Below are 114,815 nucleotides of genomic sequence, written 5' to 3'. Positions count from 1 at the left end.
AAATATCCCAGAATCTTACCACCAGCTGGTTAACTATGTCCCAAGGAATCAAGAATGAGACAGTGATCTAGAACTTCCGGTGGTGCCGCTGGAGAGAGCACTCCATTTCCCCAGGCTGTCCTGGGAGAAATCCAAGTTTGCGTTATTTCTGGGGTACATAGATACCCCAATCCGACCCTTGCAAGTGGGTTGGAAAGCAGGAACTCCCTGCAGCCCGCAAACGCGGTTTGACCTCCTAGGCACTCTGAGGGGGCTTTTTTAAGCCCCTCGGAGTCCTGGACGCCGGTCCTGCGAGGGCACTAGGGAAGGACATCGCCAAAACGCAACTTTGGCCTCAAGCTCTACCCTCCACCACCTTAATACCAACATAAGGACTACATAAAGAAAAGAACCTCACCTCTTGACACCCAAGTGAGTACAAAAGAACTCTGCGTCTACTTACTGGAAATTTGAACAGACGGGGGGCTGATAAGAATATTTCTGGGACCCCCACTCCCCCTTAATTCGAACTGAAAAAGTTTGACTTGAGTTAATCATCGGGATTAGCGACAGGAGCCTTATCAAATCGATCAGCCTAAACCATAACAAAGAGTCGGAAGGATACCTTTTAGATTGACAAGAATTATCACCAATGAGAAGGTCCGAGGAAAGGGGAGGGTGATCTTTCTTCCTGATTTTCCGGCGAAAAGAATTTCCTGCCACGTCTGTAGTAAGGGAGTGCCTGGAACGGAAGACTCTCTATAACACCCTCTCTATCATTGGAACTAAAACAACAGGAAGTAGCCGTGGGACTGAATACGCGTCGCACTCGAGTTACTTTGAAATCATTCCTGAAGGAATAACCATCGAGAAGAGGCGGTAGAAGGTCCGCAACACTAGCAACTTCCGGTATACTTCCTGATTAACCCGATCTAGAGCGACCGAAAAAAACTCACTGGTATTTCAAAACTTTAAAATGCAATTCTAAAGCCAATTTCGACTCTTTTCAACCCGAAAAAATTATAAGGCTGATGTTTGAACTATTATCTTTTAATTAGTACTTTAAAGGCCCTGTCTGTGGACATGTATTTTACCAGCTTCTTTTGAATGTAAATGTCTCGACCCCGCTCTGGCTCATTACACAGCCCTGCCTATACTAAACTAAGGGACTCATTACAAACCTCAACCATGGAAAAAAAATTACAGGACATGCTAACTAAACAAACTGAGGCAACAAATAAACAGTTTGAACAGATGTCTACACAGATGGCACAGTTGACTTCTATGATGACAAATCTTGGTCAAGCATCCCAAGCTATTAATCAGAAGTTGGATGTGGTTACGGGAGACTTGAAAGAAGTAAAAACTCAAATGACTGTTATGAAGACAGATATGCAAGCAATGGATGCATCAATTAAGAAAGTGATGGATGAGCACAAGGATACAAAGAAAAAATTAACAAGCCAAGAAAAACAGATTGAAACAATACAAACTGATCAGATGGCGGCAAAAAATCAAATGGCAATGATGGAGATGAGAGTGAGAGAGACTAATCTTCGTATACGCAACTTTCCAGATATGATGGGAGACAATAAAGAAACTGTATTACCAAATTTGGCCTACTTATTTCAGATAGATGAACAAGAACTAAAACAAGCCATTAACAGAATATATAGGATACCACTACCTGCTAGAATGAGAAGATCTAAGCCAAGAGATTTGATGATAGTGTTTTATGACACTAGAGTTAAAGACAAGATTATGAAGATTCACTATGAAAATCCAGTGTCAGCAGGAGATTCCTCTCTTATATTACTGAAGGATATTCCAAGGCATCTACTCTCACAGAGGAATAATTACAAAGACTTTGTGTCTACATTGAAAGCTAATGGTATCAAATACCGTTGGATCATGCCACAAGGATTGGCTTTCACCTACAAGGAAGTGAAAACGACAATTCTATCTCAAGCAGATGTGGGGAAATTTCTGAGAAAATATAAAATGGACCTTAAAGAATTACCTGGGGAGAAGGAGGAAGAAGAAGAGGAAGAAGAAGAGGTACAGGGTGCAGAAGGAGGTACCAAATTATAGACTTTCTATTTTGCTAAAAAATACTACACCATGGCAAAAGCAATTTCTTGGAATGTAAATGGACTGAATGAGAAAACTAAAAGGGCTAGAATCTTCAAATATTTACAGAAATATAAATACTCCCTAATTTGTCTACAAGAGACTCATATAGCTTTAAAGCATAAAAAATACTTGGAGAAACAGGTGCTTGGACAAGCATTTATCGCCTCAGCCAAAACTAAAACAAAGGGAGTGGTAATTTATGCCCACCCCAGTCTTTGCCCAGAATTAGTATATAAAGATAATGAAGGAAGAATTGTAATTATCAGAACTAAAATATTGGGACAAAGGACAATAGTGGTTGGAATTTATGCACCCAATGAAGGGAAAAAATCCTTCTATGAAAAACTACACGATTTGATAGCCCAACACGCAAAAGATCAAATCTTATTGATGGGCGACTTCAATGGAATTATTCTCCCATCTTTGGACAAAAAATCAAAAGCAAAAGACGTCAATGACGGATGCTTACCTAAAACTTTCTTCACCATGGCTTCAGAATTAGAATTACAAGACATTTGGAGAACAATGAACACAACGGCTAAAGAATACACCTTTTATTCAGCGAGACATGATTCACACTCCAGAATTGATATGATATGGGCCAGTAAATCAATCTTCACTCAGCTACGCAAAATCCATATCTTACCTAGAACTTTTTCTGATCACAATCCTGTTACTTTTGATTGGAACAATAAACAAGCATTTAGATGGCGAATGAATGATAAACTTCTAAAAGACAATAAGATACAAAAGGAATTACAGGCTTTAATGAAAGACTTCTTTGAAATTAATCTTAATGGGGAAACTTCTCTGAATACAGTTTGGGATGCATTTAAAGCTGTTTTGAGAGGTTTTATGATACAGAAACATTCGGCTTGGAAGAAGACTCAATTACAATTTACAAACAATATACTTTGGAATTTACAAAATTTGGAGCAGAAATTGGTAATGGTAACACAGGAAGAGGAGAAAAGAGAAATTCAAATAAAGATTTCTGCATCTAAACACCAATTAAATCTGGTAATAATGGAGGAAATGAATAAAAATTTGAAACTTGCTAAACAAAAATATTTTGAATATGCAAATAAACCAGGAAAATTTTTAGCAACACAGTTGAAGGATTCATTTCAAAAGAAGATTATAACAAAAATCCAAACTGTTAAAGGACCAGTCTATTCAACTTCAGAAATTCAAAAAGAATTTGTTTCATTTTATTCCAAGTTATATCAGAAAGAAAATATTCCAAAGCAGAAAATAGATAAATTCTTAAATTCAATACAGATGAAAGCTTTATCAACGACCCAGAGAGAATGTATTGAAGCTCCAGTTACAAGAGAAGCAATACTGAGACAAAAAACGGATAAAACACCTGGACCAGATGGAATTACTGCACTATTTTATAGAATGTTCAGTGACAATCTAGTTGGCTTTTTTGGTTTACTCTATAATGCAATTTTGGACGAGGGAATATCCCCGGAGACTTGGTCACATGAATTTATATCATTGATACCTAAAGAAGGAAGGGATCCAGAAAAAACATTTAACTATAGACCTATATCGCTGTTAAATGTGGATTACAAAATTTTTGCTTCGGTTTTGGCATGTAGGATAAAATAATTTATTAAGGATCTTATACACGAAGACCAAGCAGGCTTTATACCAGGTAGGCAAATAAAAGACAATGTAAGAATTTTACTAGACTCATTGGAATATTATGATCAGAACATCCAACAAACTGCGGCCTTCGTATTTTTAGATGCAGAAAAAGCCTTTGATATGGTCTCTTGGAATTTTTTAAAACAGATTTTGGATAAATTGAATTTTGGAGATCGTTTTCAGAAAGGTATATCGGCTATCTATACCTCCCAACAGGCGAAAATTTTGGTTAATGAATCAATGTCAGATAATTGCCAAATCACGAAAGGAACTAGACAGGGATTTCCCCTGTCTCCACTTTTATTTTTGTTGGTGTTGGAACCGCTATGTGTGAAACTAAGAAGTATGGAGGACATCCGCGGATTAAGAATTAAAAAACATGAATTCAAGTTGAGAGCATTCGCGGATGACCTCCTGTTAATTTTGGAGAATCCAACACAGTCAATGAACATACTTCGGGAGACTTTGGACGATTTTGGGAAAATATCAGGCTTTAAAGTGAATCAAGAAAAAACAAAGATAATATTTAAAAATTTACCGGAAATACAGCAACAGGAATTTATATCATATACTGGTTGGGAGAAAGCCAACAAAGTTAAATACCTGGGAATCTGGATTACTGCAAAGAATAAAGATCTGATAATTAACAATTACCTCAAGTTATGGGGTAAGATTAAAACTGATATGATTATATGGTCAAATAAAAAATTGTCATTAATGGGACGTATTTCAACGATTCAAATGAATGTTCTACCAAGGATGCTCTTTTTATTCCAAAATTTGCCAATAATATCACATACTAAATACTTTGATACCTGGAGGAAAGACATTTCAAATTTCATCTGGCAAGGGAAAAAACCAAGGACTGCTTATAAATATTTAGTGGATCTAAAAACTAGAGGAGGATTAGCACTACCTAACCTTCAACTTTACGCTGAAGCGGTAGCTTTAGTATGGATAAAAGACTGGATGGACTTGTCAAATACACGTTTGCTAGACTTGGAAGGTTATAATAACTTAAGCGGATGGCATGGCTACTTGTGGTATGATAAAATTAAATTACAAGCAACATTCCGTAATCATATAATCAGGTCCTCTTTATTCCGTATATGGATGAGACATAAACATATTTTGGAACCAGAAACACCAATGTGGATATCACCTCAAGAAATGTTAACATTGCGCCCACTTAGACCAGACAAATTTATCACCTATCAAGATTTAATTAAATGGGATGGAAAGAAATGCTCACTAAAAGACTTTCAACTTCTTAAGGACGATTTACAATGGCTCCAATACTATCAAATTAAATCAGTTTTTGTACAAGATGTCAAAAAAGGATTTTCTAAAGAAAAATCTTCTTTTCAAAGGATTCTATTAGATAATAATACAAAACTGATTTCTAAAATGTATAATCTCCTTTTAACATTATATTGTGAGCAGGACACGATCAAACCAACTATGATCGATTGGGCTCAAAATGTGGGACATGATATTGCCTTAAATAAATGGGAACGACTATGGTCTAAAGACCTAAAAGGAATAAAAGCACAGTCAGTGCGAGAAAACATTTATAAAATGATGTATAGATGGTATTTAACACCTAAGAAGATTGCAAAGATTTACAAAACAATGTCCCCTATCTGTTGGAAATGTAACAAAGAAATCGGTTCCTTTTATCATATGTGGTGGACCTGTGATAAAGCTAAAGACTTTTGGGACATGATCTACAATGAATTGAGACTAATATTACAAAAAAATATACCCAAAACACCAGAAATGATGTTACTGAGTATGATTCCAGACGACTTATTAACACAAAGAACCTTTTTGATTTATGCCACAACAGCTGCGAGACTGCTTTATGCAGCGAAATGGAAAGGGATCGAAACTCCCGAGAAAAAAGACTGGATTGTTAAAATGTTTGAAGTGGCAGAAATGGCAAAACTCACAGCTATTTTAAATGAAGAAAGTGAGGCTCGGTTTTTGGGGGAATGGGAGGCGTGGATGCATTATTGTGAATATGAGTTAAAATTGGGAAAAATGGAAGAATATTTTCTAATCTGATCCAGAGGATTTCTTTGTCTTTTTTATAATGAATAAGTATAATTATATTTACTAACAGATTATGGTTTTCTTTTTGTTAAATGATATTGATAGAGCATCAAGATTAGATTAACTACGACGGGATGAACTTTTTATTAAGAGGCAGATGGAGGTGAGGGGGAAGTCACAGATTTTCCATTTTCTTTTTTTATTACTATATGTTATGGAATTATAACAACTTCAAGTTAGAATTGAAATTTTATATTGTTATAGATGTTGTTTATTGCAATGGAAAATTTATAGTATAAAACCTAATAAAATTTATACAAAAAAAAAAAAAAGAATGAGACAGTGATCTTGATTGGCCTACACTCTGTTAGCTGCACAGTCTATTATCCCCAATGACCCTGCAAAAACATTGTTAATATTTAGACAAAGAATTATACTTATCTACTTTCAGACAATAGATCTTTGCACTTAAGATACAAAAATAATGTAATCAACCATATGCAATCAAAGCAACATTCTAACTATCTGTATTGACTTGAATTTCTATTAATCGATACTGCTTTAGCTGAGTAACCAATCATAGCATATTATTTTGCTCAGTTTAAAATTAACTAGTAGTAAATATTATACTCAGGGTCACCATAAGTCCGCTGTGACTTGACGGTACTTTCCACCACCACTAAACATTACACAGCCTCCTGTTTTATCTTAAAAGTACAAATGACTGAGTGTCTACTTTCCCCTCACTGTGGTTGCAAATACCTTGGTGATACAGAAGAACAAGTCATGAATGAAACTTCATGAAGGATAAGTTAAGCTTATAGACTGTTATTTCATATAGTCTGACTCTACTTGTTAACCAGTAAACATGTATGGTTTCCTCTGACAAGGCTAGTACCTGTGATCTTTGATAATTTTCTCTAGGGAGATTTGCTTGTTTCAGATGCAAATAATTACAGTTAACAGAGGACGAAGTTGTAGCAGAGAGGAACAAGAAACCCACATTTAAATCAGTATCTGGACCCTGAAGCCCACTCTTTCCTTGAAGCACCCCTCAACCTCTTTCCTGAGCATCCTCTCTAGGAAATCGTCCTACCTGCCTTGACTGTATTAAAAAACAAACACCCTTTCATCTGTATTTTAGGTTGCTTTTATTTGTGAAGGAACCCAAAGCAGCTTTTTTTTAAAAAGGGGAGGGAGTCCCAGGTTGAAATCTCCACTCTGCCAATGGAAACTCCCTTGGGTGACTTTGGGCCAATCACATTCTCTCAGCCTAGCCTGCTTACAGGGTTATTGTGAGGACAAAATGGAGGAGAGGAGAGCGACGCTTAAGCTGCTTTGGGTCTGAATAAATCAATATATACATTTAATATATACAATATATAAACAATATATATATATATATATATATATATATATATATATATATATATATATATATACACACACACACACACACACACACACACACACAAGAATACATTTTGGAAGATATGAGGATCCTAATGGATCAGGCTAGCCTGATCCCATTGGATCTCAGAAGCTAAGCAGGGTCAGCCCTGGTTAGTATTTGGATGGGAGACTACCAAGGAATACCAGGGCTACTATGCAGAGGAAGGCACTGGCAAACCACCCCTCTTACCTTGAAACCCCATAAGGCAGGGGTGTCAAACTCATTTGTTACGAGGGCCGGATATGACATAAATGTCATTTGGTCAGGCTGGGCCATATATGCCAGCTCACAGCATGTTCGCGAGCCCAGATCAAGGTGCTGGGGGGGGGGGGGGCTGCCTCGGCTGGTGAGCCTGCAGTGAACTTGCCAGCCCACATCGGGAGCAGGGTGGTGGTTGCTTCCTTGGCTGGTGAGCCCAGCCCGTACATCGCCTTCCCCAGCAGCTCCCGACTTTGGGGGTGGCAAGGAAAGGCGATCTGTGTGCTGGGCTGGAGCCCTCCTCTTCTGATCCCCACTGCCTGCAGGCTCGGACCTTCATGTGGTGGTCCGAGCTGGGAAGTGGCATGGATCAGAAGGCCCCTGAAGGCCAGAATCAGGAGCGGGGGGGGGGTAAGTGGGGGTGGCTGCCACTGCCTGCGGGCTGGATAACAGCACTCAAAGGGTGAGATCTGGCCTGCGGGCCTTATCTTTGACACCCTTGCCATAAGGGGCTGCCATAAGTCAGCTGTGACTTGATTGGCACTTTATACACACACACACACACGATGGCCTCCGCCCAGAATGTGCACTTTAAAAAAAATTACGTCATTTATATTCCGCATTTCTCACTTGGACTCAAAGCAGATTACACAGAGAGAATCAATATAATAAATGGATGAGACATTCAATAAACAGTACAATAGGATCAGAACCAACCAGAAGTCTAAAAACAGAACTAAAGTATTAGCACGACACATTAAATTATGCAAAATTCTGTAGTAGGATCCTAGTTTCAACAAGCTATACACAGCAGTATGGACCACAGTCCCTAATAACTTTTCTAAGTAACTTTCAGCCCATTCCTGACCGAGGCAGCAGGCGGGGATGGTGCTAGCCTTTAAGATGTCACCATGCTTTTTGTTCTTTCTTTCTTACTTTTGCTGCAAGTGAACGAACGCCTCTGAATTTGTTTTCAGGGCGCCGAAATAAAGATGATCAGCTCACCTGCTACTGTCTCTACATCAGAAGCACAGGAGGAGGAAGAAAAGGCTAGTCAGTCACAAGACGTTTGGTGACCCTAGCAAGGAGTCATCTGTTGGGAGAAGGGAGGGGGGGTTCCTTCCTTTCCCGCCTCGCCACATCCTCCTCCCTTTCAACGTCCCTCTCTCCTGCGCGCCCTGCCCTTTGGGTAGACCTCCATCTCCCTCCCTACCTCCCGCCAGCCCTCGTATTCTGGCCCCCAGCCAGGGACCTTCCCCGTCCTTCCCTCCCCAGCTCAGAGCCATCTTCCCCTCCTCATAAGAACATAAGAAAGGCCCTGCTGGATCAGACCGAGGCCCATCAAGTCCAGCAGTCTGTTCACACAGTGGCCAACCAGGGGCCTCTAGGAAGCCCACAAACAAGACAACTGCAGCAGCACCATCCTGCCTGTGTTCCACCGCACCCAAAATAATAGGCATGCTCCTCTGATACTAGAGAGAACAGGTATGCAGCATGACTAGTATCCATTCTAACTAATAGCCATGAATACCCCTCTCCTCCATGAATATGTCCACTCCCCTCTTAAAGCCCTCCAAGCTGGCAGTCATAAGAAGAGTCAGGCTGGATCAGACCGAGGCCCATCACGTCCAGCAGTCTGTTCACACAGTGGCCAACCAGGTGCCTCCAGGAAGCCCACAAACAAGACGAGTGCAGCAGCACCATCCTGCCTGTGTTCCACCGCACCAAATATAATAGGCATGCTCCTCTGTTCCCGGAAAGAATAGGTATGCATCATGACTAGCATCCACTTTTACTAGTAGCCATGGATACCCCTCTCCTCCATGAATATGTCCACTCCCCTCTTAAAGCCCTCCAAGCTGGCAGTCATAAGAAGAGTCAGGCTGGATCAGACCGAGGCCCATCACGTCCAGCAGTCTGTTCACACAGTGGCCAACCAGGTGCCTCCAGGAAGCCCACAAACAAGACGAGTGCAGCAGCACCATCCTGCCTGTGTTCCACCGCACCAAATATAATAGGCATGCTCCTCTGTTCCCGGAAAGAATAGGTATGCATCATGACTAGCATCCACTTTTACTAGTAGCCATGGATACCCCTCTCCTCCATGAATATGTCCATTCCCCTCTTAAAGTCCTCCAAGCTGGCAGCCATAAGAAGAGTCAGGCTGGATCAGACCCAGGCCCATCAGGTCCATCAGTCTGTTCACACACTGGCCAACAGTCTGTTCACACACTGGCTTCTAGGAAGCCCACAAACCAGACGAGTGCAGCCACCCTCCTCCTCCTCCTCTTCTCCCCCCCCCCCAGCGGAAGTGACCTCCGCGCCGCCCGCCCGCCCGCCCCCTTGCCAGCAGCGCCCGGCGGCGGTAGCAACGAGGCCGGCGCTCGTTGGCTGGCTCGTTCGCTGCGCGGCTTCGTCACCAGGCGCCGCTGTGTGACAGACGGCCGAGGGAGCCCGGCCGGCGGGCGGGGAGGCGGCAGGCGAGGCGAGGCGAGGCGAGCGGCGGGGTGGGCCGAGCCGAGCCGGCCCAGGGAAGGGCCAGAGAAGCCGAGCCGGCCAGCTGTCGAGCGGGGCGCGGGGAGAGGCGGCCATGGCCGGGGCCCCGGCCGGCGTCGAGCCGCCGCCGCCGGTGCAGAAGGAGCTGGTGTACAATAAGCTGCTGCCCTACGGCGACCAGCTGGAGGCCGAGGCGGGCCGCCTCCTCGCCCAGATCAAGATCAACCTGAGCCGAGCCGTTCAGCTTCAGGAGCTGTGGCCCGGAGGCCTCTTCTGGACCAGGAAGCTCTCCACGTGAGTGTGGTGGGGGGGGGGGACTGCATAAGGCCCTCGGGGGTATCCTCCTGCCCTCTAACCCCCACTTAGGGCTGGGTGGTTATATAGGAGGGGCTCTTTCTCCGTTAACTGCTGGCTACAGAGAGCAACGTGGTTTTTTTTTTTTGCAGAGTTTATTATCCCTCTGCAGCTAGCGGAAACGGGAGGCCAGTGGCACCTTACAATGCCAACCGTTGATTTCCCTAATAATAAACGACCAGTCATATAACTTAAAGGGCTTGCGCCCTGATCCTTCCCATATTTACTCGGAAGGAAGTGGTATTGATCTCATTGGGAGGTGCCCTTACAGTGAAATATGTTTGGGATTGTACTTCCATCCATAGTGGCAATTCCAGAGGAGTTGCCCTGTGGTTCTGTTGCAGCAAAAATGGGCAGGAGGCCAGTGGCAACATGGTTTTTATTCTGGTGTGCGCTTCTTTTGTTCTAGAATAAAAACTAGCTTAAGGTGCCACAAGGTACCTGCTTAGGCTTGTACTGTGGTGCTTGGGAAACTAGCATTGTACTCTGCCTAGCTTTTCACGTTGGTTTATAAATACCAGGCTCTGTTTTAGTTTGAACAAACCTATTTTATACCTTTTTATTTAGCAATAGGACCTGCTGCTGTTAAGTAGTATGGGTATCACAGAGAAAAGCAATAAGTATTGGAGAGGTATGTATTGTTCTGGTGTGGGCGAAGAGATTCTCTGTGCCTCCATGCTCTGTCAGGTGATAGCATGTCGTCAGTACATGTGTTCGTGTGTTTTGGATTTTAACCTACCCTAGGCCTGAAGGCTCAGGGCAAGTAACAACACTTAAAACATTAAGGAACATTCAAACAACTTTTTTAAAAAATAAAGACGCTACTGCTATTAGCAAAGTTCTTGGGAACCTCCAGGTAAAACATTGTTAACTGAAGAAGGGAGTTGTGTGGCTGGCATAAGTCCATCACTTGCAGAGAGGAAAACTTTCTGAAAGTTCTACTCCTCAGGGTATCCTGTGATTACTCATGTTAACCTATAGCCTGGAGCAAATCTCTGGTGATTTAAGGAAGATAAATAAAAACTGTGCTCCCCTTCCCATAGTTAGGCACGTGAAAAAAGGGGGCTGCTTGCCTCTGTTCCAGGCAGTGTCTGGTGGTACCCAGATTCCAGAACTGCCCTAGACCAGGGGTCGGCAAACTCATTAGTCAAAAGAGCCAAATATCAACAGTACAACGATTGAGATTTCTTTTGAGAGCCAAATTTCTTAAACTATATAGGTAGGTACACTGTTTATTAACTTAACAAACTTTAATTAAAGTTTTAAGTCTTAATTAAACTATAGGTACACTGAATAAAACTTGATATCATACTTAATAGTGATCTTATTGATAAAAATTAAATTGTAAGTCCCTGCCATTTCCCCCTCCCCGTCCGGAGTCCTCGTCTGGAGGCCTGGTCTACTGCCATAAAAGCCTATTGGTAGACCTGGCCTCCGGCTGCGTCCCATTAGGAGGCCAGGTCTACCCATTGGCTTTCTTGGCAGTAGACCTGGCCTCCGAAGGCCCATAGAAGCCAATGGGTAGACCTGGCCTCTGAAGGGGGACTTTTTCCCCTCCTCGGAGTCCAGGTCTACCACCAAGAAAGCCAGTGGGTAGACATGGCCTCCCAATGGGACTCAGCCGGATGCCAGGTCTACCAAAGGAAGCCTGCCCCGCCCAACAGCTGATGGGCGGGTGGGGGGCAGGAACTGTCGAGCCGCCCGCCCAGCAATCGTGCGGCTAGAGGGGAGGGGAGGCTTTAGCCTCCCAACCATTGAGGGCAAGGGAAAGGGGGGCATGGCCATTCTCTACGGCGGGGGGAGGGAGAGACAGCGCGCCTGCTCGCCTTCTCTCTCGCTCTCTCTCTCTCAGGCGCGCCGCTCCACAGCCCGGCTGCTGGCGCGAGTGGGCGCGAGAGCAGGGGCTCCGAACCAAGTGCAGAGAGCCGCACTCAATGGGCCAAAGAGCCGCATGCGGCTCGGGAGTCGCAGTTTGCAGACCCCTGCCCTAGACTAAATTAGACAGATTAGTTTGTTCCACTCCTTTTACATCTGGCATTTGAGGTCCATGCCATGTGTCTGCCATTGTCTGCCCCTGTCTGCATTACTCCAGCTTCTCTAGGCTTTGGCACTATTTATATAAGTGACACCAGCACCAAGGGGGTGGGCTGGGCTTTGAGTAGTTGTAAGGCTCCATGTCTGTTTTTGAAGGTTTTTTTTTTTTTTTGCCTGGACCATGTGCCTCAGGGATTCTTCTCTTAGGAACAAGCTATTGCGTCTGCAGTTTGTGCAATCACCAGTGTGGGCTTGTGTTTGGGAAGTTTCATCTTTCAAGGCTGCCAAGACTTATTTGGACTTTGGGAAGAAGAGAGTTTTTGTTGTTAACTTTAGTGATGATAGTCATTTCCTGAGCTTCCTAGTTATGCAGCTAGTGAATCATGCTCAGCTCATTGCTCCTAAAAATAGTTTAGTATTTGTGTTGCTGAGGTTAGCATACAGGTTTTGTTCAGTGACTTTAGAACTTCTGTGGATCTGCCCAGGACTTTTGAGATCAGATGGTGACATGGCAGTATTTCTAGCCCCAAAGAGACAGACTGCACGTGGCAAACCTGAATGTAGGAAGTTCAGTCTCCTGCTCTCCATCTCCCATACAAGCCTTGTGCTAGCTGCTTTGTTAGCAAAATTTTATACATGTACAAAAGTTACAAGTGTGTGCTGCAAGAGCAAAGGCACATGCTTCTAGTTCAAGGATGTGTTTGTCTTCTGGAACACTGATAAAACATTTTTGAGGCCACTGTGCCTTCTCTCCTGAGAATTCTTTGAGTATTTCTGTATTAGTCTGGAGTAGAAAGAAAACCAGTTGTTATAGAGTGTAGGCCTAATTGGCTGCTTATTATTGTAAGCTTGACTGGGTGCTGTCGTCTTTATTAGAGGCATGAGAGATACTGTTTTCTGCAAGAGGTAATGTCGCCCTGTTAATTTTCAGGGTGATAATATTTATTGATTAACCACCTGAACAACTTCTAAGAACTATACAGTTCTTGGAACAGTGGGCTTTTCCTGTGAACCTACAGTCTTATTTGAGCATTTTTGGATATTTCATTATCTAATCTCTGTAGAGTCTTAAAATAAATTGATCAAGAGGATGAATTTCATTAACATTTCATATAGGTAAAGTCAGAAAACTAAGATAAAAGATTAATGGGGAAGGGAAAATCGATTGCCTGTTTTCAATTTAGTTTCACAGTGTTGTGGTATTTCCAGAAAAAAAGGCAAGTTTACAAAAAGCTGAATTTCTGTGTTGTGCCTCGGTCTTATGAACTTGTGGGGGGGGCATTCAAATACATTTTTCTTGTCATTTATGATATTCTGTTCTTCCTGTTAGACAGTTCAGAGTGGCTTAGCAGGAGCTCTAAGTGGTTTCTCAGCCATACCCACTTACCTATAAAAGAGAGACACAGTATTTGATGCTCCCAGATCATTCCCAGCTTCACAGGCATAGTAATTTTTAATACTCTGAACAGAATAGTGTGAGCGGCATTGAAAAACGAACAGTGATATTCAGCTGCTTACAGATGTGTTGTTCGTAGGGGGAGGATGGAAGCAAAGTTCTCTTGGATAACTGCTAGCATTTTAATCTTTAAGCTTATAATGAAAACCTTAATGCTAGTACAAGTGGCTCTGCTAGAACTAGCTCTATGCTTCAGCAGCCGCACAAATCTGATTCATCACCATTGCTCCATTTTCATTACTAGCATGGATTTATTCTTTGGTTCCTTTATAAAAGTAGAAACATGTGGTTGCTTATCCTTGAATGATGAACTGTTCTTCCCAGCTATTTTTCAGACGACGGTACTAAATGATCTAGTTATTTAATTGGTGTGCCTCATTGCAGGGAAAGTGTCTTTACCAAGCACTCAAGACAAAGGTTCTCTGGGGTAGAAGAAAGGCAGGCCAGGGCCTTGAGATCTCTCCTGTTTTGAATGGGGTTATATTTCCCTTGAAAAGCCAGGCTTGCTGCTTGGCAGTACTGCTTGACACAGCAGTCACCTTAGAAAACCAGGTGGGTGTGGTGGCCCGGAGCACATTCACCCAGCATCTGCTGGGGCATTCGTTCCTGGTTCAGTCAGATCTAGCCACAGTGATCCATGCCTTAGTTGCATCTAGTCTGGACTATTGCAGCAAGCTCTGCTTGAGGCTACCCTTGAAGAGTGTTTGGGAGCTGCAGCTAGTGCAGAATGCTTTGGTTAGACTGTTGGTCAGATCTAACTACCAGGAGCATGTGACCCCAATACTAAAGCAATTACACTGGTTAGGGATCTGGTCCCAAGCCCAACTTGAGGTGTTGGTTTTATCCTGTAAAGCCCTACATCAGGGGTGTTGAACTCATTTGTTACGAGGGCCGGATATGACATAAATGTCAATTGGTGGGGGCCGAGCCATGCCTTGCCAGCCCAGATTGAGAGTGGAGTGGGTGGCTTCCTTGCAGGCCAGATAAGAGCTCTCAAGGGGCCGAATCCAGCCCATGGGCCTTATGTTTGACACCCCTGCCCTACATGGTTTGGGACTGGGGTATCTGAAGGACCGTCTTCATCCATATGTTCCTGTCTGGGAATTAAGATCACAGGGAAAGGGAATCCTGACTGTCCCACCAATCAGACAAGCTTGTCTGGTGGGCACGTGAGAGAAGGCCTTTTCAGTGGCAGCCCCACATTTAAGGAACAGCCTCCTCAGGAAGGTGTGCCTGGCCCCTTCACTTTCAATCCTCAGGAGGCAGCTGGAGGCTGTTTCATTTAGGACTGCATTTGACTAATTTAGGTTTTTCTTCATAGGCAATCCTACTTGAGATTTTAAACTGTCGTCTTTTGTGTGTTTTAGAACCATTATTTTATTTATATTGTAAGCTGTCTTGAGAACTGTAAGGTAGAAAGGTGGCTAATAAATGTTTTAAATAAATAAATTCCACAGGGAAAAAATTCAACATAATGAAGGCTTGCATATACCTTCCAGCTCTTACTTTGATTAATATATGGGTAGCAAAATGACCATCGGTATAGGGTGGGGGCTTGTTGGAATCCATGGTGTTCAGTGCATCTTTGTGTGCTCTGAGCACAGAGGGACATAGGATTCTTGCCAGTGTGTCAGCTGGCACAGTGTGTCAGCCCTCACTACACATGTCTTGAACAGCAGCATTTCATTTTCCTTGTAACAGTGAATAGGAACTATTCACTTTTTTAAAAGGACATCAGGGAAAGAGAAACCAAAAGAGTGGCTTCAAGGACACTGACAGGTTGGGGGATGAAACTTATATTTCCTGGGTGATTCAGGTCACTGGGAATCAAGCCTGATCCTGTAGTACGGCTGTGTCCTTCCTTCTCTTTCTTGGGCCCTAATCTGATGGGATGTTAGAAGCTGGCTTAAATACATATATACAGATTGCACAACTGTTCACCTACGTAATTCAAAATAGGCACAGCATAACCTTGTAATTTAATATTTTTATTTCCTTTTGCAAGTCTGCTGTTGGTAAGTGTCGTCAGGGTGTCATAAGTGACTTTGTTTACCCAGAAAAATTCTTAGGTAGAGTTACAGTGAAAAGATATAAAATGACTTACGTGGTTGCCTTATGAAACATTTTGAACTTGACTAGACATAGAGTGACACTGTTTTTCCTCTAGCCATCTGCTGCTATACTTCACACTGTTTACTGGGAGGCCTGTTTTCATTCTGACGGCAGTTACATGGTGATGCCATCAAACATGCTGAGCCACTGCCCAAGAAAAAGGCCTGGCTTCTGAAAAGTCCTGTGACTTTAGACCAGTGGTTCCCAACCTTTTTTTGACCAGGAACCACTAGGACTTTTTAGTTCGGTGCAGGGACCCCAAGGTTCAAAATAAAAATTCCAAGAATTTGAAAATAAACTTTAATCATAACTGTTAGTTAAACATTAAACTTAGAATAATATTTGAATATATATTTTTATAATAGAGAACTTTTAATTGAAAATATTAATTTATTATGGGTTTATAACTTTGTTTCATGGACCTTAATTTAGTTCTCACGGACCCCTGGGGGTCCACGGACCCCCGGTTGGGAACCAGTGCTTTAGACAGTGGTAGTACCCGCTGGTGTTAATCCTTTCAAGTGTGCATTGTGATGCAATTTACTTCTCATTTTGTTCTTACAAGATTACTATATCTTTGGTTAAGTAATGGGATGATCAGGTGGTGTGGTTTACCATCTGATGTTTGTTGGGTCAGGCTAGTTGTCTGGGACACAGGATACTGGGATATGTGGCTGGATCCAGCTAGTCCATGAGATTCCTGCTTCCATTGTCCAATCTGAGATTCTTGCATCCTGATTCAGAATAGGCAGACCACCTTATCTTGTCTGGATGCAGCTTCAGTTTGTTCACCTTCATCCAGTCTAGTAGCTTCAGACAATGGTTCAGAATTTCTATCCGCATACTTGGTTCTGAAAAAGAGCTGTTAATCATCTGTGTACTGTTATTTCCACCCACCCCATTGGTTTTGTGTAGATGTTAAAGAGTGTGGGGAATGAAATTAAACTTTGTGGAACCCCGCAGGACAACTCCCATGGGATGAATGAGTAGTCCTCTGCCACCAGCTTTTGGAACTTCTCTTAGTATTAACAGTGGAGGACATGTACTTAAACACCAATCCTCAGCTTGCCAGATGAGTACTAGCTAGAAGAGTACCACAGTCTAATATCTAAAGCCACTGAATGGTTCAGAAGAATCAGTAGGACCCCATTCCTTTATTATGTCTCAACCTCTGCAATCAACCAGTAAGTTCAGCAAAGTTTTTGTATGAAAATTGGGTCTGAAATCAGACTAATAAGGATGATCTAGTTTCATTGAGGAGTCCCTGGAGCTCTCCTAACAGCACAAGCTCTATGATGGGCTCAAGGTGGCTTATAGCAATTTAATTTGCCTATCTATGGCTGTCTCTTTAACAGGCTCACAGTTCTAAGCAATGGGTATGGATCCTTGAAGAGGCCAGTGTATATAGTGACTATGAGATCCACATTCAGTTTCCCTTGGTGGTGGAAAGAACTGTCAAGTAACAGCCGACTTATGGCGACCCGGTAGGGTTTTCAAGGCAAGAGACGTTCAGAGGTGGTTTGCCATTGCCTGTCCCTGTGTGCTGACCCTGAACTTTCCTGGTGGCCTCCCATCCAAGTACTGATCGGGGTTGACCCTGCTTAGCTTCCGAGATCAGTCAAGATTGAGCTAGCTTGAGCCATCCAGGTCAGGGCACAGTTTACCTTGCCTTGAGGTAAAAATGTTTTCTGGGGAAAACCATGTATATTGCCTTCAGGTTCTTGAAAGGAGGGTAAGATAAAAATATAATTAATAATAAGTAGGCAGTAAACTGCGAAAGCTTATGCTATATTAAAATTAGCACTACTTAGCTCAGACTATTGCAGCTATCCCAGTATATTTTATATCTGCAGCTGTTGGCATTCCTGTCTTTCATGATTCATCTAGTCTCCTTTTGAACTCATACTATTCACCATTGCTATTCAGTCAGTTAATGGGATGTTTTTTTTAAAAAAGAAACTGCTTGTAACAACTCTACAGTGAGTTGGTTCATTCCTGATCCTCCAAACCATGGCTTCCTGCTTAAGAACATGCTGTGGGTTCACATGCTCTGTTCTCCTTTGTACTTCCCCCCCTCCTGTTTTACATTGTTTGACAAGGAAGGGAGGGAAAGAAATGTATCTAGAAAGCAGAATTGTAAACTGAAGGAGGGAATCTGGGTATGTGATGGGGAGGAGGGAACCCATTAACACACAAGACATGGGCGTTACATTTGAACTGAGTAAAGATTTCCTCTTGTTCTGGTATTCAGTTTAGGCAGAAATCTATGGAGAGGAAGGCAGTTGTAAACCACCTCTGCTCATCTCTTGCCTTGAAACCCCCATGGTCCCGGGGTTGCCATGAGTTGGTTGTGACTTGACAGCACACTATTATTATTATTAATAATAATAATAATAATAGTAGTAGTAGTAGTAGTAGTATGCTCACCTGTGCTGTTTGATGGGTGCCGTGTCAAAATAGAAACAACCAACCAGTGCATCCTGAAGTGGCCACAACCACTCACGTCAGTCTGCTGTCACCCACATGTGGAACACGGGAGAAACAAAGGGAGCATGACCATCTCCACTGCAAGGAGGGTTGTCGTGTGAACTGTAGGAACAAACACACTCCAGGGATCTTTGCAGCTGCGGGTTCAGTTTCCTGCCAGCATATCCACTGCTTTCTGCTTCTTCTAGGAGCTGTTGAGGGAGAGAGGCAGAAGAGAGGCAGGTAGGACTATTGCAGTAATACGCTGATTAGGCATAGGTGCACATAGAGAAACTTTTGTGGTAGTTACGGTTTGAGGTAGGGGTCTTCTTTGCTTATCTGTGTGGGGTGTACTGTCCTCATGTCAACAAGTTGGATGACTAGTGGCTCCCCTTTGGTATTAGTGTCTTTAGATGTAATACCTATAAGGGTTCTGGGCAGAGCAGTGTTAGAAATATGCTGAGTGGGGTGGTATGGCACATGAGGAACAGTACTTGGGAGAGCCCTAAAAAGGTGCTTGGGGGAGGCACTGGCAAACCATCCCGTAAACAAAGTTTGCCTAGGAAACGTCGGGATGTGACGTCACCCCATGGGTCAGGAATGACCCGGTGCTTGCACAGGGGACCTTTACCTTTTTAAGAAAGGTGCTGTTAGTATCCATGAGGACTGTCATGAAAAAAAACTCTTCCTGTAGGGATATGTACAGTTTATTCCACTAGAACACGATTTTTTAGAATGGTGAATCAGTTAAAATATAATTGAAGAAAAGGGCAACAGTTGTCATAATGCACTGGATAGAATGTGGTTTGTGCTGAAGAAGCCGGCGGTGTAGAAGGTAGGGGTTTGTGTTTGGTGCCCACCTTGTGGTGTGCCACAAGAGGATTCCACCACAAACGTGCTGTTTGGAAGGGACATCTCCTGCTCCTATCCCATTGTTTCTTAAGGGTCAATTGCCCTGTTCCAACATGACCTTGTATAACGCAGTCATCTTCAGGAAGACAGCTACCTTGTTATAGCAGAACAAGCTGCATTTAAAAGAGACACTCAGTTTTAATCATCAGAGAGCTTTCCCCACAACTGTACAGGTGGCATCTTGCAAGTTAGGAATAGCTTCTTCAGAAAGGTGTGTTTTATAATTTAATAAAAAGAGAAAGCTCTGGCTATGAATAAGGAACTGAAATGTACCCTGCAGTTAATGAATGTTGAAATAGTATTTGGAAACCACTCAGACCTGCTCCTCCAGTTCAGCCTTTGGTGTGACATGCCGAAGAGAAACAAATAAGGCTGCCTCCAGGGACCGGCAACTGATAGCATATTTGCATGCTGACACTCCTGTTTCATGCCTAGTGCAAGGGTGTATAACTTGTTTTGCATAGAGATCTTCAGGGGAAGCATTAGGTGGAGGGCTGCAGTTAATCTACAACTTGCATGTAATAACATTTTATGAACATGGTGGATACCATGTAACAGTAAGCTGAGCCAAAGTCTTTTTATGCCGGTGTTGCCCTTAATGTACAACGAAATTGATTCTGTGTTTGAAGAATTAGAAATAATGAGGGCTGAAAAAACAGAGAAAAGGTCTTTAAAACAATAACCTACTCCTTTAGTGACTTTGAAAAGCATACTTTTAACCTCTCAGTGTCTTTAGGGGGACGTAGCTGATCACAAAGGCATGTGAAATGTTCTTTCTGAGCTCCAGATTCCATGTGGGGTTTGTTGTGTGGTATTTCAACCCCTTCCCTATTCACAAGCTCTCAAGGTTAGAAGAGACCACAAGGGCCATCTAGTCCAACCCCCTGCCATGCAGGATCCCACAATCAAAGCACTCCCAACAGATGGCCATCCAGCCTCTGCTTAAAGACCTCCAAAGACGGGGACTCCACCACCCTCTGAGGTGGTGTGTGTTTAATTCTTAAGCCTTCTTTCTTGAGATATGGAGAATGTAGATTTTTGGATGCAGAAAGCTCTCTATTCCAGCTGCATCAGTACCATTTGAAAGAGTATTTAGCACTGATGATACTGCAAACAAGCTATATGCATCTCTCTGCTCTCCCTTAACTAGAAAAGCTGATGTGCTTAAAATCATGGCTGAAGAATGCCTGCTGGTTGAAAGAATTGCTGAGTCAGCTTCTGTTGTCTCACAAATCACAGTTGTATCTTGCAGACCTAAGAGGTTCAGAGTATTGGCTGCTTCACAAGTTTTATTTGAAAGGAAAAAAAGAAGGAAGGAAAGAAACTGTGAGTAGAGACTGGAGTGGGAGAATGAGTGTGCCCTGTCATTCCACCATTCCCCTCTCCAGTTGCTGGATCATAGTAAGTTCAAGTGTACCTGGTGTTGGAAGTATGAGACAGATCAGGGATTCTGTTTGTATACTGCCCTCCCTGCTGTCTAATATTCTCCCTACTTAGAGTATTAGATGGTCTCAGCATTGATGTTGAGATCCCCAGGAGTCTTAATTCTGGAGGACTTCAGCATTCATGCCAAATTCCCTTTGAATGGTGTAATTTGAGAATTTGTGACTACCTTGACAAAGTGGAATGTAGTGGTTCCTCAATACCTTGGTTTCCTATACCTAAAGAAGGCCATACTGTGCATTAATATTTCTACGTTGGCCAAGTTTAGATTGGTATGGGAATAGAAAAAGTCTCTACATTTTCTTTGTCATGGCCTGGCCATTTACCTGGAGAAATTCAGACTTCAGACACTTGGCAAAGGTGGGGTAGGCAGCTAAGATGGTCTCTTTCTGGGGGTAAACAGATGGGTTCTTGACAGCTTGCTGAGTTACTGATTGACATGGCGAGTGCTTCTGTCAATACTCTGGTCATTAGGTGGAATCGGGTTGACTGGGGTGGTAGACGTTATTGCTGCCTTGCTCATAAAACCCATATTATTCCTGGGTTTATTAAGCAGTTAGAGTCAATGACATACATAAGTGGATGAATAAACTACAGCACATATGGAGCAAATTCACTTTAAATTATAACCAAACACAATCTAGAAAGTTTTTGTCCTTGTTCTGTGGCAGTGATGCAAACATGTTTCACCACCATCATTGCATTTGTGGAGAGCTGTCCAGTGGAGCTGCTCCAAATGGTGAACGGATTCTTTCTTTTAACCCCAATATTGTTAACCGAGGGCATTCTGCTGTCTACTGTAATCTTTTTGCAAAGCACTTTACAGATAACATCGCGTGTATCTGCAATGACGTAGATTCAAGAATTACAGTACATCTTCGGAGCATAGTCTTATTATGGTTGTTGGGATGAAGTTTAATTGTTGCAGCCTAAGAATGTGACACGATGCTTGGGGAGAGGGAGATGTCTTAGTGTTTCTGTACTCTTGGCTTTTGTGGCTCTTAGTTCCTAGCTGGAAGAGACTGCCTGGCTGGGTACTAGAGGTAGTAAATGCTTCATTGAAGGAGTAGATAGTTCAATCATAAGAGTCTTCCTTGAGAAGCCCTCAAACACTCCCTGGATCCTCAAAGCTTTGAATAATTTTGTCCAGTATTCTTTTCTTTTTTTTGGCAAGTTGTTCTTCAGCTTCAGGCTTTCTGGATGAAAACATGCCTCCAATGTGGGCTGATCTCCTTTTAAATTTGTTTTCTAGTTTCTGTGGGTGACATTGTGTGTGTTGAGTGCTGTCAAGTCGCTTCTGACTCATGGTGACCCTATGAATCAAAGTCCTCCAAAATGTCCTGTCTTTGACAGCCTTGCTCAAATCTTGCAAATTGAGGGCTGTGGCTTCCTTTATTGAGTAAATCCATCTCTTGTAGGGTCTTCCTCTTTTCCTGCTGCTAGGTGACATTGTGTGTGTGTGTGAAGTGCCGTCAAGTCGCAGCCGACTTATGACATTAGACAATGGTTTTCTGTCTTCTCTTCCATAAGTATTGGCTATTCATTAAGCATTCATGAAAATATTCTCATCAAAGGAAAGTGCAGTTCCTCCTCCTTTTCTGCTGCCTTTGTGTTACAACCATCCTTCACTCTTCTTATCTCATGCCATCCTCTTTTATTGAACACTGGTCATGCCATTTCAGCCATCTGTGTAGATTCAGTAGAATACCCACGTGGATCTTGGTTACTGCATTTTATCAATCCAAATATATAGTGTTCAACTTTTTTTTTTACTACAGCATCTCATTAACACATCATAGCAAAATAAACTCTAACCTATCATGAAGCTGTTGCTACTTTGTTAGCCACCTTGGGTCAAAAGGGGTAATGTGGGATGTACATATTTTAAATAAATAAATAGAATAAATATCCCTCTTTGATTGCCATGCAACTGCTACTGCATCGTCTGCATACCTTGTCTTGCTGTGGCTGTCTTACAGCTATTCTGATTTAAATGAGTGCTTGTAGTGAAGGAGAAGAAACAATTTCCTTCCCTGTAAAGTTTAGCCTCTACCCTCCTTTTCCTACTCCCAGCATTAGCTGACTTCTGCCAAGGGTACTTCTCGCTGGCTGTAGAAATTGCTCTGAAGAGTGCCTGTGGAATGTTTCTGATTGTGCCAGTGCCACATACTTTCCATGAAATGTTTGGGGGGGGGGGTGGACTGTGCATGCCTGACAGAGGTGCTTGCAGAGAAGGCCGATAGAATTTAGTAGCCCTTTGTGTGCTATTTTGTTGTTTTTTGGAGAGAGGGGGCAAGCCTTTATGTTAGCATATTTAGCATAAAACTGGATATTAAGTCTGCAGCAGAGAACCTAGGCAGCAGTGGACTAGATCAGGCATTATTTTCCAGGGGTAAAATCAACTCCCCAAAAGAATGTGGGGCCCCTACCTGCTTACCACACAATAAAACTACAAAGGAACTGAACTTGTACTATTCAGCTTTTTGTGTTCAGAGTGTTTCACTTATGTTATCTCTAAACCTTAGAGCAGCACTGTAATGCAGTTTAGTATTACCGGCATATTATTCAACTAACCATAGCCTTCTCATCTAGGGGCCTTCCTGCTTCCCCCACCTGCTGCAGCCACCAAATCCCATGAAATTCTGTTCCTGCAGTTCAGCAGGAACTCAGAAACAGCATAGGGGACAAAGTGGGAGTCTGCAGTGGGAAGAGGGAACTGGGAGAAGTTGATGTCCCCTTTTCCATAAATGGAAGTGCTGTTCCACTGGAAGAACTGCATGGTTGGATACCTATCAGTAACACTGTCTTGCAGGATGGCTGACTGAGGCTAAGAGGATCGTTTCAGTTGAATAGCCGTGTTAGTCTTTAGTAGAAGAACAAGATTTGAGTCCAGTAGTACCTTAAAGACCAACAAGATTTCCAGGCTATAAGCTTTCGAGAATCAGTGCTTCCTTTCCCCTTTGTATCTGACAAAGGGAGCTATGACTCTTGAAAGCTTATACCCTGGAAATCTTATTGGTCTTTAAGGTATTACTGCCTTGAATCTCGCTCGGGGCTGAAGAGAGAATGTTGCAGCTGAATCCATCTATTGGATTTCTTGCAGAAGTGATCTGAGATTTGAATCTGAGACCCTCCAGTTCACAGTTTATTTTCTTAGCTTATAAACAGCACCAAAATGTTGATCTGAATGCAGAATTTCCCATGATTGGAATTCCCCTTTCAGCCCAGGGATGGATCCTGGGATCAGGGAAGTTTGTTTTCAAACATATTGGATACAGCTCAGTTCCCTTGATGCAAAGGACCTGGGGAGAATTCACAAGTGTCAAGGCTTAATGAATTGATTTCTCTTTAATAAGTGACATCTGACAAGAACTTATATTTCTTCGTTATCAAGGCAATGATAAACAGGCATCCTTGTCCCAGATGTTAATTTAGGAACACTGGATGTCCTAACACTGATATATATTTTTGGATTCGTATTTCAGGGATCTTGTCTTTGTTCTTGTTTCTTATTTTAAAAAAATTGATCCTTACGTTAATAAAAGCTTTAGTTGGCTTTTTTCTTTCTGCTTTGGTTTCCACTGAACATACTAGGTTACCTTGGTTCTCTGTATAAAAGTGTTCTTGTTTTTATTTTATTTTAGGTATCTGCGGCTCTTTGGGAGAAAGTTTAGCAAAGAAGATCATGTTCTTTTTATCAAGCTTTTGTATGAGCTAGTAACAATTCCGAAGCTGGAGATCAGCATGATGCAAGGATTTGCACGCCTCTTGATAAATCTGCTGAAGTAAGATACCATTTGCATTTTTCTTATGTAATAGAAGTAGTTTATGTTGGAGTGAAGGGTTACATGGGGGAAAGTGGTCTACAGTTTTGGCTGGCCTTGATAGCCAGCCCAAACTTGTGGTGGTTACCACTCGTTCCCTATCATCTCTCTAATGTCGTTGTTCGAAGTCCAGTTAAGTATTCTGGACTGCTTGCCAACCTTTCATGAACATTCAGCATTCTATAATGGCTGGAGTAGGCATGGGTTCAAGTAGCTTGCCTGGAGATTGGGTTGCCTAGTAGGAGTATCTGCCTCCCTAGCAAAGGCATTTGACTGTGATTTCCTTGTATGAGCTGTGCTTTGATTTAAGATGGATTTTTTACCCTGTATGTTGCTTGGGTTTTGACTGTGGTGTGTGTGTGTGTGTGGGGGGGGGGTTCCCTTGTTACTTTCTCTAGTGTCCTGTGGTATTATCAGGCCTCATAGTCTTTTGGTCTTCTGGGGTTACATTATCCTGGGTTTTACAGCACTTGGAATCAGTAAGAAGTCTCCACAGTATGGCATGGTTACAGGGATGACCCTCTTCACCCTTCTTCTGAGCCTGGATAAAGGTGGGTGTTCGTACCTGAATTTGTGTTGGGCTTTGGGGGTACTTGGCAAGCTCCAAGTGCCTCAGTGGTCCATTGCAATATCCAGGGCAAGCCCCCGCCCGTTGCTCACTTTGTGCTTGCTGGGTAGAACAATACGTTCATTGATGGTGAACAATGTGCCTGCTACTTCTAAATATAAATTCACTGAAAAACTAAATGTAAGAGGGCAGCTTGCTGAGTGAGGGTCTATGAAAATGGCCAGTGCCGATGTAACAGTGGCAGTCTCAGTCACTGCCAAGAGACTGATAGTGGGCTCTGTGATAGCACTCTCCTTCGCCTCTAGTATCAGCATGCTCCCTCCTTTCCCCTGGAAATCATGACATTAAACCCTTACATCAGCATGGATACTGCTTGTTCTTAGTTAGGTGCCCACTTAAACAGCATTTTACTGATTTGAAGAAGAGTTGGTTTTATACCCCACTTTTCTCTACCTTTAAGGAGTCTCAAAGCAGCTTACAATCGTCTTCCCTTCCCCCTCCCCACACGTAACAGGTGCCATGTGAGGTAGGTGAGGCTTAGAGAGTTCTGAGAGAACTGTGACTGGCCCAAGGTCACTGAGCAGGCTTCATGCGGAAGAGTGGGGAATCAAACCCGGTTCTCCAGATTAGAGTCCGCTGCTCTTAACCAATATTCCATGCTGGCACTTCATATGTGGTTTCAAATCCTGGTTTTGTGAGGTGGGCAACTGTGTTTAATGTCAACCACAGTTGGTGCTGGTGTGATAAGTTACATCTGCATCTACGCATCGCTTTTAAACATTGCTTCAACTTTGCAAAGCAAAAACTTGAATGCTTTACATTTCCTAAGAGAAAAAGCATGAGAAGTTTTCTTGGCATGTTTCAAGCTGTGAGGATGTGTGAAAGAAGTGATGACTAAGCAGGAGGTGCAGTCAGATGTTATTTTCTGGGTATCAGTGGCACTTGCAGATGTGAGTAATACGTAATCTTAAACTCTTTTTAATTTAGGAAGAAAGAACTCCTTTCAAGGGATGATTTAGTGTTACCGTGGAGACCTCTTTATGAAATGCTGGAGAGGATATTATACTCGAAGACAGAACACCTTGGGTTGAATTGGTTTCCAAAGTAAGTTTTTTAGTTTGTTAAAGGACACAAAATACAATGCATTGTTGCTTTTGGTCATTGGAATACTGACATAGAAGATGCAGTGTTGGCCCTTAAGGATGAGCCAGGCAAAATTAAGTCAAAACTGCTGCTAGAATCAACCTATCACTAGTCAGCTTTCAGATATTGAATCTGTAAAGCTTGAGCACTTAAATTAGTTGGCCCAACAAATATTACTTTGCCTGTTCAGACTTTCAAATTGCTGGTATTTGTCAGCTCTAATTAAATGTGCTGCTTAAATAACATGTTTCTGCAGTCATCTGAACCAAGGATAACAATGTTAAGATTATTTCACTTGTCCTTTTACAGTGAATGTTCTCCGTTCTTTTAATTAGTCATCTGCTTTTGTCAAATAAGTGACATGATTACAGTTTATTAGATGATTAATGTATCTGGCCTAAGCTCTTTAAAAGTACTACTCGGTGCTTGCCAGCTGTGAATGGAAAACTGGCCATTTGCAAGAAGGTAACTGCACAGTCCCAACCACTTCTGGTCACATGTCCTGTTTTAGAGAGGAACCACAGCTGAGTGGCAGAGCATGTGCTTTGCATGCTTAATGTTCCAGGTCCAGTCCCCAGCATCTCCTATTAAAAGGAAAGACCTCTGCCTCAGGCCTTAAACCCCAATCAGAATAGACAGCACTGGGCTAGATGGGCTGTGCTCTGATTTGTTTCAAACTCGTTTATGTCCATTCTCCAGTAAGGGAATTGATTGATTTGATTTTTATTTTTATTTTCATTTCTCTCCTATCACAAAACTTGAAGAGGGCTTACAAAGGATTCCCAAGAAATCTTCCTGCAACTCTCTGACCAGAGCTGCTTAGCTTCAGCATGCTTCCTGTATCCTACCTCGGGACTGTTGTTCCTGCTCAAATTATAGGGATGGGACCACAGCTCAGTAGTGTGAGCTTTGCATACAAAAGAATCCCAATTCAGTATCTAGCATTTTCAGTGCAAGTGTCACAGGATCTAGGGCTTTGTTAGTCTTGGTACCTGAGATTTCTCAAAGTGGGGACACCAGTAGATGAATCTTGGACTTCTCACTGTCCAAGTGGTGAGCTGTAAGTCTGAGCCATGTCCCCCTCCTCATTTAAGCCATAATCCAGTGAGCTAGTGTAGCCCATAATCATGTGTGTGCATGGGGTGGGGGGGCTCCTAAGCCTTTAAACAGGAGAGTCCCCTGTAATATTGCAGAAGCTGAAACAGGGAGGAGGTTTGAGTGTCCATAGTTCCACAGGTTGTTGGATTGTGGCTTAAGTATGCCATGCTTCATTAAAACGGCTCGGACAGGCCATTTTCGAAGTGCTTTAGGAAAAAATAAAATCTAAAAGAGGCCTGAGGGAGAGGAATATGTCCCAAAGCAACACTTGTGGTTGTTAAGTCTGGCTAGATTAGAAAATGGGGCAGTGCGACTTTTTCCTCATATGGTGTTTTGGCAACATTGTTAAAACAGTTTATTTCAGCTGTGTTGGATTTGAAAGGTTGATTTAAAAAGGGGATAATGGCATCATTTCACCGATGTATTCTCTGATTCTGTTTTCAGTTCTATAATTTTTAATTTTTTTGTTTTTAAATCTTTCTTGTTTATGTTCAGTTCATGTCGACCAGGCTTGTCTTCACCTAAAACATTTGTGCTTAATGTTTTACATAGGTGGTAAGGACTTCTTTTTTGTTTAGCTCTGGCCGATGTGTTATCTGTTTGCATGTTCTGTTCAGCTGTAACACTTGTCACATCCATGTAACTTTTCTGCATACAAGACTGAAAAAAGACCAATGTTAACATTACACCACTGTTTATGGGAATGTCGCACTTTATTTAAACCCCTTGAAGTGTGAAACAATATATTGTGTGTGGAGTGGCTGAAAAACATGGCTATTTGCTAATTTCTGTTAATCACGTATTATCAAAAGGAGTTAAAGAGAATATACTGTTTTAATTATTGGGCATAATTTGCAAAAAGCTCTAAAATGCATGACTTTAACTTTCTACAGATTTTAGTACACTGGCTAAAGTAACCTTTGTTTGAGGAGATGCAGAATAGAAATAATTTTCCATGATTGAAAAGTTCTGTGGTTTGTAAAATCTCTGACCATGTTAGTGTCCAGAAAATATTCAGAAAGCTTGTTTCCAAGGATTTCACACTTTGAAGATTTTAGTAACTAGATTGTTGTAAAATAAGCAAAATCTTTGTTGCTGCATCTTAAAAGAAAAGGAAATCGTAACAAGCTTGATGTGTTTAGAATTTGTACTTCCAAAAGATGAGGTATTTTCTGTAACAAAATGTCTGACCAAATCCTGGCAATATTTTTACAGCAGCTGTATTTTAAAAAATTGTAAGAGCAGCTCAACTGGATTAGGCCAAGGGTCTGTCGAGTCCAACATCCTGCTCCCAGCAGTGGCCAGATGGTCTCAGAAAGCCAATATGCAGAGGATGATGGGAGAAGCCTCTCTTGGTTGACCCTCAACAATTCACGTTCAGGGGTCTGGCCTCTGAACCTGGAGATTTCATTTAGACGTCATGGGTTACAACCATGCCTGCAACTATTCTTCACTTGTGAATGGATTCGACATACCGTAGTTGGTTTTTCATTGTATGAAGATTTGTTTGCTTTTCTCTGGCAAGTAGGTTCAGCACAGTTTTTTTGGGTGAACCAAAAACTAGGGTTATACCCGAGATAATTCTCTCTGCTTATCCACAACATTTATAATTGTGTAAGCGTCTGCCTCTTTCCCCCCCTCCTGCCTTTGAGAACACAGCTAGATGAGATGGCACAAGATTTATAGGTTAGTAGTTGAAGGGGGAAAGAGGAGGATGGAATAGTGAATGTGGAACCGTGGGAGGGTTTTTTTAACCTTTTCACATGGAACTGCTCTTCGTCCCACATGGGAAACATACAGGCAGCTGTGTATCTTTCTCTGCAGGGCAAATAACAGTTCCCAGGGGAGACATGGGATTTAAATCATTAAAATAACATGTAGAAGACACTCACCCTATTAACTTCTCAGAAAACCACAGGAGATGGAATTAAGGACCTTCAGCCCCTAGTGCTTTAAACTTTCCTTGCAGGAGAGGTTCTCCCAACTGCTTGATAATTTCGTTTGCCCTTTTCTTCATCTGTTTTAGCTCTGCAGTATCATTTTTAAGACGGAGCAATTGTACACAGTATTCCAAATGCATCTGTACAATAGATTCATATAGGCAATTGGGTATTTCAAGCATCTACCACAGTGTTGACAGAGGCAAATGATCCTGCTGTGTTCCTTGCACTTTTATTGTTCATCTCAATGTTATTAGATCAGTGCTTATCAAATCTGGGTCTTGCCTTATTGCCCATTTCTGTATGTTTTTCTGTAACTTAACACACCTTTTCTTACGTTGCAACATCATAGAACTATCATCGATCCACCTGCCAGGTTTTCGTGCAAAGAGAAGGGAGGATGAGACTGAAAATTTGAGGGATATAAATTCTTAGTGCTTAGAGCACTCCTCTGAGAAGAATGCTTTCTTCATTATTGAATTCCCATCCCAGTCAATATAATAGGCATAGTGTTTATATAGGGCTGCACCTAATGGTTTCTTTTATCTAAGTGAGGAATCTTCTGTTGGAGGAGGAATCCTTTCCTCCAGCAGAAGCGCTCTTTCTTTCAGTGGGAGATCCTTTGCTTAGTAGAAGGGAATCATTGATCCAACCCATAGCTCTTTTTGTGCATTACACTGTGAGAATGTGGAAGAATTCTGTAAAGTAAATCAGTGTTGCCCCTGTGTTACAGATGAAAGGCTGAGAGATTGTGGGTTGATTAAGATCCCCTAGTGAATTCATAGTACAGGTGAGAAAGTCAGGAACGTCTGGCTCACATTTGGTCTTTTAGCACCTAGGCTACAAATTTATGCCCCACTGGTCACAGAATTACTTTAATATTCTGGCCTGAATGGCAGAGTTCTCAGTAGGGTTGCCAACTCTGAATTGGGGAAATTCCTGGAGATTTGGGAGCAGGGTTTGGGGAGGAAAAGGAGCTCAGTGGGATGGGATGCCACAGAGTCCACCCCCTGAATCTGCAATTTCCTCCAGGGGAAATGATCTCTGAAGCCAGGAGTTCAGTTGTAACTCTGGGAGAACTCACCCCCTCCCCGGGGAGGTTGGCATGCCTTGTTCCCAGAATGTTAGATGGATTGCTAGTCTGATATAGCATCACTTCATTCTTTGCTCATGAGCAGTGTGGATTAGTATAATTAGAGGGTAACTGAAGGTATTCCATTCATGCAATGAATGTCTGGTAGCATTAATAGCTCAACATTGATGTGCTTTGCAATACTCTGTGTCTTGTTTCTCTCCACCCAAAAACCATACCAAACACATTTTTGAAAGGAGGATAGTCAACTTAGATTACATCACCCTACTTTGTTTTGAAACTGACTTGTCATTCTGCAGGGTTTTATTGGTAAAAAAAAAATAGATGCACAGTCTCTCAACACACTACAATTTCTGTCTTCCAGTATTACTGGGACTTTGAATGCAATTGTTTGGTTTGTATTAGCCTGAAATGATGTCACTTGAGCGCAAAGTTCAGAAAGCACATAAAAATCTTAATTTCTTCTTTGAATTCTTTTGTGAAGTAAGTGGGGCCTTTGTTTTGGAATAATGCTGACAATCATGCCTCACCTCTGCGGGATCTTGGCTGGCAGGCTAGACTTCCTGATCTGGGGACTGGCACTTGCCTACAAAATTCATGCCCCAGTATATGCATTAAATGTTCTAGCTCACCTGGTAGGCTTGTTGGCTTTGCTGCAGCGGACTGACACGGGTGCCCTTTAGTGTTCATAAGGCCTAAGGTTCTCCCCTCTCGTGTGTGTAATTATGAAAGAGTACGGAGGCAGGATCCTCTTTCGCCAGTCCCATGCTGACAGACAAGTCACAAGCAGCTACTGTGGGAACTCCAAGCTCTTCCCTTGACTTGTGCAGCCTAGAGTGTCATGTTTATAGCCATATTGATAACACAGAATGAGACACAAGTAGGTGATGCAGGGGCTATAGTTATTTAAAATGCTGCTAGTTCCTTCATGCTGGGTGGTATTCTAACAAATTGTACTGCATCCATTATGTATGTCTCTTACCTTGGCATAGCGTTCTTGTCTGACAGCCAAGTTGGACCCCCCCCCCCCGCTTCAGTAGTGTACTTCCCAAGCAAAAGAAGGAGTTTCTGTTGCCTCCTTTCTTTTAGGTTGAAGTTTATTCCTGGAAAATAATTCCTGGAAAATATCCAGAATGCTTGGGACTAGAAGTGTTCTGTATTTCAGATCTTTCTTTATTTTGGAATATTTTGGAATATTTGCATATGTATAGTGAGATATCTTGGCGAGGGGACCCAAGTCTAAACACGAAATGCGTTTATGTTTTATATATGTTTTATGTACACTTTATAGACACATAGCCTGAATGTAATTTTAAACAATACTTTTAATAATTTTGTATATATTGAGAGAAAGAGAGTCTTGGTGCACTGCTGAGGGCCTGTGAGTAATGCCTGCATGTTGGCTCCAAACATTTGGTTTTTGGGTCATTCTAGTTTTTGGATGTCCGGTTAAGGGATACTCAAATATTTAACTTTCCATTTTAGGGTCCCCTCTGGCATTGGTATTTTATGACTTGACTTTGAAATACTCTACTTTTTATAGTAGTAGAAAAATTGTAGCTTGGACATCGAATTGCATAACGTTTTGCTACTTTGACTATGAACAGGAATTGTTTAATAATAACAATAAGTAATCATGTAGTATATTGCAAGTGTTCAAACAACATCAGGCTTTTTGTAATGTGGGAGGTGATTGTGGTGTGGTAGCATGCCACTCTGGCATCATTTGTAAAGAAACCCCAGGTGGGTGGGCAAGATGATATGATTACTTCTCACACCACTGTCACCCAGCTGTAAGAGTCAGTGGTGCTGGTATGGAAAGTGGCCAGTCCATCCCCATGTCCACACAATGCTGTTTTAAAAACTGTGGAAGCTGTTCCCCTGCTTCAAATATGACATATTAATTGTACCTTGGTAAACCAGTATAGTTTGGGGTTGCATTGAGGCTGGAAGATAGCTTGCTCTTGGGCCACCTGAATGAATTTGTGTCTGGAGTAACATTGCAACTGGGAACTTTCGCAGATCATAGCAGCTAATGCTACACCAGCTCTAAAATGCCAACTGAAAGTGCAAGGGGAAAAGGTAGCTGCATGGCGTTTTAGGCTGTAAGTGAGCACAGAGCATCTAACTGTGCCATGTCTTGTACTCCTCACCTGGCAGGAAAAGTAAAACTGGCATCTTTAATGTAGAGTTCTGTGTTTCGTAGGATCATGAATGAATTTATAAGTACTTTAGGTCTTCCTTTAAACTGAGAGAGTTTTAATTTTTGAATAACAATTAATGGCAGACTTCAATGAAATGTGTGCGTTCCTGGTAACAGACCAGAGAAATGAATGAATAAAGAGTGTTGGAAAAGGTGACACGGAGAAACGGCGATTCTATTTGTTTTCTGTAGAATATCTCTAAAGGGAAACAATTCACGACATTTGTATTAACAGGAAAAAATCTGAAAATAATGAGCTGCATTTAATTAATCTCAGAGATTTTGTGTGATTTTTTTCTTAGTATTTTTTTAAACTGGTTATGGTGATAATGGGCTTGGATGCATAATGAAAGAAGGGGGGAGTTGTACTAGCGCTTACTCCTGTTTATGGCCCAATGGATGCTTGAGGAGGAGGAGTAAAGAGCAACATCTGGAATCAAGCAAGTTGGTTTTCATCCTTATATTGAGGATTCCATAACGAAGGCAAATTAACTGTCGCATGTACACGGATGCTGTCTAATTGCATCAATACCACTTAGCTTTTGCACAGTTATGCAGTTGTCTTTAATATGCAGCACTGAAAGTATGTTGATATAATTTTATTTATAACTCCTCTCCCACCTTTTTTTCTTTCAGCTCTGTAGAAAGCGTTTTAAAAACCCTTGTGAAAAACTGTCGCCCGTAAGTATTTCTTAATATTTCCAAAGCTCTGGGTCCTGTGACTCCCTTCTGTGAAGCGGGGAGCTATACTGCAGTGGAGCGAAGTTTGTTTCCTTGCCTTAAGGTCTTGTTCTGCAGTTTGACAGTGCAGCCCTACACTTGTGTATGGGGTTTCCCATTTGCCCAGTTATGGAAGGGGGGGAAGTCTTGTGTGCACTAGGGGCTCTGTATTCTGGAAGTAGCGACTGGAGCCCTGTGTGCTTAAGCAACTTTAAACCATGCGTAAAAACTCTCAAAGCAGGTGGAGGAGAATGGAGGAATGTGTTTTTGAGAGTATAATATGTAACTGTTTGTTAGTGAAGGTTATACATGTAAGTGTTCTGTAAGCAACTGGGTTGGCTTGGTGAGCATACTTTTAAAAAGTCGATTCTTCCTTGAGCATCTCTTCCACCTGTGTGGCTGGGCTTGGTTACATCCCAGTACTTTCAGGCTCCATCATTCTATAGCTCTATAGTCCAGAGCCCAAGATGCCTAACTACTGTATCTTAATAGACTTTAAAATAAAGTTACGCAAATAGCAAGAATATGGGTATGATTGCAGACCGTGCACTTTTCATGCATCTTAAATCTATTCTATTTAGGTAAGTTCTGTCCCAGTTAAATCAGTGGGTCTTTTTTCTCAGATGATGTTGATTGAACTGGGCAAGATTTTGAGCTATAAATTCCTAGAGCCTAGACCAGCTTTGTGGATGGGTTGCAAGACTGCCCTCAGTGGACTCTGGAAAAAGCAAGGCGAAAGGCAATAAGCATGTTTTTTTTTTTCCTTTGCAGCTCACAGGCTGGCCCACAAAGAGAATCTTTTTGCTCTGTCCCCTCTAGTTAGGAACTACCATGTAAAAGATGCCTTGAGCACTGTGTAAACCGGGCCTATTCCAGTAAGGCAGATTTACAGATAATATAAATTGTCACCCCATCTCTAGTAGTCAGTATTTACAGCTTAGAATCTTCTCATCTTCCCTTATGGCATTTTTTTGATTTCATAAGAATATCAGAATTGCCTTCAGTTCAATGTATTATTTATCTATTAAAACATTTATATTGTGCCTTTCCTTGTGGTTCAGGGTAGCTGACAATAATAGCTAAAATATTTTCAGTTAAAACCAAAACAAAATCACAAACACTAAATCTCTTCCCCCCCATTAAAAGATGCCTGCTGTTCAAATAGTATTTGCTGTTCTGCAGTAACCAGCCAGATCTTACGTAAGGCTGCAGCTGGGACGCGCCAGTCTTCCTCTGTTTTTCAGTGTTCCACGTCTGTGCAGGGAGGTGCCATTTATTTGTCAGTTTTAGTGGCATTTATTAACTATAGCTTATACAATTCTTCCTGTGTGTTTAAAAAAGGCATCTAAGTGAATCACCACATCTTTTTGGTATTGTGCTAATTCTGTTTTGTTAAAAGTGTTTTTTTGTGTGTGTATATTGGTTAGCATGTCCCTATTCGCTTTAGGTATTTTCCAGACAACGCAACAGCCGAGATGCTAGATGAGTGGCGGCCATTAATGTGTCCTTTTGACGTTACCATGCAGAAGGCCATCACTTACTTTGAATTGTTTCTTCCTACCACTCTGCCTCCAGAACTTCACCACAAAGGCTTTAAGTAAGTTGCTGTTGTGATTTAAAATTTCTTCATGGAATGATCTTTTGTATGCTAAGCTGTTACTTGTTTTTTGGCAGCTAGTATGATACATGTATTGAGTTGTGCCTGATTTATAAAAAGAGTTCTGAGTTTGTCTTTGAATTAGGATGGTATTTCTCCAAATTGGCGAACATAAAATTAATAGGATAACGTCAACTTCTGAAGTTATCATTCTTTGAGTGGGAAGGAGATGAACCTCCAGGACTGAACACAGAGTGCCTGGCCCTGATTCTTTCTATGGTGCTGATACCAGCAATTCTGATACTGAAACTTTATCAGAGTTGGTGCATAAAATCCATATAGGTGTGGTGCTGATGCAGAATCGTTTGAGGAACAAACTAAGCATTTCAGTATCTAGGCATCTGGTTCAGTCTTTGGTATCTAACACTTTGAAGGGTCATTGCCTAACCGTATCACCATTCTTACTTTACCCAAGAAGGTTGTTTTGGTAGACTTCTCATTTTGTTTTGCTTCCAGATTAAAGGAGGCAATTGAAGGTGCCTTATTCAGAATTTTGGAGCTAGCAGTGGTTTGATTGATGAGGTTCTTGTTAATGTTGCTTACATATATGAATGGGCTAGATGTGTTTCTATTTGACTTTCAATTCTGACTCTATTAGTGTTACATGTCTCTTGTCAGCACTGTAATATTAATTTCATACTGAAAAAAACACATCAAATAATATCTTAGCATCTTGTGTCGTTTTTAGGGGGGGATTTGGATGGAAAAAGAATGCTAGAATTATATGCCAGTTTTGCACTCTATTGCCAATCCATCTAAAGTGTGAAATTAGAATTAGAAAAAAGCATATTTTAGTAGTCTTCTTGCAAAATTCACAATATGTTCAATACACATTTGGGTCCACATTGGGGAGAAAAGTGGGATATAAATAACTAAATACACAGAAACAAAAAATTGCACGGAGAAGAGGGAGAGTACGTTTGTGGGAAGTGGCAACTACCTCTTTCCACCAAGAGTCAAAATTTACATAAAACACTGGGAGGGGTTTTATCTTTGGGCAAGAACCAAAATCTTTGCTAGTGAAGTCACTCTTTAAAAAGGGAGATGGGAGAAGGAACTAAAATCACCTGGATAGAGATCGTTTTCAGTGTAGGTACTGAACACATTTAAAGTTGATTGACTTAGCTACACAGCAAGCGTTATAAATGTTTTGAAAGCTAGTCTTTCACACTTGGTGTCCTCATTAACTGAGACAGCTGCATATTTCAAAGCTTTTCCAGGTTGTCCTTGAGTGTTCTCATGAAATTGCTTCCTATGGTAGTGCTGTGTCTTTGTGGGGCTTATCATCTCTTCAAGGTCATATTAAGCCACACTTATTCAAGTGCCTGACCACAGAACACCTCTGCTCTGGACTGTGTCCTATCCTGGAATTCTTCACATAACTTTATAAATGCTTGCTTTCATCCTTATGGTGGCAAATGTTGATTAGGCACATTGCAGCATACCAAATTTTCTACTTTGTGCTTTCTGAGATTCAGTGGGGAATACATTGTCCATGTCGATTAAATTTGTTTTATTGGAATGTGCTTTATTATTTAATGTTTTTTGCTGATGCTTGTGTCCTTGGGGCTTTGCTCAGAGTTGGATCTAACCAGCTTTTCTGGGAGTAAAAAAAGGAGGAGGAGGTCCCTAAGACCACCTGAAAAGGCTATCTTGGATATATTAGGACTTGCATGGACAAAAGCCATGGGAATTGTAGTAAGGAGACAAATTGAGTGAAATTGAATGAAAAAGTAGACTGGATCCAAACATCTGCATTTATATCTCTATTTCGTTCTCATGACTGTTATAGAGTTTCCAAGGTTTTAAGCAAGCTCTTTCGCACTCAGTCGCATTTGGTTCTAAATGAATGGTGCATTCCAGAGATTGTATGGAGAAAATGAATGACATATTCCAGAGATTGTATGTATCTGTCATCCTATTCCCTCACCATTTTCTTTTAGGTCTTCAGTCACCCATTAGGTTTGCAACAGTTCCAAGGCCACAGATATTTTTATTAGCCTGCATGTACTTCTCGGGGAAGGAGAACCCACTTCTGGGCACTTGGAGGCAATTCTTACTAGTTGCAGGCCTGTTCTGAATTAGCTTACAAATGATCCAGTCATGGCTTTAGATCTCAGCTTGATTATAAGGAGGGTGGATTTAAATCACAATTTAAATCACTAGTCAGTAACACTTGATTTAAATCATGGTTTTTTACAGAAAGACTCATTCTTGTTGGTATAATAATATTTACAATCAGATGAAGGTTTCATTTTTGGAATAATAAATTTTCAGAGTTTTTACAGTTATATAAAAATCACTGATTTGGTTATACTATTAGAAATACATAGACAGATAATGATGAAATTAATACTGCGTAAGTATTGTAGGAGTTGGAATCATGATTTCTGTAGTAAGCAGTGATAAGTGTGATGGCCTAATTTAATTGTCTTGCAGACTCTGGTTTGATGAGTTTTTGGGCCTTTGGGTTTCTGTTCAGAATCTTCCCCAATGGGAAGGGGTAAGTATCTCAATTTCTTTCTCTCCCCCCCCCCCCACTGGTCAACATAAAGTAGGTGTGTCTGGCTTTGTAACTCAACTAGAAATAGGTGGTTCTAGGGGAAAAATTAAATTAAGGACTGTCAAACTCACCAGCTGAATGAACAAGCCAGATTTTCGTTTTGTTTGACATTTTTGATTGCTTTCTCATACAGTATTTCTTGATAATCTTTTTGGAATGCTAGCATTTTCCAAACTGAGAGCTGATGTTTAGGCTGTTGTAACTGCTTTATTTTCTTATTCTTCAAATCACACCAGTGCATCAGAATACATCTGGTATATGTAATATGCAGGGAAACATATAGATATGAGCGAAGGTTCTGTTTTCATGTTAGCCATAATTGTTGAAACAGAGAAAAGATGTAACAAAATCCATGTACATGCCTTTTTATTAAGACCAACCTCTGTGCTTTATTTTGGGGTGGGAGGGGGTTGGGCTTAACAAAACAAATTATTACATGGCTTAATAAAAAATTATTACATGGCTCTTGGTTTTGGATATTTAGTCAGAACTCTCAACAAAGCATCACAATGGGTCCTCAGACTCTTCCTGTCGCACTTTGATCTGTTGAAGACGTAATTTCTCCATCTTTTTGCCACAGCTCAGATAGGGAGCATTCTAATATGTTCCCCTTTCCTCCCTCCCTTTGCCAGTCCCCTGCCCCTTAACTGTGTTATAGTGTTATGTTTGCAGCAAAGTTAATAATAGACAAGTGTTTAGCTTTCAACCAGACTTTCCAACCAGTTTCATACTTGGGTTTAAGACCAGCCATGTTTGCCACAGCACTGTATCATGGTTAGTGCTAAAAAGGGAATTATCACTGAGAATGTGTGCTAAGTCATGAAATGTGTTCTTTTGCTCTCTTTCTAGCATCTTGTCAACATTTTTGCACGCTTGGCTACTGATAATATAGGCTACATTGACTGGGACCCCTATGTTCCAAAGGTAATGTCTAATAATAGAAGCGATAAGGGTATAAATTACAGGAGAATTGCTGGGGAAAGCTTTGTTATCCCCCCCCCCCCCAATTGATGGGGAATGGTTGTTGATGGCTAATCAAACGTGCTGGATACGGAAGCGTATTGCTGTGTCTTGCCCTGTATCCAAAGGAATCCACGGAGGCCATTGGAAATGCCATGGGGATGGCTCCCATGCCTGGTGGGACCCTTCCCTTGCCAAGCCATCCTATGCAGCAGATAGACAAGCAGACCAGCTGCCTTGGAGCCCCCTTCCTGAGTGATGGGTTTAGTGTTTTCTGGTGCTGGCTGTAGCTAGCTAGATACCCTGGGGAGGTGCACATCCCTTTGTTAATTACCACATTCTAGTATCCGGAGTGGCTCTCATGGCTACTAGTTAATAAGGCCTATCCTTGATTTTTTAAAAAATGTCTTTTTCTCTAGACTGATTAAGGCTTGCATGACGAAATCTCCCTTACTGGTTGTGGAAGTGCTGCCTTTCAATTTTGGTACATGGCTTTGCATTTTGAGTTTGAGAAAAAAACAAATTCACGTCACTCTTCTCCCGCCCTGAAATTATTTCCTCATAAGATTACTAAACAGTCCCATCTGTATTTAAAGTATTCTTAATAAGAGGAGGGGTAATCTGTTCCCCTGATAATGTGAATTTTTTCTTTAGCCTTTCCTCTAAAATATGATAACCAAAACATCATATACCGTGGAGTCACCTTAAATTTGAAACCAATGTTGGCATGCTTTCTGTGGGCGCTCCTGCGATCAGCTGTGGCAGATGGACTCTGGGAAGCAACTAATGTGACTACTCCTTAAAAAAAAACCAAAAAAAAAACCCCGGAAAGTAATGCCAGTCTTCTACAATTTCCCTCCCTCTGCCCTGTCCCCCCTTCCGCTGTGAGTGTTTACATCTCACTAAATAATTTTTAATGACTGGCAGCGTGTCTTGTTTTTACACTCGGTGCCAAGTAATTTCTGAATTTTTTTTTTAACCTTGAGGCATTTCAAATTTTACTCTATAGTTTTAAAGCTTTCCTCTTGTATTGCCAAGCTTCTCAGGGCCCCCGATAATGCTGGGAGCTGGAACGCGAGCTTCAACTGCTGCTGCTGGGAGCAGGGTTTTTGTTCAGCAGCCCTTGATTGACTTGAAAGGGTAATTTCTGCTGGCAATACACTTTTTATTTAGCGGTGAGCACTGGTGCTTTTGAAGGCTAGTGGGGGACATATATCTAGCAATGAGAAGTTTCACTGTGGCAAGCATGTATAAATCAAGCAGTTAAAAATTCCAGATGATTATTACTGAAGTTTATTACTGAAATCTTGACAAAAACCCCTGTTGTTTCAGCAAAGCTGTTGCTGGCAGTGTGCTTTGAGGATCACACTGTTGTCACATTTTGATATTCTGGATATGTTGTAAATGGAATATTATTCCTGTTGTACTTATTTAATCAATTATTTCCCCCCCCCCCCACAGATATTTACTAGAATACTGCGAAGTTTGAATCTTCCAGTGGGAAGCAACCAGGTGTTGGTTCCAAGGTTCTTAACAAATGCTTATGATATAGGCCATGCGGTCATGTGGATCACAGCTATGATGGTATGATCCTTTTTGTTTTCAGTGTACACTCACCCTGTTATCCAAACCTTGGCATTCATTATATATTGTTCCTGGGCCCCTTCATGATTGTGACCTTGTGTGTAAATATGTGTTAAAATAATTTTTGCTTTAGTATGTCTAGGTAATTGTTTGACTTTTTTGTGTGCCATCAAATCACATCTGACTTATGGCGACCCCTGGTGGGGTTTTCGAGGCAAGAGAGGTTCAGAGGTTGGTTTGCCATTGCCTGCCTCTGCATCATGCCCCTGGTATTCTTCCATCCAAATACTTGCCAGGGTTGACCCTGCTTAGCTTCTGAGATCGGAAATGATAAGGCTAGCCTGGGCTATTTGACTTGCCTGTAGAATAAATAAAGGAAAATGCAGGAATGGCTGTGTTGTACCCTCAGGTGGCACTGCTTTATTCCCCAGGTTGTAGAAATGTTGCTTGCCATGTAACTTATTCAGCGTGATCAGTCTGTATAATAAAGTCAGCAATACCTAGCACTAAGAGCTTCACATTTTAGGAGGTACATTAAATTTACGTGTTGTGTTATAAGTAGAACAGCCATTTGTTTGTAAGCGTGAATAAATAGAAACCCGTTATCACAGTCTAGTGTGAAATAGATGCCCAGAGTATCCCACCTTACATTTCTGGAGGTGGAACTAATGTAGTTCACATAAGTATAAATTCTTAAGGGTCACAGTTTTGGTAGCTGAAAGGGGCAGCCTTCCCTACACGTTATTCCCAAGCTATCTGTACTTAGGCCATATTAAGTTTGGGCAAGCACGGTTTAGGAGCCAATGTGACCCCATGCTGGCGTAAGTGCCTATTTATCCTGTGATAATGGGCACTTAAGCCGGCATGTGGGGCATTTCCACTGGTGCCATGGAACTGCACTGCCCCCCCCCCCCCCACCGGCGCAAGTCCCTGCGCCAGCATTCCGGGAGGTGTTCCCAGGAGTGGAGCTGCCCCTTTCACCCCAGGAATGCCCCTCCCATGGCGGCGTGGCTACACCACCTTTTTTGGGTGGTGTAGGCCTGCTAAAGGCTATGGGGCTTTTTTGCCCTTCTTCTTCTTTTTTTTACATTTAAAAGTGTTTTTTTTCTTCTCTGTGGTGGCCAGGAATACACTTTGGCGGTGTGGTGACTGCGCCACGTCCGGCTGCCACACAACCCCGCCCCCCAGGGGTCTTTATAAAGACTTTCTCTTAGAGCCAATTAAGATTGAGCTTGTTATAATTACACTGTGGCCTTGTTAGGGTTTCTTGGAGGTCAGTCAAATAACACAACTTTGTTATCTCTTTTTTTTCTGCACAGGGGGGACCGAGTAAGCTTGTACAGAAGCACTTGTCTGGGTTATTCAAAAGCATTGCCTCTTTTTATCATCCTTCAAATAATGGTCGCTGGTTGGTAAGGATATATATGTTTCCCCCATGTCAAGATTAGAAATGCTTGTATTCAAGTAGAATCTTGATGTTTTTGATTTTCTTCAGCTGTAAATATTTGATCTAAACAGCAGATTGAGTTACAGCACATTCCTTTGCACATTTTTGTAAACATAAAATCCTGAGGGAAATTAAAAAGAAGCTAGAAAGCTAGTGATCAATTAAAATCTGCTCTTATTATCCATTGTTAAAGGGCAGAGTCTGACATCAAATCCAAGATCCTGGGAATTCAGAAGCCAAATCTGAAGTCGTTGCTAGAAAATTAAGACAAAGATACATAAACTGCTGGCTTTAGAAACTTGCTAGCTGTGGAATTTTAATTTGGAAGGGCTAGGGTGGGTGGGCACTGGCAAACCACCCCGTAAACAAAGTCTGCCTAGTAAACGTCGGGATGTGACGTCACCCCATGGGTCAGGAATGACCCGGTGCCTGCACAGGGGACCTTTACCTTTTACCTTAGGGTGGGTGGGAGTGAGGAATAAAAAGAAGTGGCCTTTTGTAATGAATTTTTGGGAAAGGAGTGCCCACTCCTTTCTGTTCCACCACCCATCCAGCCCTTCACTGCCTAGGCCTGCTGAACTTCAGAAACTCAGGCAGAGGCAGGCCTTGAGTTTCAGTGACTCCTTAATTTGACATGCTGAGAAACAGTATTCTCAGTGGATCAGTTTATTGTGGCGCATCAGTTTAATAAATGCTTAGACTGCTAAGATACTGAAAATCTTATTCAGAGGAGCATCCATGTGGCTTGGAGCATCCAAGAATACTACATATTAACAGTTTATTAGCCGCGCTCATAACTGCAATTGTTTCTCAGTTGCTGTGGCTGTAACTGTGGCCAACTAGGCCACATGTTAAGTTCCCTTTGTTAATAATCTCCCTGAGAGATGATCAAATTAATTGCACAGATGAGCCGTTAAATGTCCAGACAGGCTGTGGGACCTTTGTGGTGAACATATTCTTTTAAGGCAGAAGATTGTAGGCTGCTTTGCCAAATGGCATAGGTCAATATATTTTTAACATACTGAGAGCCTGGCCTGATGCATGTCTGTTTAGAAATAAGACCCAAGTTTGTTCAGTGGGAGTTACTTCCAAGGTAAATGTGCACTGGATTGTAGCCTGAGGACAGAGAAGACAAAATTGATCTTAATGTTGTTTTTTTGCCATTCATTAATGGAAACTGACTCTATTGCCCTTTTCTGTACGATGGCAGAACAAGCTCATGAAGCTACTTCAGCGGCTACCAAGTAGTGTTGTCAGAAGAGTGCATCGTGAACGATACAAGAAGATGACTTGGCTTACGCCTGTGCCTGATAGCCATAAACTTACTGACCAGGATATCACAGACTTTGTAGAATGTATTATTCAGCCTGTCCTCCTGGCTATGTTTAGCAAAACTGGAAGCTTAGAGGCGGCCCAAGCTCTGCAGAACCTTGCACTAATGCGCCCTGAGTTGGTAATCCCACCAGTACTTGAAAAGTGAGTACTACTGGAACCTAACGGAGACAAAAAAAAACCAAAAAAAAAAAAACCCACAGCAATTGGTGCAAGGGAAAAGTATTTAATCATTAAATTGCCCCTACGCGTTTCGCATACGCTTCCTCAGGGGGATCTGATGAATAAAACATACAATAAAATGTTAGCACGTGTATCCATGTAAGTTTAAAACACGTCGATAAATGATCTAAAATAATAATATAAATATAAACCGGTTACATTATCAGAATACATGTTATTTATGCATTAAAAACTATTTGATTATACCTAAGACTGCTCTCAGAGCAAGAGCAAAGTATGTTGTCAAAATACAGGTTTTTTTGGAAAAACATTAAACTACAGGTTGAGTATCCCTTATCTGGACTGCTTGGGACCAGAAGTGGTCCGTATTTCGGATCTTTCCGTATTTTGGAATATTAGCATGTCCATAATGGGCTATCTTGGGGATGGGACCCAAGTCTAAACCCAGAATTCATGTATGTTTTATATACACTGTATACACATAGCCTTAATGTAATTTTAAACAATATTTTTTGTGTACATTGAACCATCAGAAAGCAAACTGGTATGCTGCCGAGGGCCTGTGAGTAATGCCTGCATGCCAGCTCAAAAAGTCTGGTTTTCAGGTCATTCCGGACATTGGATGTCTGGATAAGGGATACTCAACCTGTAATACAAATAATGCTGCATTCTGTATAAAATTATCAGAAAATTTTCTTTAGAATTCACAAGAAATATTACTGACCTTTTAAAACTCAAATGTCCCAAGCAAGTAATGAAACAATCATGACTCCTAAGCCAGTTGCAGCCAGTATCTTAATTATACAAGTGCTTCCCAGGAGAGGGTGTAATGTTTTCAGCTTCGATATCCATTCAAGCTTTTAAAAGGTTTTTGTCATTGTGTTTATCTAATTTGTATACAATCCAAAAAGAAAAATCAGTGGATTTATGATTAAATCTTATGAAATGTTCCACTAGAGGTGCCCCTATGTTAAAGGCCTGTTTGTGTTACCTATATACATTTTTTCCACACATGTAGGATATTGTGTATACCACATGGTTACTATTACAGGAAGTAAATTGCTTTAAGTCATATTGTTTTTTTATCCACTGGGTTTACAAAGTATTTAATGGATTTTGTGTTACTACAGAAGCAGCAATGCCCACATGGGTGGTGACCTGATGGTAAATTGCTGCCTGACAGGACAGGTTGTAAATTTTTGCCATAATAAGTGTTGCTAATAGGTCCTTTAGACTAGCTGGGTTTTTTTGTATGCAATAATAGGATTCTTGTTGCACATAAGGATATAATACAAAATATTCCAATTCCTATAGATGCTCTTTTTTTAAAGCTACACCCACATGATTGTAGGTGAGGCTGCTTACTAGTCTGTCCTGATCCTTATTTACTTTCTTATCCGACAGAATCTGTCTTCTGTCTTTAGTGATGGCCCTAGTAAAGGATGATTTTGCAACCAGCTTTGGTTATCCTTTTTCAGCCAGTTTTTTTCTGTAATATTGAAGCCTCCCTTTGAAAATCCTGTAGCTTCATGCATTTTTTCTCTTATTCTGAGAAACTGACTGTAAAGTAGATTGTTTTTTACTTGTGGCGGATGGTGGCTGTCATACCTAAGGAGGGAATTTTTATCAGGTTTTTCTTGTATAATTTTGTGAAAATCTGGTTTCCATCCCTGCAGACCATATTATCTAGAAAATTAATTTGATTATTGTCTGTGTGTAATTCGAAATTTAAATTATTGTCTCTGTTGTCAAGCCACCTATGAAATGTTTTTAGTTGGTTCAAATCACCTGTGTTAACATTTGGCTTTGGATGGTGAAGAAAAAGGGCCCTAAACTGTTCTTTCTGCAGCTGAATAACTCAGCTTTGGCCAGGGAAATTTTCTTTGGGTGAATGGTGTAGATTACCCATCCTTTTTTGGACACTGTAGCTGACATACAGAATTTTGCAGTATGTAGTTTAAATCAATTTTTTTCCAGATCTGTAGGCTGCCATTCTGTCCCAGATCAGCCCCACAAGTCTGTTTATAATACCTGAACAATAAGAGTTTAAAAGCATTTATGTAAAAGCAGGTATCAAAACAGTAAAAAGAAATACAATCAGGTCCTAGGATTAGCTGCAAATTTCCCAAACCGTACTGGACTTTTCCCTTTGCTGTTTCTAATATAGGCCCCAGAGGGAGAAAATGCAGTCTGATTTTGGTTTATTTGTATTTAATGTTACATTGCATTCTGTTGACTATGTTTGTTTGGAAGTCATTTTCCAATCCGTTGCTTTGGGTGTCATGCAGTCAAACCGTAAAATATATCCATCTAGACTGAGCCTCTGCAGGCGAGCTGCTGTAATGTTAATACATTGCTCTGAAATAAGGAAGATGAAGATGTTAGACTGCGACAGTATGCCTCCGCAGTCATTCTAACCTTGAGTTCGGTCTGCTCTCCTCTCTCTTCTGCCTCCCCACTTACACTTGTCATTGGCATGTGTCCAGCTTTCACGTGTTGCTCGAATGGACTCAAAGAACTATTTTGCTTCCCTCTCACATTATCTGTTAGTGGGACGATGCCTCCTTCCCTTGGCATAGCTTTGCAGACCCTTGCAATGGGGAGGCAGTGCTGCGTCAGGAGAAAGACGTGTCCCCCCCTTTCATATGCAGTCTGGCCCCTCGTGTTTCTTCCCTTTCATTGAACGTGGAGCAGAGTGCAAATGACTGTGGATAATCTAGTGGAGCCTAGGCCTCCACCTCCTACTCAGCTCTGGAGCAGGTGACAACAGTAGATCTCCACAGCTGCAGGCCAAGCAAGATGGATGGGGAGCAACATAGGCCGTTTCCTTCCATGGGGACACCATTTGTGTCATAGTGCTGCTTTTTCTGTGGTTCTGCAGTCCCACAAAAATCAGAAAAATGCTACCAGAAACAGCTGCATGGTTAGGAACAGGCTTTGTCCATTTGGTATCTGAACCAACAAGGGGTCCAGTGGATGTATAAAAAGTCTGTATTCAAAGAACGGTTTCAGTAATGCAACGAAATGTAATTCTGTTCTTCGAGGGTTTCCAAAAGTAATATTCTGCATAGCCTTGTAGGATAGCTTCTTTGAGTGTCTGTAACGGCAAATATATCACAAAAGCTGAAAATCCTTTCTTAAAACTTTCTCCTCCAAAAAAACAACCCTCCATAGAACATACCCTGCACTGGAGACATTAACAGAACCTCATCAACTCACGGCCACCTTAAGCTGTGTAATTGGAGTCGCTCGTAGCCTGGTGTCCGGGGGCAAGTCATTTCCTGAGGGTCCAACGCACATGTTGCCTCTGTTGATGAGAGCGTTGCCTGGTGTGGATCCAAATGACTTTAGCAAATGCATGGTGAGTATTTTGTTGGTGTGTTATGGTCGATTGTGAGCCATTTCAGAATATGGTTCTGATTTTCACCTTGTTACTCGGTCCCTGGGTGCCCTCCGGTTTTTCATCCTCTTTCCCTGTAGTTCTTACCTTGGCTGCTACGTTCTGCCTCCCAGTCTCTCGGCTGTCACTGTCGCCTCCATTAAGGTCTTGTTCTAGTACCTTATGGGGGTGGAAGGGATTACACACACAGGCACATTTCAATGGCTTGTATTGTATTGTAGCATAAGCAGGATTTAAATTCAAAATCAGCTTTGAGACGGAAGTTAGACTGTTATGCAACTCACATCGTTCAGTAGCTTTTTCTGGGGCTCAAATGTAACAAAATTTACTTTTTTCAGACTCGGTTATAACTTTACATAAGACAATGTAATGGTTACATAAAGATTCTTAGGCTCATATGCTCCCTCCCATCCCCCTTGTGTACATGCTCAATAATTAAACCCTTCCCTTTTACAGAAGACCGTAGTTGACTTCTGCTTCCCAACTACAAACTATATTTTGTGCTTTACCTTCAACCAGGGCTAAACTGTGATTCAGAGACTTGGTTTGGAGGATAGAGAATGATCAATAATTTGTGGTTTGGAAATAATGACGAAGTGTGGAGGCTACAAAGAGGAAGGGTGTTGGTTATTGGGCCACATATGAGTGCATGATTCTGAGGGTTGCTCTAGACACATCCATGCTGCTTTCTCACTCGTACTGCAATGTTGTTGTAACTCGTACACATGCCTTCTCACACCCTTTTTGATCATCGGAACATGATGTTGCAGTGTTCCTTGTTTCTGTGTTATTCTCAGTGATGCCTTAACCCATCAGACATCTTGTTTTAAGATTCATGGCCAAATAACAAACACAGTATACCTAATTCTAAACCTGCCCCCCCATGTAGATCAACAAACCCAGAAAGTGGGCCCAGGTATAGGTGGGGGGCATTTCTCCGCATACCTAGGGGGACCCCCTAAGTTTGTAGCAAAATTCAACAAAGAAAAAAGGTTAAAAATGTAATGTTTTTAGGAAAACACTGACATCTCACAGTGCTGCACTGTGAGATCTTGTTCACCATTTTGAAAAAGGGAGGAGCAGGAGTCCTTGCCCTGTGACCCAGGCAGGCAGAGGTGGCGGCAGTGCAGGCAGACTGGTGATTGGCCAGCCAAGTGGTTGGGGAGGGGGGAATACCCACCGCAAGGGTCTCTCAGTTGTATATTATTCATCTGGTGACCTCTGTACTATGTCATAAAAATAGAAGTCTTGGGAGCTGAATTGAGCTTTGATCCTCCTACTCACCCCCAAAAGGAAAACTATACTTCCTCTTTTTTTGGCAGAAAATACAGTTTTGTTAATTTCAGCCTGTATGCCCCTTTGTTTCCCATTCATTGCAGTTGGGGTAAAAGTACCCAACACCTTAAATACACTGTAATTTATAGACAACTACAGGTGATGCAAGAGAGATCAAGTTCTACAGTACAACTGACCTAATTAATGTTGAAGAATATGTGGAGTATGGAGTTTTAGAAGATTGCTAGCAAAGCTGTACCAGTTTTTTCTACTTTGGGTCAATTTTCTTCTTTGGGTCAATTCGACTCCATTATGGGGGCAAGTTAAGTTTTCAGCTTCCAGTACATCTGATGCATGGTGAAACCTTTCTATCTTTCCTATTAGATCACATTCCAGTTTATCGCAACATTTTCTACTCTTGTGCCTTTAGTAGATTGTTCATCTGTACTACAAGAGAGAGATGACCTCACAGTGGTAAGATAGTAAATAGTTGTGTACTCTAGGTTGTTTATGGAGAGGGAATTTAAAGTCAAAGTTTTCTCAAATGTGTTCTCAAAGGTGCTCAAATGTCAAAAGGGGGACAGATTTCACAGTAGAAAGGGTCATAGTTCAGTGATGGAATTCATGGTTTTGCATGCAGAAGGTTCCAGCTTCTATCCTAGGCAGTGGGGCTGGGTAAGATCAGAATCCTCAGAGGGCCACAATCTGTCAGAGTAGGTTGTAGTGGGTGGGCAGATTGATTCACGATTTATTTTGCGAAAGTGCACATCCTGGCCTCAAGAGAAGCACAAGTAACCAAGGAAACCCATGTTCAAAGGTTTTGTAATGATTATCGTAACAAATACAAAATTGCTGATGTGAATTTTCCAGCTGCAGTTTTGGAAGCATGTCATATGTCTGAGGCAGGAAAAAAAGAAAAGAAAAGCATTAAATATTTTCCCCTTGTGCTTTGGAATTGTAGGTGGAGAGAGAACTGTGTTCTGCTACTGCCGAATTTGAAGATTTTGTACTGCAGTTTATGGACAGGCAAGTTGTGATGGGAAACTGAGTGGAGATGATAACTGTACTCTACAGGCTTTCCCACATACCTCATCTTACTCTCCCATACTGCAGGTCTGCCAAAACCTCTCTCCGCAAAGTATCCACACTCCAAATGTTTTAATAGTCTCTTTCTGGCCACATGCAGAGTCTGTGGATGTTTTGTTTCACTTGAGTGTTTGTATGCATGTGTGTTGTCGCTCCTTTTTGTGAGGTTAAGCCCAAAGGCTTCACAAAACAGGTTGGTTTTGAGCTGAGGATTGGGGGGTGGGGGGAAAGAGAGCTGGCATTTGGTAACTATACTAGATAGGAATGGATGGACACTGTGAAGACTGCAGGAGACATTTAGTTGGCTTAGGATGATGGAGTTGGTGGAGCCAAGGAGATGAGCAGGGTGGTATCCAGAAATGACGCCCCAGTCCTTGCCACCTCTCCTTATCTGCTTTCAAAAAGAGAAGAAGAGTTGGTTTTTAAACCCTGATTTTCTCTACCTTTAGGGAGTCTCAAAGCAGCTTACAATGACCTTCCCTTCCCCCCCCTCACAACTGGTACCTTGTGAGGTAGAAGAGGCTGAGAGAGTTCTGAGAGAACTGTGACTGGTCCAAGGTCACCCTGTAGGCTACATATGGAGGAGTGAAGAGTCTAATCTGGTTCTCGAGATTAGAGTCCGCTGCTCATGTGGACCCTGTTCCACAGATTTCAAAAGAGGGGCTTTCCCTTTTTCTTGCTTTACCCATTTGGTAGACTGAAGAGTCTTTGAAGTAGGCAGCCCGAAAACAGAATGCTTCCATGCATCTGTAAGCATGGAAAAGCTTCTTTTTTCTCTTGCTGATTCCAAGTAGGCTGGAGTGAGCTTGATTTCTTGTACTTCCTTGATTCCCCCCACCAGTCCCTTCTAAAATAAATCAAACTGCATTAGCCTTGCAAATAAATCCATTAAAATTTTGTAGGCTGCAAATGGCTTAACTAGCCTGCCCACACACTCCCATACACGTACCCGTGTTAGTAATTTGTCTGTGACACTTGTACCCTGCCTTACCTCTAAGGCAGTATGCGTAGTCTCCTTCATGTTATCCTTGCAACAGCTCTTTAAGCTGGGTTAGGCTGAAAAAAAATGACTGGTCCATGGTCACTTGGTGTGTTTCACAGCTGAGCAGGGTTTGAAACCTTGGTCTCTCCAATCTTGGGCACCACAATATCACATTGGTGGCTTGGTAAAAAAAGAAGTAGCGTGTAAAGATTTGTGTGTGTGTGTAAAGTGCCGTCAAGTCGCAGCCGACTTATGGCGACCCCTTTTGGGGTTTTCATGGCAAGAGACTAACAGAGGTGGTTTGCCAGTGCCTTCCTCTGCACAGCAACCCTGGTATTCCTTGGTGGTCTCCCATCCAAATACTAATCAGGGTTGACCCTGCTTAGCTTCTGAGATCTGACGAGATCAGGCTAGCCTGGGCCATCCAGGTCAGGGCGTAAAGATTCATACACACCTATTTATCGGGGGTACCGTTCTCTACTTTCTACACTTGAATTGCTGTTTAAAAGCCTGCCAAAGGTATCCTGTGTAGCAGATACCATTACATCTCATCAGTGCATAGACAGATCAGCAGGACATTCGTAATATTTTTTGCTGACCATTTTCTTGATTTTTGTTGTCTAGATGTTTTGGACTTATAGAAAGCAGCACGCTGGAGCAAACAAGAGAAGAGACTGAAACAGAAAAGATGACTCATTTGGAGAGTCTGGTGGAATTAGGCCTCTCTTCTACTTTCAGCACAATTCTCACGCAGTGTTCAAAGGAGATATTTAAGGTATGTGTAACCAACGATGGAAGAACAGAAACCTTTTTTGTCAGGTTAATTTTACTTAATTATTATAAGACACAAGCTGGTATAACTGCCTTTATATTCACACACACACCTTTTCTTGTATTGAAAACAAGAAAATTAACTGAAATGTTTGGGGTGACTCGAGTAAGCGCACTCTCCAGGTTTGGACCCAACTCATGGCACATTTGCTGAGACGTTTGGTCACCAGTGTGCTAAATAATTGCTAAACGCTAGTGGTGAAGACATGGTTCCTTTTCCTCCTCCTAGCGTATCTCTCCACTGCATCATGGCCAAGACTGAGCCGAAACTAGATTCCGCTTGGATTAGCTGTGGTTTTTGATGACATAAAATTAGATCATAAAGCAAAGTTGATTAATCATCTCATTGTGTTTTTTCCTCTCTCTCTTGCTTTTCTCTTTAGGTTGCCTTGGAGAAGGTTTTTAATTTTGCCATTTCAAATATATTTGAGACAAGAGTTGCTGGTCGGATGGTCGCTGACATGTGCCGAGCAGCTGTGAAAGTGAGACAGCTTTCTTTTCCAGTTGAGATGCTCACCCATGAGTGACTGTAGTTCCGCCATTTTGTTGGCCCTGGAACTCCTTGCCAATTCCCTCTGCCCTCTTATAGGCCTTTGGAGAGCAGATTTCTTTATCTTAACCCCAAATACTTCATACCCTCCTGAATTCAGGCCCACTGGGCACATTCCTAATCATTGCTTTAAGATGCTCATTAAAAACATCATCAACAAAAAAAAACACCCTGTTTGCAGAAATATCTTAATGCAGAATTTGATTCTCTGTGACATTTTCAGTGCTGTCCTGAGGAGTCTTTGAAGCTGTTTGTTCCCCATTGCTGCAACGTTATAGCACATCTTACTCTCAGTAAGTTTCACCGATCTCACTTTGTGTTGTAATAAGCTAATTTTTGATGGAGTGTGAGTTGCCTATTTAAAACATAAAAATAGTTTTTTAAAAAACCACAAATTGCTCCTGGAAGATATAGTGTACTTTGTGTTTTACAATCTCCTATCGTTTCCTGTGTTTAGTATTAATTCCAAGAGGGTCTGTTCAGTTACGCACAGAAAATGCTTGCATGCCCTGGAGACTAGCAGGTAGTTAGAAATTGCTGCTCAGTTCTGCCTTGCCAAGTTGGTAGCAGCCATAAAAATGGTTTGGCTTGCAGTGGCTGCTGAAGAATGCCTTGATAAGTTGTTAATTGGTCTTACCTTGAGCATCTTAACTTTGCTTCGTTCAAAGAGCTGCTTCAAAGGTGCAGAACATCACCCTGTGCTCATGGTACAGGAGCCTGCTGCCAGTTCTAGCTTCTTGGTGCCTGTATCCATACCATATGCACAGTGGTGAATCTGTTACAAGCTCTGAAAGAAATTTCACCCATTATGTAAAGGAAAACACAGCTTTTCCATTGAATGTAGGCCTAATGTGGATCTGCAGTCAGTCACGGCTCCCTGGAGAATGCACACATGTTTGTTGCATTCGCACTTAACATTTTTAGGGGGGCACTGGAAAAATGGTGGGTTTACACCTGCAAATGTGATGTGTCCGGTGGGTTTTTACTCCCTCTATCCCACACCACCCCGCCCATTTTGTCTGTCCTGGCATGAGCTAAAGGAAACCTGGCTCTGTGGGCCAGCTTGAGTGGGAGAGAGGAGTGTGGCTGTTTACTTGTGTCTTATAAAACAAAATCTTTAATACAGAAATTAAAACAAAACAAAACACCACCACCACTACAAAGCTGCTCATCTGGAGCCATTGCCTGAAGCAGGCCTGACTGTTTCAGGAAACATCCTGTCGCATATAAGCTTTCCATGAGCCGTTGTGTCTTCTGCCTTTTATATGATTCTTTAGGCCAGTGTCAAGGTGAGGGAAGTAAATTTATTTATTTATTATTTACATTTGTATCCCACCCTCATTCCCAGCAAGCCGGGCTCAGGGCGGCTAAAAGGGTACTTCTAGGTATTCAGGAGCATTTTATCAAGTTTGTCAGGGATTGCTTCAATTGTTTGGATCTCTCAGGCTTTTGCATGTGCAGCTTTAGCTGTAGGTATTTCAGTGTAATAATGGTTGGGCTGTATTTTTTTTTTATCTAGATGATGATGTCTTACACGATGAAGAGTTAGATAAGGAGCTCCTGTGGAACCTCCAGCTTTTGTCAGAGGTATTATGGGAAGTACTAGTATTTGTGGGAAAGTGAAAGGCCCCTAGTGGTTTTTATATGGGAGCTTCCATGTGATATAGAAGTGGGCAGATCCATTGATTGTGACTGAAAATATCCTGCCTAGGCAGGATGCAAAAGGGGCTGCTGCTGCTGATGGGTCCAGTGCAGTGGCCCATAGTCCTGCTAGGGACAGCAGCTATTGGGGTCCTCACTTGGTTATAGAAGGGCTAAAGGGAGGAAAGACCAAAGTTGAAGCTGGAGGGTGAGAGATTCAAAACTTATAAAAGGAAAAATGTCTTCACACAACACATAGTTAAATTGTAGAACTCCCTGCCCCAGGACGTGGTGATGGCTGCCACCTTGGATGGTTTTAAGAGGGGAGTGGACATGTTCATGGAGGAGAGGGTTATTCATGTCTATTAGTTAAAATGGATACTAGTCATGAGGCATACCTGTTCTCTCCAGGATCAGAGGAGCAGGCCTATTATATCAGGTGCTTTGGAACACTGGCAGGATGGTGCAGCTGCAGTCATCTTGTTTGGGGGCTTCCTAGAGGCACCTGGTTGGCCACTGTGTGAGCAGACTGCTGGACTTGATGGACCTAGGTCTGATCCAGCATGGCTTTATCTTATGTTCTTATGTTTGCCCATTGACTTCCTTTGACCCACTGTGGTTAGAGGCTGTCTTGTTAGATGGGGTGTCAGCAGCTGTCATGTTGTTCCCCACTGTCCTTGTGGCTGGGCGGCTGCCCCCACCCAGCACTCCAGTGTTATGTTTCCATGCAGAAGTCATGCCACGGTGAGGAGCTGCAGTCCATAACTTCCAGCTGTATCCCAAGCCTCTCTTCCCTCTAATAAGCATCCTGGATTATAAAGACCTATTAATTTGCCACCCTGTTCTTTCAGCTAATTATGGTACAGTGTTTCTGGAAATGTGTGTCTCACAATGTTATATAAACAATACCAGTAGAAAAGAGCAAGAGTCCAGTAACACCTTAATGACTAACAAAATTTCTGGCAGGGTATGAGCTTTCGTGAGCCACAGCCTCACTTCTTCAGATAACTTGCCAAACTCAGCTGTGACTCACGAAAGCTCATACCCTGCTAGAAATTTTGTTAGTCTTTAAGGTGCTACTGAACTCTTGCTCTTTTCTACTGCTACAGACAGACTAACATAGCTATCCATCATAAACAATACCAGTTTTGGCGCCTGGTTCCACATATTAAACATTTGGCAGTTGGCGTCTAGTAGGAAGTCAAGAGCCGCAGTGCAAAGGGTGGTGATGGTTCTTAGTACTGCCAGTTCTGACAAAGTACAAGTTGCATGGGAGAGGAACACCTATTCATTGGCCAATGCAATGAAATTAGGAACCAAGTACATATACTTGCAGAGATTTGTAGCCCCAAAATATTCCTAAAGAGAGACCCAAGTCTGGAGACAGCCCAGAAGAAGTGCTGTGGGAGTTGGCGTAAAGAGAGAAGATCCAGACTGTCCTAAAACCTCTTGTTCTTGCAATGTAATGGTTTATTAATGGTATGGATTCACTGTTGTATATTTACATTTCTGGCGTTTGCATTCTTTGATTAGATCACTCGTGTGGATGGGAAGCAGTTGCTACCGTACAGTGAGCAGCTTGTGAAGATTCTTCAGCGAAGCCTCCACTTAACCTGTAAGCAGGGTTACATTCTGTCTTGTAACCTACTGCATCATCTTCTTCGTTCTACTACACTTATCTACCCCACAGAATACTGCAGTGTGCCAGGTGGTTTTGACAAGCCTCTTTCTGAATACTTTCCTATCAAGGCAAGGATTTTAACTTATTTAGGATTAGACAATTAAACTTTTTTAAATTATAAGTACTAAATGATTATTATATTTGCTTTTATTTGAAGCTATGTCCCCACTGCAAATGGCTATGGAAAGTGTAATTGAAAGATGCTATGAATGTAGATGTCTGCATTGTCTATTCTTTTCCAGTAGTTTTTTTATTTTATGTTCTTTTCATGCTATCTCTAACCTGCTCTGTCTTAGAGTTGGTGCAATTTATGAAAAATCAAGAGTAAAATAGAAAGCTTATTACTAAATAAATCGGAGATTTTCTTGATAGCTAAAGGTTGTTTCATATTATAGAAACTCATGGGGTATATGGAATATATCTATATCTATATCTCTATATCTCTATATCTCTATATCTATATCTATATCTATATATATATATATATATATATTCCTTCTTTCTTTGGTAAAAAAAAAATGTGATATACATGCAAGTTTATTTTATTTAAATGTGAAATGGCTTTGGCTTTATATACAGCTACTGTTAAGGGATACCATGCAAAGGCTGACTCCCATTTAACTGGAGCTGGTTCACCCGATATCCTTTTGTCTACATAAGCATTTTGAGGCATGAGGATTAATAGACATCAGCCATTTCCATAATCACAATGATACTTTCTTCAGCTATAATTACCTGATCCCATATTTTCCTTGTGACTGCATGCCTGTAGTTGGGACTGCTGTGTGACTGAGCTTTTTAAAATTAGGCCTAGATGGTTTCGTTCAACAGTGAGCTGATTTGAAAGAGTGCCCATCTGGTAGTGATATGCGGAAACTCTAAAATGTGGTTGGTTGAGGAGAAATCTTTCATGCATCCATAATTTGCCTAAGACCTATTGTAGTTGTGAAATGGCCAAGATCAACTTTTGACCAAAAGGAAAAAAAATCATTTTTTAAAATTATAAGTATGAGCCCGGTTTTTCTGGGAGGGCGGGATATAAATTTAATAAAATAATTAAAAAATAAAACATTAGCAGGATATTAAACCATAAATTGGAACAAATCAAAACAAAAGGGTGACATTATTTTCACTTGAGATTCCATGTAACAACAGAAAAGCAATCTTGTTTGATGTGCAGGCCATGACAAGGTTATCAGTAGGCCAGTGGGACTTAAAGGGGGGGGGGCTGATGCTACTTCAGATTTCCTTGAAATTGAATTGTTAAATGGAGTGACTCCCTTTCTCATTTCAAAATAAGTTGCAACAGGCTTCTGTTTGTTGGTTCTGTTGCGTATGTATTTAGCTGAAAGCGTCTGCATCTGTGTGCTCACTGCACTATGGTAAATCAGATTCTGCACCACCAAAGACCACAATTCTACAAACTGTCTTAATGTTATGGTAGTGGCTATGCATAGAACCTTGACTGTTGTAAATCATGATGACTTCTCCTTTTAAAGAGGGTTTCATCTCCCAGGATCAGGGAGACTCTGTGTTCACATAACTATAAGAATTTCCAGTTCACTTGTTGACTTCTCACAGAGGTGAGAAGAAACGAGCCTATCGTCCCATTCTGGAGTAACTTCCAAGAGGATCTTTGTTGGTTGAACTGTCATGGGATTGCAGGCAGTGCTACTACCCATTCTATCATATGTATGAATCTTTGGTGTTCCAAGCTGCACTGGTTGCAGTGACTTTCTAGGCACAATTTGAGATGTTAATATTTGGCTTATGAAACCTTTAATGGCCTGGTGACAGCAACTAAACGTCATACAAGCTTGCAACCACACTCCTTGAGATCTTCTGGAGGGGCTGCTGCAGACAGACTAACATGGCTACTCATCGTAAGCAATGCCGGTTTTGGGACAGAGCATTACACTAGATGCTTTGGAAAGATAGTGATTTAGTGAAATAGTGATTCAGCCCCCCCAATATATTTTGGATTTTACATTTATCTCATGCATTTTAGAATCTTAGCCACTTTGATTGGGTTTAAAGTATGGTGATAATTTTCTGAAAAATATCTGAGCTCTGCCCAAAAAGAATCTAAAAATAAAGAATCACCAGAATCAACTAGGACTCTTCTCACCAGTAAACTGTCAGTATTTCCAGTTTAATTTCCAAACTGCTTCAAGGTTTGTTTTCCCAATGAACACAAGCAGGCTATTGTTAATTGGCATGAATTTTGTTGTGATGGGACCTGTCTTTGCTAATAATGTGTGATGCAACCCCCTGTTATCCACTATAAGCAGTAACATCCTTGTGGTTGAGAACTTGAGTTAAAGGAGGAACACTCTGGCGTTTTCACTAAAATGCAAAATACACCTTCTTGTTTTGTGTTCACAGGACTGGGGTAAGCCTGGTGATCTACGGAATCTCAACATCCAGTGGCATGTTCCTTCAGCTGAAGAGACAGCTTTTTCTTTCTACCTGCTGGATTCTTTTCTCCAACCAGAGCTTGACAAACTAGCACGTTTTGCAGATGCAGATCTTGAAATGTCCAGGTCAGTAGCTGGGTAGTCAGTGACGATGTTTTACTTTGAGTTGACGGGGACAGTTTGGATTGGCAAAGATTCCTCAGTTCAGACTGGTTAGCAGCTTGGGTGTTTGTGTAGATTTTTTAAAAGTGAAACAGAATTTTTTTAATAGTGAGCCAGGTATTTAATCTACAGCTCTTTACAGCAGCCCTGTAAAGTAGTCCCATATTACTGATGTGGGCATATTTGCATGTTTTGCAGTGACAATCATGTTTACTGTCTCCTTCTGTCTCTCCAGGTCCCTCTGGTGTGTACATGCTTATTGGTACACAGGACAGCAAATGATTATCCTGTGCACATGTTATTTTTTGTCCCTCAGGGATGGTAGCTTGCCCAAGTCCTTCCTGTGACTTCATGACTGCACTGAGATTTGAGTTCCCTGCTCAGAATTCCGGTGATTTCTGAGAGATAGCCAGTGTGGTGTTATGACTATAATGGTGGACATAGTATGTTGGAAACCTGGTTTCAAGCCCCCAGTTTTCCATGAAGCTTGCTGTGTGACCTTGGGCCTGTCAATCTTATAGAGTTGTTCTAATGATAAAATGCTTCTTAGAACTCCTTGGAGGAAGGACAATATAGAAATGTACTACAAAGATAGCTGTAAAAGTACAAACAGTGTTTTTCATATGCCCATTCCAAATATAGGTGGTTTCCCCCTGGCTTGTGTGGGCTCACTGTTGCCAGTGTAGCTGCTGATATTGTGCAGTGGCAATGAGGATTCCACATGGCAGATTTCCCCACAGTTTCCCTTCCCCAGTTTCTCGAAAGCAGCCACTCCCCTCCCCGAGGCCAATTTTTTTTCCAAATTCCATATTGTTATGTCAACATTTCATATTGTTATATCTTTCCAAAGACTTCACAGCAAAGCTGGCTTGAGAAAGGCTGGGGGAAAGCCAAGGGAACCCCGGGAAGTGCCTGAATGCACTATGATGATGTGGGGAAGCAGGGAAAAAATACTTCCCACTAACATGAACCCGGTGTGGACAACCTGTGTGGAAATGGCCCTCAGTGACATAATGGCTCCACTGAGATGTAAATTGGGTAATTTCTATGTTGAAGCTCATGCTTCTTATCAGTCAGTTGGAATAGTTTGTTTTTAAGATATGAATAACTCTTCCAATTAACTGTCAGTATTTAAAAAACAATTTCTGGTTGTAAGGGCAATTAAATATTTTTGCCTTCATCTAATACAATTTGACCACAGTCATGAAACTGGTCTAGTAGGGGTAACAGCCCAAGTCAGCTCTTGCTCATGGAGTGCTGCATCTGTTTTAGAAAAACTACAAGAGAGGGACCCACAAAACTTTCAGGGGAGGGAAATCCCATCCGTCCCCACAATTTCTCCCTTCCTCCATTTTTCCCTTTTCTCCTCCCTTTTCTCAATCACCTCCTCCTTTCCCAATCCTCCTCCTAGCCAGATGCTCAATCAGCTGGATGTTGGGTGGGGGGCTGTAAAGTTGAAGCAGGAAGTGGGCCTTTGTGCTTCCTGCTTAAAATTTCCTGCCACTGCTCATCCCCGCCCCCCATGGATGGTTGACAGTGGCAGCAGCAGAAGGCTTTAAAGCAGTGAGCATGAAAGACATACTTCTCGCATCAACCTCCCCTTGTGTGATTTGGAGAAGGGTACAATGTTGGTGAAGGTTTAACGGTCTCGTTCTCTCCCCTCTTTGCCAAAGCTGCTAATTGCTCTGTGAGGAGATACTTTGGGGGGGTGGTTGGGGGAAGCGGTTTGCTTTGCTTTGGGAAAGCAGAATTGTGGGGGAGAAAAACAGAAGTTCTATGTCTTCCTTGACCTCTATTTTTCAGACACCTGGAACTCAGTAATTGCATGGTTATCCAAGAATATTCTGTAGTAGTCTGAATGTAGTAAAGATCTGTACAATACAGTCATGTCAGCAAAGAAGCCCTCCACTTGCCCATGCATATCTTAAAAACTGAAATAGACTTGATGTTTGCTTTCAGAGATGATGTGCAGCAGTCTCTCACGATAGTGCACAACTGCCTGATTGGGTCGGGGAACATTCTGCATTCTTTGAAAGGAGAGAGAGTACCTCACCTGTAAGTAAGCATTACTCTGTATAGATTAAAAAATAGACTGTCTGGGAAGAATCTTCCCAGGCCGATATTGTGTAAGTTCCACTGAGTTCTATCAGCTTGGAAATACCAAGTAGTCAAAACATATACAGAAAATCCTATAGTCACATGTATACCTGCTTATCCTTGTACTCTGGCGCTCTGCTTTACCAGAGAGCTATGCTTCACACTGCCTCCTGTGTCTTGAAAATATGAGATCTGTTTGTATTTGCTATCTCAGAAAATGTGAGTGCCTGGCACCTGGGCTGTGGAAATGTACCCCAGCTCATTCATTGAGCTGTGTTAAGCAATCAGATGTTAACCTGTATAAGAGCGACAACTAATGACTGTTGACTTGGAAATCTACATAGTCCAGAATGGAAGGCTTTAGGTCTCTTACTCTTGAGGTGCCGTTTGGTATTACCCAAAATTATGTGCATGAAACTAAGAACAGGTGCCCATATGAGTTAATTGCAGCAACATAAAAGAAAACTCCAGCAGCACCTTATTCTGCCGTTAATCTGTGTGGTTCAGAACATCTGATGATGTGCCATTTGAATCTGCTCTGCATCCAACACACAATGCAGGCTTGAACAGGACTTGGCATCATGTCCTGAGGCATTCCCCCCACTTGTTATACATGTTTAATTTTTTTGTAATATCTAGACTCCTAGAAAGAGAGCCAGCGTGGTGTAGTGTTTAAGGTGTCAGACTAGGACCTGGGAAACCCAGGTTCAAATCCCCACTCGCACCATGGAAGCTTGCTGGGCGACAGCCCTGTCACACAGCCCTGACCCTGGTTAGTATTTGCATGGGAGACCTTCAAGAAATACCAGGGTTGGGAGGTAGGCAATGGCAAGCCACCTTCGAATGTCTCTTGCCTCGAAAACCCTTCAGGTTGCCAGAGGTCAGCTGTGACTTTACGGAAAGAAAAAAAAGACTCAAAGAGCTCTGGAGAACTGGAAAGCTTGCTCACTGTTTTATGACATTTGGTTAGCCATAATAAAATGTATTACATGGTTTGTGCTCTTGGATTTTGATATAAATTTTGTTAGTCTTTGAGGTGCCACCGGGCTTCTTTTTGCATGTCTAGGAAAAAGTCTTTTTGCACACAGCTGCCCAGGTCAAACAGTAAAAGAAATCCTTGCCAAGTTAGCACTCTGTGGATCCTCCCACAGAGTCAGGCAAGGCTTTGATGACACTCATTGTCTCCGTTTCTGCTGATGGTGGGGTCTCTCTTGCAGCTGGATTAGTTATCTGAAAGGGGTTTTTGTGGAAAACCCCTGGCTTTGGAGCCTTTGACCACAGTTTAGTTACATCTCACAAGGATCCCACATGAACAGGCATTTGTCCTTTCTCGCTCTGGAAGAGGACGTCATCTGTAAGCTGGGTGTTTCCGTTCCTCTTGCTTCTGGGAGGCAGGACTAAATTTTGACTTCCTGTCCCTAGGGAAACGCCTCCTCATTTCCAATTCTTTCTTGCCTCGCATTGGGAGAGCAGGCTCTGTCAGCAGCTCTCTGCTAATTCTTCTTTAAAAAAGACTATTTTCTACTTTCTATTTCTACTCTAAATTCTGATTCTATTTTCTGTCATCCTCCTGTCTCTGCTATCTGTTCTCTGGCTATTTAGTTTGTGACTAGGCTGTTTAGTCAGGTTTCCCGCCAAAATCAAAATGGCGGACGTTCATCCTGACGCCTTTATTGCTCAGGAGGATTTGAAACCAGGCTTGCTTGTCACAGCCCCGCAAGTCCAGCATAAGCCCCCTGGCAGCCACTCCGGTGGCTCTAAGGGGAAGGGCAAGAAGAAGCGGGGAGACTGTTCCCTTAAGAGAAAAGGAGCCGACGCGGCTCAGGCTAAGGGCGCTAAAAGAGTTCGTGCGCCTATTGCTCCCCGCTCCCTTGCCGCGGCAGTGCCGCAGCGGCTTTTACCCGCAACGAAGGTGTCGGAGACCCCGGCGGTCCCTGCAGAGCCGGCGGCCCCGGCCGTGCCTCAACCCGCACACATGGAGAACGCTTCAGCCGGTAAGGTGCTAACTTCCTCCTCGGAGGGTAACGCGCTTTCCTCTTTAGCCGCCATAGAAGTGGTGGGACTACTGTCCCTTAAAGCGGAGCGCTCTGCTCTTATTAAGGATGCCTTCATAGAAGGCATCAGGGCAGTGCAGCTCTCTTCCCCGACCTCCTCTATCCGCGATTCCTCTGAGCCTTCCGTCAGTGACCCTGGGGAGGGCCCCAGTTCCCAACCACCTCAAAGGGAGGGAGGGAGCCAGTGGCTTACCAAGGCAGCCCTTAAGCCCCCCCCCGGTCAAATCAGCCTCTGCCACTGTCACCTTTTCTCCTGCCTCCTCTGACGATGAGAGGGAGGAAGACAAGTTCTCATCTGAAGGAGAGGACCTCACCACTGAGGAAAAACAACTTAGATTATTTAGCCCTGATGACTATCAATCTTTACTATCTAAGACATTAGCAGCCCTTGACTTAAATGCAGCTCCTGACTCTTGTCTCTCGTGCGGCAATAGTCTGGACCAGAAAACTGGGACAATTTATTCCAGAGGATGACAGAAACGCTCTGGAGGGAGTTTCTAGAATTCTGAAAGCTGGGTCCTTTCTGGCAGACTCCTCTTTAGACACAATGGCCTTCGCAGCTTGATCCATGGCAACTACGGCACATCCACCGGAGGCGCTTCAGGATGGAGACTCTTCGTTCGATCTCAGAGGCTCTGCGACTACAAGACTTCCTAGCATCCATCGACTTGCAGGAAGCGTACCTGCATATCATGATCCATTGTGCTAGGCCAGGTCGTCTCGGGTTACTGCCGGCTACTGGTCTTGAGAGCAGGCTGTTATCTCCGGAATGCAGGAATCCGGGGGAGTCCCGCCAGGAGCTGGAAACCAAAATAAAGTCGGCGTGCAGAGGGGAAGTCAAAAGTCCGGTCCAAGGGTCAGAAGTCCGTTTAACAAAGTCTAGGAGCGTCAGCAACAAAAGTCAGAGATCCTTTTGCAACAATTGCTTTCGCAACGTCTGTCTGTTCCAAGCCTGGTTTTAAGCTGTTTCCCTTTGCCTTAGGTCTCATACTCAGACAACTCACAGTCTTGGAGCCGTCTCCTTAGTGCCTGTAAACGCGCACTTCTCCTTTTACTTTGTAACTGCATTCTTCCTTTTTGCCTTTGCTGTTGTTGAGTGTCTTCAGGTGAGCTGGGTGGGTCCTGCTTCTGTGGAGTTATAGCTGCATCTGGTTGTGCCGAAGGAGGTGATTCTGTGTTTACTTCCAAATCCTCAGCAGGGCTGGTGTTTACTCCTACCTGTTGCCCTTCGCCCTGCCCTGCATTCTCAGCTGCCTGAGGTGCAATGCCCGTTATTTCTCCCTGCTCAGGCTCTTCCTCTGATGGTGCTTCGCCTGTTGAAGCCTGGGCCATGACATCCATCCCCTCCATCGGAAATTCCTCCGATTCCGTTTTCAACACAGGCACTACCAGTTCCGGGCGCTCCCTTTCGGCTTGTCATCAGCCCCTCAAGTTTTCATGAAGGTCCTCATGACCTTGGTAGCCCGGGCTCGACAGAAGGGGATACAGCTGCACCCCTATTTAGATGACAATCTGATCTGTGCGTCATCAAGGGATCTTTGCCTCAGCCACACGATGGCTGTCATGGAGCTTTTAGAATCCCATGGCTTTTTGATAAACAGGAAAAAGAGCCATCTTTCTCCTTCCCAACATCTGCTTCACCTGGGCGTCTACATAGATACAGTCTCCAATACTCTGTCGCTTCTGGAGGACAAGGTAGCCAAGATCTCATCCATGGCCAAGTTCACTCTTCTTTCCAAGTCATCTCAGATTATCAGATTATCAATCTGGCAAAACTACAGGGACTTATGATTTCCACCATCCCGGCCGTTCGGTGGGCCAGACTCCATGCCAGGTCACTGCAGTGGTTTCTTCGCCCGTACCAAAGGGAGATTTCATTCAGGTCTCGCAAACGTCTAGTCCTCCCCAAAGCCATCAAGTCAAGTCTGCGATGGTGGGCCTGCCCCAGCAATCTGTCCCAGGGTCTTCAATACATCACCCCTGCTCCAATCCAGCTGTTCACCAACGCGTCCCTCACGGGCTGGGGAGCTACCCTCCTCAACCAGCCAGCTCAGGGACTCTGGAACTCGAAGGAGCGGCTTATGAACATCAATGCCCTGGAAATCGGAGCCATTCGTATGGCCCTGTAGCACTTTCATGCCCAAGTCAGAAACCAACACATTCTTATCAGGACCGACAATGTGGCAGTGAAAGCACACATAAACAAGCAGGGGGGCTCTTGGTCCCTGAACCTACACAGGGAGGCCAAGTTCATTCTATCCTGGGCGGAGGTCCATCTCGCCTCCATCTCCGCGGAGCACATCCAGGGGATAGTCAATACACTAGCGGACTGGCTGAGCAGACGAGCTCTGGACGAGTCAGAGTGGTCACTACATCCGGACACCTTTCTTCTTCTTTCCTAGCGCCTGGGCTTCCCTCAGGTAGACCTTTTTGCGTCAGCTACCAACCACCAGCTTCCAAGATTCTTTACCCGGTACCAACATCCCCAAGCAGAAATGACGAATGCTCTACTATCTCCGTGGCCCAAGGTTCTCCTCTACGCCTTCCCTCCCCTTCCCCTCATCCCCAGAGTATTGAGACGGGTAAGCTCCTGAAAGCATCAATCATACTGATCGCGCCCTTCTGGCCAAAGCGTCCCTGGTTTCCAACTCTAGTGGAGATGTCGGTCTGCGACCCCTGGCAACTTCCAGTGCGACAAGATCTACTCAAACAGGGTCCCATCTGCCACCCAGATCCGGGTTGTATCGCTTAACCGCATGGCCGTTGAGAGGGACAGGCTCTTAGCTTTAGGCTATGATCCAGACATCGCGGATACCATCGTCGCGTCTCGACGTCCATCTACGCGTTGCATCTATGGCACAACCTGGAAGGCCTTCGTTAGATGGTGCAGTCGCAAGCACGTGAACCCTCTAAACCCCCGAGTTTCTCACTTGTTGTCTTTTCTCCAAGACGGACGTCTACAGGGGCTCAAACCAGCCACCCTACGCTGACAACTTGCAGCAATAGCCACCTTGGTCCCCAAGATCTCAGGCATTCTAATCACTAGACATCCACATGTAAAGGCCTTCCTCAGAGGGGTCAGTCTATCCTCCCCTGCAGTTGCCCATAGATTCCCCACTTGGAGTCTCCACACGGTTTTATCCACTCTCACCAAGACACCTTTCAAACCCTTACGATCTACCGACTTAAGACATCTAAGAATGAAGGTTTTATTCCTGACAGCCGTTACTTCGGCTCGAAGGGTCTCAGAATTTGGGGCCCTCTTGGTTAGACCCAAATTATGTACCTTCCATAGGGATAAGGTGGTCCTTCGCCCTGATCCGTCTTTTCTCCCAAAGGTCAACACCAAATTCCATAGAGAACAAGACATAGTGCTACCCTCCTTCTGCCCCAACCCCCAACCCCCCAAAGAAAGAGAGTGGCATACACTAGTTCTCAGAAGGGCGCTTAAAATTTACATCTCTCGCACCAAAGACATTAGGACATCTGAATCCCTGTTCATCAACTTGTCAGCTCCAAACAAAGGCAAACCAATGTCACGTGCAGCAATAAGTCGCACCATTAGATCCTGCATCACTCAGGCCTATAGCTCCAACAGGTTGGCCGTGCCGCAGGGTATCACAGCCCACTCCGTTAGGAGTGCCGCCACCACGGCAGCCTTCCACCAACAGGCTTCCCTAGAGGAAATATGCAAGGCGGCGACGTGGTTGTCCGTATCCACGTTCGTTCACCATTATAAATTGAATCTGTTCGCTTCTGCGGACGCTGTCTTTGGCCGCAGAGTCCTTCAGAGCATTCTGCAAAATTCATAACCCACCCAGGCCGGGGACAGCTCTTGTAAGTCCCAGCTTACAGATGACCTCCTCTTCCAGAGCGAGAATGAGCCTTGGATACTCACTGTGAAGGCTCCTTCTGCTCTGGAATACGGAGGTCATCTGGCCTGCCTCTTCAAAATTTTGCAAATCAGTTCAGGAATTGCTGGCTCATTTGGGGATCTAGCAATTTTTTTCCTTATCTACAGTTGAGCTATGGCTCTTGGTCAAACACTTGTTGTTACTCCTTACAGTTACTGTTGTTTTTTCACCTGATACCTTCCTGTCTTAAAAAAAAAAAAGGAGTTTAGGTGTTTTTTCTACCCTATAGCTCGGAAAGTTTTAAACTGGAAATGAGGGGGCGTTTCCCTAGGGACAGGAAGTCAAAATTTAGTCCTGCCTCCCAGAAGCAAGAGGAACGGAAACACCCACCTTCAGATGACCTCCGTATTCCAGAGCATAAGGAGCCTTCACAGTGAGTATCCAAGGCTCGTTCTGTACCAATAAGAACAGCAATGCTGGGATCAGACCAAGGCCCATCAAGTCCAGCAGTCTGTTCACACAATGGCCAACCAGGTGCCTCTAGGAAGCCCACAAACAAGTCGACTGCAGCGGCATCCTGCCTATGTTTCACAGCACCTAATACAATGGGCACGCTCCTCTGATCCTGGAGATAATTGATATGCAGCATGACTGGTATTCATTTTGACAAGCTGCCATGGATAGCCCTATCCTCCATGAACATGTCCACTCCCCTCTTAAAGCCTTCCAAGAAGGCAGCCATCAGCACATCCTGGGGCAGGGAGCTCCACAATTTAACTATGCCCCATGTACTGTTTATTGAAGGTGTGTCTTAAAGTCTTAGTGGAGGCTGTTTTTTGTTTTCAGACGTTTTAACAATGACTAATGCGATTACGAAAAATTGATGATAAAGTCACATTCATGGCATCATGTCTTTTTGTTTAAGCAGCTTGTATACATTGTGTGTTCTTCAGGGTTCCAAGTCTGGTGTCTTTAGAAGAGATCAAACTGTATACCGGTGTTAACTATGGTGAGTTAGCCCCATTTATTAGATAATTAAAGAATTATTTGAATTTTGCTGCTTCGCTAGCACAGACTGTTGCAAGTCTCTTGACAAGGTGGTGGCTAACATGTAGCTACTTTAGCGTGCCCCTCCAATCATTCAGGGGCCAGAGAATGGATTTTCAAATAACGAAAGCAGCGAATCTCAGAAGGCCGAATTCTGTGCAGCTTCAGTGTTCATGCTGGGTAGTTGCAGAGAAGACACAGCCCTAGTAATTACCAGTTTTGTATTCCTGCAGACATACTCATTTATAATAATATGTCTGGTATTTTCAAGCTTACAATGAGTTTTCCTTTTCATACTACAGTGGATAACATGCAGGGTTAATGTAGTCCCCAAGGCTCTTCTGCACAGTTTACAGATGTCCTGGAATCCTTGAGAATCCCAGTTGCCATTTTACATATTTAGCATTTTAGTGGCCAGTATAAGTTTGATGGTGACAGTAAAGCATTCCAATGTGGTCATTGTTACCAGTCATATCCCCCCACAATTTAATTAGTGATTTTAAAAAAATCTACAGGTTTAGCTCTGTTTTAGGTATCCACCCCAGCATGAAATAAACACACATTAATAATTGCACGAGTGTAGGCTGATGGGCATTTTTTACTTTTTATGAACCAGTAGAAAATACCCACATGCCCCATCAAGTGTGAAACACACAGACATGTTGATCTAGGAGTGTCTCTCTGTGTGCGTCATTCTCATTCAGAAACAAAATCCCAAGCTAAAAGTTGATCCTTTCTCCATCATTGCTTTGTAGTTTCTTTTTAAAGAGTTGCATGCCTAATTCTTCATATGAGTGCACTTTACAGTTGACGGGCAGTGTGTGTGTATTGTATTCTGGTGTGTGTTCCTGAGAGCAAACACACATCAACCATTTAAGTGCTCATAAACAGATACTTTTTGGTGGGGCTTTCTGATTCACTCCATTGTTGTGGCCAGCTTTATATGCTCAGCAAAAAATTCTTGGGCGAAGCTACAGCTGACACTGAAATAGATGAGAAAGTCCCTGGAATTGTGTGTGCATGCTGTGCAAATATGTGCTATACAAATCTTTTCATGTCTTCCATGCGCTACCTTTGTGTTGCTGGAAAAAATCTCTCTTTTTATATGTTTTTTGCTTCAGTATGCCTGTTGCCAGTGACTGTGTTTTGTACCTCCTTAAAGTGTAAGCTTTATAGTTAATGAATGGTCTTCCCTTGTCTAGATTTGTCAAGAGAGAATTACAGGGAAACAATTGCCAGGGTTACAAGGAAGCTCCTACGTAAGTGAGCTTTTGTATTTAATTAATTTATTTAAAACCACTCATAGTCTGTCTTTCCTATTTTAGCTCAATGTGGCTTACCCGAACATGTCACTGAAAGAATCATAAATTCGTATTAAAAACCACAACACATAAAAACCAGTCTGACTGCCATCTATCCAGTAAAGCATAGCACCGGCTATACTAGTCCAATAAACTGGAAATCAGTAATTGCCAAAGGCCTTCTGAAACAAAAACATTTTACAGGCCATCAGGGAGGGGGCTTCTTGTGTATTCTCCAGAGTCCAGCACATTACTCCAAAATAGACCAGTAATGACGGAGGACGCACACACTGTCCTTCTTGAAGGGACAGCCAGAAGGAACAGCTAAAACCTGAGCTGGTACAAGGGTTAGCACCAGTAGAGGCGGTCCTTCAGTTATGGAAGCCCAAGGTCATGAAGAGCTTTGTAGGTAAGAACCAGCTCTTTGGATGGAAACCAGAAACACATTTGTGGCCAATTTCTTTCTGTTCTCATTTTGATTGCATCACCATAGGTTTAAAATCTAATTTCACTGTTGGTAGTTAAAGGATTTTAAAAGTCATTATAATATGTCTTTGCAGAGTGCTGAGTGGTTTCAGTTTAAATCATGGATCCTGATTGTTGTAATGTATGAAGTAGCTCTTTGAACTATTTTTACTTATGGGATTTTGCTTGTTCTTCTGATAGATTATGTACTTGACCACTCGGAGGATGATACCAAGTCGTTGTTTCTCATCATAAAGGTACGGTTCCAGAGTCTGATAGGTTTGGGTGATTTTTTTCCCCCGCCAGCTAAATGGATTTGTTCTATACTATCTAAATTCTTTTTCAGATCATTGGTGACATTTTACATTTCCAAGGTTCCCATAAGCATGAGTTTGATTCTCGATGGAAAAGCTTTAATTTGGTGAAGAAATCAATGGAGAACAGGGTTGGTATTTTATATAAGCAACTTATTCATCCGTAGATCTGTGTTCTTGAAACTCCAGAGAAAAATATCTGTGATGGCTGGGGCCTTAATTGTTCATTCATAGTTAGTGCAAAGGGAGAGAAGCTAGAGAAGGCTGCTTAATCACTGAAATTAGGAACTAACGTAGCACAAGTACGTCAGTGCTATTGGGAGTGCTTTTATCTCCTTGCCTTTGCCTGAGCAAATGCTTTGCCTATAAAGAGATCCTAGCTCTCGTAAATCTAGCAAATTTATTCAGAAAGCACTACAAACAGTATACACTTTAAGGACAAAGCTGCAAAACGAAGAGTCTGGCAGTCGAAGAGATGTAGGCTGTTTTCTTCAGCCTACAATGAATAAATTTGGAGGCAGCTGTTAAAATAGAAGTACTGTAAAGCACAGAATTATAGTTCTACCTATAAAGGGTTGGTAGCTTTTCCAAGAAAGCTGGCAGGAAGAAAGTAGATGCCTTTGAAATGTGGTATTGGAAGAGAGTGGACCGCTAAAAAAAACAAATAAGTTGGTTCTAGATCAAATAGTCAGAACTGTCCCTAGAAGCTAAAATGACCAGACTGAGGCTATCGTACTTTGGTCACGTTAGGAGAAGACAAGAGTCACTGGAAAAGACAATGCTAGGAAAAGTCAAAGGCAGCAGGAAAAGAGGAAGATCCAACATGAGATTGACTCAATAAAGGGAGCCACGGCCCTCAGTTTGCAAAACCTGAGCAAAGCTGTTAATGATAGAACGTTTTGGATGACATTGATTCATGGGGTCTCCATGAGTTGGAAGTTACTTGACAGCACTTAACACATGTAAGGGAAAGCTGAAAAATCTGAGGGGAAGTCAGAGAGCAGATGCCCATACATAATGGGTATATTCTTGTTTTTCGCTGCAGCTTCAAGGAAATAAACAGCATATCAGGGCGCTGCTGATTGACAGAGTCATGTTGCAGCACGAGGTAATGTGCATCTCTCTACAATCAATGCATGTTTGTTAGCTGTCTTGAGCTTTGTCCCTTGATATTCCTTGTGCAAAAAGCCCTGTTCTGATTTGGAACTTTCTGTTTAGCTGAGAACACTCACTGTTGAAGGTTGTGAATATAAAAAGGTACACCAGGACTTGATCAGAGACCTTCTGCGTTTGTCTACAAGTTCGTACGGCCAGGTAAATGTATGTTGTCTTTTACAATTTTGCCCAGGCGAGGTGTCAATTTTGGAGTTTTGGAGTTTTGCAATGAATTCAGTATTGTTCAGGCCTTAGAAACTTCAGTTTCAGCACTATGTGCTGGCTTCATTCTCTGTTATGATGCTCTGCACCGTTCAATGGTTCAAAGGCCCCTAACACCTCATGTCATGATTATAGCTTGTTTGGCCAGGATTACAATGTACTGTGGCAGGAATAAAAGGCTTGGATCCAAAGATCCTGTTTTGTGTGCGAAAGGCACTTTAAGTGTATGAGTGTGGGCACGCCTGTTTGTGTATTGTTCTTCTCTCCATCTACAAACATGTTATCTCTTTAGTCATCTGTGCCTAGCATGGTGTCATCTAAAGGAGGCACTCATACACAGGGGTGGGCTGGGTTGCAAAAATGGCCCTGGGAAGGGCTCCCCCCCCCCCGCCATAAGGAACAAGGAAGAGGGCCCAGCCCTGCCCACCTCAACAGAGGGAGGGAGGAGCAGGCTTGCTGCAGCTTCTGCTCAGCTCCCACCCACGTCGCACCTGTCCACCTTGTGCAGGGCAGGGGCCACTGACTCCTGTGGAGCAGGGCTGCTGACTTACAGTGGCAGGAATTCTCACCCCCCTTTATGGGGCCACCGATTTGCGGCAGGGATGGCCCCTGCCCACTTCATGCAGGGTTTATCTCGGGATCAAGGTGGCCCTGGTGGGGGACAGCTCCCCAGACCATTGGCCTACTGGAAATTTCCCCGGTGGCCTTAATGATCACTCCGCTTCTGAGCTTAAATATGCCAGACATGAGCCCAGTGCAGAGGAAACCGCTGCTAATGCAAAGAGGGTACGGAAACAGTAGTCACAATTGAATCACTTGATTCATCCGAGCTTATTTCTACTTGATGTGTATTCCTGCATTCATTGCGGTGCCTCTTTCCTTAGGTCAGAAACAAAGCTCAGCATGCATTCTTCACAGCCCTGGGGACTTACAACTTCTGTTGCAGGGATATTATTCCTTTGGTTTTGGAATTTTTACAGCCGGAGGCACGCAGCGTCACCCAGAAGCAGTTTAAAGTAAGGTTTCTGTTAACTTCTGTTTCCAGGCTGGTTTCTCTCTCCCCCCCCCCCCCTCTGCAACTAAATATACATGTTAGCCTGTTTGTAAATTTATGCTACTGTTATTTTAAAGAGGGCTGCGCTTCTGATAAGAATGGTTTGTTGTGCATTGTGGCAAATATGGGGGGGGGGTAAAAAACAAATTAACTTCATCTTACAGTCGCGTGTGTTGTATAATCATTGTAAAATAATTACTGGGAGTTTGCCATTTATGTGAGTGAATATCACTTACATCTGATTTCTAAAATGAGTAAATTATACAGTGGCAAATGTATACATACTAGCTTTCAACAATACTTTGCTGCAGTTTTGTGAAGCTGCTTCTTCGATTACCTGTTTATAATTTACTCCTATGATCTGCTCCCCCCCCCAGGGTGCCTTGTATTGCCTTCTTGGCAATCACAGTGGAGTGTGCTTAGCGAATCTTCACGACTGGGACTGCATTGTGCAAACCTGGCCCGCAGTAGTCTCTTCTGGACTTAGCACAGCAATGTCTCTGGAAAAACCCTCTATAGTCAGGCTATTTGATGACCTTGCAGAGAAGATCCATCGGCAGTATGAAACGATAGGACTGGATTTTGAAGTAAGCAAGAATATGTAGACGTAAGCCCTAAGCAGTCTTTAGAAATGACTGCATGAAAATATTGTCAAGAGTACTGATTGCCCAAGACCTTGTTTGTCACATGGTACTTCCCTGAAGAGGGGAACAAGCATTTCCAAAAAGTGTACATGGACAGTCATAAATGAGGGATGCACAACCCCTTTATTTCCTGTCCAGCAACAATATTTTAACTTTCGTACAGTCCCAATACATCGGCAGCTTTTCTTATTAGCCTGGGGAAGTATACTGCCTTTGGCTGGAGTCCCTCTAGTCCAGAGATTTTGTCCATGCGGAAGAGCAGACATCAGAACTAACTCATTTTTTTCTATAGTTGTAGGTTTATATTCCACTCGAGCTTGCTTTATAACTCCTCTTGCTGCCAACTTTCCCATTGGCCCACATAATTTTCACATTTCCCCCCTCTTGGCTGGTAGCGATACGGGAATCATACTCTTCATAGTTAAATTTATTCTTTCTGCTCTTAAAATTAAGAGCTTGTATGTATCATCTAAACCTGGGATTAATTTTTTCCAATATAAATAATTTGGCTTCTGGTTTTTTTTTTAATTAGCCCACATGCTTTGGCACATAGACCCTCAAATTTCTGAACAGGAACAGAATATGAGAGATGTGTATGTCTAATTTGCTGCATGTATCAGCGTTAGGAAGTTATAATTGATTCCTAGATAATTGTGAGTCATGGATATAGTGCATATACTTTCAAAGAATACACATTCTAGGTGATTCCTATTAAAGGTGTGGGGTACATTTACTGTTGCTGTTCTATTCAAGGATTCATAAAATACTCCACAATAGGGGTAACTCACTTGTGGGTTGTGGAGAGCCACGTTGGTAATTTCCGTCAACCAAAAGAGCCACATCTACTTCCATCGCTAGCATGAGGCCTGTACCTCAGGGAGGCTCGCAGCTTTTCCGTTCCTCTGGCAGCAGCAAGCCTCCCTGAGGTGCAGGAGTCCCTCTAGCCAAGTTGGCTAGTCCCTCTGGCCAACTGCCAACCTCAGTCCCTACCAGGCAAGGTCCTTGCCCACTTCCTTGAAACATAGGGTGGGTGACACATTGGGCAACGGTGCTTGAAAGAGCAACAGGTGGCATTTCAAAGAGCCCCGTTATGGCTCCCAAGCCACTGAGTGAGTCTTATCACTGCTCCAGAGCATTTGTTCCTAATTTCCAAGAAGAAAAAACAAATCATTGTGGGGAGGTGGACAGGAGGATGCAAAGAGAAGGTTTGGATTCAGTGGAGGAATGAAGGAATGGTCTTAAGGATTTAAGCTAAGAAAGCTGGGTCTTATTTCTTTTTCTTGTTCAAGCTCCCATGACCCAAAGGTCTTGAGCAGTAAATGGGGAGCCTTTATTGAGCTAGACCATCAATAAAGTTGTTTAAAATGATAGCACTGGAATCTTGGCATAGTCCCTCTGGAGTAGTAATCAAAGTTTAAAGCCTTTAATTTGTTTGAAAGATTAACAGAGTAATCCTATGCAGAGTTACTCTAATCCAAACCAAGTGAAATCATAGAACTGGAGCATAAGTAGGAATCCCCCCCTCTGGATATTGTATATTTTGGGGGGAGGGGTTAGTGGTGTTTTCTGGATCTTCAGTGGCTTCCTGAACGCATAATGGGCACTGCATCCTCTGTTTTGTCAAAGGATTCATTTGTGACTCGATCCCTCTCCAGGTTCCAGAGAAATGTATTGAGGTGGCTGTTCAGATGCAGAAATTGGTGTATCCGCACAACGGCTGGACACCGCTTAGTCCAGAGGAGATTCAGTTGGGAATGCAGCGGCAGAAAGAAAGGAATGCAGAGGCCTCACAGTAAGTGGGAAAGTTTCTGTAATCAGAGATTTCATTGCAGCTTGAAACGTTTGTCTCTAGATTGATAATAGACAAGTGCTGAAGCATGACGTGGCCAGTTTAAAAGTTCCTTTACACCAGTTTGGGGTGATCCTTTTTCTTGTAGTAGTTGCCACATAGAATTAGGCTTTGTTCATATTACCACATATCCAGAAGATGTCCTGTGCTTTCAAAATGTTCACTGTGTTGTTAGTAATCTAGATTTGCCTTGTTCCATTTTCAGAAATTACGAAAACTTGGTTAGCAAGCTGTTAGATTGTGTGGATCAAAGAAATCTGTAAGTATGTCAGTGTGAAGGTATCTTTTGTTGTTGTTGTTAAGTGCAAATCATGTTACAGTTAGCGAGACTTTTAAAATAGGCCTGTGGGATTACAATATGCTCTTCCCATAGTCTCATTCTAAACTCTTGCCAGATTTATGTGTCCGGCTTTTAAGGTTTAGTTCATATCAGAAGATATCAAAAAACATCCAGACTAAAGCAGATACAGGGCAGTTTCAATTCTAGGAACATAAGAAAAGCCATGATGGATCAGACCGAAGCTTATGAAGTCCAGCAGTCTGTTCACACAGTGGCCAGCCAGATGCCTCTAGGAAGCCCACAAACAAGATGACTGCAGCATTATCCTGCTTGTGTTTCAGAGCACCTAATATAATAGGCATGCTCCTCTGATACTAGAGAGAATAGGTTTGCACCATGACTAGTGTTCATTTTGTTGAGTAACCATGGATATCCCTCTCCTCCATGAACATGCCCACTCCCCTCTTAAAGCCTTCCAAGTTGGCAACCATCACTACATCCTGAGGCAGGGAGTTCCACAATTTAACTACGTGCTCCACAATTTAACTGTTTTCCCCTTTAGTAAAGTAAATTCTATAGTAAATGCAAGATGGTTTGCCCAAAAGGCTACTTCTGAGTAGCTTGCATGCAAGTGGGCATGCCAGAGCTAGTTAGAAAAGGTCTTAGGATCATGGACCTGGGCACCATGTGCCACCTGTTGGCTCTGAACATTTTTCTTTCTAAAATATCTTGGCCATGAAGTAAAAGAATAAGGCATTTGATGTCTTGATGCAGCAGATCACTGCAGCTCTTACCTGTAGTTATTTGTAAAGAAGTACTCGTCTTTGAAACTGTTGCGTGCCAAATTGCCTTGGCACCACACTTGACTGCTTTTGTTCTTTGTTGGGAGGGGGTGAGTGTAGGGAACAGCACAGTGAGTTTTCTGCAAGAGCGATCTTTGGAAGATGTACATTTCAGCATACTATACAGGTCATGGTGACAGCTTTCTTCCAGTTGTAGGTTCTTGAGGCATAAGAGTGCTCCTGTAAGCGCTCTTGTGTCTTGTTGAGGTTAATAAAGATTTATATGTGCCAAGAATAATAACGATGCAAAATGGTTAGGTGATCTTACATATTTGAATATATTGGAATCCTCCCCCCCCCAATAAGAATAGTGTTCATTTCCAAAACTGGAAGAGCCCTGTTGGATCAGGCAAGTGATCCATCTGGCCCAGGATTTTGTTTCGCACAGTGGGCAAGTAGTTGCCCTGGAGGGCCAGATAATAGTGTATAGAGGCCAAGGCCTTCCCCTGATGTAGTTTCTTAACACTCTCTTTCAGAAGTTTACTGCCTTTGAATATGAATATAATATAAACATAATATTCAACTTAATCCTGACAAAACAAAGCTTCTCTGGGTTAGTAGAAAAGGCAGACCGGGGACTCGAGATCTCTCCTGTCTTGCAAGGGGTTTTACTCCCCTTGAAAACAGCTGGCTGGCTTGTTTGTCAATCATATTTATAACCCACCACTCCCTTGACAAGCGAGGCTCAGGGTGGCTTACATCAAAGTAAAATACAATTCAATAAACATCCTTAAAAGGGATGTTAATAATAATAAATATATAACACAATTTGACACCAACTATATAAATTGCCTATTGAATATGGCTGCATCCAACAACCCAACAGTAAAATGATCCGGTGGAAGCAATATAACAATCTCAAGACACACACAACAACTAATTAAAAGTCTGTTGGAAGAGCTCTGTGCCTTACAAGCTTGGGAGTGCTGCTTGACACGGCGGTTACCTGAGAAAGCCAGATGCCTGCTGTGGCTCAGAGTGTGTTTGCCCAGCTCCAGCTGGTGCATCAGCTACACCCGTTCCTGGGCAAGTCAGATCTAGCCCCAGCAATCCATGCCTTTGTTATATCTAGACTGGACTATTGCAGAGGGCTCTACTTGGGGCTACCCTTGAAGAGTGTTTGGAAGCTGCAGCTAGTGCAGAATGCTGCAGCTACACTGCTGGTCAGTGCCAGCTATCGGGAGCACAAGACCCTGGTACTACAGCAGTTACACTGGCTACCGATGTGCTCCCAAGCCCAATTCATGGTGTTGGTTTTGTCCTTTAAAGCCCTTACATGGCTTAGGACCGGGGTATCTGAAAGACTGTCCTACCAAGTAACAACACTCATTTCATGGGTACACAATAAAAAAGAATATCAAGTCCACAGCACTCAATATTTATTGAAGCTCTGGCTATAACTATTATTACTATAGTAATTGGTGCATATTGGCTGTTTTTTATTGGTGGTTGGTGCTGAGTATTGTAGTAGAGCTTGACCCTCTCTTTCTGTTAACGTTCTTTGTCTTTGTTCCCCTTCTGATACTTTAAAAAAAAATCCAGACTAGTCCCTTGTCTTAAAGGTTAAAGCTTGTGTTCCCCTCTGCTGCAAGTCACTGCCTTGATGCTACAGCTTATGTAACCAGATCTTTGTTTTCTAATTGAGAGTTGCACCCATCAAGTGCAGTAGCAGTGTGGAGTGTTACGGTGGAGAAGAGCTTGCTCAGCAATTAAATGTGCTGGTTATCTTTCTGCCTTCTGTCTGGTAGAGTTGTTGACTTTCCCCATTCCTCTATCTTGTTTTTTTTTCAGCCCTTGGAAGTTTGAGCACATTGGTGTTGGTTTTCTGTCCCTGCTATTGAGAGATGACAGAGTGCTGCCTGTCAGAGCCATAAAATTCTTTGTGGAATGTCTCAACCATGATGCACTTGTGGTCCGCAAGGTACGCACTGGATTTAAATTCTTACCATAGCTTTGTTGCTGACTCTTGGCCACTGCTCTCCACCTAGCAAACTGATTCCTCCCCCCCACTGGTCTTGTGAATGAGGCCAGTATGCCCCTGTGTTTTCTTACCACTCTCATTCTGGAGTGGGCAGGCAAACCTTAAAAAAAATGAGACTCGACCGACAAGTGGTGTCTTGCATGTGTTGAGTTGCCCAACTCTTACACACGAGTAGTGCACACAGTTTACTTTTTGGGTGGCACAAGGAGGGCAAAGTGATTTACCAAGACTTAGTTGTTTTCACGGAGGTGTTTGAAGCATTTTCAGAATCACATAGAGAAAACTAGATTGGGAGATGAGCAGGCCAGGTGCAGGGACTCCAAAGGGGGTCTTGTTTAGATGCTGCATTTGGGGTTTCAGTGGTGTGAAGCAACTTCGTAAAACCACCAAGGTGTTGCCTGTAGGAAGGTGTAAAATAGCAGTCGCTGTCATCTTTATTGGCTTAAAATCAATACACGGAGTGACTACATAAAAACATAAAATTGTTGCAATTAAGCATAACAAGGGAGGTTAAAACAGCAATAAATAAAGAATTGCTAAAGTTAATAAAACCACCTAGTTAACCTGATGTCAAACTTTCATAGCAGCTCTCAGGAATTGCACCACATTCTCCAGTATATCGGGAGAGCTATTGTTCAATAGAAAAAGAACATTAATAGAGGTATAAAATAGCATGTTGCAGACTGAGCTGGAAGGAAATTGCTTCTTCCTCCCTCGTTACTGACAGTGGTTCCACTCTCTGGCCAGTTCAGTAATCCTTTGGGGGTGGGGGGAGATGTCCAGCGCTAGGATTATTTTGTTGGTGTGTTTGTAGGAGGTTAGTAGTGAAACAGTTGGCCTTCACTGAATTTGTCAAGTGTGCAAGTTAATCCTCACTCCCCTTTCTAGATGGCGATTTCTGCTGTGGCTGGCATCCTCAAGCAGTTGAAGAGGCCTCATAGGAAGGTGTCAATATGCCCTTTCCAAATAAGTAAGTGTGCCTCCCCTCATCAAATATGAAGGCATCATTCCCCTTCTCTCCGCCCCCCCCCCCTTTAAGTTGGCTTGTGTAAGTTTAAACTTGAACATGCAAAAGCTGGCCGTGCTTAAATTGTATTGGTTTAAATAATGATGAAATAAGGCTTGGCTTATTTCTGCTACAGTAATTTTATTGCCATACTAAAGGAAATACTAGGGGATCACTTAGAGAAAATGTATATTGGGGTTACATTGTGCAAACAGAAAAAAACACCATTTTTTACACTGTCTCAAACTGCCTATGTGGGGAAGACGCTGCTGTTTCATGTTCTTATCTTGTGACTGGACCATTGAGGGCACAGTGTTGGAAAGTGCCGTCAAGTCACAGCTAACATATGGCCGTGACGGGCTTATATGTGACTTAATTTTCAAGGCAAGAAAGGGGGGTGGTTCGCCATTGCCTGTCTCTGTGTAGCAACCCTGGACTTCCTTTCAAGTACTGTCCAGGGCCAACCCTGCTTAGCTTCCAAGATCTGACAAGATCAGGCTAGCCCGGGCCATCCGAGTCAGGGCGTGGGAGCATGGTGGTGGTTAAATTTTAATAAGACCCTTCTTTCTTTTGCACACAGGTGGAGCTTCTCAGCCTTCTGACAACCAGGCTGGTGACAGGCCCGATAACCAGTGGTTGCATTATGAAAGTGCCAGTTTACCAAAGACGAAAAAAGCTTGGGAGTCCTGTCGTTTTGTGGAGAAAACGCATTGGGGATATTACACTTGGCCTCAGTAAGTGTCGGCTTGGCCTCCCCCTCCAATCAGTGGGGAAGGGTCTGCAGCCACTTTAGATTCTCCTCGTTATAACCAAGCCTTGACAGCCCGCTGGCTGTCTTTTCTCTGTAGCATGATGATTTGCTTATGTGTGACTTAATTGGACAATTCGTGGCAGTGACAATGCTGAATAAATTTAACATATATTTCGAAGAAGCAGTTCTTTGGGGCTTAGCTTTTGGGGGGGAAATCTGTATTGAGTCAAGCATAATCTACATACTGAGTGTATGTGGCATATATATTGAGAAGGGCTTAGATCCAGTGGAGGATTTCTGTAGACGAGGGGGGTATGTTTGCTGACATTCCCCTTTCCCACTGTAGACCCCTGGCTCTCCCCCCATTTTGAAGGGGTTTTTGGGCTGCTGCAGAATGGGGAGGTGAGGAAGTCTGTTCTGTGGACTGAAATCCTTTCTGTCTGCAAAAATTACCAGTGGATACTTGCTAGAAATTGTGCGCATACACCATGTGTGCCAGTGTGCAAATTTATCATATTAAAATTATCAGTGTAAAACACATTAATATATGGATATATGCACACATTCACCATTTGTGTATGATATTTTTATGCCACCCTTCAGTTCGAGGACTACTTCCCACCCCACACTGTGTGTATATTACATTCCAGGGATGATGCTAGCGGTACCCCACGTATGGAAAAAGGCATGGTATAAATCTATAAATGGGAAGTGGGATTCCGTTCATTTTGATTTGGCCACATTTGTGGTTGGTGAGTTTGTGCTTTTGTGACACTGACTGCTTTTCTCATACAAGAAATTTTGCCTACCTTTGTCATTGCTTTTGAGAGCTGCTTCCTGTAGTGATAGTATGAGAATAACTACATTTTTCTTTGTTTTATTCAATAATAATATCGACTGTTGGCTCATAGTATGTCTTCCTCTCCCCCTGTTTCTAGAAACATGGAGATTTATGCTTCTGCAGAGCAACAGCCAAAGCTTGGACGGAATAGAAATGAGCTTTCAGAGGTAAGGGTGATAATCTTAAATTTTGCTCAAAGCCTGTCATAGTCTGATATAAGATCAGGCATATCTGTTTCTCTTCTGATACTCTGACCAATCAAAGACCCACAGCAGTAATCCTGGACTCCCCGTAGATCTTCTTTAAACTAGGAACACCAATACTGACTTATCTGTGTACTGAAGATTGACAGAGGCTTCTCTGATTAGTTTCATTTTTTAACAAGGAGATTAAATTGTAACGTTTTGAACATTTGACTTCGTGGTTACATGGACTGATAGCAGATGATTCAGTTGGCTTTTCTGGGCTGGGGTTTTGTGCGCATGTCCATCGCTAGAAGGTCTATGTGTGTGACTGACTGAGCCACCATAGATCTACCACCAGAAGATGGAACTATCATATTTCCTAACATCCCTTCCAATGCAGTGTTTCTCAGTGGAGTTAGTTCACATATTCTGCTGCCAGTAATCAAGTATTCAGTTCTCTGGTGTAGAGAAGTCAATGTACATGAAGCAGAATGTGTTAAGCAACCTTCACTTGCTTAACAGAGCCAAGTTGAACCTGTGAGACTGCCTTATACTGTCGGAGCATCAGCCTGTCCAGTCCATTTGCTCCAATTGACGGTGACCCCTTGAAGTCACTTTCCCAGCAACTCCTGACTGAGATTGTTTTAAGTGGAGAGGCCAGAGATAGAATTTGTGACTCTTATACACGCAAAGCGTGGGCTTTATCCCTGAGCTGTGGCCCCTCCCGAAAGTTGCTTTTCTGGGTGAGCTCTTACTTGAGCACAAAAAATCTCCCTGATTTCAGATAGCCAGTGGTAAAGTGCATCGCCAGCTCAATCCATGGGTGAAAACTGACATCTTTACTGAGAGATGTAAGATAGCCAAAATAACAAATTGACATGGAAACTACCACGAGGGGATTTAAGAGCACTTTGTCCTTTCAAGAATATGACAAGTACCATTATCTCACATCTCTTCTATTGACCAGTTATGGAAAACCAGGGGTGATTTGGCGGTTAGGAAGTGCGTGGTTAGGAGCATGGCAGTTTACATCCTGGCTATGATTGGAGTCTATGAAAAAAACAACCCAGCTGAGTGTGGGTGTAAATACAGCCGCTTTGAACAGAACAGTGCTGGTGAACTGTGTCTCCCCAGTTCTTTTCACAATTGGGGTGCTACTCTGTATCTTCTGTTATCTAATCAGCACTTTGATTCCAATACAGTCCTTTCTGGTTTTTTGTTTTTTTTTTACAGGCAGAGCAAGTAATCTATGATCACTTTTCTGATCCAAAATTTGTTGAGCAGTTAATCAAGTTCCTTTCTTTAGAAGACAGAAAGGGAAAAGATAAATTTAACCCACGCAGATTTTGCCTCTTCAAGGTAAGTAGACCTCTTTTTTAACCTTTTCCCCCGGGAGAGACCAGTAACAAGCTGTTGAAGAAAAGGAGCAACACTGACTGATCCGTGCAATCAACCCTTTATAATGGCGATACTACATTTTACGTTTTGACTTCATGGTATTGCCTTCCTGTAAGATGGCTAATATGCACTTGGGAATGTGCTCATAAAAATATCTTGAGAAAAACATTAAATGTACATGTCAGAGAGCAAGTGCTTTTGCATGTGAATGTAGGCTTGTCTGCAGACAGGGGAGTATTCTGCTGTTATTCCTGAACACGAAGAGATCCCTTGTTTCCCCAACTTTCTGTGTAGCACAGCAAATGGCTTTGAAAACTTGTGTGTAGTTTAAGAAACTGCTTGAGTTTGGCATGGTTGAAGGGGATGTGATACGGGAAGCGCAACAAGAAGTGCCACCACACACCCACACACGTAACTAAGACAAATATTTATTTAATTTATTGGATGCCTTTCTTTACTGCAGCTTGTAAACAAAATACGGAGGCTTCTGAAGTGACTTCTGGTCTTGATACTGAACAGATCTAGATTTGGCCTCAGTAAGGTCTCTGCATAATTTGTTTTCAGGCCTGGGAGAATTTGTGTTTATAATCTGAAGTAATTTTTTTTTTTAAACCAAAATTACGCTTCATAGTTGTGAGTAGAATAGTCTTAAGAACATAAGAAAGGCCATGCTGGATCAGACCAAGATCCATCAAGTCCAGCAGTCTGTTCACACAGTGGCCAACCAGGGGCCTCTAGGAAGCCCACAAAAAAGACAACAGCAGCAGCATTATCCTGCCTGTGTTCCACAGCACCTAATTTAATAGGCATGCTCCTGGAGAGAATAGGTGTGCATCATTTCGTTCTCTTTCGAACATGTGTGTATTGTTGTTGATTTGTTTTGAAAGGAGAAGCTTTCAAGTCCTTTTAGCACTAAACCATGAATCTTGTCTTGATAGGGCCTATTTAGAAACTTCGATGATGCCTTCTTGCCAGTACTGAAGCCTCACTTAGAACGACTAGCCGTAGATTGCCACGAAAGTCCCCAGCGATGCGTAGCTGAAATTATAGCTGGTTTGATAAGAGGGTCTAAACACTGGACATTTGAAAAGGTAGTGTGTCTTTGTTTCATTTGCAAAACTAGATAGGGATATTTCAGTTGCCTTATTGCAAAACAAACCCTTTAGCTCCTTGACAGTGTTATATGAAATACTGATATAAGTTCAGCTTAAAACTTGACATTGCTGTTTTTAAAGATAGGTTTTTCTTTTCAAAGAAGTCTATGTCCCCTAAATTGATATTAATTGATCTCTGGAATTTTCTGATCCAATATATCCAGGCTTGGATCCTAAGCCTTGTGTCGGCTGGCACTGCATTTTGTCCATTACTGCTAACCTTAAAAGCTAGGAAGTAGTCTTGGTTTCAACTAATGCTGAAAATGTGGAGAAGTCTGTGATGGATAATATATTTATTAGGTGTACACAATAAAATGGATTAAAACACTGGGCCTGGCATACAGTCTGCATCTAGAAAACCACTAGTATAAACAGTTACAAAAGTAATCAACACTGTTGATGATATAGAAGAAGAAGAGTTGGTTTTTATATGCCGACTTTCTCTACCACTTAAGGGAGACTCAAACCGGCTTACGATCACTTTCCCTTCCCCTCCCCACATCAGACACCCTGTGAGGTAGGTGGGGATGAGTGTGACTTGCCCAAGGTCATCCAGCTGACTTTGTGTGTAGGAATGGGGAAACAAATCCAGTTCATCAGATTAGCCTCCGCCACTCATGTGGAGGAGTGGGGAGTCAAACCTGATTCTCCAGAGCAGAGTCCACCACTCCAAACCACCGCTCTTAACCTCTACACCACGCTGTATATACAAAATATATATAACCAATAGACCATATGCGCTTCGGCCCCTTGGGCCTTCTTCAGTGGTCAAATTATATAAAACATGATTATTCAAAAGCACATCTGGAAATGCACTTTACAAGGTATTATATCAGAAATTTATAAACCTTATATCCTATGTGGCTAGATGTAAATTAATAACACCAATCATATGCATCCTGTATTCCAGGACCAGTGTTTTAATTCATTTTATTGTGTAGACCTAATAAATGTATAAGAATTTTTAGTTTCCAGCTCAACCCTTAAGTTTCCCCCTTTTTTGGTTGTCTGTTTGAACTCTCTGATGGGTCATGTTGCAGAATTTCAGAACTGGGGTGGTGGTGAACAATGACCCTCCATCTCCATTTCAAAATAAGAAGACACTGTCGATCCAAACCAAAATCCTAATTAATTCTGTTTTGGTTTGTAGGTGACCTTGCCCATTCTCATCTGTTTCCCCTTTCTTTCCTTCCCCCAAAACTTACAGCATTGGTAGTGTGTGCATACATGTAGTTTGGGCCTTCATTAGGCACAACAGCCTTGCCAACCGGAAGCTCCCAGCACAAAGATCCACAGAGTTTTTAGTGTGCCAGGGGTTCCTGATCCTTACTTCCTGGACGCCCTGGCACACTAAAACCCCCAGAGCACTCTGTGTTGGGAAATTCATGTTGGCTAGGCTATGAACTTCGAAGGCCCAAGAAGCAGCTCTCCCTTATGCTTCTTTCCCTTTCCTTGAGTTGCTGTTGCTGGAAGGTTAAGTTTGGGGAAAGGGATGGGGGGGTGTCTTGCATGAAGGAAAGAGGGAAGCATGTAGCAGACAAGGCTGGGGGCAGTAGAGGGCCAACAGAAGCAATTGGATCTTTTGTGATATGGCAGCTCTCTAGTGAAGCCTGAGCTTTTCCCCAAGAGTTCCTTTGGGAGAGCAGGGAAAGAATGAGCCCATTCCATATTAAGATGAGGAAGTTCTTTTGTCTCTAGTTCTGAAAGAATCATAGGCCCCGTATGAATCCCAGGATTGCGTCCTGATGTTTACATGGTAAGAAACTAAATCACTTACTGAGAGATGCTGAACACACATGAATCTGTGTTCTACTGAACCAGACCATTAGTCTGTCAAGGTCAGTATTGTCTAACTGGCAGTGACTCTCCAGGGTCTTTAACATCAGCTTCTGTGTGGTCCTTTTTAACTGGAGATGCCAGGGATTGAATCTTGGGCCTTCTGCATTCAAAGCAGAAACTCTGCCACTTAGCTACAGAAACTCTGCCACTTAGCTACATGTTGATTGCTACCATGTATGTATTACATAAAAACACCTTCTTTGCTTATCTTTTTGTACAGGTGGAGAACCTCTGGAAGCTTCTATGTCCCCTTCTTAGAACAGCTTTATCCAACATTACAGTGGAGACTTACAATGACTGGGGGACATGTATAGCAACTTCTTGTGTAAGTTTTGGACGTTCCTTTGTTACTCTCCCCTCCCCTGGTTCTTTTCCCCCCTTCTGTCTTTAGATGAGGGTGGGTTTCAAGTCCATCCCAACTGCCCTGAGGTGAGGGTGGAGAATGCCCATTCTCCCATGCTTCCTCACTAGCCTTGGGGAATCTCCCCTGCCTTGCCATAGTGCTAGCTATCCACCTGCCCTGGCTGCTTCTCTTTCTTTCCTTCTTACATTTGCTGCTATTTATCTTCCATCTGCTTGACCATAAAGTTACCTTGAGGTTTACCTGGTGCAAGACAGCGCTCGGGCTTTGCCGGTGTCTTTTCTCCAATGGGGCAGATGGGTGATCTTGTTATACAGTCTGGTTGGATGCTGCTTTTGGATTACTGAGGCTCTGGCCAGGGCTGGCCCAAGGGTGTTTGGTGCCCTAGGCATCTATGAATCTGACCCCCCCCCTTTAATAGAGAGAAACATGAGAGGTCCAGAATGAACGTTTGCTTTTGTTTACTTGGTATTTGAAATGAATAATGCAAAATCAAAATTTGGTATTTTTATTGGTGTTTTTTTTAAAAAAACTTTTAATTCTGGCAGTTTTTCAGTTGGAACCTTTTTGTAATTGGCCATCAATTTGTGGAAGCATACTGAGCTTTGCTTTGAATGCTTTGCTTTCTCTAATTGGGTAATAAGATGTTTGAGACAGATTTTAATCGGGCCTATAATTGGCCTAGACCTTGGCCAGAGAAGGGTTTTTCAACAATGATCTCACTGTGGCCTCTTTGAGAGGTGCTGGAAGAACCCCCCTGGACTAGAATACTACTAATCCTGGCTAAAGAGGTTTCGATCTTATCTTAGCCAGACTTAAGCAGCTAGTCTAGTTGGCCATGGGCCAAACCAGCTTGTTTGTAAACACTGGCATTTGCTGAATATTTATTGCTGGGGTTTTAGAAATATACATTTGGCATCCAGAGAGGGAAGAGCATAAAATAGCTTGAAAACTTTGTATCAGGTAAATCAGCACACACAAAAATGTAAATGGAGCATTTAAACACTGGACTTGAAGCATAAATTCAGTTTGCCATCAATTCCACAGCAAAGCATCTTAAGTAAGGAAAGAGGTTTGCTAGCCAGTTATATCAGCCTCCTCAGTGAGAATGATGCAGCCTCACTAGCTGCCAGGCACCAGCAGCAGCTTCTGGTCCCCTGTCTTTGGCCTTCTTTCCTCTCCTTGTGAGCCAGGTTAGGAGCGGCGGACGCTTATGTGGAGAACCGGGTTTGATTCCCCACTCCTCCACATGAGCGGCGGATGCTAATCTGGTGAACCAGGCTGGTTTCCCCACTCCTACACATGAAGCCTGCTGGGTGACCTAGGGCTACTCACAGTCCTCTCTGAAATCTCAGCCTCACCTACCTCACAGGGTGTCTGTTGTGAGTGGAGGAAGGGAAGGAGATTGTAAGTCGCTTTGAGACTCCTTAAAGGTAGGGGGAAAGCGGGGTATAAAACCAACTCTTCTTCTTGGGGATGGTAGGGTTGCCCAGGCACATGATAGGGAAGCTGCCCTACTCAGGCCGCCTTCACTGTGGTTGATGGCACTGCCCAGGGCTGTCACTTGCTGCATCACCACCGTTGCAGACCCGGCGACAAGGGAAGGCTGTGACCATTACCTGGGTGCCTCTGTGTGGCACCACCCAGGGCTGCCGCTTGCCATGCCTGGCAGAAAGGGGCTGGATGGGGGAAGGTAGGCTGGGTGCATCTGTGGCAGCATCTGTGGCCCCCATCAGGCCACTGCCTTTTCTCAGTGGGCTGGTGGCACTGGCTGGGGCTGCTGCTTGCCATGGCTAACCCCGATGACACCACAGGAGGGCTGGCTTGGCTGTCCCTTGAGCTCTGGCACAGACTGGCACCCTTAGGCAATCAGGTAGATATGCCTACTGAACAGGCCTGCTCTGGTGCCTCCCATGACCACAAGGCAACAATATAGTCTTCACTAGAAAGAAATAATAGGTGAGGCTGCCAATCCTGATGTTCATGCTTGTATGAAAAATAACATAACCTTTTCTTCATGGTGACTAAGGCTGTAACCCTACATTCTTTTAACTGGGAGAGAGTCTGGTGGGACATCTGAGTAAGAATGCATAGGTAGCAACACAGAAATCCAGTCAGCTACTTTAGGCGTTTTAGAAGGATTTAACTAAATCTGTTTAAGATGCAACCCCCTGAGTAATGTATTTATTATAAATTTTGATTAAACTATTTCTATTCACCTTACCTTGTGGCAACAAGGCAGTAACCATCTGCGGGACCAGTTTACTTAAGCTACCATTTTTGTACTGCATATTTTTACAATTGCTGTTGTAGATTCTGCCTGAATTTTTGTTTCTGGAGTTCTTTTGTGAGGAAATACACTGTTATGCAGCAAAATTCGTCACAGAGAAGAAATGTTTGCTTCTGAATTGATATATTTTTTCCAGGAGTGTCCTACAATTATTTCTGTTGTCATAAATGACTTTTGCCCTCCTTTTTCTTTTTAATACAGGAGAGCAGAGACCCCCGGAAGTTGCATTGGTTGTTTGAACTGTTGTTGGAGTCTCCTTTGAGTGGTGAAGGGGGATCATTTGTTGATGCATGGTAAAATCTTTAGTGTTTATCTATTTGCAGGGAAGGTGTGGGTGGCAAATGGGGCTCAGGTCAGGTTTTCCCAGAACAGACTGTTCCTCTCCAATCCTTGCCAGTGCTGATGTGATATTAAAGCATGTTGTACTTCTCCAGTTTCCCCTCATGGAAGTGTTCTGTCTATCCATCTAGCCATTAAAAAAAATGCATGAGCCAAGTGCAGAGTTACTTTGTAAGCAAATAATGGTCTGATGGCTCTTCTGTTACGAGCAAGTGAAATGTTCAGAGACTTGTTTCTGTTATAGCTAGAGTAGCAGGGGTGTTGAACTCAATTGTTACAAGGGTTGGATATAACATAAATGCCACTTGGTTGGGCTGAGCCATGCCTCACCAGCCCAGATCGAGAGTTTGGAAAGTGGGGGTGGCTGCCTTGGCTGGCTGGTTCGTGGGCTGGATAAGAGCTCTTAAGGGGCCAAATCCGGCCCGTGGGCCTTATGTTTGACAGTCCTGATCTAGAGGGTTTTGGAGAGAAGACAAAGTGGAGTTCCCAAGTTATAACTGTAAACACTATACTTTGTTTCTCACTCCCCCCACCTTTTCCTCCCCAGTCGACTGTATGTCCTGCAAGGGGGCCTTGCACAGCAGGAGTGGCGGGTTCCGGAGCTGCTGCACAAATTGTTGAAGTACCTGGAACCGAAACTCACCCAGGTTTACAAAAACGTCAGAGAGAGGATAGGAAGGTCAGTGTTGGCTGTTTTAATTCTTACTTTTGTTGTTAACTGTTTCCTTGGCTAGATTGAATGCTAACCCTTCTATGGTAATGCAGGGCAGAATTCTGAATATACCATACTCAGACAGGATCTGCCCTTGCTCTTCTGGCTCTATTGACTCATTAGCTCATGCCCTTTTGGAATGCCGCTTTTACGAGGAACTTCAATTGCCTTATATTTCCCCCCTTTTAATATACAAATCCAATGCCTCTGTGACTGACATAATGTCTTTTTTACTAAGCGATAGGGACCCCAAGGCTAAATTGTCAGTGGCAAGATTTGTTTCAGTCCTTATATCCCTCCAACATTAGATATATGCCGCTCAAGATCAATTGATCAAGGAGCTTCTAAGGGATAAAAGGAAAGAAAGGGAAAGGTTAACTGTTTCTAATAGCTGTATCCTCCCCCTTTGTCTCAGGTACTTGAAGCTTAGTATGTGGGCCTGTCCCATTTTGTCCTAGCAGCGGGTTAGGTTGGGTGCTGAGGAAGTGACCAAGGCTAACACTTAGATCCTGTATGCCGCTCAGTTTTATATGAACCTGAATGAGAAACTATAGGATGATTTGCCTTGAAAAACATTCACAGAACTCACAGGATCTGATGACATACCAGAATAAGACAGATTACTCCTCTGAATGAATTCTATTGCTTCATGTAATTTAAATACTGACAGCAGTATTCGGATTTGGACTTAGATACTTTTGCCTCTGGTGACTAAGCTTTGATCATTTGGAAAACCTGCCTGCTTTTTAATGGGCAGCTATTCACACATACTGTGAATAGAGCAAAGTTGTGGAACAGGGTTTTTCTATTCCTCCCCAGTTTTTATCCTGGGGGTAAAGGGACCTTCATGAAGTGCTATTCCACTAGTGAAAAAGCATCTTTGGATCCAACCACAGCCTTTCAACTCTAATTGGAGAAGTATTTACTTTCTCATGTTTTGCAAAAACTCTTCTTCCTTCAGTAATCAGATTAAAACAAGGGGGGGCTGCAAGGACTTGTAGGGACATCCTATTCCCCCCCTCACTATTTTCTCTTTCCTTTCCCTGAAAACCCCCATAGCTTCTCCCCTTTTCCTGCCTCCTTCTGTCCTTCCCACCTACCACCATACCTTTTTTTCTGCCCCCCCCCCCCCCGTATTCAGTTTTTCCTCCTTCCTTGCCCCTGCCAGCCATGGTTAGTACTTGGATGGGAGACCACCAAGGAGGACTGGGGTTGCTTTGCAGAGGAAGGCAATAGCAAACCACCTCCGTTAGTCTCTTGCCTTGAAAACCCCTGGGGTTACCATGTATCGTTTGTGATTTGGTGGCACACAATTATTATTAAGAGAACAAACAGGAAAGTTTCCTAACTTTTATGGGGAGCTGAACATATGAAACTGCCCTGTGCTAAATCAGACTGTTGGTCCACCTATTTCATTACCGCCAACTCAGACTGGCAGCTGTTTTTCCAACCCTGCTACCTGAAGTTATTTTAATTGGTGATGTTGGGTTGAACTTAAGAGTCTTCTGTATGAATACATATCCCTATTCTCACACTTACAAAAAGGAAAAAGTGAATTGCCCCCTTCAGAGCCAAAGACATAATGCCAGTTTTAACCTTGGGGCTGATCTACATAGAATGTTAATGTGGTATGGCTTGCCTAGGCTGTACTCCTTCATAAAGGTGCAACGGTGATGATGTGATTGAATATTCCTGGATGTCAAAGCTAAGGAGAAAATAAGCCTATTAAGCCATGCTAGTATTTCTTTACCTGAAGTGCTAGATCTTGCATGGAGTGTTTTAAAGAGAAATGTTCAAATACACATACATGCATTTTGAGGAGTGTGATTCTTCTAAATATGTACCTTATCTCTAGATGTGTTTGGACTCTGGGGGCAAGCGGGGGCGGGGGAAGTTGTTGTGCACAGTTGACGAATTCTTCCTTTATGCTGTGTGTCAGATTTAAATGAGTTCCTTCTCTCAGATTTAAATGATTTCCTTTTTCCTTTTAGCGTTTTGACATATATCTTCATGATAGATGTCTCCTTACCAAACACTGCCCCAACAAAGTCCCCCCATGTCCACGAGTTCACTTCCCGAATACTTGAAAAACTCAAACCCCTTATGGAAGTGGATGAGGAAATTCAGAATCACATTATGGAAGAGAATGGGGTTGGAGATGAAGACGAGCGGACTCAGGGCATTAAACTCTTGAAAACCAGTAAGTGACTCTGGTCAGCTTGCAAGAACCAAGTTGAACGTTCAGCTGTGTTACATTTGGAATTTTTGTTTTCCTTTAAGGGAGTTTGTTTGAAAAGTTATGCAGATATTAATTTGAATTTCATAACTTCTCCTATTGTGCTCTTTTTTTTTTTGGCCTTGTATGGAGCAGTTATGTTTGTCTTTGTTTTACCCTGAACAGTTCTCAAGTGGCTGATGGCAAGCGCGGGAAGGGCCTTCTCCACAGCTGTTACTGAACAGCTTCAGCTCCTGCCATTGTTCTTCAAGGTATGTGGTTCATTGCGGTTTGTTATATTGAGGCTGCAGAGGTGGCTTCTGAAAGCGTTACGTTGAAAATGCTTGCAAAATGTTCCTCCTTTCCACTTGTACGTGACTTAAGCAATTTACCAAGCCCTCCTCCTCACCAAGAAGAGCATTTGTTTGAAGGACACATTGGCTGCCACTCCACCTATGTGGCCCTGTCCTGTTGTCAGGATGCCCAATGTGGGCAAGTATTTGCTGGCAAAAGTGGGGGGGGGGAGCTATATTTCAAAGTGGACTCGATCTTGTGGCCCCCAGCTACTTTCAAGTGCAAGTCCCCTACACATTTGCACCACACAGTATCTGTCACAGTGTCAATGGGCAGAGCAGTAACTGGCACGGAGGAGACCATACAGCCTTCCCTCACAACAAGCCAGTTGTTCCCATGCAGCCTTTCAGTAGGGCTGAATCAAAATGGGAGGGGGCATGTTTCACAAACACTTCTTCTCCATGGACGCCCACCCACCCAATGATTTGGGAGGCCAGGAAAACACCCGCCCTGTAGCTCTTTCCTTGACACCCCTTCAGAGAGCAGGCAGTGCTTCCTGTCTGAATTGTCTTTGAACCTAAGTGTGATTGGCTATTTGGCTGGGTTCTCACAGGAAGGGGAGAACAGTGGGGAGGTGGTAATGGCCCTAAAGGAGCAGTAATGGGGGAAAACGGATGCTGCAGATGGGGAAGAAAGCAAAAGAGAGAAAGCAAAGGTTGTTTGGAAGAGACATCGGCCTCCAGAATACCAAAGCTCAGGGTTTTTTTTCCTGGGCAGATATTCAGCACAGCTTTCAAGTAAAGATTTGTTTCCGACAAATCAAATATGTTTTCTGTTATCAGCTTTTCTTAAGTCTAGGAAGCACCTTTTTATTTGGTGAGGTGTGAAAAGTTCACTGGAAAACAGCAGTGTGCTACTTATCATAGCTCATGCACTTTGTTTTAGTATGTCATGAAGTTGATGCTTTAGGCTTTTGTAGTAGAGTCTGTATAAGTGGCTTCCCCTTCCTCTTAGCCCTCATCTCTACTTTATTATACAAATCCTTAATGAGGACTGTGTATCTCCACAGCTTCTGATGCAAGTATTTTCCCAGAATCCTTGCATAAGCAGCCACCTAACACACAGGCTGCTGCTTATACTGAGTCAGACCATTCTCAAGGGTCAATACTGTCTACTCTGACTGGCAGTAGCTGTTCAAGGTCTTGGATAGAGGCCCTTTACATCGGCTACTACCTGATCCTTTTAATTGGAGATGCCAGGGATTGAACGTGCGACCTTCTGCATGCAGAGCAGATGCTCTGCCACTGAGCCATGGTTCCTCCCTATAGTGCATACACACATGTGAGTGATTTGAGTTACTTCTGTGTCTTGCATAAATGCTTCTGTGAAAGCTTCTCAGTACAGCACTTATTTCTTTTGGCTATAATACTGCACTGGTCACTTGAGTGTCTTTTGAAAGGCATTACTGTTCCCTTCCTTGCCTCCCCTCACTAGCTGATGTGTGTTTTCTATTGTGTCGTTTAGCATGTTAATTTTCGAAATGAAAACAAGCTCTGGATGTTAACTTCAACCACCCATGTTTGCTAACCTTTCCTGTTCTTGCTTTTACAGATTGCTCCGGTAGAAAATGATAATAGCTACGATGAACTGAAGAGAGATTCCAAGATGTGCTTATCATTAATGTCTCAGGGATTGCTGTATCCTCAACAAGTGCCTTTGGTTCTACAGGTGCTAAAACAAGTGCGTGGTGATTTTCTAACTGTGTAAATAAAAACAGCTTCAGTTGTTAACCTGGATTTCAGGGCGAAGTGACAGTTGGGATAAATCCACACGAACACTGTACACACGTTTAGCTTGGAAATTTCATTTACTGTAACTGTTTGCCAAAGGTGACGTTAGATATAATAATGCAGTTCCAGCATGCAGCTGGTTGTGTTTTCCAGGAGGCTAATTACACTAGACGGGTGCAGTGGCCCTTCTTGTATGTTTTCCTTCACCCAAATAGGTTGTGCTAATGAATGGAAAGATCCAAGGCAAGCTCTAATATTTTATGTTCCTTAGTTACGAAAAATAGTTGCTGTTGTTCGCTCATCCTTAGCAACAGCTTTAACCAAGCCTTAAAGAAAGGTTCCACTGCGTTCTTTGAATGTGTGAAGTGGGGTGGTACACAATGAATGCTTTCACTGTCCTTATGTGAACTCCCTGCCTGTGGCATAAAGTACGTTTCCTTGTACCTGGCAAAAGCATGCTTCAGTCTTTTGAATCCAAACACTACAAAATCTGTGCACTCTGCCATTAGGAACCCGTTGTGTTCCTCAGCCTCCTCCCCCCGCCCCACACACATACATGGTACACACATCAGTGGGGATTAGACCACCCATTATCAGGTGTGGACAACAAGTTTCACGGCCATTCCAACACTATTCCTGGGTACATTGCTTTCCTCTTCTCCATAGGATATACATGGAATTATTTGCTGTGTGAATGTAAAATGGTTCCATTGTGAACACCAGATCAGTGGGGGCTAAACCCGCTTCCTAACCCAGGAACTCCAGCATCTTGGACCTTTCTCAGACTTGTATCTGTACATCACCACCTTTAGGTGTATACCTCTCAAAAGAAAGACGGAACACCTGAATGAGGTGGGAGCTGCATATATTAATTTGGCCAGAAGGCAGCCTTCCAACTTCTTTCCTTTACTGAGTTATTCTTGGCCCTGAAGTTTCTCATTTTCCCCTCCATCTGGATGTTGAGACCAATTGCCTTCCTACTTATTATACCGTCAGTGCATCAAACAGAGGAAGGTGTACATGCAGAGAGGCCTTCTGGTGGCTGTCGCAAAGTTCTGACAGTCCTTTGCCTTGCTGACTTCTCCAAGGATCTTTGGAATTGCTATCTTTTTGTTAGAATTTCTCAGGAGTTAAGCTGTTGTGGGGGCAGAAGGGGTGAGGGGATTAGCTGGAGCAAGAGAACAAGCCTTTAGGTGGCAGATGTTTGGCCAAAGTCTTCCAAAATGGGGAGGTCATTTTCCTCCTAGAAAATTAATATTTTTTCCCAGTACCATTTGTAGATTAGATGAGGCTTCGTTCAGATGTCACAGCAGACTTTAATGAAGCATCGTCACAACCATGGGCTGCTCAATGTGCTCCCTTCTTCTAGCACACATCCCAGTTTAGTCAAGCTCCAGCTCGCTGGGGTGACTAATTCTGGCTAGTTATGGCATCGGAGTGCAGCTAGTGAAATACGAATATAGAGAGTTCTGTCTTCCTCCTGTATCTGGAAGATAGTTTTGAGTTTAGACACACCCTCCCTTGCTCTCTGAAGAAGCATCTTATATGTGTTTTTTTTTTAATATTCTGATTACTGCTGTTTTATGTTGGGTATTTTTGCAGACATCAAGGAGTAGTTCCTGGCATGCTAGGTACACAGTGCTAACCTACCTCCAGACCATGGTATTTTATAATCTTTTTATCTTCCTAAACAATGAAGAAGCAGTAAATGATATCCGATGGCTTGTTATAAAGCTACTAGAAGATGAACAGCTTGAGGTAAGTAAATATCCATGCTCGTATTTCTGGAAACATGGATAAGATCCGTGTTTGTACATTACAAATTGAACTCCATAGGTTTCTGTGAACGTAAACATTTTAAGTCCCCTTGAATTTTCTGCAGGAGGGTTAAGCATATGATCAAACTTTCCCCTTTGAATTCAAACAGTACGAGTTAAAAGGGCTTGACATTGGTTGGAACAGGCTCTTTCCCGCTCTGAAGGAAGGCCATCTTGAAAGCATTGGGTGTTTCTCGTTCCCATTGCTTGGAGAGGCAGGACGAAGTTTAAACTAACTTCCTGTCTGGGGCAAGAAACGCCCACAGCTTCAGTTTTTCTCCTGCCTCCGTGGAGAGAGGACGTCCCAGCCTTAGCTGGGAACTAGCGTTGAGAACTTGGGATTTTTCTTACCCTTTCTTCCTCCAATCTGTTTTTTCCCTGCCCTTCCTCCCTCTGTTTACCTTCCTGGTCTGCGTCTCCCCCGTTTGTTTTTTCGCGCCCGCCCGGACCTTAGCGGCTACGGCTGCATTGCTCCGGTGTTAGGGCAGATCCGACAGTGGGAGAGAAGCCAAGATGGCCGCCCCCGCAGCTCGCTCGGAAGAAGTTGAGCTTCTTTCCGATAACGATCGGGACGCAGCCCTCAAAACGATTCCTACTGCCAGCCGCCCAGGCGGACTCGCAGCAAAGGAGTCAGGGGAAGATGTTCCAGCCCCCCCCAAGCCCGGGACAAGCGGCGCCGCTGCGGACGCGGCTGGGAAGCAGAAAGACAATAGAGCGGGAAAAGGACGACCCGCCGCCGCCATCTTAAAAGGAGTGCCGCCTCGACCTCTAAGGTCCTTGCCGGCTCCTTCTCCAGCAAGCGGGCAGACACTTCTAAGGGTAAAGTACCCCCCCCCCTCGGCTGAGGGTGGGGCCCCTGATAATACCCCTATGACCGAGGAACGGGTCCAGTCCATAATTAAAAATACTTTTGAGGACCATTTCCTCAGGCTGCAGGCTCTTATCCTGACGGCCCAGAAGGGAGGGATCGATACCCAGCATGGGGGGCCCTATAATTTGGAGTCATCTCAATCATCTTCTCAAGCTTCTACAGCCTCATCTCCTTCACAGGAAGAACCAGGCTGCAGCCAACCTAACCCACAATGGCTAACTAAGGCTGCCCTTAAAGCTAAGCCCAGGGCACCTGACCTGCCCATTAGGGATGACGATTCCGTGGCCAGCAGGGAATTTGTAGCCGGGGATTTGGAGGAATGAGAATTCATTTCAGATGAAGAGCTCCCCTCCACTCAGGAACAGCAGCCCAGACTTTTTCATCATGAGGATTATCAATCACTCCTGGCCAAGGCTTTATTTGCCCTAGACCTCCTGAGCGAGCCTGAAACCTCAGATGAGCCCCAATCTAAGGTCAAACGCAGGGGGTGCAAGGATTATTTCCCCCAGGGAGACTCCCATATTATTAAGGTTCCTCTCCCTGTACATTTTGAAAACCTTATAAGAGCAGAATGGGATAAACCCCTGCACAATAAACAATTTTCTGGCTCTGCTAAAAAACTGTATGACCTGGCTCCATATGCTATGGAACTGTTAGAGCTCCCCGTAGTGGATGCTGCAGTTACTGCACTTCAAACCTCAGATTTTTTTACAGAGGATGGGGGCGGGTTTATCAAGGACATGCTAGACAGAAAGATGGATTTCCTCTCTAGGAAAGTCCATGAGGCATCCGCACTTGCTATACAGGCCAATACCACCACCGCCCTGATAGCCCGCGCAACCAATGCATGGACTAAGAAGTTAATTAAGCTTCTCCCCTCCGCAGATAAGAGAGTAGCCGAGGGCTTGTCTAGAGTTTTGCAGGCCTCCGCCTTCATGGCAGACGCATCCCTAGATGCACTCATCCTTTCCTCCAGAGCTATAGCTTCAAACACTGCTATACGGCGTGCTCTATGGCTCAGACCTTGGCAGGTTGACCACCGTTCCAAGGCCATACTCTTAGCTCACCCCTTCAAGGGAGGCAAACTTTTTGGAGAAAGGTTGGACAAAATGTTGGTTGACACCAAAGTTAAGAACAGGTACATGTTAAAAAACGAGCGAAAGGACCCCAGACACACTCATTATCCTCAAACTTTTCGTTCCTTCCATACCCTCTCAAGATTCAGACAGGATCAGAGGCGTTCCTCCTGGTCCTCCCAACGCGGTTCCTTTCGCAGATTCAACAGATTCGGAAGACCACCCCCCTCCCAGTCATTCAAAGGGGACAAATTCGACAAATTTGACAAGTTCCCCAGAACCAACAAACAGTAAAGATCCTGTGGTGGGAGGCAGGCTTCAGCATTTCCTCCCACAGTAGATCAACTCCCAGGCGGATGCATGGGTACTCCAATCCATTCACTCTGGCTACCTTATAGAGTTTCGGACACTTCCCATAGACAGGTTCCAAACTTCCCCAGTTTATAAAAAACCAGACAAACATAGGATTACTCTAAGCGCCATCTCACATCTCCTTCACATAGGGGCAATTGAGGAGGTACCTCTCCCGGAAAGATCCAAGGGAGTGTATTCTATATTTTTCACCGTCCCTAAGAGGAACGGAGACTGGCGAGCGATCCTCGACCTCAAACACCTCAACCGCTTTGTCCAAAAGAAAAAATTCCGCATGGAAACCCTCCGGTCCATTCTCGAGGCCCTTCGTCCTGGCTCCCTCATGTCTTCAATTGATTTAACCGAAGCATACCTTCACATACCTATTCACCCTTCTCATAGGAGGTACCTCCGCTTCAATTATATGGACTTACACCTTCAGTTTAGGGCTTTACCTTTTGGTTTGGCTTCCGCACCACGTGTTTTTTCCAAAATCTTAGTCACCATCATAGCCTCACTTCGAAGAGAGGGAATTCAATTGCATCCGTACCTCGATGACATCTTAATCTGTGCCCCTTCTGCCACCTTAGCTTCAGAGCATACTAATCGAGTGGTTGAATCACTACAGCTTCATGGGTTCATCATCAATAAATCCAAGAGTTCCCTGGTCCCGTCGCAACGCATCCGACATCTAGGGGCCATCATAGATTCCAACCTAAACAAGGTATTTCTTCCTCAGGACAAGGCAATCAAATTGGCCTCAACAGCAAGAACATTGGCCAGAGCCCTCATCATCGTCTTATGACCCTTGCAAAATTCCTTGGTTCGATGATTTCCTGTATCGACTTGGGACCATGGATCCGCTTCCATTCCAGACCCCTGCAGAACACCCTTCAGCCCTTTCAGCTCCTTATAGCCCACAAGATAGACAAGCAGATCAACCTGACCGCAGATGCCAGAAACAGCCTCAACTGGTGGTCCAACCCCAACAACCTTACAGGTGGGCAACTTTATCTTCAACCAGCTCCGATCCAGGTATTCACCGACGCCAGCCTCGTGGGTTGGGGAGCAACCGTCTCAGGCACCTTCGCCCAGGGCATCTGGTCCCCCTCCGAATCCAAGATGCACATCAATCTTCTCGAACTAAGGGCAATCCGCCTAGCCCTCCTGAAGTTCCATTCCATTCTGCACAATCAACACGTCCTCATCAGGACAGACAACGTGTCCTCAAAGGCCCATGTAAACAAACAGGGTGGATCGAGATCCAAGACACTGAACAAAGAAGCCATTGCCATCTTTTCTTGGGCGGAAAAGCATCTTCTTTCATTAAAAGCGGAACACATTCAGGGTACCCACAACCTCAAAGCAGATTGGCTGAGCCACCAGACGATCATCGAAGGAGAATGGTCCTTGGATCCCCAGACATTCCGGAAAGTAGCGGAACATTTCGGAACCCCAGTCCTGGACCTGTTTGCCACAGCTCAGAACCGCCAGGTTCCTCGTTTTTTCTCCAGATTCTTCCACAGGGAAGCGGAACAATTGGATGCCCTGCTGTCTCCATGGCCAAAGGGCCTCCTCTACGGATTTCCACCTCTTCCCATCCTTCCGAAGGTAATACGAAAGATTCGCCAGGAGAGAGCGGAGATCATCCTAATAGCTCCCAACTGGCCACGCCGTCCTTGGTTTCCGGCCTTGATGGAAATGTCACTCCATCCTCCATGGCATCTACCAACGATGCCCACTCTTCTCAGGCAGGGACCCATTTGCCATCCGGACCCAGGCTGGTTTCAGTTAACCGCCTGGAGATTGAAAGGAACAGGCTTTTAGCCCTTGGCCTTTCCCAAGAAGTTATATCTACTATCCTACAGGCTAGGCGTCCATCTACCAACAGAATTTACAATTACACTTGGAAAACTTTCGCTAGATGGTGCATTCGCAAACATGCCGACCCTACCTCCCCTTCCCTACCGCAGCTTCTCCAATTTCTACAGGATGGCGTCCACCAAAAACTTAGAGCTGCCACTCTTCGTAAACAGATCGCGGCCATCGCATCAATTTGTCCTTCTATCGATGGGATTCCCCTTTCCTCTCATCCCCAGGTCAAGGCCTTCATAAAGGGAGTAGAACAGTCCACTCCCCCAGTGATGCATCGCTTTCCCACCTGGAGACTCAATACAGTATTAACGGCCCTGACTACCAAGCCCTTTGAGCCTCTGAGAGAAGTTCCTCTAAAATTCCTTAGAATGAAGACTCTATTCTTAACAGCCATCACCTCTGCCAGACGGGTCTCGGAACTGAAAGCCCTCTCTGTCCGCAACGACTTATGCATCTTCCACAAAGATAGAGTTGTCCTCCGGACTGACCCCTCCTTTACTCCAAAAGTGCAGTCACGATTTCATCGAACACAGGACATTAATCTCCCTTCTTTCTGTCCCAACCCCTCCAACCCCAGAGAAGCAGCCTGGCATACGCTAGACCTGCGACGGGCTTTGCACGTATATATCTCCAGAACCGCCTCATTTAGGAAAACCGAATTTCTCTTCATCTCCCTCAATGCTCCCAACAAAGGTCTCCCTATGTCTCGCCAATCAATCAATTCAACCCTCAGAGATTGTATCAAGGAAGCCTACTTAGCAAGTAGCATCCCTGTGCCTCACGGCATCACTGCACACTCCTTACGAAGTGCCGCCACCTCAGCCGCCTTATTCAAACAGGCATCAACTGAAGAGATTTGCAGGGCTGCCACGTGGTCCAACCCTTCCACGTTCATTAGGCACTACCGCATAAACACCTTAGCTTCCGCAGAGGCGGCATTTGGTAGGCGCATTCTACAACACGTAGTGGAAGATGAGGACTCAGATTCCCACCCAAAATAAGGGCTCTTGGACATCCCAATGCTTTCAAGATGACCTTCCTTCAGAGCGGGAAAGGTACATTGTTTACTCACCGAGAAGGTCCTTTCCGCTCTGAAGTAGAAGGTCATCTTGCCCACCCGGAGATGTAGCTCATCTTCCAAGGGTGGCCTTCCGTTAGTCAGCCAAATTCATTACCTGTTTATTCAATTACACTGGGGGTTTATAGAAGTTTATAAAATTTAACACACTCATAAGGCGACATACAGCCCCTCTTGTGTTTTTCCCTGTTATTCTGTTTACCTGTTACTTGTTTGATTGTTTCTCATGAGCTCTTAGTAGAAAACTGGAGCTGTGGGCGTTTCTTGCCCCAGACAGGAAGTTAGTTTAAACTTTGTCCTGCCTCTCCAAGCAATGGGAACGAGAAACACCCAATGCTTTCAAGATGACCTTCTACTTCAGAGCGGAAAGGACCTTCTCGGTGAGTAAACAATGTACCTTTTTGTCTCTAAATATCTTCTATTTATCTTTATGTTGGGTTTGTATATATTAAGAAACCCATTTAATACTAAAGCTCAGTTCAGTTTATTTACTGTCATTTGACCAGCAAATATCAGTACAAAATTACAATTTTAAAACCCCGACTGAAGATCTCTGTATCTTACGGGTTGCATAACAGAACTTTGCCACTGAATAAGAGATAAAAACATCTTTATCTTCTAGTAAAAATTTAACAATATAATCATCTGAATGGCTGACATTCCTAAAAATTTCTGGTCAACACTGGTAAAAATCAACTTATTTCTAACCTCCCAATAAAATTCACAGTGTAATAAAATATGTGTAATTGTCTCAACTGAATTAAAATTACAGGGGCATAATCTGGCCTCTACAAGTGTATGCTGAAATCACCTGCTGAGCATAGCCGATGGAAAGTCATTAAATCGGGCTCTTGAAAAGGCCTATCGAAAACTAGAAAATGTGATGGTTGTTAAACACAGAGCTCTAGACAAACCTTCCCAGCTCTTTAATGATTTATAATGTCTTGGGAGAAGAGTCAAAATAAACCTATTAGCCACTCTCTGACCTTCACTATCAGGTTATATAAAGTGCATACTGTACATAAAGCTTTACGTGTGATTGAACTATCAGTCAATAAAAGCATATTAATTGAGTGATAAGTGAGCAAGGCTGCCTACCTGTTGATGTTTAAAAGGCTTTGTGAAACACTTCCTTTCCGCTTCAAAGCTGAAAATGCTACTTCGTCCAGCAGTTAGCTATCAGGAAAGCTTTACAGCACTTTAAAGGTAGGCTAAGTAGTTGCGACTTGCCGTCGGAAGCCACTTGACGGCACTTAACACACACACACAAGTAGTTGCAGTTTTGCCATTTTAAAACTTGCACCTTATTTTATGTTACGGTATTATGTAGCCAGGAACACTGGGTCTAGCACCCTTTTACCATTAAGAACATAAGAAAAGCCATGCTGGATCAGACCAAGGCCCATCAAGTCCAGCAGTCTGTTCACACAGTGGCCAACCAGGTGCCTCTAGGAAGCCCACAAACAAGTCGACTGCAGCAGCATTATCCTGCCTGTGTTCCACAGCACCTAATATAATATGCATGCTCCTCTGATCCTGGAGAGAATAGGTATGCATCATGACTAGTATTCATTTTGACTAGTAGTCATGAATAGCCCTGTCCTCCATGATCGTGTCCACTCCCCTCTTAAAGCCTTCCAAATTGACAGCCATTCCCACATCCTGGGGCAGGGAGTTCCACAATTTAACTATGTGTTGTGTGAAGAAATACTTCCTTTTATCTGTTTTGAATCTGTCACCCTCCAGCTACTAGAGTGTTTGCCAATAATCTTAAAAAACAAACAACCGCTTGTTTGCTGTTCCTCTTTAACACTAATGTAGATTTTCAGGACTAATTTGTAGAACAAATTTGTAAATGTCCAAGTGAATAAGTAGGTCCCTGCAGGATGGCAGCTCGTATTGACCGAATGCTTGCTGTGTGTATGAGCTCGTGACCGTGTTGCCATGGGAACCCTGCCTTGGCAGTGATTGTGGTCTTGGTTTTCTTTCTGTGGTAAGTGAGTATGGCGATCACTTCCCTGCTGCCTTCCAGCTATTTTCTCTGGACATAGACCTGTCATTAGGCAGAATGTGCCCAGTATGGGGAGAAGCAGAGAGTGAGAAAGGCCAGGGCGATAACAGCAGGCACTCTGTAGCGTAGAGCCTCGGTAGAAGTACCATTAGACTTCTTGGAGCAGGTCCTGTGATCACTTTCTTCCCAATGCCCGTAATGGATAAAGGATGTGGTAGCGAGGTGATCCTTGCTATGAGGTGTGGCCATTTGATCAAGCTGTTTAAAACAGCACTATTAAAATGGATTTTAGCCCGCTGTGAATGGGATATAAATGAAGGCCGTTCGCCAGGGGGTTTTGCTCACTCCCCCTGTCAAGATGGCTCCCCATCCTGAAGTTCATTAGCACTTTACCTTCCATTTAGCGGCTTAGCTCATAAGGCATTAAATGCTGATGAATGTGCCTGGCAGGAGCTCTCGCTGCACACTCTGTACAGCTATTTAATAGAGGTTTATCGCACTTGTGAGTAATGTGCCACAGAAAGGAGAGAGGAAGTTGGTCAACTTCCTTTGTCAGTTCTAACAGCCCTTGCTGCTTTCCTTTCAGCCTGGTGGATCCTCAGGGTGTTATGTTCAAGGGTACAATTTGCCCTAATTTGCTGGGTTGGATGCAGAGCATGGGTCTGTGCTTGTACTCCAGAGAGAGGCAGACATTCTGTTTTATGGAGATAGATCACGACGGGTAGCCCTATTAGTCTGTAGCAGTAGAAAAGAGCAAGAGTCCAGTAGCACCTGAAAAACGAACACGATTTCTGGCTTCATTCTGTTTTATGGTTATGTACAACTGTACAGCCCCCTGAGGTTTTCCTTTACCCTAGAGATGGGTAGAGGCCATCTGAGGGGACCATGGCAGATCCCCCCCCCCCAATTTGGGCCTTTCACTGGTTCAGACTGTTTGTGGTTTTCACTTTATTTATGTATGCAGCTTGTTAGCCCCATCAGTTCCCAGGCCTCAGGGCAGAGAAAGAAACTGCCCCCAGGCTAACTAAGGCAATGTGAACGCATCTATTGAGACAACAGGGATGTTTAAGGGAAGGAGCCAGTCCTGCTGTAGCAGCAGCATCTAGCCCTGCAGGGCTTTTTGTAGTGGATATTTCTGTTGTGCTGGTCAGGTTTTGATGTGTCTTACCGATGGCAACTTTTAGTATTGACATATTTTTTGTCACAGTTGCCTCCAATAGCCAGTCAACATACCCTGGTATTTAGATTGACTTTTGGTAATTCAGGAAACTTAGATGGGTGTTTACTTGCTGCCAGGCAAGTACACCAGTACTTTAGGTTTGGTTGGTGTTGCACTGACAATTAATTTATACCACACTAATATTTACTTCTGAGTGCAGAACAGACCTAACCATTGAATAGTGCAAGAAACCTAACGTTGCAAAGAAAGATCTTTGGAATTGATTAACCGCTAAGAGCACAAGTGTTAATCTGATCGGGTGCATTTCAGAATCTTACCACCAGCTCATTAGTGCTGCCCTGGGGGGTCAGGAGTGAGACATTGATCTTGATAATACCCAGACTCCTTTGAGCTCACATTCTATTTATATTACCATTTGCCCTGCAGAAATCATTGTTCATATTTAGACAAAGATTTCTGATCTGTTCCTTTGACAACAGATCTTTGAATTTAAGAAACCAATATTATTACCTTTAAAAAAGGTTAAGGTAGTCCCCGTGCAAGCACTGGGTCATTACTGACCCATAGGGTGACATCACATGAGGTGATGTATATAAGGTGGTTTGCCATTGCCTTCCTCAGTCATCTACACTTTACCCCCAGTAAGCCGGGTCCTCATTTCACCGACCTCGGAAGGATGGAAGGCTGAGTCAACCTTGAGCCGGCTACCTGAAACTGACTTCTGTCAGGATCGAACTGAGGTCGTGAGCAGAGCTTGGACTGCAGTGCTGCAGCTTACCGCTCTGTGCCACGGGGCTCTTCATTATTACCTTAGTCTGAATGATCAAGTTATTTATTTTTTACTATCTGTATTTACTTGGATGTTTGTATTTTCCCAACATTGTTTTACCTGCTTGCTTCTTCCTAATTCCTTGTAAAATAATTTCTAGTTATTTGAACCTGAGTAACATGACCACTCTTCCTGTTTTATTTGAAAAGTCCCAGGTGTCTGTGTGTCAAGCTTCCCCCTTTGGCCTGTGGTCACGAGCTCCTTTGTGATGTGGTGGAGCACTTGATGCAGGTCACAAGTGAAACTTAAGGAAGGGCAAATTAAACCTGTAAACCAGATGGTTTGTTTTGATTACAAATATTTTAGAACTAACAGATATGAGGGAACGTTTATGTCACTGAGAGGCCGGGGAGGAACTGGAGGAAGGATCAGTTAAACCAGCTATTTTGATCAATATCCATGATACTTAGAACTACATTTTGGTAATTGCTCAGTTGCCTTGAGCTTAGCATCTGCCGTGGCCCGTGAAGAGCTGTGTTCCAACAGCTTCATGAGGCAGACGTTTTTAATTATGTTGCTTGTTACCACAGCTTATCAAACTTGGGCTCACGTATCTTAGCATTTGGAGAACATTATCAGTGTTGTCTGGTGGTGTATTTTTGCTACACATGATGAAACTTGACCGGCTTTTCTGAGCTGCATTATGGCAGCATGAGTCCTGATGGACCGCAAGGGTGTAAATGTTGTCTTGCGAGCCGAGTACGCCCACTGCATAATTGACGTTCTTGCTCAATCCTAGGTGAGAGAGATGGCTGCCACTACGTTGAGCGGCCTGCTACAGTGCCATTTTCTGGTGATGGATGACCCCATGCAGACTCACTTTGAGCAGCTCTGCAAGAGGAGACTCCCAAAGAAGAGAAAGCGAGACCTCAGCACTGTAGTGGATACTATTCCCCCTGCAGGTAAGGTGGGGCTCTATCAAGAAAGCATACATGTAGCAGAACATCTCAGGTGTATTAGAACCATTGTTGCCCTAACTTTGACGGTAGATCACATGGTGAAAGCCATTCCACGTGACTGTCAAGGGTCCAGTCTAGAGCAGTGGGAAAACAGGCTGTAGTATTTGGGTCTGACAGCTCGTTGGGAGTCTGTCGATGAGACCTGGAGTGAGAAGCCAGTTCATATGCAAAGGCCTTTGTTTGATAATGAAGCTTCTGGTACTGCGTTCGTGAACTGTGTAGGGGTGGTGTGGTTTAGTGGTAAAGCTCATGCTTGTATGTATGTAGAAGGTTACAGGCACCTCTAGCTAAAAGGATGCTGGATAGCACATGTTCAGAGAGGCCTCTCTTGGAGGCTGTAAAGAGCTGTTGTCAGTCAGAATAGAAAATATGGAGCTAGAGAGCAACTTTTAGTATCAACACCAGTTGGATTTGCTGGATGACAACTTCATATGCTCGTGTTCTAAGCAGGATTTCCAGTGACCAGTAAGAAGGGTTATATAGTTGGATTAATCCCAAACAAGAGAGAATTTTCAGCTGGTAACAGACCGGCGAACCGGCTGTTGCTACCAGGTGGGAGGCAAGTCCCAGCCACCACAGGGTTACACAGCAGGGGTTGTCAGGTCACAGTCCAGTGTCAAAGTCCAGGGTCCGATAATGCAATCCAAATGCAAGGTCAGGAGGCAGTCCAAGGTCTCAGTCCAGGGTCAAAGCACATGTTCCAAAGGCAGGGTCCGAAAACAGTCCAAGGGTCAAGTAACAAAGTGCCACGAATCAGTCACCAACAGGTCGGTTAGGGCCTTCAGCAAGGCTGCAGGCACACTGATCCCATACTTGCTGTGTCCTCACTGTAGCTTTGTATAGGGTGTTTCCTTGCGGGTGAGGCTGGTCCCATGTCAAACTCCTCTCCACAAGCTGTCAGCTCCTTTACTCATGAGGAGTAGTGGGGTGCAGTTCCTGCTGCGATGACTTACTGGTTTCCTCTGGCATTCCCTCAGCAGAGGGGAGGTGGGCACTCCTGCATCTGATCCAAGGCTTAGTCCTTACCCTTCACCTTCTCTGCTCCTGGAGTCCTTCAGGAGACCGTGGTGGGTCCAGCAGGGGCTGGAGCCTCCTGCTTGCTGGCTTAGAGGGTGGCATCAGTGCTAACTCAGGGTCCTTTTGAGGAGGCCATGAGACACCGGACTCACAGGGAGGGTCTGCCAAGGCAGGGCTTGGGGATGGGTTGTCCTCCTCCAATGAGGACTCATCTTTCCACGCTAAACCAGGATGGTCCATGACAAAAACCCTGGCAGCACAATTAGTGTGAAAATAGTTGACTGCTGGAGCTGAAGGTGCCATTTTTGAGATGCTGCATTGCCTCCAGCGACCCAAATTCCATTACTAATTCTTTAAATCACCACGTAACACCCAGTTGTTGGATGATAGCCAAACTCTGATCTTCCGAGCCGTATACCAAAAAGTTCATTAAATCTTGGTTAGCAAGCTGTGTGCCTTCTTGTTGGTTCTTTGTTGTTAGGGAATTTTGCAAATATGGCTGTCATGCAGCCCCTGTTGTTCCTTTTAATGTTCCATTCAAGGTAGAGTGAGTGACTCTATAAACAGATTCACAAGGAGAGAGAGACAACTGACATTTGAACACTTGCGAACTCTTTATTGTACCATAAATCAAACTAGAAAGAAACAGGCATAGCAAATGCCACCTAAGAAATATATTAAAGCAAGGCGTGAGCAAAGAACTTGGGACTGTTGGCATGCAGCGCTGAATAAAGGAATCAACTAAGCTTTATAACTTTTGCACTCCATAGAAGAGATAACAAATGTCAATCAAAGAATGTAAGTAGCTGTACATTCTCCAGACCTCTCAGGGAAAGGTGGTTTTGGGGATGCGCACATCACATAAGAATTATGTCCAAGCCAAGTTTGTGCCTTGGTATGAAGAAGGAATATATTCCTTATTACCGTTATGCATTTGCTTTAATGTATTTCTTAGGTTGTATTTGCTATGCCTGTTTCTTTCTAGTTTGCTTTATGGTACAATAATTAGTTGGCAAGTGTTCAAATGTCAGTTGGGTCTTTCTCCTTGCGAATCTGGTTATAGACTCACTTACTCCACCTTGAAACGAATGATAAATGGAGCCATAGGGGCTGTGGGATGGCCTTGTTTGCAAAATTCCCTAACAGTTGTGCCCGCAGACTTGAAGTTTTTTGAGCACAGCTCATTTCCATAGCACAATCAGTCATATTCATCAGCAGTGGCATACCAAGTGTTGCTTTCTGCTTCCTCTTTGCCCCCAAACTTGGAAGCACAGGAGTGTTACAGGCATTTTAGATCCCCTTCCTTCCCTTCTACTAAGAGTTGGAAGAGCTATCCTAAGCCAAGCTTTGTGACACCTCATCTCCTGCGTACCTTCCTGCACTCAGAGGTCAGCTTGTGAGGTCCTGGTCCATTTCAAACTAGGCAGATGGCTACAAGAGATACACATTTTCTTCAGCAGCACCATACCCCTTGCAATAGAATCCTCTATCAAGAGAAGTCCATTGCCAGCTTTCAAAAATAATCTAAATCAATTGACCAAAGACCATTGGAACTGTGATTCTTGGCCCAGATGATGCTATGTGCTTTCCTGTGGTTTTTATGATGGTTTTAATGCATTTCAAAATTAATTTGCGATAGGATTTTGGGGTGAGGGATTCTTTACACATTTATAGCTTTGCTAACATAGAAATAATGAAGTTCATCTTTTTAAAACATTTGGGTCCTTGAGAAGGCTTAAAGCAGTCTTTCGTAGTAGTTGCTGCATTATTGCATAGCTTTTTTAAAAAGATGCTTGTAAACAGAATGGAAGGAATATTCGTGCTGTTTCAGGACAATATAATATCAGCAGTTAGGAAGCAACATTATTCAACACAGAACCCGATGCGGTGTTGTTGTTTTTTGCAGACTTAGTTAAGCGCCATGCTGGTGTTCTCGGACTTAGCGCATGCATTCTCTCCAGTCCTTACGATGTACCCACATGGATGCCTCAACTTTTGATGAATCTTAGTGCGCACCTGAATGATCCTCAGCCTATTGAAGTAAGCATAATCTTTCAGTTGCTTTATTCCATTCTAGTCTGTCTCTTAAAGTGCGGCCCACAGAGGGCGAAATGTAGTTCTCCTCTGATTGTGTATTTTTTAAGTGGTTTTATTTGGTATTCCCTCACTTGATGTAGTTAAATCTGCAGATATATTTGAGGGGACAGGACACCCCAGCATGGTTCAGACATGGTTTGTCCACGTGGTGTAGTGGTTAAGAGCAGCGGACTCTAATCTAGTGAACTGGGTTTGTTTCCCCATTCCTCCACATGAAGCCAGATGGATGACCTTGGGCCAGTCACAGTTCTCTCAACTCTCTCAGCCCTACCTACCTCACAGGGTGTGTCTGTTGTGGGGAGGGGAAGGGAAGGTGATTGTAAGCCGGTTTGAGACTCTTCAAGGTAGAGAAAATTGGTCTATAAAAACCAACTCTTCTTCCTCTTCTTATGTGAATGAGTATAGAGATCCTCAGTCTTATGTACTCCTCCCCGTTTTCTTCCCCTTGCACATGCATATTGATAATTAAGCCTATTTGGTCTTCCAGTCTAACATTTTGGATCATTCTCTGCCCTCCAAACCAGGATTCTAGACCACGGAACCGGTGGTTCAGTGTGAATGTGGAAGTGCTTAATTATCAAGGCATGCATACAAGGAGGGTAAAGGAACAAATCTCTCGGGCTTGTTCCCATAACAATAAATCATGGTTTAATATCAGTTCTGAATGGAGTCAGTAGCTGAAGTGCTGCATTTGCTCCTGTATAGTTTAAGCATGGTTCAGATCCTTCCTCTCTAATGTTTTAACTGTTATTTTTGTCTTTTGTACTTTATGTTAAGCTCTGGTTAAACTTGCGTTAATGATGTGTTTCTGTGTTGTTTTTAATGGCTTTTAAGATGAGATTTTAATTTGTATGCTTTAGGTTGTTAACCGCCTTACTGGCCCTATGAGGGCAGAAAGGCGAGGTAAAAATCTTGTTAGTAAATAATAAATAAAATAATAAATAAGGAAGGAAGGAATAAAGGATTCCTTCATGGCATGTTGAAGAAGCTACTATACATACATGAAGGTGCTCACTTAGCAGTGAGGTAGAATTTTCCACGGTGTTTACCCAGCTGGCAGATAAAGACCCGTTTATCCATTCTGCAAAATTAAATCATAATGCTTTGGCTGGTATGTACAACTTAAACCTGCAAAGGGAAGGGGTTAATACTAATCTAGAAAGAAGTTAATTGTCTCAAAGAAAAATAGCACGGTGAGGTTTGGCGAAAGGAGGCTAAGCTAGAATCTTGTCTGATTTGGGATGGTGAAGGGGGCTAATGGGGAGCATTTAGACCGAGCATCAGACACCCTTTTGCATCTTGAAGTGGTGCAGTGTAGGAAAAGCTTGACTGCTTGATTCTATTGAATGTATGAACTAGTCATAAAGAGTTGGAGAGGATGGGGGCAGGGGGACTGTAGAGCAGCTGTCTGGCTGAGGTGGTTAAGCTGTACAGTGTCTATCAGAAGAAGGTAAGGGTCTCTACTTTTGCAAAGGAGACGGACCAGTCTGGAGCGTATGGAGAGAGTAACCAGGAAGGGATGCCATCTCATCCTTTTTTCAAGCTCCATTCATCCGGGATCAAGGATATACACAGATGTGCACCAGCACCTCTGAATGTACCTTAATGTAGCTTGCAGGAGTAAAAGTTATTAGGGCTGTTTTTTCCCTACCAGCTGTCAAATCTGAGGACCAAGACATAGCCGGTCTTGGCTGCCGTACAGGAATTCTTCCTCCTCCCTTGCTGTGGGCCCTGCAAGTTTTAAGGCCAAACCTTTGCCTGCCTTTTCTGCCTTTGCTGCCAGCTCGCTGTCTGCCTGTGTCTCGTCATTGTTAGTCCGTTTGCGAGTGACGGCCTTGCACGTGTTTTAACTGATTAACTAGCCTGTCATTCTTAGGGGGTGAACTGCTTTAACTTTTAGGGACCATTTTGTCTTGCCCAGAAATATGGTGGTAATCCTTATTGCATGTAAGATAACATCAACGGAAGCAGTATTTAACCCAAATATTTAGAAATGATTTGTCAGGTACTGGAAAATAACCTGGATTTTAAAACCCTGGACATTTTTGAAGGAATATTCTCATTTGATGGGTTTACATTTTCAACATGCGGTCTCAAGCGTTTTGAAATATATATGTTTAAAGATATTGAATCCTTGGCTGATTCCTTAAAGGTGGGGAGTTTGACATAGAAGGACAGGCATTACAGTCATGTCCTATGAACATCCTTGCCTGCAGTCTAACCCAGTGCAGGATGATTGTTTTTAAATACGCTGTATAAATCTGTGTGCCTGTCTCATAGATGACAGTAAAGAAAACGCTGTCCAACTTCCGTAGGACCCACCATGACAACTGGCAGGAGCACAAGCAACAGTTCACCGATGACCAGCTGCTCGTCCTTACTGACCTCTTGGTATCACCTTGCTATTATGCATAAGAAGGTGAGATTGGGCTGTGCAATCCAGAACCTTGGGCTGATAAAGGGTATAGCTGGGTATAGCAGAAACCTGATCCTCAAATTATAAGGGAACAATGTTTTCCTTCCCTCCTATAGAGGCCTCTTCACAAGACTCACAGTGCACTAAGGAGAGTTACTCCAGTCTAATCCCATTGAAATGAATGAGCTTAGACTGGAGTAACTCTCCTTGGGAATGCACTGTCAGTTTAAAAACAAAAAAAACACATCTGGAAATGTTAACATTGATAGATAGGGCAAATCATAAAATGCACTTGGCATGCTTATTGATTTGGGTATCAAAGGAAACCCAGATTGAGTTTAATACTAGCTTTCAACAGTCCTTCATCCTAAGACTGAACTGCTGCTATTATGGATTTGTTTAATGTAAGAGAGGGTACAACCAAGCTCAGATAGAACTGATTAGGGGTTCTTGTCATACTTACATTTCTTCTACTGGTCAGAATCCTTGATAGACCTACATAGACGGGCAGCAAACCTGACAGTGAGGAGCAGTAATGAGAAAGGCAGGAGAGCTGGTGTGGTGTGATGGTTAAGGGATCAAACTGGGTCAGGAGTGACTCAGGTTCAAATACCACGCTGCTGTGCATCTCACTGGGTGGCCTTGTGCCAATTAATGTCTGCCTAACCTCCGTTACGAGGTTGTGGTGAGGATAGTGGCCTTTTGGGATTGAATAAACACGAAGCTAACGCATTTCACTCTTGATGGTGACTATATTAAGTCAGCCTTCCTCTGACCAGAGTCTTGGAGGTGGAAGAGCAAACTCTCCCTGTCACCAGCTTGTTCCCGCAAGCAATGCAGGCTGGAAGTGCGAGAAGTATTTGCCATCCTCTTTCTGCTCATTCCCTGCAAGGAAGGCCTCTTCAGTTGGAGCAGCTTGTTGTGAAGGGGGTTAAAGGACCCTCTGGCTGGGCTCTTTCCTTTTTTTGGTCGGTAGCTCTGGCCATCTTGGTTAGGAGGGAGATGAGCTGGGCAGCTCCTGGTGATACAGGTTGCCTATTCCACACCCCAACCCGAGGATAGATGGCCCTGCCTTTGTGCTTGCTGAACATATACATCAGAGATTGTGTCTTTTTCATTTGTGTTTTTCTTTCTTTCAGGTTCTTAGAAAAACGAGGGCCTACTCCCGTTTCTGAAAAAATAAATAAAGGAAACTCAAAACTAATTTATTGTATTGTAGAACCCTTTTAGATCTGGTGACTGAGGCTTAAGGCTGTTCTTGTTTTTGTTTGGTTTTTTTGAGAAAGGATAAGACAAGTCCCTTTAGAGAGAGGAACTTGTTACCCAAGAATTTCTGCTGCTCTGGGGAGGGAGGCTGAAGGGGACTGAGGTGTCCCTGTTGTTCAATCATGAAAGCTTTTCGTATCTTCATGCAAATGCCTTGTGTTAGTTGAAGCCCTGACTTTGCTCTCCCTTTTTGTATAGTGGCTAATGGCCACTTTCTCTCTTCCCGTTTATGTACTCAATGCCTTGTTCGTGCATTACAAATTGACTTGTCAACGTTATAACCCATTGGGCAGAACATTTAGCATTAAAAATTTTGGGTGCTCCAACTCCTCTGAACTGCTTGCAAATGCCAAGTATCGATGCACTGAAGACCATTTAATTGGACGGGTAGGCCAGAAATGTCCTCCGCAAAGATACTAGATGTCTGGACTAGTTTCTCACTCCCATGTAATTCTGGGCTATGCATCTCCTTTTTCAAAAGTCTTATTTTCTGAGCACATCCCTTAATATCCTGCCATTAAACAGATCTGTACAATAGAGAAGCGGCGTTTTTCCACAGTCAGGGTTTTAAATGAGCCTTCAACCAGGTACTGAACCTTTTACTTTTTTGCCTATCTATGCAGGTATAGACCTTGCTGTGCTATGTGTAGACCTTTCAGTTCAACAGAGCCAATGGATAATAGTGATACTTGGTTCTCAGCTGTTCTTTTATTTAAGAGACTGAAAAGAATGTACATATGTTAATAGAGATTGGGCAAACACTTTTTAAATAAAATGTCCCCGTTTGCTAGTCCCACATCTTCCCATTCACTCCACCTTCTCTCCTAAGAACAAATAACTTGCATAAAAATGGAAGTACTGTATGTTTCTCCCCTGCCACCCTATCCCCCTAATACCCTATATAACTCTGGTGGCTGTCGGCAACATGTTCCATATGTGTTACATAGATGTAAAAGACTGTATAAATTGTAGAGGCACTGCACTGGCAAAGCACTGTACAGTTTGCAGAAATTTTGCATAATCCCATTGTGAGATTAATTTGTAAAGAATCACATTTCTAGGTGTTAATATAGTGCTTTCAGCTTTTTGTATCTGATTCAAATGCCAATTTCTTCTGTTTTTTTAAGATCCTTTTCCTCTCTAATTAGGTAACTTTTTAGGTTTTGGCTTGACTTTGATTTTTTTTTCTTTTTAGTCAGTCTGTTGGTTTTTTAAAAAATGTTATCTTTGTGCATGTCCCCTTCCCAGGAATGCAAGCAGTCACCTGCTCTGATGTGTGAAAAATTATAGAGTGCAAGAATACTTAAAAATCTGAGAACTGTGTGTGTCCTCTTTCTGCACATCTTGTACTTTTTCTTTTATAAGCAGGAATATACAACTTTTTTTTTAATCATTCACCTGCTGGGAAACCATACCACTATTTTTAAAAGCTCAGCAGTGTGCCCAGTGCAGTTTATCCCGAGAGTCTCAACACATAGCAACAACTGATGTATAGCATAGTGCCAAAATGTCACCTTCTCCTTTTCAGTTGTGTATCTAGTTTAAATCTGAATAAATACGTTGTTTGTAAAGATGGCTGTGTGGCACATTATTAGTTTAGAGCAGCATCTCCCTGAGGGAAGCACTTTTGCTTGAGGTTAGAAGAGGAAAAGCTTTTAGAAGAAGATGGTCAGAGTACTAGACATGACATCCATCTGTCTCTTCTTTATATTTTGCTGTTTATATCCTGCTTTTCTCCCCAGTGGGGACTCAAAGTGGCTTACAACATTGTTCTCCTCACCTCTGTTTTATCCTCACAACAACCCTGTGAGGTAGGCTAGACTGAGAGTATATGACTCCAGCCAGCTTCCATGGCAAAGAAGAGATCTGAATCTCGGTCTCCTAGATCTTAGTCCAGCACTCTAACACTATACCACAATGTACCACGCTGGCTGTTGGTGTAGATAGTTACAGCGTTTTATTGCACTTTGCTTTATTGCACTTAGCAGATATGGCGTTTCCGAGCTAGTCTGTCAGTGCCATTTTTCCAACAGCATGTGGTCACTTTGTGTCTCTGTGTCACATGTTGGTAATTCTCGCAATATTTCAAACTTTTTCATTATTATTACAGTACATTTTTAAAGACATAATGCTGTTGCACAGTTAATAGACTACAGTATAGTGTAAACATAACTTTTATATGCACTGGAAAACCCCAAAATTTGTGTGACTTGCTTTATTGCAGTGGTATGGAACTGAGCTAGCAATATCTCCGAGGTATGCTTTTATCCTATAAGATTTGTGTACATGTGAAGGATTAGGCATGGCACAATCCAGCAGTAATGTTGACTAAGGGCCAGTTCATATCTCAGCACTATTAATGAGTGGTCACATTAAGCCACCTACCTTCTGCCTAAGTAATAAATATTAATTTATGTGTTATAACAGCTTTATCCCACCTTTCCTCTAATGAGCTTAGGACAGTGTACATGATTCGTGAAGTGCTCACCAACCCCTTGGCTTTCTCTCTGCACCTGGTGAGGAAAGAACCACTCATTTCATTCACACACACATACACATTGCTGCCAACCTGAATTTAAACTCCATGAAGGATGCATCCAGGCATCATGGTGCCCTATCAGATGGAACTTGCATCATCCAGATCTTTGTATTTTGTCAGCATCTCTAAATAGTTCTTATAAAATCTTTTTGATCCTTTATACAATATTTATAAAATATCCACTGCTGATTCCAGTAAAGCCTTTTTGCTTTTGATTTCTAATTTCTTCCTTGTAAAAGGTTTTGGCTGAGTTTTATCCATTCTGTATCACATTGTGTACTTAAACGCTAATTACACCTTATTATGAGCAGTATTGTAAGTGGCGAGAGCCAGCGTGGCATAGTGGTTAAGATTCCCCACTCCTCGTATTAAGTCTGCATAACATTTTTATATGATGGGCTTCAGACTAGTGAGATTTTGAAGAACACATTGGATTTGAAGGTTCTCTTGTCCTGATTAGCCCTTGCATTCCAGACTAATGTTAGATCATTTCTAGCCCTCAGACAACACAAGCACAGAGGCCATGCAACCATGTGCTTGAATCATATGTCTTTATGCCATGTTTGCAGAGTGGTTATAGAATATTCGGAGCTTTTTCCACTCTGAGGTACAATTTATGGTGAGATCCTATGTCACTTCATAGGATGGTTACTTCCTGTATACTGGCACTGGCAGTCTGAACAGGAGGTGTGTGTGTGTTAGGATTGGGGAAGCGCCCCTTCCATTTATTTAAGGTACTTCTACATATATGCACACACCCACACACCAGCTGTCAGCACATGGATTTCCAGTAAATTTAAGTCAGTGGTAAATATCAATATAAATATTTGCCTTTGACAGTTTTGTCTGAGTTCTTTTGCACTTTTCAGAGGGTAGCCACATTGGTCTGCAGTAGAAGAGCTAGATTCAAGCCCAGTGATACCTTAGAAACTAACAAGATTTTGAGGGTATAAGCTATCAAAAGTTAAAGCTCCTCTCATCAGATACAAGTAGGAATGGCGATCCCTGAATCCTTATATCCCAGTCAGAGGGTGGGAGGGGTGTTGTAACTTCAAATGCCCTATGAAGCTCTTTAGCTTCACTACCTCAGGGAAGTGAGTTAACTTTCTGTCCCTAGTGCTGTTTTTTCTGTTACTCTCCATCCTGAGCAAAGAGGACTAGCTGTGCGTGCTGTTTTACCCAAATCCCAAGGCTGGTCAATTGGCAGTAAAAAAATAATAATAATTGGGGGGGGGGTGTTTGCAGGACATTTTGTCCATTTCCCATAGAAAGGGGCATGCGAGAAGTTTCCCATTATCAGACATCCAGTGCTGCAACTGTTAAAGGAGAGCTGGAATAACAACAACAACAAAACCCTTCCCTGCATGTGGTGTCTTCCAGATCACTTAGACCCCACCAAATCTTTTACATTGTCTCACCCATTTCTTTGATCACCAAGGTGGTGGACCAAAATCAAAAGGGAGGGCATGAAGTGCATTCTGTCCACTCCCTTCTGGCCACAACAGCCTCATTTTCCAAGGTCCTGCTACTACCTGTCCTGGGGTACTACTTAAGAAAGATTTTTAACGTCCTGAGCGTTGCCACCCTATTTCAGCCATCAATTTATTAATTTAGAATGATCTTCACTTCAGAAGATTTTGTGCAATTGAAGAGGTGTATGGGGTTTAAATGTGAAAAGTGTCAGCAGTAATAATGTAGCTTTGTTCATTTTTAAAAGAAATTTAATTGGCTTGAAAAAGAATGACACAGAGTTGTTTTTGCTGCAATTTCTTCAGTGATTAGTACTCTGATTTTTGTTACAAGCAGTTCTTTTGTGGCAGGGACATGTGAGAGAAGAAGGGTGGGTTCTAAACACAAAAACGGTATTTGAAAAGTGTTGTTCCATGTTCCCATGGAGATCTCTCTGCATTCATCCTTTCCTCTACTTGAATACAAGGCCTGAGTTCCAGCGACCCTTTTATTTTGTGCATGCTGTATGTGGGAGTATCCAATGTGTGGCTGTCTGCAGTGGT

At 43.1% G+C, this 114,815-nt stretch overlaps 1 protein-coding gene across 1 annotated transcript; it reads left to right on the top strand.

Moving 5' to 3' along the window:
• The first annotated feature begins 10,097 nt into the window (after window positions 1-10,097).
• PSME4 (proteasome activator subunit 4) lies at window positions 10,098-110,265 on the top strand. The gene is made up of 47 exons (XM_056853856.1): window positions 10,098-10,264; window positions 24,392-24,532; window positions 26,127-26,243; window positions 33,253-33,297; window positions 34,784-34,933; window positions 37,433-37,496; window positions 38,406-38,480; window positions 39,978-40,100; window positions 41,420-41,512; window positions 42,758-43,023; window positions 46,237-46,423; window positions 48,122-48,211; window positions 48,699-48,763; window positions 50,430-50,580; window positions 51,020-51,118; window positions 51,410-51,479; window positions 52,706-52,773; window positions 54,361-54,576; window positions 56,894-57,051; window positions 59,047-59,142; window positions 66,046-66,101; window positions 67,342-67,398; window positions 68,107-68,162; window positions 68,252-68,350; window positions 69,265-69,327; window positions 69,438-69,533; window positions 70,481-70,612; window positions 71,028-71,237; window positions 72,950-73,086; window positions 73,349-73,402; window positions 76,057-76,186; window positions 77,135-77,216; window positions 77,833-77,986; window positions 78,942-79,011; window positions 80,263-80,388; window positions 81,366-81,518; window positions 83,641-83,745; window positions 86,273-86,364; window positions 86,958-87,089; window positions 89,114-89,322; window positions 89,524-89,609; window positions 91,243-91,371; window positions 93,024-93,179; window positions 103,249-103,411; window positions 106,392-106,525; window positions 108,863-109,001; window positions 110,138-110,265. The coding sequence occupies exons 2-46, from the start codon at window positions 24,492-24,494 to the stop codon at window positions 108,995-108,997; spliced, it is 5,190 nt and encodes a 1,729-aa protein (XP_056709834.1). The 5' UTR covers window positions 10,098-10,264; window positions 24,392-24,491; the 3' UTR covers window positions 108,998-109,001; window positions 110,138-110,265.
• Window positions 110,266-114,815: the final 4,550 nt, after the last annotated feature.

The sequence above is a fragment of the Euleptes europaea genome, chromosome 7 (genome assembly GCF_029931775.1).
Source record: "Euleptes europaea isolate rEulEur1 chromosome 7, rEulEur1.hap1, whole genome shotgun sequence".
NCBI classification, from domain to species: Eukaryota; Metazoa; Chordata; class Lepidosauria; order Squamata; family Sphaerodactylidae; genus Euleptes; species Euleptes europaea.
The sequence above is the reverse complement of the archived record's forward strand: the minus strand, read 5'-3'. Positions and strand labels throughout refer to the sequence as shown.

Bases quoted from the DNA above. Each gene is read 5' to 3' on its own strand.
- PSME4 (XM_056853856.1), top strand. From the start codon at position 24,492: ATGATGCAAGGATTTGCACGCCTCTTGATAAATCTGCTGAA. The intron at 57,052-59,046 runs GTCAGTAGCTGG...GTTTGCTTTCAG, and splicing joins GCAGATCTTGAAATGTCCAG to AGATGATGTGCAGCAGTCTC. The intron at 81,519-83,640 runs GTAGTGTGTCTT...CTTTTTGTACAG, and splicing joins AACACTGGACATTTGAAAAG to GTGGAGAACCTCTGGAAGCT.